This window comes from Bufo bufo, chromosome 11 (genome assembly GCF_905171765.1).
Source record: "Bufo bufo chromosome 11, aBufBuf1.1, whole genome shotgun sequence".
Lineage (NCBI taxonomy): Eukaryota > Metazoa > Chordata > Amphibia > Anura > Bufonidae > Bufo > Bufo bufo.
This window is the reverse complement of record NC_053399.1, coordinates 75,127,677-75,258,678: the sequence shown is the minus strand read 5'-3', so window position 1 is coordinate 75,258,678 and position 131,002 is coordinate 75,127,677. Positions and strand designations below refer to the sequence as shown.

General features: G+C 44.5%; 1 protein-coding gene across 1 annotated transcript; it reads right to left on the bottom strand.

Moving 5' to 3' along the window:
* Positions 1-9,600: 9,600 nt before the first annotated feature.
* On the bottom strand, positions 9,601-114,096 carry EXD1 (exonuclease 3'-5' domain containing 1). The gene is made up of 10 exons (XM_040411815.1): positions 114,032-114,096; positions 112,068-112,131; positions 91,154-91,245; positions 90,703-90,764; positions 64,882-64,968; positions 41,992-42,096; positions 25,905-25,985; positions 19,472-19,615; positions 16,409-16,600; positions 9,601-9,970 (listed from the first exon to the last, which is right to left on the bottom strand). The coding sequence occupies exons 3-10, from the start codon at positions 91,176-91,178 to the stop codon at positions 9,845-9,847; spliced, it is 822 nt and encodes a 273-aa protein (XP_040267749.1). The 5' UTR covers positions 91,179-91,245; positions 112,068-112,131; positions 114,032-114,096; the 3' UTR covers positions 9,601-9,844.
* Positions 114,097-131,002: the final 16,906 nt, after the last annotated feature.

Sequence of the window (131,002 nt, the reverse complement as noted above, 5' to 3'; positions counted from 1 at the left end):
AGCTGCTACACTTCTCTTTTCCTATTAAGGACGCATGACGTACCGGTACGTCATGTGTTGTTCCGATCACCGCCGCCCGGCAGGCGGTGATCGGAACAAGGTGCCTGCTCAAATCATAGAGCAGGCACCTTGCCTAAATGCGCGGGGGGTCCCGTGACCCCCCGTGTCGGCGATCGCAGCAAACCGCAGGTCAATTCAGACCTGCGGTTTGCTGCGCTGTCTGCAGTTTCTGATCCCCGCGGTCCCTGACGTCACTCTGAAGCACCCCGGGAGCCGCACGGATGGTAAGTATACTGCTCCCCCGCTCCCCATTACACTTTACCATGGCAAACAGGACTTTAGCGTCCTGGCAGCCATGGTAACCATTCAGAAAAAGCTTAAGGCCGGATCCGGATTAATGCCTTTCAATGGGCATTAATTCCGGATCCGGCCTTGCGGCAAGTGTTCAGGATTTTTGGCCGGAGCAAAAAGCGCAGCATGCTACGGTATTTTCTCCGGCCAAAAAACTTTCCGGTCCTGAACTGAAGACATCCTGATGCATCCTGAACGGATTTCTCTCCATTCAGAATGCATTGGGATAATCCTGATCAGGATTTTTCCGGCATAGAGCCCCAACGACGGAACTCTATGCCGGAAAAGAACAACGCAAGTGTGAAAGAGCCCTAAACCATACTCTCTTCGGCCAATAGGGGGCTATTAAGATTACTGTTGCCTTCTCCCTCCTTATTTTCTGGATTACTCTGGGCAAAAGCGTGACAGGTGGAAATGCGTAAACTAGATCCTTGCCCCAAGGTTGTGAAAGTGCATCGATCCCCTGGGCCTGAGGGAGAAAAACTTTTTGCATTTCTTGTTTTTCTGGGAAGCAAATAGGTCTATTGATGGAAACCCCCCAGAGATGTACTATCTGTTCGAACACCTCCTGGCACAGGCACCACTCGCCCTGACTGACCTTGTGCCTGCTCAGGAAGTCTGCCTGAGAATTCTTTGACCCTTTTAGATGTACTGCTAAAAGAGAACAGACTTCCCCTTCTAGTAACTGGAAGATCTTGGATGACAAATCTAGTAATTGAGGAGACCTCGTCCCCCCCTGCCTGTTGATGTAGGCTACCGCTGTCGCACTGTCTTACAGAATCCTGACATGCCTGTTTTTTAGGGAGGTAATGCATTCCTTCAGAGCACAGTATATCGCCTTTAGCTCTCTGTAGTTTTGAGATCATTAGCTTTGAAATACTGACCACTGTCTCTGGGAAAACCCCAAGACTGAGTGAGCCCCCCACCCCAAAGGGCTGGCATCGGTTGTGATGATTATAGGATTGTCCTTTATCCATTCCACCCCTTGACTCAGGTTTTCTAATCTTGTCCACCACATCAGGGAGTTTTTTACCAACAAGGGTAGCAGAATTTTGAGATCTAGTGAAATGAAGTCCTTGTCCCAGAGAGAAAGGATGTCTGGATCTGAAAACTGCCCATTTTACTGCCGGCATACAAGATGTCATTAATCCTGGAATTTACATCGCCTCCCTTAGAGTGGTCATTCTGGACTTGCTGAATTCCCCGATCCTTTGTTGTATTGACAGAAGCTTCCCTATCGGGAGGTAGGAATTTTGGGATAAGGAATCTAGCTGAATTCCCAGGAAGGTGCATTGGTAACTTGGCGTCAGACACGATTTTTCCCAGTTTATAATCAAGCCCATGTCTTCAATACTTCCTGAACCTGAGCTGAAAGGGAACCTGGAGACTGCCCCACCACTAGCAGGTCATCTAGATAAGGAATAATTATAATGCCTGACCTTCTTATTTGTGCCATCACCTCCCCATCAATTTCGTAAAAATTCTGGGTGCCTGCGATATTTCAAAGGGGAGGGCTCTAAACTGAAGATGGACAACTGACTCTTTCACCTGTACTGCCACCCTGAGATATTTCAAAGACGCGGGGTGTATGGGTACATGGTAATAGGTGTCTTTGATATCTACTGACGCCATGACACAGTTGGGAAACAAATGAAGAATTGTTGACAATATCGATTCCATGTGAAATGTTTGGTATGTTAGATATAGATTCAGGCGCTTTAGGTTTATTATAGTCTGATAGGACCCATTTGGTTTGGGGACTAGAAAGAGCGTCAAATAAAACCCCTCTCCTATTTCTTCTGCTGCAACTGGGACTAGAACTGATTTGTCCATTAGGCCTCTTATAATAATGCCGTCTGATTTGGAGAGTGCCGATTTAAGGCTGTAATTTTTACCCTTTCTGGTGGGGGTCTTTTGAATTCCAAACGGTAGCCTTCTTTTATAATATCCTTTACCCATGTACTTGATGTTATACTATACTTTGCCAGGCTTGAAAACATAAAGTCAGACGAACCCCCACCTGAGCCCTGGCGTTATTGTTGAGAAGCATTTGAGGACATGGGCTTGGACTTGAATCAAAGGACTTTTGATTTGTCCCTCCTCCAATCATTGCATTTCTTTTGAAATCTGTCTTCATTCTTTTGTCTCTGAAACAAAATGGTCTTCTCTGTTTAGGAAAACTAGCCACCGGAAACTCTTTTTGCTCCCCGCCGCTCCGGTCCTTCGCACTGCCCCGCTGTTTACACCTGGCAGTGCATGGACATGGTCATACACCACTCCAGCCAATGACTGGCTTACGCGGTGATGTGGCCACAAGCAGCATGTCACTTCTGAAGCCAGTCATTGGCCATGCACTGGCAGATGTAAACAGCACGGGGACCAGAAGATGGGGGCAGCGCAGAGGACCAGAGTGGTGTGGAGCATGTAACATAGTATATAAGGCCGAAAAAATACATTTGTTCATCCAGTTCGGCCTGTTATCTTGCAAGTTGATCTAGAGGAAGGCAAAAATAAACCTGTAGGTAGAAGCCAATTTGACCCACGTAATTTCAGAGGCCATGCTGCAGGAACTTGGTTAAAAACATTTTTACCAGAAAAGTGGTGACACTTCCTTCCATCCTGCCTCCTATTCATAAATCAGTGCTTTCCTTCACTGCAGAGGACGGAGCTCACTGGTTATTACCATCTTCTGCCAATCCAGTTATAGGCGCCCTGCAGTAACCAGTAAGCACTTTACCTTGGTAGTGGGGAAGGCGCTTATTGGTTAACATTTTAATGACCAGGCTTGAAAAAGCCTTAATGACCAGACACTTTTTTGTGATTTAGCGCACGTGGTTGTTTAAACGGTTGTAACTATATTATCTATTATTTGTTGGACTACCAAAATAATTTTTGCAACAATTTTTATTTGGGGAAAACTGTATAAAACGTTTTTAAAAAGTTTTTTTTTTTTTCCAAAACTATAGCTCCTTATTCTTTAAATATGCAAACTGACACCAAAATAAATTATTATAATTAGTTCCCTATTCTGTGTAGGCCGTTTTGTTATATAATATGTATAGTTTCACGTGAATGAGGCGGTAATGGTGACAGTTTTGGTTGATGTGGGTGTTTTTTCTTTTATGTATTAAATTTTTTTATTATCTTTTTTTTTTAACTTAATTTTTAATATATTTCTGCTACATAATATGTTCCCCAAGACCTTGGGGGACATCATCGCATTTTAAAATTTTGCACTTTTTCCTTTTTATTTTATTTGTATTTTATTAATATTTTATTGTATTATTTTTTATGATTGGTTCATTACTTATTTTTCTAAATACATTTTTGCCACATATGTCCCAAAAGAGGTAATAAAAAAAACTGTTGGAGGACAATGAACACTTTTCCTTTTTATTTTATTTGTATTTTATATATTTTTTTTTTATTTTATATTTTTTTTAAATATATTTTTGCCACATAATATTTCCCCCAAAAGGTCATAAAAAGACTGTTGTGGGACAGTGAACACTCTTATTTAGCAATTTTTTCCTTTTTATTATATTTTATAATTTTGTTTTTTTAATAATTTTCTATTTTATTGTGCCACATATTTTATTTCTCTTTTCTTTTCTTTATAATTTATTATATTTTTTTTATTTAGTTTTAAAATAATTTTTTATATATATTTTTACCACATAATTTGTCCCCAAGAGGTCACTGAAAGACCTTTGGGTGACAATAAGTGACTTTTTTTTTTTTACTATTTCCACTGTAACTGGAGCATCCAAAGGAGCCCCAGTTACAGGGAAACCAGCCTGCTGAGGCAGCTTTGTACCAGGGCAGAGCTGATCAGGGTCTACTGACCCTGCAACTCTGCGCTCCTCTGCCCCTAGACACCCAGCGATCATGTGATCGCCAGGTCCACACTGCAGAGCGCTCATAGAGAAGGCGGCAGAAGTGCTGATAAAGCGCTTCTGTCTTCTCCTCGGCTTCCCCGCTCTCAGTAATAGCCAGGGACCCTTTCTGCTCCTGCTACAGTGCAAGAGCGAAACCTGTGGTCCATCCGATGTGCGGCGTTCCGGGCAGAAACACAGCTTATCGCAGGATCAGCTGTGTTTCTGCCCAGCAGGACGGGGGCCGCAAACCATGGCTCTTGGCGTATGCGGTCCGCGGGCCGCAGTTTGTGCACCCCTACCTTAGAGCATCCGCCGATGCATCCGAAATAATCTGCTTTTATCATTGTCGGAATTGCCTCCAGCAGCTGCTCCCTCAGAGTTCTGCTAGCAATGTGTGACTCCAACTCCCCTAACCAGATTTTAAGCAACCTAGCAACTGAAGTTGTAGCAATATTTGTTTTGAAGGAAGATGTAGATGCTTCCCAATTTTTCCTAAGATAAGTGTCAACCCTTCTATCCATTGGATCCTTAAGGGAGCCCAGATCTTCAAATGGGAGTGCTGATTTCTTATTAACTTTTGCCACTGGAGCATCTACTCTCAGAACCTCCTGCCACTCTTCGACATCCTGATCATTAAGGGGGTACTTTCTTTTAACTGATCTGGGAACAAAAAACTTTCTATCCGGCTTGTTCCATTCCCTCTTTATCAACTCTTTAATACAATCTTGGACAGGGAATACTCTGGTCTTCCTTGGCTTCAGACTGTCAAACATTACCTCCGGTCTTGATTTTGAATCCTTTTCATCCTCTATCTCCATGGTAGCCCTTACTGCTTTTAAAAGAAGGTCCGTGTTTTCCACTTTAAAAAGTGGCCTTCCCGTAAGGTCCTCAGAGGAGGAATCTGAGCTCTCTACTACTCCCTCTTCCTCTGACTCTCAGAAGTCTAATTCTGTTGCTTGATCCTTCCTCTGCCTAGAAGAACCAGGAAGCGATTTTTTTTAAATTGTTCCACAGAGGAACAGACTTCCATCCTGACCAGATTCTGTATATTCTAGAACAAAGATGGGGATTCTTCCGCTACCAATTTGTCCAGGCAGGGTTGACAACAGGCTTTTGGATAAGATGGGCTCAACTTCTTTTTGCATACCCCACATTCTCTCCCTTTTGAATTGTGGCCTCTTTAACCTGTATCAACACATAGCCCGATACAGTTACTAGAGAATATTTAAAAATAATCTCCCCAAAGGGATACTGTGGAGTACAACCCCTCTTACCCCTGCCAGGAGTACCATGATGGCCTCTGCGTGCTGCTCCTGTTTCTCCATGCGCTGCTGTGCTTCAGCTTCCTCCTGCATGTCGACGGACACAATAGAGGGGAATCTGGAAGGAAAGTCTGGCTGTTCTGATTAACTAGGCCAGGCTGTATCCACCTTGCCTTCCAAGTTGGCTGGCATCCCCTTTTTACGGGCCGCGCACTGCCTGCCATGTTTTCAGCCCCTCCCCTTCCCTGTCTCATGTGGAATGCACACGCCACTTCCAAAGCGCCTGTATTGGCGAGCCAGGGAGAGGATGCCTTCCTCCTCCCTCCGGAACTTCGCCCGGCCACAGGCATGAAGAGAAAGAGGTGGCCGCCAGGCATCCCCCCATGGCAGAAAAAGGGGAAAGAGAAATACTGGCCTTTACAGCAGCTCCTAGTGGAGACTTACGCCGTCAGGGACCTCCAATAGGTATGGTATGTAAGGTAGACCCTAGAGGCCCTGCAGCCCCTAACCGATTTGGGAAAGATCCATCCCCCTGTCCTAAAAGACAGGAAGAAACTGAGGATGGAGTATGGAGAACCCTATTTAAAGATCGGGGAAGTTCCTGTTTCCTGTCCGGAAGGAGGAGGATCTCTCCCAGGTGCTGTCATGGGGCGTAATGGAAACATGGATTTGTGGGGCGCCAGAGCCCCGGTGATTATAAGGACGTGAATATAGTCCCAAGAAATATACGCAAAAATGCGTGGATAACAGAAAACTGAAGGATAATGGTACCGAGTGCAAAGTTATACTACAGGGTGGGCCATTTATATGGATACACCTTAATAAAATGGGAATGGTTGGTGATATTAACTTCCTGTTTGTGGCACATTAGTATATGTGAGGGGGGAAACTTTTCAAGATGGGTGGTGACCATGGTGGCCATTTTGAAGTCGGCCATTCAACTTTTGTTTTTTCAATAGGAAGAGGGTCATTTGACACATCAAACTTATTGGGAATTTCACAAGAAAAACAATGGTGTGCTTGGTTTTAACGTAACTTTATTCTTTCAGGAGTTATTTACAAGTTTCTGACCACTTACAAAATGTGTTCAATGTGCTGCCCATTGTGTTGGATTGTCAATGCAACCCTCTTCTCCCACTCTTCACACACTGATAGCAACACCGCAGGAGAAATGCTAGCACAGGCTTCCAGTATCCGTAGTTTCAGGTGCTGCACATCTTGTATCTTCACAGCATAGACGATTGCCTTCAGATGATACGAGATGTGCAGCACCTGAAACTACGGATACTGGAAGCCTGTGCTAGCATTTCTCCTGCGGTGTTGCTATCAGTGTGTGAAGAGTGGGAGAAAAGGGTTGTATTGAAAATCCAACACAATGGGCAGCACATTGAACACATTTTGTAAGTGGTCAGAAACTTGTAAATAACTCATGATAGAATAAAGTTAAGTTAAAACCAAGCACACCATTGTTTTTCTTGTGAAATTCCCAATAAGTTTGATGTGTCAAATGACACTCTTCCTATTGAAAAAACAAAAGTTGGATTCAAAATGGCCGACTTTAAAATGGCCACCATGGTCACCACCCATCTTGAAAAGTTTCCCCCCTCACATATACTAATGTGCCACAAACAGGAAGTTAATATCACCAACCATACCCATTTTATTAAGGTGTATCCATATAAATGGCCCACCCTGTAGTAATGCTGGTAAGCAGAATAAGTAATAGAGAGGCCAAGAGGTATAGCGAACTACTTATGGTTATGTATTGGTGATTGAATAAATAGAATAAAATAAATATTACAATAATAATGGAAGGTTTTTTAAGAAAAGAAAGGGAATTAAACATATATATAGATGACGGCATGGTGGCGGGAGACTTATTTCACCAGGGAGGAGGGCAAGCAAGATAAGCTCAAGAAACCCTGACCTTCCTCGCCGAGATCGCAGGTAGAGATGTAGACACCCCATCCTTTGTCAAAGATGTACCGGAGGACTTTAGTAGAGAAGGGGAGTGAGGGGGAGGGACTCTCGTCACTGCACGCCTCCGGCAATCAGCAAGCAGAGAGAGCACGACAGGTGGTTTGTTGTGAGGGCCGGACGCAGAGCTAGAAGGCCGAACACAACATTGCAGGGCCACACACTAACCTGCTGCATTCGGTCAGTAAGTGGTAGTGATGTACAGGTACAAGCCTAACGCTGGTTGGCTGAGCTTCAGCCAATCAGCGTTAGGCTTTTTTTCTCTGCTGTGTCAACAGGCCATAAGACGTCTCATGGTGAAGGGTGCCCGGCTGCAGCCATCTCGTTTAGGTGCCCAGCGCCGCCTTCTGAAGTGAAATCGCCGCCCTCCCTTTCATTAGATCCGCCTACGTCAGTTCATCGCCGCCTCTCTAACGTCCGCTCGCTTCAGCCAGATCACGAGCGTGCGCACTAGGTATAACCTGATGTGCCCGTGCGGACTACTGGCAGCAGCCTCACAGCGAAGTGCGCATGTGCTGGCCGGCGCACTTGGCTCAAACCTGCCTTGACCGCCCTATTACAGCCCACCTGGATCACGCGGGATCTGGCTGAAGCGAGCGGACGTTAGAGAGGCGGCGATGAACTGAGGTAGGCGGATCTAATGAAAGGGAGGGCGGCGATTTTACTTCAGAAGGCGGCGCTGGGCACCTAAACGAGATGGCTACAGCCGGGCACCCTTCACCATGAGACGTCCCCTTGGACACATTTTGAAGTGAGTGACAGGTGATATAAACCTATTTTTTATGATTATAGAGTCACAGGCGCATTTGATAAAGTCACTTTAGGATTCAGTGTATTACTAGGGACATCGCCATATGTTTAGGTTATAGGCCTAATTTCTGATGACAGAATCCCTTTAAAACAGTACTCTTTGGATTGTAAAACATGCATTGCACACTTGTATTACAATTAATTCCCCACCAACACCACTTGAATTGTGCAGGCAAGGCAGCTTGAGTTCTGTGCACGGTGTAATTTAAGTTTTAATTTCAGTGGTAGGCTCAGCAAAAATGCTTCCATTACTGATAATACAACCATCTGCATCCGTTATGAACGGATGCGGTTGTATTACCTTTAAAATAGCCAAGACGGATCCGTCATGAATTGCATTAAAAGTTAATGGTGGACGGATGAGTTTTCTATTGTGTCAGTATCAGAGTTAAACAGATCCGTCCCCATTGACTTGCATTGTGGGTCATGACGGATCCGTCTTGCTCCGCATCCCATGACTGTATGGGAACGCAACCAAACGTAACGGAATGCATTTTGAAGCATTGTGTTCAGTTTCGTTTTGTCCCCATTGACAAAGAATGGGGACAAAACGGAAGCGTTTTTTTCCGGTATTGAGACCCTATAACGGATCTCAATACCGGAAAATAGAAATGCTAGTGTGAAAGTAGCCGTAGAAAAATGGCATTATTGCGTGTGCTACAATGCAATATGTTTGAAAACAACACAGATATGATGCACTAAAGAAAAAAAGAAAAAATTTTGCTGTAAAATGCTTCTGCTATAATACAAATTATGTACGGGTATGATGCACTGAAAAAAAAAAGTACACTAATTCCTCAGCAGTCAGCAATGTAGCATAAGGCTGGGTTCACACCTGAGCATTTTACAGCGCGTTTCTACGCCCTGTAAAACGCTCAACAGGCAAGAACCAATGATTCCCTATGGGGATGGTTCTCACCTGAGCGTTTTACAGCGCGTATGAACGTACAGGAGCTTCTTTGGGGCGTAATGTCGCGCGTTCCCGTACATAGACTTCCGGGAACGCGCGACAATGGGCGTTTGCTTGTTTCCGGAGCCGCGTATGTAAACGCCCGATAAAATCGCGCATACAGAGCGCAAACAGAGTACGCTCAGATGTGAACCCAGCATAATGCTAATTGTACTGGGAATAAGCTGCCAATAAGCTAACAGAAACGTTCGGTTTGGAACAAAAAAAAAAAACAGCTGTGGACGAATTTTTACAAATCGATTCACACATCCTTGATTGAAAACTTTTTATTTACTACAACGGGTTTTCATTATGACTGTCATAACTCAAAATAGTTTTACAAAGTACAGTATGCTATTGTTCATTCTGTTCCTGTAACAATACCCACTTCTTCTGTATTTTAACTACTAGGACATGACGAATGGTTCTCTCACCTGTTCCTTTTATTGTAAATGTAATTAAAGTTTACTGGTAGAATAGTAATGTATAATAACCTCAAATTAACAAGAATAAATAACGAAAAACTACTGAATATTTTTATCTATTTCAGTGAATAAACCGCAAACAACCATTACAAGCAACAAACAGAGTTATATGAATGGAATACAATTTAATCATTATATTTCAGCCCTTATTAGGAATCCTAGGCTATTAACTTCATGTTCCTTCAATGCCCTTTCTCTTCTCCTTTGCTGCAACACAGAAAGCTGTTGAAGTTCTTTTGGAAGCTCTCTGGAGGTAGGCTGTTCAAGAACATGAAAAGAAAAATCTATGTAACATAATATATATACATACACACATGCACTCTTTATACAGAAATATGCATTACAGATACGCACAATAATATACAGTACAGACCAAAAGTTTGGACACACCTTCTCATTCAAAGAGTTTTCTTTATTTTCATGACTATGAAAATTGTAGATTCACACTGAATGCATCAAAACTATGAATTAACACATGTGGAATTATATACATAACAAACAAGTGTGAAACAACTGAAAATATGTGATATTCTAGGTTCTTCAAAGTAGCCACCTTTTGCTTTGATTACTGCTTTGCACACTCTTGGCCTTCTCTTGATGAGCTTCAAGAGGTAGTCCCCTGAAATGGTTTTCACTTCACAGGTGTGCCCTGTCAGGTTTAATAAGTGGGATTTCTTGCCTTATAAATGGGGTTGGGACCATCAGTGGTGTTGAGGAGAAGTCAGGTGGATACACAGCTGATAGTCCTACTGAATAGACTGTTAGAATTTGTATTATGGCAAGAAAAAAGCAGCTAAGTAAAGAAAAACGAGTGGCCATCATTACTTTAAGAAATGAAGGTCAGTCAGTCAGCCGAAAAATTGGGAAAACTTTGAAAGTAAGGGCTATTTGACCATGAAGGAGAGTGATGGGGTGCTGCGCCAGATGACCTGGCCTCCACAGTCACCGGACCTGAACCCAATCGAGATGGTTTGGGGTGAGCTGCACCGCAGAGTGAAGGCAAAAGGGCCAACAAGTGCTAAGCATCTCTGGGAACTCCTTCAAGACTGTTGGAAGACCATTTCAGGGGACTACCTCTTGAAGCTCATCAAGAGAATGCCAAGAGTGTGCAAAGCAGTAATCAAAGCAAAAGGTGGCTACTTTGAAGAACCTAGAATATGACATATTTTCCGTTGTTTCACACTTGTTTGTTATGTATATAATTCCACATGTGTTAATTCATAGTTTTGATGCCTTCAGTGTGAATCTACAATTTTCATAGTCATGAAAATAAAGAAAACTCTTTGAATGAGAAGGTGTGTCAAAACTTTTGGTCTGTACTGTATATAAAGTGCTACTCATGTATTACTGCAGATAATAGTCCAGAATTGTAGTGTCATGTTCCCTTTAGGGTCCTATTCATATGGCAGTGTCCGTTTTACAGACTGCGGATCCACAAAACACGAAAATTACTTTAATCGGTCTGCGATTTTGCTAGATGAGGCTAAGACTAGGATATGTCTTATCTTTTGCAGCGTGGCCGAACGGGCCTGGAAGTGTGAGCTTCCGTGTACTTCTGGGTCCATGTGGCCGCACCGCAAAAGACAAGACATGTCCTATTTGTGAACATGCATTTTAAGTGACTCTTGCATTTTCAACATTCAGTCGAGTTCTGGAAAGTTTGTGGGCACATTAGTCTTTCCCACCCACCAAACCTATCTACCACTTTATTTTCTGCTTTGTCATCTTTGCTCAATCCTAGTTTAAATCCACTAAAAGGCAAATTATCTGTAAAATAGTTTGTACCCCAATGAAAATTTGTCCCAGTGCTCTAGCAACCCAAACCCTTCTGCCCTACACGAAGACTTAAAGGATAACTGTCGTATATTTTTTTTTTGTAGTATTGGATTGTGGTGATTAAAATCTCCTTGGTGGCCCTATTTCAACTTTTCACTGTGTATTCAATTACCCCTTAATTCCACAGTTTTGTTCCCTGTACTGCCTACTTTTACCTGTGCTTAAAATAGGGTTGCTAGGCATGGTCCGTCTATGTTGAAGGACGGAGCACGCTGCGTGCAAGGTCAGATTACTGACAGCCAGGGACTCTAAGTAAATGATTAAAGCCAGGTCCTCCCCAGCAGCTGATAACAGTGCCTGGGCTGTGTGCACTTCTCCCTGTCCCTGCGCTTGGCAGACGCTCCCTCACCCAGCAGAGCTGGAGAATGCAGAGTTGGAGCAGCGCAGACCAGGGAAGGGAGATCTGCCATCTGCTCAGTGTATAAATGAAAGCAACATGTGGTAAGAGGACCCCTTTGTGCTGCAGGAGATTAACCCTTTAGGGGGAGGGCTCTGGTTACTGACACTTTTGGGGGGCTATTGTTACTTCCTAGTGAGGGCAGGTGGGATTAGTCTCAGGGTGAGGGCAGTGGCGGCCATCTTAACTGAATAGTGAAATTGCTGTTTTATGCAGCCTGGGTGCTAAGGGCTAAATCTTATTACATATGGGGTAAGTCAGTCTAATAGTAACTGATTCTGGAATATCATGTTATTAGTAACTACATATATGAAAATTTAAATTAGGGTCTAAGTGTGACAGTTATCCTTTAAGCCATACATTCAGGTCCCTAAGCTCCTATTGCATTTTCTGTGTTGTGCATGGCACAGGCAGTATTCCAGAGAATACTACCTTGAAGGTCTTTCCCATAAAGGGGATTTCTGAGATTCTTTTACTGATGACCTATCCTCAGGATCGTGGGGGTCCTGGGTGTCGGACCCCCTTAAATCAGATACGGATTGCCTATCTTTAGGATAGGCCATCAGTATTAAAATGTCGGAAAACACTTTTAAGCTTGAAACTTAGTTCTTTAAAATTGTTCTTAAATGGGCATTCCCATCTGAGACAATGGAGGCATATCGCTAGGATAGGTGCGGGTCCTATATTGAGAATGGAGCAGGTAAGGCGATGGCTGAAGGACCCTAGGTTTCACTGGGTATGGGCACCACCAAGCGCTCTCCTCATAGAAGTGAATGCGAGTGCACCGCATTTGTGCATTCATTTCTATGGGGCCTATGGAAATGGCTGAGCCAGCGCTCAGCTACCTTCGGCGGCCCCAATAGGAAATGACTGAAGGGCAGTCGCACATGCGCGGTGCACCCTCCTTCACTTTTCCAGCTCTGTTCTCGGTGTAGGTGCGGGTCCCAGTGGTGGGAACTGCACCTATCGGACATTGGGGGCATATCCTAGTGATATGCCCCCATTGACTAAGATGGGAATACCCTTTTGAGGATCTTCTGCCTATCGTTTATTCTGTCATTGGTTCCAACATGGATCATAACAGTTGGGTCATCACCAGCTCCTACCAGTAATTAATTCACCTGTTCCAACACATGCCAAGCACTTGTGCCAGGGTGACGGCAAACTTAGCTGGGGTGGTCTTTGGGACAGATTATTCAATGATTTCCTGAATACAAAACACCCTATAACCACTAATGCTCTAGTCCTACATGAATTACCATGCCCCCCGACTATGAGCTGGGCTGTTCTTCCAGATATTAGAGAGGGCAGTATCCACTAGGAGTGCCATTTCAGAGACTGACAACTTAACTTGGCAATGTTACTTGAGAGCATAAAAACTGAAGTGGCGTTCTTTTTTTGGATCCCTTTCTACTTACCCTGTCTACAATAACCCAGTTACTTGCCTGCTCCTCCTGGCCCATACCTCCATTTCTACCCAACTGCTTGGGTAGAATAAAATAAAAGTAAAGTAATGTATGTACAGGGAATTTATCTCCTGCTTGTAACGCCACTTCTTTTCAACTCCACATATTCACAAGCTGTTTATTGCAGCAAACCCAGTGAGGGCAAGCTCACAATGAGTCTGAAGGGTGTATTAGACTGGCAGATTGTCTGCTAGAGCACTGCTAATGAGTGTTCGTAGTAGCGCTTTACTGGCAGTGTAATGCTGCTGTCGATTACTCGATGATTGAGCAAACGCTTGTTCATCGGGTAAATGGAATCTTTCAACAGGTTTAAAAATTATCGTTTGCCGGCGGCAGATCGTGGTGTGTAATCCCCATCGGCTGCAGGCAAACAATGATTCAGCATGGGGACAAGCGATGGCATTAGCGATCGCTGCTCCCCATACAGTGGAGGAGATCAATGCCTTCCCAACAATCGCCTGCATAATCTTTCTGTCTAATACAGCCTTTACAGTTTAAATTAAAGCACCAGGGACAATAAACTCCCCTTTAATTAGGCGCAGAGCAAAGAAAAAAAAAAACTTTTCCATTGTGTCACTTGTTTTGCAAAATTTTTTATAACCTTATTATATTCTATATATCCTCAAAATATATAAAAATTAAATCTAGCACCAATCACTGAAATTTCACTGTGCCCCCTGTAGCACAGTGATTGGATTTTATCTCAAATTGCAGACATTGGCCAGTCACAATTGACTTATTACCAATGCGGAGCTGTGATGGCCCCTGGGCAATGAGTAAAGATGTTTTTATTTAGCTAATTTCCCCCCCCAACAAAAACAAAAAAAAAAGCACAAATATACATGTCCCCCAATGCTATATGTAGAAACTACAACTCGTCCTGCAAAAAAACACCACATATTGCCATATATGCAAAAATAAAAAAAAGTTATTCCAAAATCGTGAGATGAAAAATCCAAAAATGTAAATTGGTCCTGAAAGTCAAGAATGGACTGGTCCTGTAGGGTAAATTTTACGTGTTTAGGTCATCAGTATCTGAGCGGCAGAGGTCCGACACCCAAGGTCCCTGACGAAGAGCTGTTTGAGGAGACCATGCTTCTCTGGCGAGCGCCGCTGCCTTCTTACAGCTTACCAAGCATAGTGCCATACATAGTATAGTAGCTGTTCCTAGTATTACAGCTCAGCCTTCTTCACTTGAATGGGACTGACCTGCACTTACGTAACGTAACCAATGAACATAACATCACTGGCCTAGGGTAAGCTACGAGAAGGCCATGGTGCTCACAGAAGCTGTGTGTGAACTTCTCGAACAGCTGATCAGCTAAGGTGTTGGACGGGTCACCAATATAAAAAAGTTGGAAAACCCTTTTAATGAGCATGTTGCAGTTTTGTTTTTTTACATTTTAGATTTTTATTTATATACTTTATCAATTTACAACCATAAACATTACATCCAGATAAGAAAAAGGATAGAAAAAGAGAAAAATAAAAAAACTTAAAGCCCTCCTAAAGGGGTTATCCAAGACTTATAATGCCTCCACATATGCCCAGGCCCCTCACACAGATTATACTTACCGCTCTCCCCGCCACCCACGTTGCTTCTGATGCCGGCACAGCCGCTGCAGCATCTCCCCATTGTGAGGATGAAAACATCTGGCGACTGGGGGAGGGGCTGTGTAGCCAATAGTAGGCCGTGACGGGAACGAGCCTTCCTAGCATTGCAGGTGATGCTAGGGAGGCCGATTTCCCTCGCGGCCTGCTATTGGCAATAATGTTAAGAGACCTCTTAACTAGTCGATGTTGTTGCACTGAATTCTTTGGCATCCTTCCAGAATGTTGTGTTTGCCGTGCATTAATCATAGAGGAAATAGCTAGCTACACAGTTTTGGCTATTTCTCTATTATAAGAATATTTTAGGTAAGTCACTTTTCCAGTGGAAGGGCCCTGATGAAGTAGAGTAGGAGTTTTTTTTCTGTACATGATGCCATAAGCACAGAAAGCCACATTTTTGTAGAGCCAGAAAAATGTTTTTAATATGCCATATACAACATTTTATAAATGTTGTAGAATTGTATTGTCGTTCCAAATTACCATATGGATATGCCCATATAGGACATATTTAATGTGAAAAATTCTGCCCAGATTCTGCTGTGGATCTGCAGCAAAATTCACAGCAAAGGCGCAGCAAGATCCATAAAAGTTACATGCAGGTTTTAAGACTTGTTGCAGATTTCGCGCTCTGCACTGTAAATGCAGAAATACACAGTATACATTAACATGGTGTGTAATTAAAGAGAATCTGTCACCATAAGTAGTACTGCAGATTACAAGTCCAGATTGCCATTTATTTTCTTACTGCCCCCTGTTCCCCCACTTTAGCGCTCACAACTCTGCAGAAATACATTTTTGGGAGTCCAGACCATGTATTTCAGTTCAGCTCTGAGCCCTGATGGGTAATCCAGGGCATTAGCAAAATAAACATTAGGGATCTGGACTTACTGTATATGTATTACTGCAGATAATGGTCCAGAATAGTGGTGTCAGGTTCCCTTTAGGGTCCCATTCACACGACAGTGTCTATTTTGCAGACTGCGGATCCACAAAACACACGCAAGATGAGGCAAAGGCTAGAATATGTCTTATCTTTTGCAGACCTGGAAGTGTGAGGTTCCGTGTACTTCTAGGTCCATGCAGCCACACCACAAAATACAAGACATGTCCTATTCTTTGACATATCTTGTAGATCGCGGGCACACTGCAGTCAATGGATACGCACTACAATGCGGGGCGCACACAGTCAGTATCTGTGTTTTGCGGAACTTCAGTTTGCAGTCCAAAAAATGGAAATAGTCGTGTGATTAGACCCTTAAATTCATCACCAAAGGACGGACTGTGGATTCCACTGCAGTGTGGATGGGATTTTTTGAACGTGTGCTGAACACTATAAGAAAGAACAATAGCTTACATAATAGCTTTCATAAATCAATTGTTAGATACCTCACTGCTGGGCAAAATATCTGGCGATTCTTGGCTACAGGTATTAAGATAACCATCAACCAACAAAGTGTAGTCAGCCAACATGGCATCGAGCATGGCTGAGCGCAGAGGCAAAAGGTGTACTACTTCCAGAGACAGTAGCTTCAGTGCAGCTGTTGGTAGTGGACGGTCACACCAGATACTCGGGTTGTTCTGCATAGAGATAGGATACATATTTTAAAAAAAAATATGAAATGCATTACATATTCAGCACAATCATTTGATGGGCTTCGAACGATGTTTCTTTAACTAGACAATTTCAGAAGTCAAGGTCTAGCAGTTTCGAGAATGACACATGTGATGTTCATACAGAAACCTTTAAAGGAGTGTACAAATCCTAATCAGTTCATCTGAGTGGGAAGCTGGACCCTGCTGTTCTCAAAACCAGTGGGGGTTGCAGCTGTACCTACAAGACTGAAAGCAATTGGAGACATACAACGTGTCTAAATGTGAGATAAGCCTCAAATTTGTGAAACCTGAAAATAGACATATCCATAGATTACTGACTCACTGGTACAAGAAGTACTTATTTCATGATCATGCCAAGTGGTGTGCGTTTAAAATAATATTTAGTGGACAAACGATATATGCCAAAATGCATTGGTGAAAGCTATGGGATTCCAACACAAATTACATAATGAAAGGGTTACCCAAACCTCTTGGATAATAATTTAGCCAGCACCTCATCTGCAGACAGGTGTTTCAGGGTGATTGCCCCTCATCGGTGCAGAGCAGAGAGCACTGGCTTAACTGGCTGAGAGGCCTAGGTCAGGATCCAGGGGACACTATATCTCTGTATAGAGAGCGCCTAATTGGCCTTGAGACATGACTTGGAGCCAGTATCTCATCTTCAGACATCTGTTTCAGGGTGATTGCCCTCCTCAGTGCAGAGTACAGGCTTAGTAGCTTTTATGTGGACTTTGGTATATTAGGTGGCTTATAACAAACCCCGATCAGTATTTTATTATTGGTTTAATTCCATGTATTTCTGCCCATGTGTCTCCATGTGTTAATTTCTCTCACTGATATCTTTCCTTAGTTTGGGCTTTAGACAGGACTTTACATTAAGACAGACCCATCCCCCTCTCTGGTTTTGATAATCCTTTCTAAACAGACTAAACCCTGTAAGTTGACCTCCCAGTCATAGCTATCATCCAGCCATGGCTCAGTTATTTCCACTATGTCATATTCCTACTCCGACATTACTAATTCTAGTTCACCATCAGACTTCTGACAGAGAACACAGAATCCACCATTCACAATTGGTGAGATTACCGTTTATTATCTCCTTCCAGACCTCTGCACAGGTCATAGAACATGCCTAAAAACTCTCCCGTATAAGTCAGTGGGATCAGTTCCTATCCCATTGTGTCTATGGCCCAAGTAGCTGCTCTCTGAAGACTAGTGACCAGGGTGAAAATTGCAGGATTCTATGCATTTTTTTATATAGTAAAATAAAATTAAATAAAAAGTTCAACATGAAAATGCAATTTAACCCCTTCCAGCAAAAAACAGTTTGGACCAAACTCTGAAGCCCCATTTTTCAAATCTGACGTGTCACAAGTAATAACTCTGGAACGCTTAAACTGATCCAAGTGATTCGAAGACTGTTTTCTCACGACAAATTGTGCTTCATGTTAGTGGTGAATTTTAGTGGATATGTGGTACCTTTACATCTAAAAAAAAATCCAACATTTGCAGAAAATTTGGAAAGGTTAGCAATTTTCTAAATTTGAATTTCTATGATTTTAAGACAAATAGTAATTTCTCGCATAATTGTTATTAATGAACATTCCCCAACTCTATGTTGGCATCATTTTGTAAATGTAATTTTTTTTTAAAGATGTTAGAATTCTGGAAGCAATTTTAAAAATTTTCAAGAACATTTTTTCAGGTGTAATGTCACATTTGAAGAAATTCCCAACAGCGTATCTTGGATTAATATTTGTTTGCTTCCTGTTATCTTCACATTTTTTACTCCACATAATGTTATTATTAGTTGATCTAAGGAAACGGGGAGAAAGACAACAATATTCTGGCCAACATTACAGGGTGGGCCATTTATATGCATACACCTTAATAAAATGGGAATGGTTGGTGATATTAACTTCCTGTTTGGGGAACATTAGTATATGTGAGGGGGGAAACTTTTCAAGATGGGTGGTGACCATGGCGGCCATTTTTAAGTCAGCCATTTTGAATCCAACTTTTGTTTTTTCAATAGGAAGAGGGTCATTTGACACATCAAACTTATTGGGAATTTCACAAAAAAAAACAATGGTGTGCTTGGTTTTAACGTAACTTTATGCTTTCATGAGTTATTTACAAGATGGGTGGTGACCATGGCGGCCATTTTGAAGTCAGCCATTTTGAATCCAACTTTAGTTTTTTCAATAGGAAGAGGGTCATTTGACACATCAAACTTATTGGGAATTTCACAAGAAAAACAATGGTGTGCTTGGTTTTAACGTAACTTTATGCTTTCATGAGTTATTTACAAGTTTCTGACCACTTACAAAATGTGTTCAATGTGCTGCCCATTGTGTTGGATTGTCAATGCAACCCTCTTCTCCCACTCTTCACACACTGATAGCAACACTGCAGGAGAAATGCTAGCACAGGCTTCCAGTATCCGTAGTTTCAGGTGCTGCACATCTCGTATCATCTGAAGTCTATGCTGTGAAGATAAATAACTCATGAAAGAATAAAGTTACGTTATAACCAAGCACACCATTGTTTTTCTTGTGAAATTCCCAATAAGTTTGATGTGTCACATGACCCTCTTCCTATTGAAAAAACAAAAGTTGGATTCAAAATGTCCGACTTCAAAATGGCCACCATGGTCACCACCCATCTTGAAAAGTTTCCCCCCTCACATATACTAATGTGCCACAAACAGGAAGTTAATATCACCAACCATTCCCATTTTATTAAGGTGTATCCATATAAATGGCCCACCCTGTATATTATAGGTAAAAAACACATTGTTTAAAAAAAAACAACAACATACACACACACACTAACCTTCACTAGTGTTTCCTTGTATATTAAGAAAGAAACTTGTGAGGGTGACAGCTTAAGATATCGAGTCAAACATTCCTTAACAGTACTTGTGCAACTGGGAAGAAAGCCAGCTGTTTCCATTGAGAATAGGTAGACATCAGCTACCTACAAAGCATAACACACAAATGAATAGAATTAATAATAGTGTACAATATGTTATTTAGTGCCTTCATTAAGTAAGGGACAAGGCTGTTAAAATAAAAAAATTCTAATGTATGGATAAGTCAATGAAGTACGGTATATATTACATAATGTAGACCTTATGCATCACAAATACTGTGATAGAATGTATCTAAGAAGGTTACATCTGAGATTGATTGCTATACTGTACATTTTTGGTGAGACATCCACTTACTGCCATGAAATCCCTTGTGGCATTGGCAGCACAGCCGGATGTCTAAGCTTCCTGTATCTGAAGCTGCATTCACACGGCCCTATGTCCGTACCGATTATCGGGAATGAACGTTCCTATGAACGCTCCTTCCTGTCTAAAGGTGCCACAGATCACACGATGAACGAGCTAAATACTTGCTCATTAGGTGAAATGATCTGAGATGCAGACTGATCAATCATCCATCCCGGGCCGCAGACTGTGCTGTCTAAACAGCACTTTGCTGCCCAGGAACATTGATTTTGTATAGGGACGAAGGATAGCAGCAGCCATCGCTCATCCTCATACTGTGAAGATAATCGCTGTATGGGTATGTAAATGCAGAGTTTCACCACCACTTAACCAGCAGACGACTGAAGTGGAGGAACACTTAGCTCCCAAAAACTGTGCCTTAAGAGAAAGCAAAGAATAATTGAAGTCACTCTGAAATTTACAAAATGTCGTTTGTGAAATGGTCGCTTCTGATTTGCATTAGTCAGATTGAATAGAAATATAGGACTGTGTGACATCTTTGTCACATCTCCTGTACATGTAGATACGGTGGATGATGGGTCCTACGCCATAGCTAATGGGTGCCTGCTGCTTTTCATAGGAAGGCAGGGCTTAATACGAACATAGTGACACTGCCATAGACTGCAATAGTATTTTAATGCAGATTATGAAAAAGGCGATCCAATGATCACATGTTCAAGTCCACTTATGGGGTGAAAAATAAAGATATAAAAAGGAAAAGGAAAGGCATTATTTTTAAGAAGAAAAAAAAAAAAAAAAGTTAAATCCCCTCTTTATCCTATTTTAAAAATAAACTAAAAAAAAATTATAGGCATTGCTGCATCTGAAAATGCCAGAACTATTAAAATATAAAAGTATTTATGCCATACTGTGAACGCTGTAAACTACGCTATGAAATAAAACCCAAATGACTCAATCAACTCTTTTTGTTGTTTAGCCTCCCTCCAAATTTTTTTTCAAAGCCATCAAAAGTCATAAGTACATTAAAATGGTATTAATAAAAACTACAGCTTGCTCCACAAAAAAAGAGCCCGTACCAGCTAAGTAGACCAAAAGATGTTATGGCTGAAAATGGAGATGCAAAGAATTTTATTTTCCTTTTTTAAGTTTTAACCAATCATTGCCAAGGACATATCTCATACATCCTTTCAGGGTGGCACTTCAGCAGCCAAGGTCATAACTCTGAATTGCCTGTCCTGACCTACCTCCTGAATACCATACTGCACGAACTCTGACCTTGACTTGTTCACTGACCACGTTCTTAACCGTCTCCTTGGTGTCATGCACTTGTGACTCGTGACTCTCCTGGGTCAGCAGCTTCTGAACAGAGACTATAGCTAGATGTAGTGGCTTGGTGGCCCCTGCAGTGAGGTCAAGATTTCCAAGTAGAGTAAAAAACCAAGGGTACACCTTGACAACACCCTCAGGACTAGCCCCAAGCCAAAACTGTTCAGAAGGCACAGTGAGTCCACACTTGCTGCATTACAATGTGTATGTAATTTTTGGCCTAAGTGAAATGTATGAAATCTGCACATGCTGAACTTTAGTTTTTAAGAGTTGTGCTGCATATAACTTTCTGCTTGGGTCACACTTTTACCCACTAATATTCATTTTTTTGAAAAATGACACTAATGCATGCAAATTGCATGAAGATGTCTGTGTGCATAAAAAACCGAGTAGCATTTTGACAATGTGCAGGGTGTTTACTGCAAAAATTGTTCTGACTACCAAAAGTGCAAAATGTCCAAAAACCCTGTTAGCAAAAACATTTTTATGATTGCACTTTAATCACTTTGGGCTAAAAATCATTTTTTCAAATGGTCTTTATAATAAAAAAAAATATTTTGCCATTCTGACACAAAAGGGTTAACTGTTCGTCTACCTGTGTTAAATCGTACTTTCACTACCTAACAACCCTTATTTCTAGATTATTATTAGCTCAAAAACACTTATTTAGGCCACAGTCTTATCAGTAAGATAAGAATTGGGCTATAATGAGTGTTTAGGTGGTCAGAGATTAGGAGCCGTCAGCTGAGCTGCCTGACGGAACGGATTAAAAACACAGATCCTACTACTAGAGAATCTCAAAACTGTACAAAGAAAGGGGCTCCAAAGTTTAAATAAAAACCAATTGAAAAAAATGATTTTCACCTCAAAATGAGTACAATGAAATAAAAAAAAAAAAGATTACCCCCAAAGGTGCATATAGCCTTGAAGGGGTGTGGGGATTTGCTCTTGTAGACAGGTTAGTGGACGCAGTATAGAGGCAAGGAACCAGGTTGTAAATCAAACTTCAGTGTTTTATTCACACTCAGTAAAACATAACAGTCTTGGTGCTTGTTCACACACAGCAAAAACAAAACAATGTTCACCTGGAATCCTAGGTGTGGGTTCACACCTGGCTGAATGCTGAGCCACACAATAGTTCACTGGCAGGCTTCCAGGCGGCCTGCACGCGTGTTTGCAGTCTTCAGCCTAGAGGACTCCACAGCTTCACTGTAAGATGGAGGAAAATACACACCAAACTGATAGCGCTGACTGCTTTTTATAAGCCTGCCAAGACCTGGCCTGGAACGTGGGGAGTAGCCACCCACCCAGCACTTTGGCTACTCACAGTAAGAGCCGTCCAGGTTCAGCTTTACAGTCATACTAAACAGCTGAAGTGTCAGACTGCAATCTGCAATAATGACATTTCAGGAAAAAAAACGGCTCTTGCCTCACCGAGGCCAGGAAGCGGCGTTTTGGTGTCCGCCTCAAAAGCAAAACGGAGACCAAACACAGCCAAACTGATGCATTATGAATGAATCCTTATCTATTCAGAATGCATTGGGGCTGAACTGATCCCTTTTGGGCCGCTTGTGAGAGCCTTGAAACGGATCTCACAAGCGGACCCAGAAACGCCAGTGTGAAAGTAGCCTAACTCATTGATGAGCTTTTATTAACACTTTGCGGCATAAATAACATCCTAACTTTATTCTCTGGGTCAGTACGATCACAGAGATGCACAATAAAAATTCCATTTAAAAAAAAGAAGAAAATGTTTGGGAATTTCTGCATTCCAAAACCCATAACTGTTATTTTTCCTTCAAAAGCGCAGTGTAAAGGCTTTATTTCTGAAAGATTACTTTGGTACCATTTTGATGTAAATAAGACATTTTGATTGCTTTTTATTCCTTTTCTGAGTGGCATATAAGTAAAAATGGCACTCACTATGTGGGATAAATGATGTGATCACTGCATAGTTTAGGTAGTTACGGAAGTGGTGATACAACTTAGTGTATGTGGAGGGTCTTTGTTTTCCATTTAAAAACTTTTTCAGTGAAAAGGTGGATTTCCTTTTAATAACTTTATTAAAATTGTATTTTTACCACTTATTACTCTTAAAATGAAAGGTTTCCCAGGGCTCCAGATGGCGACCAAAACGGTCGCCAATGCGCCTTAAAATTTGCAGATGGCGACAAGACTTTTTAGTCTTGTCGCCATTTGCGACTGTCCCGCCGCGATCCTGCGCAGCCTACGTTCCCTTCAGTAGCACACGGCACAGTGGAGAAGGAAGGAGTCCCTCCCTCTCCACTGTGACGCGGCCGCCACTACCACCAATGGGGATATAGCAGGGAGGAGGAGGGGAGGAGCTGTCGCCACTGCGCCACCAATGAATGTAAAACATAAGTGTCGGCAGCGGTATCACAGACCGGGCACCCGGCCTCAATAACAGGGCATGCGATCCGCGGCCATTAACCCCTCAGGTGCCCCAGATCGCATGCCCCGTTATTGAGGCTGGGTGCCCGGTCTGTGATACCGCTGCCGACACTTGTATAAATGAGTCAAAGAGGACCTTTCATGGGTCCAAAGAATATGAACTAATTAGCAGGCTGCATAGAGCGGCGCCCAGGGATCTAAGTGCACTTACTATTATTCCTGGGCGCCGCTCCGTTCGTCCGCTGTGGCCCCCGGTATTTTCAGCATTCAGAGGAAGGAGGAGGAGACGCCAGTGTCTGTCCTTCTCCCTGACAGCAGCGCTGTCCAATCAGAGCGCAGAGCTCAGAGCCAGGGAGGTTTTTTCTCCCTGGCTCTGAGTTCTGTGCTGTGATTGGACAGCGCTGCTGTTATGGAGACGGAGAGACACTGGCGTCTCCTCCTCCTTCCTCTGAATGCTGAAAATACCAGGGGCCACAGAGGACGAACGGAGCGGCGCCCAGGAATAATAGTAAGTGCACTTAGATCCCTGGGTGCCGCTCTATGCAGCCTGCTAATTAGTTCATATTCTTTGGACCCACGAAAGGTCCTCTTTAAACATTCATTGGTGGTGCAGTGCGCTCTCCCAAAGCCTCTCCCCCCCCTTCCCCCGTTATCACTGGCCACAAGTCGTCGCCCCCCCCCCCCCCTTCATTGTTATATGGTGGCCACAGCGTCCCCATCCCCTCCAGTGGTGGCAGTGGCAGATTACACTGCTGGGGCTCAGATCGTTACCATGGCAGCCAGGACGCTACTGAAGCCCTGGCTGCCATGTTCAGCTCCCTGCTGCTGTGTGCACAAAGCCCAGGGCAGCAGGGAGAGTGTGAGGTCCTATTCACCGTGATAGAGATCTATCAGGGTGAATAGCACAAGGGAAGAAAAGATCCAGGTTCTAGTCCCTAAGGGAAGAAATGGTTATTAAATAAAAAGTAAAAAAAAACACCAAAATACTAAAAGTTTAAATGGCCCCCTTCCCAGTTTTACATATAAAATTTACAAACAATAAAGAACATATTACATATCGCCACGTCCCAAATAGTGTGAGCTATTCAAATATTAAAAAATATTTCCGCTCGGTGAAGGCAGTAAGGCTACTTTCACACTAGCGTTCTGCTGTCCGCTCGTGAGCTCCGTTTGAAGGGGCTCACGAGCGGAGCAGAACGCTTCCGTCCAGCCCTGATGCAGTCTGAATGGATGCGGATCCGCTCAGACTGCATCAGTCTGGTGGCGTTCAGCCTCCGCTCCGCTCGCCTCCGCACGGCCAGGCGGACAGCTGAACGCTGCTTGCAGCGTTCGGGTGTCCGCCTGGCCGTGCGGAGGCGTGCGGATCCGTCCAGACTTACAATGTAAGTCAATGGGAACGGATCCGCTTGAAGATGACACCATATGGCTAAATCTTCAAGCGGATCCGTCCCCCATTGACTTTACATTGAAAGTCTGAACGGATCCGCTCAGGCTACTTTCGCACTTAGAAATTTTTCTAAGTTATTAATGCAGACGGATCCGTACTGAACGGAGCCTCCGTCTGCATTAATATGATCGGATCCGTTCAGAACGGATCCGATCAAGCGCTAGTGTGAAAGTAGCCTAACAGGAAAAAAAAACTCTAAACCACGCAATTCGCCATTTTTAGTCATCTTGTCCCCCAGAAGAAGTCCCTGGATGTGAGAGGCATGTGCTGCTGTATTCTCCTATATGTAGTGCACCTGCGTCTCATCTTCTCAAAGTCCTTTTTTTTAAATTATATGCATTTTAAATTTGGCGACTAAAAAATGTAATTTGGCTCCTAAATTTTTTAGTTTAGGAGCCAATGGCTCCTGGTCATTTTTTTTTGTCTGGAGCACTGTTTCCCCGCCCGCCCCTGCATCTTAATTGATGTTCTCTTGCAGCCTCAAGCAATCAATCAAACTGCACGAGGCAGAGGCAAGAAAACCTTGACTTGTAGGAGTAAAACGCCTGCCTTCTTGACTTGAACATACTTACGTATTTCCATACAGAAGGAAGAAGATTAAAAGTACATTTTCAGAGCATTTACTAGTTAGAATACTGCCATAAGAACTGCTTCCAGTGCCCCATAAACATATAAATATGGCACTGTGGACAGATAAAATTGCATATCCGAAATGTCAGGTTTCCTTTAAACTCTATTGCAATTCAAACATCAATGATAATTCTTTTTAAATTATTCTGCAGTTATAGTCAACTTATTAATTATATTTAGGATACTCAATTGTGTATTTGTATTTCAAAACATACCTGTGTATCAAAGACATTTTTAAGTTCCACATTGTATTGGTGGGACAAAAAACTCCCAAGCCAGCGGCCGTCATGAACAACCTAAACAGGAAATATTTATTTAACATTTATCATATTTTCCCTTATTGAATTAAAGATTTTACAAGCAATCAATAACATTAAAAGACATATTTTAACTGGCATTTCACAAAAGATCTTACTAATATTAACGCTCCATACATTTTATCCCTTGTAAGACCACACCATGAATATGGGATTCTGTTTTGGGCTCCATGCAGTAAACAGGATATAGGACAGCTGAAGAGGGCTCATATGCGGGGAGTAGAATGTAATTGGATGGATGGTCTCTTACATTGGTCTCTTTCACATGAGTCTATTTGCAATATGCAATATGCAGCTATTGCTAATGAATAGGGCTATTCAGATGGGCGTAGGATTTCCGTCAGTATTTGAAATACGCGGCATGTCCGAGTTTTGTGCATATTTGCTTCTAAATACGCCCATTACAGTCTAGGCTAGTCCACCAAAATGCAGGAAGGAAAAATATGCATGTAAATCAGATGAATTACTAAAGCAATACTGAAAACAATCTGGATGGTATATAATCTGGAATCCATGTTGTAACGCAACGAGAATTCAAAAGATATCAGAATGAATAAGCTTATGTAGGCTAAGTGAATAAATATATTTACTAAGTGTGATTAAATATAAGATAAAGACAAATCACATACTGAATAATAAAAAGGAAATACATCACTAGCCTAAATGGGGTGAGACTCAGTCTATCATGCTATAACACATGGCTTTCTACCACGTTATAACACATGACTGGCACCCCGGGGTGTACATGATATAGTGCAAATCAAAACTTACATCCTACCTAGGATGAAGTTTCAGGTGGAGACCCCCGAATGTATGTGTGCCACAGAGTTTAAACCTTTTAGCCCCTCCTCCAGTGTGCAGCACGCGTGTCTGAGATAACTAAGAAATGTGGTCTTATCAACACAATGTGGGAAGAGTACTAGATTACAAGGCACATCATTACATAGAATGGTAATAATAAAATGGAACAGAATTAAAAAGACAGAACCAATCAGTACTTAAAAATACCCTTACAATACACATGTGTATTCCAGAGCTGGATTATGGACAGATTTCTATATACTCGTGTAAAAAGAGGCCATTTAAAGACTAGAAATTTGTCTCGGATTTGTCTTCCGAAAAGAGGTCTCAGAGCTGATCTAATTTACATGAATATGTGTGTTGTCACTACAAAGAAATGACACAAGAATAATTTTTATAAAGGACAAGGGACATTCATTAAATATGGTGAAAAGGTTAAATATACATCAATACGGGAAAAGGTTCTTATTGTTAATGTAGTCAGGTTATGGAATACCGTACCCCAAAAGGCAGTAAAGCAAATAAAAAAAGCTAGATGCTTATCTGACTAACAAGCGGACTGAAGTTTTATATTTGATTGTGTCCCACCATAAAACTGGTAAGTATCTGATTAATTTTCTATAGGTCTACCGGAGATAGCCGAGTAAAGCGCTTGGCTGTCCCATAGAGAATGAATAGAGCAGCAGCACACATGTTCATTCACTCCAGCAACTCAGGAAACACATTCTTATGATTGGAGGGATTAGGGATGAGCGAATCGACTTCGGATGCTTCATCCGAAGTCGAGTCGCATAAAAATTTGTTGTAATATATGTACAGAGCAAGAGCTCAATGGAGCAAATACTTTCTAATACTGTACGGAGCTCCCGCTCAGTACGGTATTACAACAAGGTTTTATGAGAATCGGCTTCGGATGAAGGATCTGAAGTCGATTCCCACATCCCTAGTGGGGATCCTAGCGGTTCCACCCCCCTTCCTTCCCAATCAGATACTTACCATCTATACCATCTGGATAGGTTATAAAGTTCGTATGGTGGGGTAATCCTTTTCAGTGAAAAATGAGTAATTGACCAAGAAAAGTTGAATCTGATAGACCTTGTCTATTTTCAACCTATGTACACTAACTAAAAGTTCACTAATATGCAAGAAGGAACCAGGGCACCACCACTTTTCAATGATTATTTTGAGCACAAAAGCACCTAACAGCAATGCTTTGGCACGCAGGCCTTTCCCAGCTGTGTGTTATTTGGCTGATAACGGTAAAGAGGAGGAGAACCCAGTGAAAATGGGCTGCATGTGAGAGCAACTTTCTTTATCATACTCTATTACAGAAGGAGAATACAATAAGAAGCCATGTACGAGTGTAGTCCGCTTTTGCTGAAGGCAGATCATGTAAAACTAATGATACTTTCACACTTGCATTTCACTTTTGAAATTGAGATCCGGAAATAGCCATTCATTGGGGACAAAACTAAACTAAAATGAACAGAACGGAATGCTCCAAAATGCATTCCGTTCCGTTTGGTTGTGTTCCCATACCGGAGAGCAAACCACAGCAAGCTTCAGTTTTCTTTCTGTCATGGGATGCGGAGCAAAATGGATCCAGCATGACCTCCAATTCAAGTCTTGACTTTCAATGGTGTTCATGCCGGATCAGTCATTGCTATTTTAAAGATAATACAACCGGATCCGGACGCAGACAGTTGTATTATCAGTAACGGAAGAGTTATCGCCAGGGCAAGGTAATTTGCTTGAGATCCGGTGACGTTACGGGCTCTCCTTAACGGGCTCTCCATGTGCAGACCAGAAGGTCTGATCCAGCATTCTAGCTGGATCCGGCACTAATACATTCCGATGGAACAAAAAATGCCGGATCCGACATTCAGGCAAGTGTTCAGTTTTTTTGGCCGGAGATAAAACCGTAGCATGCTGCGGTTTTCTCTCTGTCCTGATCAGTCAAAAAGACTGAACTAAAGACATCCTTGATGCATCCTGAACAGATTGCTCTCCATTCAGAATGCATGGGGATAAAACTGATCAGTTCTTTTCCTGTATAGAGCCCCTAGGACGGAACTCTTTGCCGGAAAAGAAAAACGCTAGTGTGAAAGTACCCTAACAAAGTTTGTAAAATAGGTTTTGAATAATTTGAGGGGTGTAGATTTTAAAATGGGGTAATTTATGGGTAGTTTCTATTATATAAGCTCAGCAAAGTGACTTTATAACTGTACTGGTCCTTAAAGGCTATGTACACCTTCGGAGGCAAATTTTTATCATTGCATGTTACTCATTTTTGGCTAAATCTTTTTTTTCAATATTGAGCCATTCTGTCACACAGGGTTAACAGTTTTTCTAGCTCTGTGACTGGTACTATCACTTGACGGTCAACTAATGAACCTTATCTCTAAACTACTAAGAGGTCACAAACACTTATTTAAGTCATATTCCTATCGGTAAGATAAGAACCGAGCTATAATGAGTGTTTAGGAGGTCATAGAGCAGAGATAAGGAGTGCATCTGCTCCTGGTCTGACGGAAAAGATAGAAAATCCAAAGGGTGCTTCTAGAGCATGTCAGCTCTGTACAGAAAAAATGAAGCCATATTTTTAATAAAGACCAATTTAAAAAATGATTTTTTAGCTCATGAGTAAAATGTAATAATAATAGAAAAACAAAAAAGCCTTTAAAAGATGGGGTGATTTATGATGAATTTTTCTTCAAATTGCCCCATAAATATATTAGCGAAGGCCAGCGCTACCAAAATCCCCATAGCGGTCCACTATACCAGCTTTCACCATAGAAAGTGGCTAAAAAATATACCTTACAGTCAATGTAGGAGAATAAGACGCAATTGCACCAAGGATGAAGACTACAAACTAAAAACTAAAATCCTGGAAAATAGATTCAAATGCCATGAAAAAAAGCAGCCTACAGCCACAAGATGAATGCTTGGTCACCATTACAAACATCCAGAAAACAACAGAAGAGGTACGGTTCATCACTCAGTATAACACATCCAACCCATATATTCAGAAAAGCCTTGAAAAACATTGGCATATTCTCTGACAGGACCCATACCTGACCAAATACCTTCCAAGCATCCCCAAAATTACTTATAGGAGAGCACCAACCATTAAAAACATACTGGCTCCAAGTAGACCAAAACAACACATGGAACCTAAAATAAAAAACACACCTAACAACGACACCAAGAAGGGGAGCTACAGATGTGGGCATAGAACTGTCTGTGTTGCAGGATCATCACACACAACAAAACAACTTTTACTTCCAACCACAACAGTCCTACATTCCCAATAAAATACCAATAAAATACCATCTTACATGTCATTCATCCTACGTCATATATCTGAACGAATGTGAATGTGGCCTAAAATATGTAGGATGCACCACACAAGCTCTCCATTGCCGGGTTCATCAACACAGATACAACATCCGGAAACAATATTTAAAGCACGGTGTCTTCCAGGCAAACACCCCCGAAAAAGAGAAATACAAGCTCATAATCACTCCGAACGACTTCATACCCGAAAATCCATGTAATAGGTTTGAGAACCTACAGAAAAGAGAAGTCTATTGGATATAACAGCTAGACAGCTAGACCATTCTATAACAACTTCAACAGTACCAGTCCACCAAAGTGACAATCTTCCTTTCCTAATAATTCCTTCCAACAGCGCAATCTATGAAAATCGGTTATCTACCATTACAATGTTCACAGATACTCTCTCATAACAAATAATTCATTACGATGCTTCGACCCAAACCCAATGCCCTTCTCTAGCAACACCGCATAGGGTGTAACAACCAATAAGCCTTCAAGCCAGCGATTGGTAGCAGCACTCCCATACTGTGCACTATACAGTTGCAAGAAAAAGTATGAACCCTTTGGAATATGAATTTCTGCACAAATTGGTCATAAAATGTGATCTGATCTTAATCTAAGTCACAACAATAGACAATCACAGTCTGCATGTTACCATGTTTTTATTGAACACAGCATGTAAACATTCACAGTGCAGGTGGAAAAAGTATGTGAACCCTTGGATTTAATAACTGGTTGAACCTCCTTTGGCCGCAATAACTTCAACCAAACGTTTCCTGTAGTTGCAGATCAGACGTGCACAACGGTCAGGAGTAATTCTTGACCATTCCTCTTTACAGAACTGTTTCAGTTCAGCAATATTCTTGGGATGTCTGGTGTGAATCGCTTTCTTGAGGTCATGCCACAGCACTCCAATCGGGTTGAGGTCAGGACTCTGACTGGGCCACTCCAGAAGGCGTATTTTCTTCTGTTTAAGCCATTCTGTTGTTGATTTTTTTCTATGCTTATATAGCTTAGCCTTCTCTCCCTTATTCACTGGAAGCCATTTGGCACCAGGAGAGGTATAGTGTGGACTCTCATTGCATTCTTTGGTGGCCATTTGGCACCAGGAGTGGTGTGGAGTGGGCTCGGAATGCATGCTGGTACCTGCATTCCTTGGATATAATGGAGGCCATTTTGGCACCAAAGATGACAGAAATTAAAGCAGGCCCAGCATGCATGTGGAACCTACACTCCCTGAATTGTATGGTAGCCGTCATGGCACATAACAGGTAGAATTTAGTGTTAGGAACCCGTCTAACAGAGATCACCTTGACGTGCGGCAGACGGGCTCAAATAATTTTGTACAAAATGATTTGCCAAGCATCTCTAACTTATTAGTATAGCACTAGCAATCATTATGCATTTTTGCACTTTATTTGGTTTGCAGAGAGCTGTTGCATTGCATGTTTTGTTTTACTTCTATGCTTTGGGTCGGTGTCCTGTTGCAACACCCATCTTCTGTTGAGCTTCAGCTGGTGGACAGATGTCCTTAAGTTCTCCTGAAAAATGTCATGATAAACTTGGGAATTAAATTTTCCTTCGATGTTAGCAATCCGTCCAGGCCCTGACGCAGCAAAGCAGCCCCAAACCATGAAGCCCCCACCACCATACTTCACAGTTGGGATGAGGTTTTGATGTTGGTGTGCTGTGCCTCTTTTTCTCCACACATAGTGTTGTGTGTTTCTTCTAAACAACTCAACTTTGGTCTCATCTGTCCACAGAATATTTTGCCAGTACTGCTGTGGAACATCCAAGTGCTCTTGTGCAAACTGTAAATGTGCAGCAATATTTTTTTGGACAGCAGTGGCTTCCTCTGTGGTATCCTCCCATGAAATCCATTCTTGTTTAGTGTTTTACGTATCGTAGATTCGCTATCAGGGATGTTAGCATATGCCAGAGACTTTTGTAAGTCTTTAGCTGATACTCTAGGATTCTTCTTCACCTCATTGAGCAGTCTGCGCTGTTCTCTTGCAGTCATCTTTACAGGACGGCCACTCCTAGGGAGAGTAGCAGCAGTGCTGAACTTTCTCCATTTATAGAACAAATTGTCTTACCGTGGACTGATGAACAGCAAGGCTTTTGGAGATACTTTTATAACCCTTTCCAGCTTTATGCAAGTCAACAATTCTTAATCGTAGCTCTTCTGAGAGCTCTTTTGTGCAAGGCATCATTCACATCAGGCAATGCTTCTTGTGAAAAGCAAACCCAGAACTGGTGTGTGTTTTTTATAGGGCAGGGCAGCTGTAACCAACACCTCCAATCTCATCTCATTGATTGGACTCCAGTTGGCTGACACCTCACTCCAATTAGCCTTGAAGATGTCATTAGTGTAGGGGTTCACATACTTTTTCCACCTGCACTTTAAATGTTTACATGGTGTGTTCAATAAAAACATGGTAACATTTAATTCTGTGTGTGTTATTAGTTTAAGCAGACTGTGATTGTCTATTGTTGTGACTTAGATGAAGATGAGATCACATTTTATGATCAATTTGTGCAGAAATCCATATCATTCCAAAGGGTTAACATACTTTTTCTTGCAACTGTAAGTGCTGCTAGTTTAGTGTACACGGTATACATACTTGTTCTATTTTTAACACATAGGCATCCACTAATGTAATTCTACTATTTTATCTGTCTGATTAACATACTAAAAATACGCTTTCCATAACCCCCGCGCTTCCACCCCCTACGTCTGTAAGGTTTCCGCCTGCCTAACTAAGCAGGTGTGAACCTCTATATGGATTTTATTCTTGTTGTCATTTTATCTTTTTTATACATTGTTTTACTCCTATTTGTCCTCAATTTTACTGCTATTTCTAAACCTATGGTATGTATGCATATATTTATTTACTTGTGTATCTATATATTTTATGTACAAGTATAAAACTTAGGAGTGTCTTTCTACTTACTGGAGCGAGTGCCCATTGTAGATAAAGCTCTTTAAATTTAAAATAGTTTTTTAACCATGCCCCCTTTTTCTCCTGCAGGGCGCCAAAACTGTTTTAAATACAATGCATGTTCCTATCAACACTCTGTAAAGCATACTGTCCTGAGGAAGAGGGCTGTACGCCCTTGAAACGCGTAGACAGCTTTATCATCATTAAATGAAAAGAAAAAACATCCAAGCCATCGTGCGGATTGATTTATACGCCTACAGCGCCGGAAAGTGGTCCTATTTTTCTTCAACCTTCATATTAGGGCATGCTGGGAGTTGTAGTTTTGCAACATCTGGAGGGCCGCAGGTTGAGCATCCCTGACTAACAGGATCACAGCCTGTTTAGAAAGGATAGTAAAAACCGGAGAGGAGGAGGGGTTTGCCTTTATGTAAAGTCCTGTCTAAAGCCCACACTTCGGGAATATATAAGTGAGGGACATGAACATGTGGAGTCACTGTGGGTAGAAATAAATGGAGGCAAAAACAATAATAAATTAATAATAGGAGATTATTATAAGCCATCTAATATATCAGAGTCCACATAAAGTCTACTACTAAGGCCTCCTGCACACGAACATGTGCGCCCCGTGGTCGCGCTGCGGGCCCGCAAAATGCGGGCCACAATGCACGAACACCGTACATGGGGCAGCCGCAGAGGATCGCGGACCCATTCACTTTAATGGGTCCGCAATCCGGCCGTTCTGTAAAAAGATAGGACATGTTCTATTTTTTTGCGGAACGGAAGTACAAGACGAAATCCCACGGAAGCACTCCGTAGGGGTCCGTTCCGCACCACCGGATTTGAGGACTCATTCAAGTGAATGGGTCCGCAGCCGTAAAGCGGAATGCCCACTGAACGGGGCGACACGTTCGTGTGCAAGATGCCTAAAGGAGATAGATGAGGCGGCAAATCATAATGAGGTTGTTATTATGGGGGACTTCAACTACCCAGATATAGACTGGGAAACTGAAACTTGTATATTTCATAAAGGAAACAGGTTCTTGGCAAATGCTAAATATAATTACCTTTCCCAACTGATACAGGATCTGACTAGAGTGACGGCCATACTGGACTTAAAGAGGACCTTTCACCAGAAGAAAGTATCTAAACTGACTATACAGACGTGTAGAGCGGCGCCCAGGGATCCCCCTGCACTTACTGTTATCCCCTGGCGCCGCTCCGTTCTCCGGTTATAGCCTCCGGTATGTTCGTAGTTAGGCTCCACCCAGGGGAACCTGCCGGCGTCTCCTTCTCCTATGCTGTAGCGCTGGCCAATCGCAGCGCTCAGCTCATAGCCAGGCTATGAGCTGAGCCCTGCGATTGGCCAGCGCTACAGCATAGGAGAAGGAGACCGCGGCAGGTTCCCCTGGGTGGAGCCTAACTACGAACATACCGGAGGCTATAACCGGAGAACGGAGCGGCGCCAGGGGATAACAGTAAGTGCAGGGGGATCCCTGGGCGCCGCTCTACACGTCTGTATAGTTAGTTTAGATACTTTCTTCTGGTGAAAGGCCCTCTTTAAAGGGACACTGACAGGCCCAATAAGAATATTTAGGTATATATATGACAGTACAGGTCTTATCAAGTATATTAAAATCATCTAAGTATCCCCCCTGTCCACCTTATAAATACCGAAAACTAAAGTTTTATAACCTGCTTGTCTCGTCTCCAATCTGCCCAAGGGGCGGCGTTTCATCTCAAAATGCGCCCAGCCAGCCGCTCCCAACTGCCGTTCTGAAGCCCCGCCCAGCTCATCAATATTCACTTCGCTGGGCGGCGGCTACAACTCTCCCCGACTCAAGTGCCCGGCGCATGCGCATAAAGCAGAGGCTGCAGCGGCCTCTAAGACGCAGACTGCCTGTACGCAGGCGCGATGTGACCACGGCCGGGCGCATGCGCTGAAGATTAGACGGAGGACGTGCCCAGAGGATTAAATTGGCCATGCGCAGGATCTTGAGTCGGGGAGAGTTGTAGCCGCCGCCCAGCGAAGTGAATACTGATGAGCTGGGCGGGGCTTCAGAACAGCAGTTGGGAGCGGCTGGCTGGGCGCATTTTGAGATGAAACGCCGCCCCTTGGGCAGATTGGAGACGAGACAAGCAGGTTATAAAACTTTAGTTTTCGGTATTTATAAGGTGGACAGGGGGGATACTTAGATGATTGTAACACACTTGATAAGACCTGTACTGTCATATATATACCTAAATATGCTTATTGGGCCTGTCAGTGTCCCTTTAATATTAACCAATAGAACTGACAGAACAACAGACGTGCAGATCGGGAAGGCATCTGGGCAATAGCAACCATAATATAATAAACTCCCAGTTGTCTTTCAAAAGGTTGTATTTTCAGGGATGCACAAATACGCTGAACATCTGAAAAGCTAAATTTTACCAGCTTAGGGTACTTTCACATTTGCGTTTTTCTTTTCCGGCATAGAGTTCCGTCCTAGGGGCTCTATACCGGAAAACAACTAATCAGTTTTATCCCCATGCATTCTGAATGGAGAGCATTCCGTTCAGGATGCATCAGGATGTCTTCAGGTCAGACTTTTTAACTGATCAGGTAAAAGATAAAACCGCAGCATGCTACGGTTTTATCTGTGGCCAAAAAAACTGAAGACTTACCTGAATGCCGGATCCAGCATTTTTCTTTCATAGGAATGAATTAGTGCCGGATCCAGCATTCAAAATACCGGAATGCTAGATCCGTCCTTGAGGTCTGCGTATGCGCAGACCGAAAAAAAGGTGAAGAATATAAATGCCGGATCCGTTTTTTCCCGGTTGACACCAGAAAGACGGATCCGGCATTTCAATGCATTTTTCTGACTGATCAGGCATTTTTCAGACTGATCAGGATCTTACAAATGCCATCAGTTGGCATACGTTTTGCCGGTTCCGCTTGCCGGATCACTCTGCCGCAAGTGTGAGAGTAGCCTTAGAGAGTCCATCACTAACTGGGACAATGTCTTAAAAAATAAAAATACAGCCACTAAATGGGATCATTTTAAAAGCATCCTAAATTCTTATTGTGAGAGAAACATACCTTATGGGAACAAAAGGGTCCCAAACAAAAAAAAAATTTAAAATACAATTTGGATAAATAGAAATGTAAAGACTGCAATAAATTACAAAAAAAAGCAATTAAATTACAAAAAACAGGAAAATAGCGAGGAAGCACTAAATAAACTACAAGGAGAAAAATAGAATATGTAAAAGACAGTCAAGCTTGTGAAAGAGAGGCTCATTGCCAAAGAGAGTAACACTAACTCTAAAATGTTCTTCAGTTATAAAAATGTTAAAGAGGACCTTTCATGGGTCTGGGCACCGCTCCCCACTGTGTCCCCCATTCACTTTTACCACCTGGTATGCTAATGAATAGCATTAGTACAGGGAGGAGGAGACTTCCCTGTTTCTCAATGGGCGTCTCCTTCTCCCTGGCCGTAGCGCTGTCCAATCGCATCGGAGAACGTTACAGCCTGGGAGAAAAAAACAAAACCTCACCTTCTCCCTTGCTGTGACGCTCTCCACTGTGATTGGACCGCTCTACAGCCAGGGAGAAGGCGATGCCCATTGAGAAACAGGGCAGTCTCCTCCTCCTTGTACCGTTACTATTCATTAGCATACCAGGCGGGAAAAGTTACCAGCGCAGCAGGCGAGCGGAGCGGCGCCCAGACAAACTAGTAAGCGATATTACATCCCTGCACTATGCCCTACATAACCTGCTAGTTATTTCATAATGTCTGGACCCATGAAAGGTCCTCTAAGTAGTATAACAGTAATTAGTAAAAAATAGTAATCGGAAGAGTTATAGAGAGCGATGAGGAGAAAGAGATCTTTCATCTGACATTTGATTTTCCTCAATGAATACAGTCAGGAATAAAGTGTGTCAAAGTAAACTCCTCATTAAATGTGGCCTGCCTGACCCAGAAAGAAGTACAGTGATGTTTTAAGAAGCTTAAAAAAGACAAATCAGATGGCATACACCCCATATCCTAAGAGAATTACGGAATGTAATAGACAAACGCTTATTTCTGATATATAAGGACTCTATAATGACAGAGTCTGTTCCACAGGATTGGTGATTAGCAAATGTGGTGCCAATAATCAAAAAGAGGTTGAAAAAAAAAACAAAAAAAAAAAACAGGGCTACAAAACTATAGGCTGGTAAGACTAACATCTGTCGAGGGTAAACTGTTTGACGGTTTTGTAAGAGATGCTATCCTGGAGTACCTCAATGAAAATAAGAGTATAATCCTGTTTCAGCACGGGTTTACAAGGGATCGGTCCTGTCAAACAAGCCTGTCTAGGATTCAGGCGCTTAGCAGACTGCAAGTAAGCCAAATTCTTGTGGTCAGTATATACCGTAATAGGATGAGTAGCCCCCTCCAACCAATGACGCCATTCTTGAAAGGCCAATTTAATGGCCAGCAACTCTATCTCCTACATCATAATTTCTTTCAGCGGCCGAGAGTTGCTTGGAGAAAAAAGCACACGGATGCCATTTGCTAGGGGATGGACCCCGCGACAGAACTGCTCCGACCCCCACAATGAACGGTTGAGACACATCAGGTTGCATCAGAATGGGAGCCTTTTTTAGTCATATCTGTCAAAAGGTTTTACAATAGTGGAATAATTCAAGATTCATTTTCTGTAGTAATTGGTACAACCCAAAAACCGCATCAGCGCTTTCTGATTCTCAGGCCGGTCGCATTAAAGTATGGCCCGGACCTTTTCGGGGTCCATATGAAAACCCGAGTCAGAAAGCAGGTATCCTAAAAACAGTAGCTCCTGGACATCAAATACACATTTTTGCCAATTTGGCATACAATTTATTCTCCTGAAGGATCGACAACACCTGTCTCACGTGATCCTGATGGGTCTCCAAATCGGGTGAGTAAATTAGTATATCATCAAGGTAAATAACAATGAACCTTCCCACTAAATGATGGAAAATATCATTGACAAATCGCTGAAAGACCGCTGGCGCATTAGTTAAACCAAAGGGCATGACAAGATTCTCGAAATTACCTTCGGGTGTATTGAAGGCCGTTTTCCACCCATCCCCTTCCTTAATTCTGATCAGATTATAAGCTCCTCTTAAATCCAGCTTGGAGAACACCTTGGCTCCGACAATTTGATCAAATAGATCAGAAATCAAAAGGAAGGGGATATGGATCACGGACCGTAATGAGATTCAATTCCCGGAAATCTAAACACGGTCTAAGTGATCCGTCTTTCTTTTTTACGAGAAAGAAGCCAGCGTCCACAGGGGACTTAGATGGCCTAATATGTCGCTTTGCCAAACTCTCTGCAATATACTTCGGCATAGCTTCTCTTTCGGGTTGGGAAAGGTTGTATAGTCGAGATTTTGGCAGTTTAGGATTGACCGGACAATCATATTCTCGATGGGGAGGCAGCTCCTGAGCTCCACCCTCCGACAATACGTCCGCAAACAAAATCAGAGAAAAACTGAGGTAGGACTGTAGTTGACACCCCTGAGATAGAAGCACAAAGACAGTTGTCCGAAAAAAATTCACTCCAGCTACTGATTTGTCTTGTTTGCCAGTCAATAGTAGGGTTATGCTTTATCAACCACGGTAAACCCAGAACCATCGAAGCAGGCAAGCCCTTCAAAACAAAACAAGAAATGGACTCAACATGTGAATCACCCACCCTTAACAGAATGTCATATGAGTAAGACTCTTGTGAGAGAGGGGATGAATCAATAGCAAACACTGGTATCTCTTTATCTAAAGTGTAAGTTCTAAAACCAAGATTTTGGAGGAACTGAAAATCAATAAGGTTTATCCCCGCACCACTGTCAACAAATACCTCAAAATCAAAATTCTAGTACCCATGGAGTCTAGTGCACTCATGGCAGGCAGGAGGAAACGGGTATTGCAGGGAGAATGCATATTTGCTTGCTCAGACTCTCCATTCACACTACCAAGAGTCAGGGAAGTCTTTTTTGTCTCTTTATGTGAATACCTCCATAATTTTTCATTACCGCTTTGAGGTTTAACAAAAGGACATGCACATACAAAATGACTTTCTTTTCCACAGAAGAAACAGCTTATTCAGGCCATCTCGAATGAATCTAGATACTCATGAAAAGCAAGGGCATCTTTCAACCTCTCAGATAGCCCCTGACAAAACTGACTCCGGAGTGCATGATCATTCCACCCCAAGTCAGTTGCCCATCTTCTAAAATTCTGCACAATACGACTCCGCAGTACGTTCTCCCTGTAACAAACTGCGCAGCTTAGATTCAGCCATAGAGACGCGGTCTGGGTCATCATAAATCAAGCCCAAGGCTCTAAAAAATTAATCCACCGACCGGAGGGATGGTGAAGCGGTTGGCAGAGAAAAAGCCCAGGACTGTGTGTCCCCTTTGAGCAGAGATATAATGATCCCCACTCTTTGATTCTCGTCACCAGATGACATCGGCCGCAGACGAAAATACAACCTGCAGGACTCCCTGAACCGTATAAAGTCATCACCACCCCCTGAGAACCTATCAGGGAGAGCGACTTTAGGCTCTAAGCAGACCCGATTTCCTCCAACAGCGCCAGACGCCAGAGCATTCTGATACCGTGCAACAGAACTGCGGAGATCAGCAACCTCCAGCAAAAATCCCTGCATGCGATCAACCAAGGCATCCATAGCCTCCATTTCACAAACAGCAGGGATATGACAGTTTTTGGGCAGGTTATAATGTCATGGTAGGTAGGTAAGCAGGGAAATACCAAACACAGGAAAACAAACAGAACAAACGACTAGGCCCAAAAGCTAGGGAGAAAAGGGTCACCTCTTAGCGATCCCTAAAAGCTTTCCCTAAACTGCTGTGCCCATGTGCATACCCTTAGGGTGGACATGCACATGCCCTCGTGCCTAAATCTGAACACCCTAGGCAAACCCTAAGCAGCAGGGAAAAGGGAAGAGGCAACCTGCTTCTTCAAACCAGGAAGAAGCAAGCGTCTCCCTAGAGGCCTAGACAAAAACACAAAAAGGGAAATGAAGGAGAGGACTTATCTTAAGCAGAGCTGGAGCAGACGATCCACCACAAATCAAGAGCTCCTAGGAAAGAACTATAACCCGCACAGGCTACTGGGGGGAAGGAGGGATAAATAGCCTCAGTAACAATGAAACCCAGTACACCTGAGGGAAGTTTGATCCAGCTCAAACCCAAATCAAAACAAACCAAGAAGTCAGACATGTGCAGCCAGTCAGAGATCTCCGCACATTCACAGGGCAAGGCGTGACACAAGGCCAATAAGATAATGGGTTGCATCAAAAGGTGTATAGATGCCCGTGATGAGAACATAGTCCTGCCACTTTACAAATCACTATTCAGACCACACATGGAGTACTGTGTACAGTTCTGGGCTCCTGTGAAGAAGACCGACATAGCAGAGCTGGAGAGGGTTCAGAGGAGGGCTACTAAAGTAATAACTGGAATGGGTGGACTACAGTACCCTGAACGATTATCAAAATAAGGGTTATTCACTTTAGAAAAAAGACGATTAAGGGGTGATCTAATAACTATGTATAAATATATCAGGGGTCAGTACAGAGATCTCTTCCATCATCTATTTATCCCCAGGACTGTGACTGTGACGAGGGGACATCCTATGTGTCTGGAGGAAAGAAGGTTTGTACACAAACATAGAAGAGGATTCTTTACGGTAAGAGCAGTGAGACTATGGAGCTCTCTGCCTGAGGAGGTGGTGATGGTGAGTACAATAAAGGAATTCAAGAGGGGCCTGGATGTATTTCTGGAGCGTAATAATATTACAGGTTATAGTTATTAGATTTCTGGAGAAGGGTCTTTGATCCAGGGAGTTATCCTGATTGGAGTCTAAAATGAGGTTTTTTTTCCCTTCCTCTGGATCAACTTGCATAATAACAGACTGAACTGGATGGACAAATGTCTTTTTTCCGCCTTACAAACTATGTAAATATGACAGAGATATATATTTTTTTGCCTTCCTGAATAAAATCTGCAGGATAACAGGCTGAACCAGAAGGATGGATGCCTTTTTTCAGCCTTATAAATTACTTCACTTGTTACTTATAATTTAGTAACACAGTAACAGTTGGAAAATATTGTCAAATTTATATATGCATAACAGTATCAAGGATGCAGGTAGTACTGTCTCTTTCCTCTCCTTCCCTTGTCAATTGTAAGCCCTAGCAGGCAGTGCCCTCTTCTCCTTTTAAGTTAGTTATTGCATACCTATTGTACCTGTTTTTGTTTTATATCATGTATGTATTACATGGTTTTGGCTTTGACCGCTATGTATGAATGGTCTGCTCCACCTGCCAGCAGCTACCCGGTGAAAGCAAGATAGTTTCCATTTCACCCACAGTAGGTTATCTAATTAAGGTTCCTGATAGTTTGATAGCGCTTATCAGAGAGGCTATTCCCTGTGGTGATGGGGTGTTGCAGAACAAGTTCGGCAGGTATTGGTAGCTAGTGTCAAGTCTGGCAGTAGGTGCCTGGTTTGCTGGACAGGTAAGTTGTGTCCCATCAGTTTCTCTACAAGAAAGAAGCCAAGGTCCAGAGTAATATCACCTGCACTGAATCCTTCAGTACTGGAATACACTGGTGAGAAGAGAGGGGAGTTCGTGAGGAAGCCCAGTGACCTTACTGTCCATCTATGACAGTTACATCCCTGAACTTCTCCCAGCGTGTTATTTGCAGGAAACTTGATGTATATAATAATAGTCAACTCACGTTCTTGTCAGTAACAGTATTAGTGATTCGTATCTAGTGCTTACTAAAGTTTTTTTGCAAGCTCCATGTTTCCATACCTAATTTACTAATATATATATATATATTCTATCTCTATCTTAGTTATCACCTTAAGGATTCCTTTATCTTCAAGCACCATCTGGAGTCCATTCTTGAAAACTCTAGGTCCCAGGAGAAGAATGTCGAAAAGGTAAATATAGCTTTTGGTTGCTATCTGTCACAAAAAAAAAGCAAAGTTTAAAAAGTCAATAACGAGGTCTTAAGTAGTATAGTGTTCACCTGAAAAAAAATAACACAGCAATCCCATAAAAGTCAAATTAAACAAACTTAAAAAGGACCTTTCACCACTCCTAACATGCATGTTTTAATAACTTCATACATTCCCTATGTGATAATGATTTTGGAACATCTATTCTTATGGCTCTATGTTGTGCCATTCCAGTGTTTTATATCTTCTAGAAGTTATGAATGAATTACTAGCAGTCTGCAATAAGGGTGCAGTGGGGTGGTAAACAGTTGGGGGTGTGTCCCTGCACAGACTCACTCTATCCAATCAGTGCTGCCATTTTCAGTCTGTGCAGGTACACCCCCCAACTTGTTACCTCCTCTCTGTACCCTTACTGCAGACTGCTAGTAACTCATTCATAACTTCTAGCAGAAATAACTCATGAACGGCACAACATAGAGCCATAAGAATAGATGCTCCAGAATTGTTATTGTATGGGGAATGCATGAAGCTATTAAAACAGGCATGTCAGGAGAGGTGAAAGGTCCTCTTTAAAACCCCTTAGTGAACTTTTTACTCACGTAAACAAAGTTTTTTTTTAGCTAAACAGCTGGCTTTAATCAATCGTTACATGTACCCAAAATGGTGCATTAAAAACTATAACTTGTCCTGCAAAAAATAAGACCACATACAAGTACATTAATGAAAAAACAAAAAAGTTCTAGCTCTTGGAATGCGATTTTTAAAAAATGTGTGTGGTCACTAAGGGGTTAAAGTCAATCCTGACAATAGCTATATAAATGGACCCTGTAACCATTCTTGGCATTCTCCTTCTAATTACAATTTTGTAGTCCCCATTCCTATGATTGCTGTGCTATTCCTTTACTATTCTTTCTACAAGTTATGAAGGAATTGCCAGCAGTTTGCAATAAAGGTTCACAAGGGTCACCAGTTGGCAGTCAGTCCTTGCACAGTCTGACTCTATCCAGTCCGTGAAGCCAGTGTCAGACTGTGCAGGGACTCACTCCCAACTGGTAACACCCATATGGACTTTCCCTGCAAAGAGCTAGCAATTAATTCATAACTTCTAGCAGGAATAATAAAGATAATGATTAAACATAGAGCCATAAGAATAGATGCTCCAGAATTGTTATTACGTGGGGATTGAAAATAGTTACTAAAACAGACATGTCAGGGGAGGGGGCATGTCCTCTTTAACCGCCTCCGGACCGCCTAATGCACGGATGCGTCCTGGAGGCGGTCGATTCATTCCTCCTGGACGCATCCGTGCGTCATCTCGCGAGACGCGAGATTTCCTGTGAGCGCGCGCGTTCACAGGATCGGAAGGTAAGCGAGTGGACCTGCAGCCTGCCAGCGGCGATCGTTCGCTGGCAGGCTGTAGATGCGATTTTTTTAACCCCTAAAAGGTATATTAGAGGCTGTTTTGATAACAGCGTCTAATATACCTGCTACCTGGTCCTCTGGTGGTTCCTTTTGCTTGGATCGACCACCAGAGGACACAGGCAGCTCTGTAATAAGTAGCACCAAGCACCACTACACTACACCCCCCCTGTCACTTATTAACCCCTGATCACCCCATATAGACTCCCTGATCACCCCCTGTCATTGATCACCCCCCTGTCATTGATCACCCCCCTGTAAGGCTCCATTCAGACGTCCGTATGTGTTTTGCGGATCCACGCATCCATGGATCGGATCCGCAAAACACATACGGACGTCTGAATGGAGACTTACAGGGGGGTGATCAATGACAGGGGGGTGATCACCCCATATAGACTCCCTGATCACCCCCCTGTCATTGATCACTCACCTGTAAGGCTCCATTCAGACATTTTTTTGGCACAAGTTAGCGGAAATTGATTTATTTTATTTTGTGTCAAAAAATAAAATCTCACATGAACTCACCATACCCCTCACGGAATCCAAATGCGTAATTTTTTTTTGACATTTATATTCCAGACTTCTTCTCACTCTTTAGGGCCCCTAAAATGCCAGGGCAGTATAAATACCCCACATGTGACCCCATTTCGGAAAGAAGACACCCCAAGGTATTCCGTGAGGGGCATATTGAGTCCATGAAAGATTGAAATTTTTGTCCCAAGTTAGCGGAAAGGGAGACTTTGTGAGAAAAAACAAAAAAAAATAAATTTCCGCTAACTTGTGCCATGGCTCCAGATGGTGACCAAAACGGTCGCCAATGCGCCTTAAAATTTGCAGATGGCGACAAGACTTTTTAGTCTTGTCGCCATTTGCGACTGTACCGCCACGATCCTGTGCAGCCTAAGTTCAATCTCTTCACTAGCACACGGCACAGTGGAGAAGGAAGGAGTCCCTCCCTCGCCACTGTGACGCGGCCGCCACTACCACCAATGGGGAGATAGCGGAGAGGAGGAGGGGAGGAGCTGTCGCCACTGCGCCACCAATGAATGTAAAACATAAGTATAGGCAGCGGTATCACAGACCCGGCACCCGGCCTCAATAACAGGGCATGCGATCCGCGGCCATTAACCCCTCAGGTGCCCCAGATCGCATGCCCTGTTATTGAGGCCGGGTCTGTGATACCGCTGCAGACAATTGTATAAAGGAGCCAAAGGACCTTTCATGGGTCCAAAGAATATGAACTTAGTAGCAGGCTGCATAGAGAGGCGCCCAGGGATCTAAGTGCACTTACTATTATTCCTGGGCGCCGCTCCGTTCGTCCGCTGTGGCCCCCGGTATTTTCAACATTCAGAGCAAGGAGGAGGAGATGCCAGTGTCTCTCCGTCTCCATAACAGCAGCGCTGTCCAATCACAGCGCAGAACTCAGAGCCAGGGAGTTTTTTTCCTCCCTGGCTGTGAGCTCTGCGCTCTGATTGGACAGCGCTGCTGTCATGGAGACGGAGACACACTGGCGTCTCCTCCTCCTTGCTCTGAATGTTGAAAATACCGGGGGCCACAGCGGACGAACGGAGCGGCGCCCAGGAATAATAGTAAGTGCACTTAGATCCCTGGGCGCCTCTCTATGCAGCCTGCTACTAAGTTCATATTCTTTGGACCCACGAAAGGTCCTCTTTAATTACATTCATTGGTGGTGCAGTGCGCCCCCCCAAAGCCTCGCCCCCCCCTATTATCACTGGCCACAAGTCCCCCCCCCCCCCATTATCACTGGCCACAAGTCCCCCCCCCCTATTATCACTGGCCACAAGGCCCCCCCCCCCCCATTATCACTGGCCACAAGGCCCCCCCCCCCATTATCACTGGCCACAAGTCGTTGTCCCCCCCCCCCCCCATTATCACTGGCCACAAGTCTGTCCCCCCCCATTATCACTGGCCACAAGTCCGCCCCCCCCCCATTATCACTGGCCACAAGTCCGCCCCCCCCCCCATTATCACTGGCCACAAGTCTGTCCCCCCCCCCCCCCCATTGTTATATGGTGGCCACAGGGTCCCATCCCCTTCATTGGTGGCAGTGGCAGATTACACTGCTGGTGCTCAGATCGTTACCATGGCAGCCAGGACGCTACTGAAGCCCGGGCTGCCATGTTCAGCTCCCTGCTGCTGTGTGCACAGAGCCCAGGGCAGCAGGGACAGTGTGAGATCCTATTCACCCTGATAGAGATCTATCAGGGTGAATAGCACAAGGGATGAAAAGATCCAGGTTCTAGTCCCTAAGGGAAGAAATGGTTATTAAATAAAAAAAAAGTAAAAAAAAACACCAAGATACTAAAAGTTTAAATGGCCCCCTTCCCAGTTTTACATATAAAATTTACAAACAATAAAGAATAAACATATTACATATCGCCACGTCCCAAAAAGTGTGAGCTAATAAAATATAAAAAAATATTTCCGCTCGGTGAAGGCCGTAACAGATAAAAAAAACCTCTAAACCACGCAATTCGCCATTTTTAGTCACCTTGTCCCCCAGAAGATGTCCCTGGATGTGAGAGGCATGTGGTGCTGTTTTCTCCTATATATAGTGCTGGCTCATTACTGTGACCTGCGTCTTATCCTCTCAAAGTTCTTTTTTTTTAAATGATATGCATTTTAAATTTGGCGACTAAAAAATGTAATTTGGCTCCTAAATTTTTTAGTTTAGGAGCCAATGGCTCCTGGTCATTTTTTTTTGTCTGGAGCACTGTGTGCCAAAATTTTTTTTTTTATATGAACTCGCCATGCCCCTCATTGAATACCTTGGGGTGTCTTCTTTCCAAAATGGGGTCACATGTGGGGTATTTATACTGCCCTGGCATTTTAGGGGCCCTAAAGCGTGAGAAGAAGTCTGGGATCCAAATGTCTAAAAATGCCCTCCTAAAAGGAATTTGGGCCCCTTTGCGCATCTAGGCTGCAAATAAGTGTCAAACATGTGGTATCGCCGTACTCAGGAGAAGTTGGGCAATGTGTTTTGGGGTGTCATTTTACATATACCCATGCTGGGTGAGATAAATATCTTGGTCAAATGCCAACTTTGTATAAAAAAATGGGAAAAGTTGTCTTTTGCCAAGATATTTCTCTCACCCAGCAAGGGTATATGTAAAATGACACCCCAAAACACATTGCCCTACTTCTTCTGAGTACGGCGATACCAGATGTGTGACACTTTTTTGTAGCCTAGGTGGGCAAAGGGGCCCACATTCCAAAGAGCACCTTTAGGATTTCACAGGGCATTTTTTACAGATTTTGATTTCAAACTACTTCTCACGCATTAGGGCCCCTAAAATGCCAGGGCAGTATAACTACCCCACAAGTGACCCCATTTTGGAAAGAAGACACCCCAAGGTATTCCGTGAGGGGCATGGCGAGTACCTAGCATTTTTTATTTTTTGTCACGTTAGCGGAAAATGATGATTTTTTTTTTTTCCTTACAAAGTCTCATATTCCACTAACTTGTGACAAAAAATAAAAACTTCCATGAACTCACTATGCCCATCACGAAATACCTTGGGGTGTCTTCTTTCCAAAATGGGGTCACTTGTGGGGTAGTTATACTGCCCTGGCATTTTAGGGGCCCAAATGTGTGCAAAGTAGTTTGAAATCAAAATCTGTAAAAAATGGCCGGTGAAATCCGAAAGGTGCTCTTTGGAATGTGGGCCCCTTTGCCCACCTAGGCTGCAAAAAAGTGTCACATCTGGTATCGCCGTACTCAGGAGAAGTAGGGCAATGTGTTTTGGTGTGTCATTTTACATATACCCATGCTGGGTGAGAGAAATATCTTGGCAAAAGACAACTTTTCCCATTTTTTTTATACAAAGTTGGCATTTGACCAAGATATTTATCTCACCCAGCATGGGTATATGTAAAATGACACCCCAAAACACATTGCCCAACTTCTCCTGAGTACGGCGATACCAGATGTGTGACACTTTTTTGCAGCCTAGGTGGGCAAAGGGGCCCACATTCCAAAGAGCACCTTTCGGATTTCACCGGCCATTTTTTACAGATTTTGATTTCAAACTACTTTGCACGTATTTGGGCCCCTAAAATGCCAGGGCAGTATAACTACCCCACAAGTGACCCCATTTTGGAAAGAAGACACCCCAAGGTATTTCATGATGGGCATAGTGAGTTCATGGAAGTTTTTATTTTTTGTCACAAGTTAGTGGAATATGAGACTTTGTAAGGAAAAAAAAATATAATAATAATTCATCATTTTCTGCTAACTTGTGACAAAAAATAAAAAGTTCTATGAACTCACTATGCCCATCAGCGAATACCTTAGGGTGTACTTTCCGAAATGGGGTCATTTGTAGGGTTTTTCTACTGTCTGGGCATTGTAGAACCTCAGGAAACATGACAGGTGCTCAGAAAGTCAGAGCTGCTTCAAAAAGCGGAAATTCACATTTTTGTACCATAGTTTGTAAACGCTATAACTTTTACCCAAACCATTTTTTTTTTTACCCAAACATTTTTTTTTATCAAAGACATGTAGAACAATAAATTTAGAGAAAAATTTATATATGGATGTCGTCTTTTTTAAAAATTTTACAACTGAAAGTGAAAAATGTCATTTTTTTGCAACAAAAAAAAAAAATCGGTAAATTTCGATTAATAACTTAAAAAAAGTAAAAATGTCAGCAGCAATGAAATACCACCAAATGAAAGCTCTATTAGTGAGAAGAAAAGGAGGTAAAATTCATTTGGGTGGTAAGTTGCATGACCGAGCAATAAACGGTGAAAGTAGTGTAGTGCAGAAGTGTAAAAACTGGCCTGGTCATTAAGGGTTTAAGCTAGGGGGGCTGAAGTGGTTAAAGGGAACCTATCATCACATTGCCCATATGCAACTAATGATGATGCTATTTGTCCCGCTGCAGCAAAGTTTATTGCATTGCTTTTTAAAACACTCAACCTCAGCATTTTGATCCAAGACCACTCAAAAACATACCTTTCTATATTTAAATGTGGCTCATGCGGTCATCGGGGTGTCTTTTTTTTTTTGGGGAGGAAAATAAGAAAAGGTGTGCTTTTGGTGGGTTTGGAACTAATGGTGGTCTGTGGATGGCACTATTACTGGGGATCTGTGGATGACGGACACTGTTATGGGGGGGATCTGTGGATGACAGACACTGTTATGGGGGGGATCGTGGATGACAGACACTGTTATGGGGGGGTCTGTGGATGACGGACACTGTTATGGGGGGGTCTGTGGATGACGGACACTGTTATGGGGGGGGTCTGTGGATGACGGACACTGTTATGGGGGGGTCTGTGGATGACGGACACTGTTATGGGGGGGTCTGTGGATGACGGACACTGTTATGGGGGGGATCTGTGGATGACGGACACTGTTATGGGGGGATCTGTGGATGACGGACACTGTTATGGGGGGGATCTGTGGCTGGCACTGTTACAGGGTTGATCTGTGGCTGGCACTGTTACAAGGGGATCTGTGGCTGGCACTGTTACAGGAGGGATCTGTGGCTGGCACTGTTACAGGGGGGGGATCTGTGGCTGGCACTGATATATGTGCCACCCACAGACCCCCCACCCCATAACAGTGCCATCCACAGACCCCCCCCTAGCCCATAACAGTGCCATCCACAGACCCCCACCCCTAGCCCATAACAGTGCTATCCACAGACCCCCACCCCTTAACTGTGCCATCCACAGACCCCCACCCCTTAACTGTGCCATCCACAGTATTATCCACAGATCCCCCCCCCCCCCCGCCGCCTCAGTATACAAATATAAAATGTCTTATTCAATAAAAAGTTATTACACATGCCCCCCCCCCCCCAACTCCTAATAGTACCGTACATCCTAATAGCTTCTGTACAATGTCGGCAGGCAGTCCGGGTGGACGGCACGTCACTCACTGTCGTCACTTGCCTGCGCCGCCTACTTCATTCATAAAGTAGGCGGCGCAGGAACGTGACATCAGGGAGTTACGCTGCCGCCCGCCCGGCCTGCCTGCCAGCATTGTACAGAAGCTATTAGGATGTACAGTACTATTAGGAGTTGGGGGGCATGTGTAATAACTTTTAATTGAATAAGACATTTTATATTTGTGCAGCACTTGAGCGGCGGGGTGGGGCTATAGTACAGTGACTTTTTCACTGTACTATAGTACAGTGACTTATTGTCGGCCCCCAGCTCCTCCTCCCAGTCCCTCCCCGCTCGCTCGTACAATCCGTACATCGCAGATTGCGATATTAAAATGTCAGCATTCGCCCCATAAGTCGCAGGGGCATTTCCCCCCCATTTTTTGGGGGGAAAAAGTTCGTCTTATGGGGCGAAAAATACGGTATGTTTTATTGTTTTCAATAAAATAAAATATTACATACAAGAATATGCATTGTGTTGCTTTCTTTGTTTCCAATCTAATCTTGCATGATCCTTAAAGTCCCATTAAAAGTGGAACACAAGGAAAAGAAAAACAACGTTACAATATAATGAACTTGACCAAATTAAATAATAACAAAGGGAAAAAGAAGAGATAAATAAAAAGGTGACAAGTAGTATGCTCGACATTACATCACAAAGGTAATGAGACTTTGTTGAATTGAGAGTGAAGCTAATTATGCCACTTAGCCTTAAACTTGACTAATTTATTGGAGACTGAGGCGTTAATCACCTCATAGAGACAATTGTTGTTAACAGAGTTCACAATTTCCATTAACGGATGGGGGGGGTTTCCAGTAGTGGACAATTTTCGTTCTGGTTGCTATGATGATATGAATTATGACTGTTCGGAAAGAATCTGGAAAGGAATCCAAATTAATAGAAAGTAGGCTTTGCGTCATTGATAGGGAAATGTGAGATTCGCATATTTGGGTTAGAATTATGTTAACTGAGTTCCAAACGGGTTTGATTTCCCTGCAGTCCCACCATATGTGCTCCATATCCGCTTCTGCTGATGAACATCTCCAACAGACATGGGAAGATGAAGGGTACATTTTAGATAATCTATGAGGAGTATAATGCCATCTGTAGAGAATTTTCCAGATGGTTAACGCATTTGAAGGAGGCACACATGAAGGAGAACACAGATTCCCATTGCTCAGAGGATACACTAAATTTTGATGCCGTTTCCCATTTTCGAAGTAATAGAGACACTAGCGAGTCCAATCTCTGTCATGAAATAATAACTGAGAGACAAGGCTTTAAGATTAACTAACGGGTTTCGTAACAACTTCATAGTTTGGGAGATAACAACAGTCTCGGGAAAACTCAACCCAGACAAGAAATATCAAATTTGTCAATATTAAAAAAATTCCCTTTCAGGGATGTTGAATCTCAGGCATAAACCCGTAAATGAGTTCAAAGTATCGATTCCCAGGTCAATCCAATTACGAATATGCAAGTCTGAGATGCATTTTCCCATGACGGCTAAAAGGATCTCGGAAAGGCAGACGTTGATAAAGCTCAATTTAGTTGACAGTAAGGTCTATATTTCAAGTGCAGCTTGGATTGTAGGGGGAACCTCAAGGGCATAGGCGTTCTTCTGTAAGGACCTGAAGTAGAAAAATACCTGGGGGTCTGTCACACCCATTAGGTAGTACTCAATAGAGATCCAGTGTTTGTTGGGATTGTTTAACCAAAGAAATCTCAATTGTTCAAAAATACAAGCTCTATAGTATCTAATAATGGATGTCTGGGGTCAGTTGGGGCACCGAGTTGTTATCTTTGAGATTATATAACTCAGAGTAATAATCGACTAACGTGTTGGATATACCTTGGGGATTAATAATATTTTCTTTGCGAGAATTGTAAATAAACGGTAGTTTTTTTCTGTTGAGGGCGGCTTTAATTTTATTGGCCTGAAGTGCAACACTCCGCCTATGGAAAGGGATAGCGCGACAGTCGGGACCGTAAGCAATGGTAGTGCAATTACTCTACTTATGGAAGGTGGAATGCATACGGCAAGTACTTAAGCCAGTGGTACTGTATCCCAAAGTAGTGCAATTACTCCGCCCATGGAAGGGGGCAATGCATACGACAAGTTCTGCTGGCCACCGTAGACGCAATCCTGGGAGATTGCTTCGGATTCATGTCAGGGTCTGAATCAGTGATTCCCCCCCCCCCGCTTAGACTGAACCTCTCCGGGGAGGGAGGGTGTGTCTGAGCATGACCCAGGGATGAAGGGTGGGGGTGCGGAGATATTCGAGGAGAAAGATGTCCTGCTGTGGTCCGCTTGCGCATAGGTCTACCCCTCAGAATCTCGCCCCTGGCAGTTGCGGACTGCACAGGTGGGGACTTATCAACCAAACTACCCAGGGGGTGGAGTGGGAAGTTCCAGAGGTCCTCCATTGGATTGCGCAGGTGGAGAATTATCAACCACCCGGGAGGGTGGATTGGGAATGTCAGAGGTCCTTATTGAATTGCACAGGTGGAGAATTATCAACCAAACGATCCAGAAAGGTGGATTGGGAAGTCAGAGGTCATGTATTGAATTGCGCCGGTGGAGAATTATCGACCAAACGACCCAGGAGAGTGGTTAGGGAATGTCAGAGATCCTCCATGATTGTGCAGGTGGAGGATTGTCAGCCAACGGCCCCGGAGGATGTATTGGGAATCCTTCAAGGTTCCCTGTATTGCGCAGGTGCATGCAGAAGTATCAACCAAGTGGCCGTGTAGGGCGGATTGGAACTATGAGAGGTCCTCCTGTGACCGGGACAGGTACAGGCCCAGTCTGGTACCGCACGGTTATGAAGGGTTACTTCTTGAATAGTAAGTAACTGCACTGTCTATCTAACCCCTTGATGACCCGGCGCCGGCCTAAAAGAAATGGCTGGCCAGGAAGGGTTAAAAGTGCCTACGACCAGGGACGGTGCTCAGCTGGCTTCTGGGGGAGGGGAACAGCTAGGCGGGAAGAATTCACGCCAGCCCGCCGCCCCCCTGCCCCCCACACCACAGGATGACCGGGGCCTAAGTTTAACACACGGCCGACCGGGAACACTGCCAGACGGCTGGGGGAAAAGGGGGCCTGGAGCGGAGCAGATCTTCCGCGCGCATCGCCCCCACCGGCCGGGGGTGCCCGCCCCCGGGAGGAAACAGACACTGCCTCTGGATCCGGGTCGGGCAGAGGTAGCCACCCCCGCAGCCGGAGTCCCCCATGCTGTAAAAAAGCTCTGCGGCGCACGAGGAGTCTGCGATATGGTCTTGTCCGCCATTAACCCTTTCAGAGCGGCGCGCTTGGCGCCCGCTCCCGAAAGAGGCGGAATATGGAGCTGGATAGCGGGGAGCTGGAGCCGCTGCGCTCCTCTCTCTCCCGCTGAGTGAGTCGTGATTCTCCCTAGAGGCCATATTAACCACCTATGAGCCGTAGCCGTTGGCTTAGAGGGGGAGTAAGAGGGACTGTTTTAGGGGTCTTGGCTACAATAAATAAGGGCCCCTGGCAGCCTTGTGCCTTGCTGTGTCCCCCTCAGTTAACCCATGAGGGCACCAGGGGAGAACTCTGCCGGGAGGGAGGGAGGGAGGAAGGGGGGAAGAGGTTAATTCTTACCTAGTCCCGTGTACTCACCTCATCTTCTGTCCTGCCGCCATCTTCACCCTTCCTCTTCTCCAGCAGAGTCACCCCTTCAGCTACTGGCACAGTAGTGGCAGGACGCTGGAAGAAGGACTTGGATGGGTGACCCTTCTGCTGGCGGGATGCAGGGGAGCGAGGCTGCTCTGGTCCACCTTGTCTTCTTTTGGAGGAGGAGGCAGCATGGCGGACCAACGCTGGCGTGCTCCCCCGGGAGAACAGGGAGGCTAGGCGACCACTGAAAATGAGAAAAAAATAAAAATAAAAAAATAATCTTCAGGAGCTTCTTCCCCCTGTATTTCTGAGTCATGCTGGAAAGGGAGCAGTGTCGGGCTGTTTCTCATGTGCCGCATGGTGTGAGGAGTGGGCACCATCTTGGATTCCTCCGGCAGCCCAGCTGAATGCCTCGATCTTGCTTGGCGCTTCCTCCTTGTGCGTCCTATGCTTTCAGACGGTGAGAAGGGGGTCTAAATAGTGTCCCACGGCCTTTGGTTGGTGCTAAAGGTCACTGACTTTGCTGTGGGCAGCTTTTTTTAAATTGCAGGCTCAGGAGCTAGCGTGTCTTGCTTCCGCTCAGCTCCTCATCCGGCCACGACCCCCCTCCCCGCTCTAGAGCTAGCGCGTCTTGCGTCTGCTCAGCTCCTCATCCGGCCAGGCGGGGCGCAGGCGCAGAAGATTGGGCATGAACGATGCCGGGAGGATTGAATTGCGCAGGATCGGGACTGGGGAGAGTTCTAGCCGCCGCCCAGCGAAGTGAATAACGATGAGCTGGGCGGGGCTTAAGAATGGCAGTTGGGAAGGCTGGCTGGGCGCATTTTCACATGAAACGCCGCCCCTTGGGCAGATTGCTGACCGGAGAAGCAGGTTATAAAACTTTATATTTCGCTCTTTATAAGGTGGACAGGGGGGATAGTTATATGCTTTTAAAAGACTCTATAAGACCTGTAATGTGATATATCTAACTATATATGCTGATTTGGCCTGTCAGTGTCCCTTTAAGGCCATCTATCCACCAGCTGAAGCTCAACAGAAGATGGGTGTTGCAACAGGACAACGACCTAAAGCATAGAAGTAAATCAACAACAGAATGGCTTAAACAGAAGAAAAAATGCCTTCTGGAGTGGCCCCGTCAGAGTCCTGACCTCAACCCGATTGAGATGCTGTGGCATGACCTCAAGAAAGAAATTCACACCAGACATCCCAAGAATATTGCTGAACTGAAACAGTTCTGTAAAGAGGAATGGTCAAGAATTACTCCTGACCGTTGTGCACGTCTGATCTGCAACTACAGGAAACGTTTGGTTGAAGTTATTGCTGCCAAAGGAGGTTCAACCAGTTATTAAATCCAAGGGTTCACATACTTTTTCCACCTGCACTGTGAATGTTTACATAGTGTGTTCAATAAAAACATGGTAACATTTAATTCTTTGTGAGTTATTAGTTTAAGCAGACTGTGATTGTCTATTGTTGTGACTTAGATGAAGATCAGATCACATTTTATGACCAATTTGTGCAGAAATCCATATAATTCCAAAGGGGTTCACATACCTTTTCTTGCAACTGTACAATAAGGGTCCATTCACACGTCCGTTTTTTCTTTCCTGATCTGTTCCGTTTTTTGTGGAACAGATCTGGACCAGATCTGGACCCATTCATTTTCAATGGGTCCTGGAAAAAATCGGACAGCACAATGTGTGCTGTCCGTTTCCGTTGTTCCGTTCCGCATGTCCGTTTAAATATAAAACATGTCCTATTCTTTTCCGCAAAATTCGGATCCTGGTACAATACAAAGTCAATGGATCCGCAAAAAACGGAAGACATTCGGATGTCATTACGTATGTCATCCGTTTTATGCGGATTCCGTTCCTGGAAATTACATTTACATTTATTTTTTTTTTTCAAAGAAATCCAAACAACTTTATTTGCTTATTGAAATTTATACATGTTTCCGTTTTTTGCGGATCCGCAAAAAACGAATGACATACGGATGACATACGGAAACATTTTCAGGAACAACGGATCCGCAAAAAACGGACCGAAAATCGGGATATAGAAAAATACTGACGTGTGAATGTAGCCTTATTGTGATTTCATATGTGACACAGATTAAAGGCTACTTTGCACGGGCCGACACAATGGGCAATTATCGGGAAAAAACAGTAAATTCTCAATTATTGGATGCTCATTGAAGGAGGTGGAAGCTGCAGATACATACATACAGCAAGCACCTCATCTGCTTCCCAGAAACGACTATTTAGGTGACCGAATTAGTGATGCCATCACCTGATGAACGAGCATTTGCATGCTTTAGACAAAGCAATTATTGGGAAGGAATAGTCCTTCCTGATAATTGCTCCGATCCCTGGCTTGAGAAAAGGGGCCTTTATTTGTTTTCCAAGCCAAAAGGTTTTATTCTGGACTTATAACAAAGTAAATATTGCTGTGATTACCCATATACAGTGGCATACCTCCAATGGAGGCAGACCATGCAGCTACTATGAGGCCCCTGGGGGAAGAGCACCTGTAGTGCAGAAAAGGCCCATCCCCCAATTACAATTTTATAGCTACCTGTGAAAGGAGAATATAAGAAAGGAAGCTAAGTTATAGCAGATCAGAGAAGTCTGAGGGATCTTTAGTAATGTCATCATCATGTATTCAGTGAAGGGTACTGGTGAAAAATCTGTGGGATGTCGACATGAGGGGGCCAGGGCTTCTGTGCTGTGCTTGAAGGAGAGGTTATTGGTCTCCTGGGATAGTTCATAATATCCTATGAAAACTGGGAGTTCTAGTCCTCCTTATTATATCTCTCTCCATGTTATTTCAACTGATGCCTTACAAAAAGAGTCTGGTAATACTGAGAGTTGTAGTTATCTCCTCTTATACGCCTCTACCTGTAATGTATACTGATGCCCATAATAACAGTCTGGACATACTGGGGGTTGTAGTTCCCTCCGTAAAAAACTCTCACCAAGTAATGTTGGATGATGCCCTATAACAGTGATGGCTAACCTACGGCACTCCATCTGTGGAGAAACTACGACTCCCAGCATGCTCCATTCATTTCTACGGAGTTCTGAGAACAGCCAAGCAAGTGTACATCTTGGGAGTCATAGTTTTTTCACAGCTGGAGTGCCGGAGGTTAGTCATCACGGCCCTATAAAACAGTCTGGACTTGCTGGGAGTTGTAGTTCTCTCCTCTTACACCCCTCCCTGTGTTGCCCCCTAATTTACAATAATACCAATCTGGTGATGGAGACTTGCAGTTCTATTGTCACTATTATGATGTTCTGCAGCATCTGAGGTGTGAACTAGGCTTTGTACACATCTGCGCTAGTGACGTTCAGCATGTATGTCCAGATCTGCGATGGCCGACCCAACACAGATGTGATCAAAGCCTTGTGTGTCCTGTAGCATCAGATTATCATGTTTTGCAGCTGCTGAGCTCTGTATTATGAGGTTGTGCAGCAGCTGAGGTGTGTATTGTGAGGTTCAGAAGTTGCTGAGGTGTGTATTAGGAGGTACTGAAGCTGCTGAGGTGTGCATTAGGAGGTAGTGAAGCTGCTGAGGTGTGTATTAGGAGGTACTGAAGCTGCTGAGGTGTGTATTAGGAGATACTGAAGCTGCTGAGGTGTGTATTAGGAGGTACTGAAGCTGCTGAGGTGTGTATTAGGAGATACTGAAGCTGCTGAGGTGTGCATTAGGAGATACTGAAGCTGCTGAGGTGGGTATTAGGAGATAAATACCAAAAGAAGGGGAGTGAGCACTCTCAACACTCGGACCACAGGATATTGGGATCAATACGATATTTAATAGGACCTGATGGATCCAATCACATACATATAATAAAATTGATACATAAAAACACTAAAATTGATCGGTACCGATGTATACACTGACAAGGGATAAATAACACAATTCAGTAAACCAATATAGCATTCAAGTTGCTCCTGGTACTGGTAGTACCACGAAAAAGTGTCCAGAGTAAAAGGCCACAAGTGGACCCTGTAGGACCGCAGACCGCTTCTCAGAAAAGTAGTTATCACGGACAGTTTGCAAAAAGTCTTAAACCAATATGGTGGATTCAATGTCCCATATAGTGCTCCGTGGTTATTTATAAATAATGTTACACTCCTTCCCGGTTCATAGATAAAGGTACAGCCGCTCCGGATAGTATGCTGCAACTACTTCACTCAGAGAAAAAGGTTCCTACCTGGTTCCTGATGTCCTCTCCCGCTGCCGCGTCTCAGAATCTTCCACGAGAGGCGAGCTGCGCCGGCTGCTTCGGCGTCTAGCGTCAGCCGTCCCGTACTGATGACGTCGTACTATCACGGGATTGAACAGGCAATGGTGGTACCTTAGTCAGATCCGTAGTCTGTATAGTAGAGCGGTTTCTATGTAAATATTTTCTCCTTTATAACTTCTTATCGCATGGCCATGCAACGGAAATCCAAAAGATTAGGTGGACGCTTCTCTCCTTAACACCAGACGCGTTTCGGGGAGTCTGCACCCCTTCATCAGTGGTTGAAGCGCCACTCATACCTCTCCACCTTTTATAGTCTATTAAGTAATCTCAAAAATCCGGATCCTGGATTCATTTTAGCAAGATTCCGTCATTGCGGTTTTCATGCGGTTCAATTGCGGTTTTTCAACTCAGATGCGTTTTTTCTCATAATACATCCTGTACACTCCAGGATTATGTCATATTGTGTTTCAAAATAAAACTAATTAAAAACTTAATTAAAAATTACATTTTAATCCATACAAATAGCAAATGTTTAAAAAATTAAGAATATAAATACATATAAATCTTTATAAATCTTCATTGTGATTTAAAATACTTATAAGATCCCTTGGCTGAAAATTTATGCTTATAATTTGATAAAGAGGATCGGGACAGATAATGAGGTTCAGATGACATGGGCGGTGATCCCTACTCCGAGGGTGGATCCCAGTGCCAGGTAATGGCAAAAACATGGGATCCTCCATCAGAGACGGGAACACCACCCTATAGGAAACCAAAAATCTCCAGATCTGAATTGAGGCCTGCTGGCAGTAAGCAGCCAAACTCATATATAAGTTTCGATTCAGCTCTGGACATCCTCTTAATAAAATCACCCCCTCTCCAATGCTTGTTAATTTTTTCCAGCGCTACAAAAAATAATTTGGACGGGTCCCTGCCATGTACTTCGTCATAGTGCTTGGAGAGTGAATGTTTCACGTACCCCTTTTTAATATTCGAAATATGTTCACTAATCCTAATTTTTAGCAATCTTTCAGTTCTGCCAAAAGACTTTTTGCAAACTGTCCGTGATCACTACTTTTCTGAGAGGCGGTCTGCGGTCCTACAGGGTCCACTTGTGGCCTTTTACTCTGGACACTTTTTCGTGGTACTACCAGTACCAGGAGAAACTTGAATGCTATATTGGTTTACTGAATTGTGTTATTTATCCCTTGTCAGTGTATACATCGGTACCGATCAATTTTAGTGTTTTTATGTATCAATTTTATTATATGTATGTGATTGGATCCATCAGGTCCTATTAAATATCGTATTGATCCCAATATCCTGTGGTCCGAGTGTTGAGAGTGCTCACTCCCCTTCTTTTGGTATTTATCTGTTTTTGGGCTGGGCACCCAAGTTGAGTTAGCAGCACCCATCATAGCCGCCAATTGTGAGCCAACCACTTATTCACATTTCTACTGGGTATTAGGAGATACTGAAGCTGCTGAGGTGGGTATTAGGAGATACTGAAGCTGCTGAGGTGTGCATTAGGAGATACTGAAGCTGCTGAGGTGTGCATTAGGAGATACTGAAGCTGCTGAGGTGTGTATTAGGAGATACGGAAGCTGCTGAGGTGTGCATTAGGAGATACTGAAGCTGCTGAGGTGTGTATTAGGAGGTACTGAAGCTGCTGAGGTGTGTATTAGGAGGCTCTGCAGCAGTCGGATAAACATCAGCTGGGACCATAGTAAATAAATTACTCTGTGTCTGCATTTTGTAAAATGTTTTTCATTTATTAGCAAGTAAGGTAGTTTTTAATTATTTTTATAAAGGGGGCACCATTTGCCTAGTCTGCCTGGGTACCAAAATACCTTGTCCCTGCTTTGTTCTGTGACCTGAGTGACCAGCAACGTCACAAGTCCAGACTCCAGTCCAGCACTGTGAAGATCTATTCCAGGCCCTGACTAACCCATGGTCCATCATGAAACCCCTTTTTTCCCCAATACACCCTGTACAGAATTATTAGGCAAATGAGTATTTTCACCACATCATCCTCTTTATGCATGTTGTCTTACTCCAAGCTGTATAGGCTCGAAAGCCTACTACCAATTAAGCATATTAGGTGATGTGCATCTCTGTAATGAGAAGGGGTGTGGTCTAATGACATCAACACCCTATATCAGGTGTGCATAATTATTAGGCAACTTCCTTTCCTTTGGCAAAATGGGTCAAAAGAAGGACTTGACAGGCTCAGAAAAGTCAAAAATAGTGAGATATCTTGCATAGGGATGCAGCACTCTTAAAATTGCAAAGCTTCTGAAGCGTGATCATCGAACAATCAAGCGTTTCATTCAAAATAGTCAACAGGGTCGCAAGAAGCGTGTGGGAAAACCAAGGCGCAAAATAACTGCCCATGAACTGAGAAAAGTCAAGCGTGCAGCTGCCAAGATGCCACTTGCCACCAGTTTGGCCATATTTCAGAGCTGCAACATCACTGGAGTGCCCAAAAGTACAAGGTGTGCAATACTCAGAGACATGGCTAAGGTAAGAAAGGCTGAAAGACGACCACCACTGAACAAGACACACAAGCTGAAACGTCAAGACTGGGCCAAGAAATATCTCAAGACTGATTTTTCAAAGGTTTTATGGACTGATGAAATGAGAGTGAGTCTTGATGGGCCAGATGGATGGGCCCGTGGCTGGATTGGTAAAGGGCAGAGAGCTCCAGTCCGACTCAGACGCCAGCAAGGTGGAGGTGGAGTACTGGTTTGGGCTGGTATCATCAAAGATGAGCTTGTGGGGCCTTTTCGGGTTGAGGATGGAGTCAAGCTCAACTCCCAGTCCTACTGCCAGTTTCTGGAAGACACCTTCTTCAAGCAGTGGAACAGGAAGAAGTCTGCATCCTTCAAGAAAAACATGATTTTCATGCAGGACAATGCTCCATCACACGCGTCCAAGTACTCCACAGCGTAGCTGGCAAGAAAGGGTATAAAAGAAGAAAATCTAATGACATGGCCTCCTTGTTCACCTGATCTGAACCCCATTGAGAACCTGTGGTCCATCACCAAATGTGAGATTTACAAGGAGGGAAAACAGTACACCTCTCTGAACAGTGTCTGGGAGGCTGTGGTTGCTGCTGCACGCAATGTTGATGGTGAACAGATCAAAACACTGACAGAATCCATGGATGGCAGGCTTTTGAGTGTCCTTGCAAAGAAAGGTGGCTATATTGGTCACTGATTTGTTTTTGTTTTGTTTTTGAATGTCAGAAATGTATATTTGTGAATGTTGAGATGTTATATTGGTTTGACTGGTAAAAATAAATAATTGAAATGGATATATATTTGTTTTTGGTTAAGTTGCCTAATAATTATGCACAGTAATAGTCACCTGCACACACAGATATCCCCCTAAAATAGCTAAAACTAAAAACAAACTAAAAACTACTTCCAAAAATATTCAGCTTTGATATTAATGAGTTTTTTGGGTTCATTGAGAACATGGTTGTTGTTCAATAATAAAATTAAATCCTCAAAAATACAACTTGCCTAATAATTCTGCACTCCCTGTATGCCTACAGGAAAGAAAACAGAGGCCAAACCACCTGTAACTCCAGTATGGACAATTGCCTGTTTTGAGCAGCCATATTACGAGGGACTCGCAGACCCGCCATGACACAGTCTCCTACACTAAGGGGTTATTCGCAATTTTTTTCACTGTCATGTGAATGTACCCTTGGCCAAGACAGTGTTCAGGTGTTAAACAAAATAATTGGTAAAATAAACATAATTGGTTTCACGATGTCTGAACTATTAAAATGAAAAAACTATTTTTTCTGCGCAGTGAATGGCGTAAAAGAAAAACACTTTGCAATATGCCAAGCTTTTGTCACCTTGACCCCCACAAAAAACAAAATAAGTGATTAAAAATGGATCAATGAGTATTAAGGTGGCTCTACCTCCAAGTGGATGGTACCGGTGGTCGTATCGTGACTTACAGCCCTCACAGTCACCAAAATTAAATAGCAGAAAAGTTAAGATTGGATAGGCACTCGGACATCTGGAGTGATGCAGCAAAAGATAGGGTTTTATTCACAAGAATAATTAAAATAAATCACAGCAATAAAAACAATTAAAATACAAAAAATATAAAAAATAAAAATTGATAAATATTGCAATAATTACACTCAATGGTATATGTTGAGATGGAATTCAATACAGTTGTGCAGATAATCCATACAATAGGTAAACTCTGATTGAAGGCATCTTAATCCATCATTGCACTTTGATCCAATGGATGTTCAATATAATGGGGTAAAGCAAACAGTTCATATAGCACTTTAGTCCACTAAGTACTCCATAAACTATCGGGATTAATAATTCATATGAACAATTCTCCTTGTTGTGTTTTTTTCCCAAATCGATAAAACACTAGCTTTCTATCTCGAATTCTCAATATGTAGACTTTAGATATTCGAGTCAGTGTAGCAGTATGCATATATTCGATTTGTGTATATTCGTTATCACACGATTTAATTTCGGAGGTACTCACTGTTCAGTTGGTTCTCTGCGAGGTATTTATGTATAAGGCGTGACCACACTAAACATCAGTGGGGGTCTTTTCGCTTGTCCCCGTTTCCAGCCTTTCTTATTGAGTATCACCTCTAGTTCAGTGTGAACAATTTTTTCGATCCACATTCGGCGTCCCTCGTGTTGTCGTCGACTCCTTCGATTAATCACGTGGTGAGAGTCGTAGCTTGCCGGCTAAGCGGGGATTTCAAATTTTAGATGTCGAATCAGCTGATTAAATGTTGTTTTCGTATCTTTTTCTCCAGCGCATACTAAGTATAGATATCCCGAAGCCAAAGTTCCTCCCAGATGCGTTTCGAAGTCTTGTGAATTATCTGACTTCTTCCTCAGTAAGATGCCTTCAATCAGAGTTTACCTATTGCATGGATTATCTGCACAACTGTATTGAATTCCATCTCAACATATACCATTGAGTGTAATTATTGCAATATTTATCAATTTTTATTTTTTATATTTTAATTGTTTTTATTGCTGTGATTTATTTTAATTATTCTTGTGAATAAAAAAAAAAATAAAAAAATAATAATAATAATAAATTTGCGGAGTGTGGTGTTTTTTTTTGTGGTTTTTTTTTCAAAAATCACTGCTAATTTTTTCTCCCATAGTCTAAGACAAGATAAGGTAAATTAAATGATTAGAATAAAAATACAACTTGTCCTCAAAAAAAAAAAAGCCCTCGTATGGCTACGTGAATGGAAAACAAAAACTGGCCTATTCCTTAAGGGTCAAGCCCACCGATTTTTCGCTTATGGAGAGATATAAGGAAAAGGGTCATGGGGAAATTAAATTTGGAGGAAGTGGGGAAAGTTCCAGACACAGACCACTGGATGAGAATGGGGTTAATAAGGGTTGAGCACTTTTTCAGAGATGGTAATTTTAGTATGGTAAGTTTTGAGAATTTTACAATGGAAGGTGGGGGTTAATATATGTCCACTGTGGTATATGGAGATAATGAGTCCCATCAGCGTGACCACTAGGGCTGCAGCAAACAATTATTTTAGCAATTGAGTTTTCTACTGATTATTTTTACGATTTAGTACTCTAATGAGAAAAATAGAAATTAATAGACTGTTTTCCTTTATTAAAAACTCAACAGACCCCCTACCATCAGTCCCCAACACCCTTCATTCCCCCCTGTAGAATCAGCCTAAGTGCATTAGTTCCCCCCAGTGCCATCAGCTCCGTTCCCCCCAGTGCCATCAGCTGCGTTCCCCCAGTGCCATCAGCTGCGTTCCCCCAGTGCCATCAGCTCCACTATCCACCAGTGCCATCAGCTTCCCCCCCTCGTGCCATCAGCTCTGTTCCCCCAGTGCCTTCAGCTGTCCCCCACCTCAGTGCCTTGAGCTCCACTGCCCCAGTGCCATCAGCCCCTCCATGCCATCCGTTGCCATGTTCCCCACTCCCCCAGTGTCTCCATGCCATGTGATGTCCCCAACTGCCATCAGATCAGCCTCTCCATGCCATGTCCCCCACTCCCCCAGTGCCATCAGATCAGCCCCTCCATGCCATGTCCCCCACTGCTATCTGCCCCTCCATGCCATCCATTGCCATGTCCCCCACTGCCTCCATGCCATGTGATGTCCCCCACTGCCATCAGATCAGCCCCTCCATGCCATGTCCCCCACTAACCCAGTGCCATCAGATCAGCCCCTCCATGCCTTGTCCCCCACTCCCCCAGTGCCATCTGCCCCTCCATGCCATCCATTGCCATGTCCCCCTCCTCCAGTGCCTCCATGCCATCCATTGCCATGTCCCCCTCCACCAGTGCCTCCATGCTATCCATTGCCATATGTCCCCCTCCCCAAGTGCCTCCATGCCATCCACCATGTCCCCCACTCCCCCAATGCCACCAGATTAGCCCCTCCATGCCATCCATTGCCATGTCCTCCTCCCCCAGTAGCTCCATTACCATCTGTCCCCCTCCCCCAGTGTCTCCATGCCATCCACCATGTCCCCCATTCCCCCAGTGCCATCAGATCAGCCCCTCCATGCCATGTCCCCCAGCACCATCAGCCCTTCTATGCCATCCATGTCCCGTCTCCCACTCCCCCAGTGCCTCCATGCCATTTCCATCCATGTCCACCAGCGTCATCAGGCCCCTGCTAACTTACACTTACCTTTCCTGGCAGTGCGCTGACATGGAGTACGCAGGAGACGGACCACATCTTCTTCCGGCTGACGATGTGTGCACTTAATCTGGCTCTGCCAGCACGGTGCGGACAGGAGGCCACAGAGCGGTGAGTGAGAGGCTTCTCTTCACTCGCGCTCCGTGGTCACATGATTTAAACAAATCTGCATCGAGGATTTTTTTGCATCTTTTACATCGATGAATCGTTTAAGCCCTAGTGACCACAGATAAAGGGTTTGGGTACATTCACACAATGGATTTTCAAAAACTGCCTCAAAGAATTAGCATGGAATCTACACCGATTTTTAAGCTTTTTTGGTGTTTTGCGCCATTTTGTGGTGTATAGTTTATTTCACAACTGCACTTTCTGTTCGCAGTTTTGGGTGCAAATTGTGTTTTGTGTTTTTTTTTACCACTTACTGTTTATTTTAATGGGAGATTCAGCATGGAGTCTGCACCAAGGTAGGGCATGCTGCTTTTTTTCTGGTGCAGAAAACAAGAGCAAGTGCTGCTTCTCATTGAAATACATAGGAAGCTGCCGATTCGGACAAGGAAGGCGCAACAAAATCAGCATAACAAACCTCAGTGTGAACAGGCCCCTACAGTTCAAGATTCACAATTTATTTTGCTTGTGGTAAATCAGACATTAAAATTTAGACTTCACAAAGTTATATCACAAACATTGGCTTCTTGCTTGTAGGGCAGTTTTGTCTGCCTTTAACAGTGCAGGGACGTTGGTCGTGCTAGATGGGATTGTCCTCATTTCTATAGGCTCCTGTCCACATTCCCAGTTCCTCACTCCCTCTCATCCGTGCATACCAGTACACGAAATAATCTGGAACCACAATATAGAAGGAAAACAATCTCTTCTTACCTGTAGCCAGCAAAGCTTTCCATGTCGAGACACATTCAGAGCAACAGTCGCTAAACCCAGTACTTTTTGATTCTGGAGATGCCTAATCTGACAAAAAAGTAAAACTTTAAATCAATACAATTCATTCGATTTTCATCAACAGCCACAGTTCTGTATAGTTTAAGAAAGTAGAAACCACTTTGCTTTTCTAGTGGTGCCAGTCGTACGTTATTTTATGTGGAATGGAAGGAGTTGCTTTTATGTAAATGTCAAACCAGGGGATGATACATGTAAGGGAAATGGCCATGCGGTCTTCTCTATTGTATGTGCTTTGCTTTGTTATAACTTTGTCCCTCGGGCTGTTCTATGCAGTCATCTCCTCTTGAACTTTAGCATAAAAACACGTTTTTTCACCTGCCGTTTTGCGCATATTTACAAGCCTGACAATCAACCTCATGGATTTTTTAAATATGCCCTCTCAGCTTAGGGCACTTTCACACTAGCGTTTTTTCCTTTCCGGCACAGAGTTCCGTCAAAAGGGCTCAATGCCGGAAAATAATTGATCAGCTTTATCCCCATGCCGTGATTGTCAGTTCGCAGTGTTCGCCAGCCAACACATGCGGGCTGCCATCTTTAGTAAGGTAGACTCACCCGTCCGGCAATGCACAGGTAAGCCCTTACCTGTTCCATGTGACGGGAGCCGGTCTGAGATCAAATGCAGTCACCGGGAGCAGGCAGTTCCGAGAACAGCCCGATAAAGGCCCCTGGCGGCTGTTCTCAGAACTGCCTGCTCCCAGTGACTGCATTTGATTTCAGACCGGATCCCAGCACAGGCACAGGTAAGGACTTACCTGTGCATCGCCGGACGGGTGAGTCTACCTTACTAAAGATGGCAGCCCGCATGTGTTCGCTGGTGAACACTGCGAACTGACCATCACTCTCCCCATGCATTCTGAATGGAGAGCATTCCGTTCAGGATGGATCAGGATGTCTTCAGTTCAGTCGTTTTGACTGATCAGGCAAAAAAGAATACCGTAGCATGCTACGATTTTATCTCCGGCCAAAAAAACTGAAGACTTGCCTGAATGCTGTATCCAGCATTTTTTTCCCATAGGAATGTATTAGTGCCGGATCTGGCATGAAATAAATAAATGCTGGGTCCGTTTTGCCGGATGACACCGGAAAGACAGATTCGGCATTTCAATGCATTTTTCTGACTGATCAAGCATTTTTAAGACTGATCAGGACCCTGATCAGGCTTACAACTGCGATCAGTTGGCACACGTTTTGCCGGATCTGCTTGCCGTAAATCTTTCTTTTTTATTTTTACTTAATATTTTGGTGTTTATTTTTTACTAACTTTTAACCCCCTTAGGGACTAGAACCCTTGTCCTATTCACCCTGATAGATCTCTATCAGAGTGAATAGGATCTCACACTGTCCCTGCTGCTCTGGGCTTTGTGCACACAGCAGCATGGAGCTTTATCATGGCAGCCAGGGCTTCAGTAGCGTCCTGGCTGCCATGGTAACTGATCGGAGCCCCAGGCTTACACAGCTGAGGCTCCGATCGGAGGAGGAGGAGGGGAGAGGGGACCCTGTGGCCACTACCACCAATGATTAAAACTGGGGGGGCTTGGGTGGGGGGCGCACTGCGCCACCAATGATTAATACTGGGGGGCCACACTGCGCCACCAATGAAGATAAATCTCTCATTTATTCATATACAGGAGGCGGGAGCTGGCTGCAGATCCACATAGCCGGCTCCCGACCTCTATGAGCGGTAGCTGCGATCCGCGGCACCTGAGGGGTTAACTACCGCTCATAGAGGTCGGAAGCCGGCTATGTGATTCTGGAGCCAGCTCCCGCCTCCTGTTCAATTTGAATGAATGAGTAAGTCAACATCATTGGTGGCGCAGCGGCCACAGCCCCTCCCCTCCTCTTGTCTTCTTTCCTCTCATTGGCGGCAGCGGCATCACAGGGGGAGGGAGACACTGCTTCCTTCTCCCCTGTGCTGCTGAGGGAACACGGAGAGCGATGAGCAGCGCGATCTGTGTTCCCCATACGTTATCAGAATATCGGCAAAATAGATGCCGATACCGATAACTGTCAAAATCCTGAATATCGGCCGATAATATCGGTAAAACCGATAATCTGTCGATCCCTAGCAAAAAGTACTGGTGAATACAGACAACCACAGCCATACTGTATCAGGAGTTTACACTTGCTGCCTAGCTAATGAGTCAAGAAATAAAAATATAATTAAAAAGAGAGTGCCAGATATATCTGTAACGTCAGCAGAGATAGAGCTATGGAGATCAGCAGTATGGATCCACAGTGCGTGTTCATTAGCAGCGGCAGCTCAGGCAATCAGACCATAGGTTCCTGTAGTAAATCTCAGCCTCACTTCGGTATTCTGATCCATCCCGTCTGTGTGATGTCACTAGTGCTGAGCGAATCTAAGCCAAACTAACTGACTTCGATCCGTATTTCAGTAAAAATTTTATTTGCTGTGAGGCAGAATTTCCTTGCGCTTCATTATAACGAATCTAAATTTTCCTGAAATTGCGGTTGGAAAAAAAAACAAACACTCACCTCATCCATTTGTGCGTAAAGAGTCTGTCGCGGCCATCTTGATTGCAGAAGCTGCACAAACTCTTGTGCAGGCTGACATATGACGTCATCGTGCTGGCCAGGTGCGGTGACCTCATCAGTGATGACATCACCACGCCCCCGCCAGCATAATAATTTCATCACATCACTGCGCAAGATTTTGCGCAGTGTCTTCAATCAAGATGGCCATGACGGCCTCTAAGCGAGCAAATGGATGAGGTGAGTATTTATTTAATTTTTTTAGCCTGATTAACTCTGAAAGGCGTAAATTGTAGCCTCAGATGCCGCAATCAGCAATGAACGCGGCATCTGAGGGATTCAATGACGTGTTGCCGGAACCTCTGTATTTTGGATATGTTTACCTGTGGCTGGAGTTTTACACCTTATCTATGGACTGAGACATTCGGCCTGCTGGTTTAGTGAGCTGGACCGATTTCCCTTTTTTTTTCATATTCTATACAGCACAAGTACTTTATAGTTCGAGATAGGAGAGGGTATGGATCTCAATCTGCAGTCTGGAGAAAAAGCTAAACGCAATTAATCTTACTTTAAGGCTGGGTTCACACTTGAGCGTTTTACAGCGCGTTCAAACGCGCTGTAAAACGCTCAACACATGAAAACCAATGCTTCCCTATGGCCCTGGTTCTCACTTGAGCGTTTTACAGCGCGTTTGAACGCGCTGAAAAACGCCCTACGCTCAAACAAGTTATTGAGCTTCTTTGGGGCGTTTTGACGCGCTTTTGATGCCATAGGACACTGCAGTCAATCACACAAACGCGCGTCAAACGCGCGTTTACTATTGCAAAAAACGCGCATAAAAACGTGCGACAAAAACGCGCATATAAAATGCGCTCAAGTGTGAACCCAGCCTAAAGGTAAGAATGAATTTGGAAGCAAGAAAGATAACCTCATATGTTGACTTAGCTACTCATGATATGCTACCACTAGAGGGAACACTTTGAGAAAACTTACAGCGCATGAACTTTATTCAATGCTAAGACAGGAATATGTTAGTATTTCAAGAAACTTCATACTCAAAATTCTCTAGAAGAATCACAAAGCTTCCAGCATCTTCATTCTAAATGATGCAGCTTCGTATGGAAAACTTGTCCAAAACAGCATCAAAAATTACACAATTATAGAAAATAATAGCAATATATATATACTGCAGGAGTACACCTGGTAATAGATATATACTGCAGGGCTACCCCCAGTAATAGATAAATATACTGCAGAACTACACCTAGTTACAGATATATACTGCAGAGCTACCCCCAGTAATAGATAAATATACTGCAGGACTACCCCTGGTAATAGATATATACTGCAGAGCTACCCCCAGTAATAGATAAATATACTGCAGGACTACACCTAGTTACAGATATATACTGCAGAGCTACCCCCAGTAATAGATAAATATACTGCAGAGCTACCCCCAGTAATAGATAAATATACTGCAGGACTACACCTAGTTACAGATATATACTGCAGAGCTACCCCCAGTAATAGATAAATATACTGCAGGACTACCACTGGTAATAGATATATACTGCAGAGCTACCCCCAGTAATAGATAAATATACTGCAGAGCTACCCCCAGTAATAGATAAATATACTGCAGGACTACACCTAGTTACAGATATATACTGCAGAGCTACCCCCAGTAATAGATGAATATACTGCAGGACTACACCTAGTTACAGATATATACTGCAGAGCTACCCCCAGTAATAGATAAATATACTGCAGGACTACCCTTAGTAATAGAAAAATATACTGCAGGAGTACACCTAATAATAGATATATACTGCAGAGCTACCCCCAGTAATAGATAAATATACTGCAGGAATACCCCTAGTAATAGATAAATATACTGCAGGACTACCCCTAGTAATAGATAAATATACTGCAGGACTACCCTTAGTAATAGATAAATATACTACAGGACTACCCCCAGTAATAGAAAAATATACTGCAGGACTACCCCTAGTAATAGATAAATATACTGCAGGAGTACACCTAATAATAGATATATACTGCAGAGCTACCCCCAGTAATAGATAAATATACTGCAGGACTACCCCTAGTAATAGATAAATATACTGCAGGACTACCCCTAGTAATAGATAAATATACTGCAGGACTACCCCTAGTAATAAATAAATATACTGCAGGACTACCCTTAGTAATAGATAAATATACTGCAGGACTACACCTAGTTACAGATATATACTGCAGAGCTACCCCCAGTAATAGATAAATATACTGCAGGACTACCCCTAGTAATAGATAAATATACTGCAGGACTACCCCTAGTAATAGATAAATATACTGCAGGACCACCCCTAGTAATAGATAAATATACTGCAGGACTACCCTTAGTAATAGATAAATATACTACAGGACTACCCCCAGTAATATAAAAATATACTGCAGGACTACCCCTAGTAATAGATAAATATACTGCAGGAGTACACCTAATAATAGATATATACTGCAGAGCTACCCCCAGTAATAGATAAATATACTGCAGGACTACCCCTAGTAATAGATAAATATACTACAGGACTACCCCTAGTAATAGATAAATATACTGCAGGACTACCCTTAGTAATAGATAAATATACTACAGGACTACCCCCAGTAATAGAAAAATATACTGCAGGACTACCCCTAGTAATAGATAAATATACTGCAGGAGTACACCTAATAATTGATATATACTGCAGAGCTACCCCCAGTAATAGATAAATATACTGCAGGACTACCCCTAGTAATAGATAAATATACTGCAGGACTACCCCTAGTAATAGATAAATATACTGCAGGACTACCCCTAGTAATAGATAAATATACTGCAGGACTACACCTAGTTACAGATATATACTGCAGAGCTACCCCCAGTAATAGATAAATATACTGCAGGACTACCCTTAGTAATAGATAAATATACTACAGGACTACCCCCAGTAATATAAAAATATACTGCAGGACTACCCCTAGTAATAGATAAATATACTGCAGGAGTACACCTAATAATAGATATATACTGCAGAGCTACCCCCAGTAATAGATAAATATACTGCAGGACTACCCCTAGTAATAGATAAATATACTGCAGGACTACCCCTAGTAATAGATAAATATACTGCAGGACTACCCCTAGTAATAGATAAATATACTGCAGGACTACCCTAAGTAATAGAAAAATATACTGCAGGACTACCCCCAGTAATAGATAAATATACTACAGGACTACCCCTAGTAATAGATAAATATACTGCAGGACTACCCCTGGTAATAGCTAAATATACTGCAGGACTACCCCTGGTAATAGATATATACTGCAGGACTACCCTTAGTAATAGATAAATATACTGCAGGACTACCCTTAGTAATAGATAAATATACTGCAGGACCACCCCTAGTAATAGATAAATATACTGCAGGACCACCCCTAGTAATAGATAAATATACTGCAGGACTACCCTTAGTAATAGATAAATATACTGCAGGACTACCCCCGGTAATAGATAAATATACTGCAGGACTACCCCTGGTAATAGATAAATATACTGCAGGACTACCCCTGGTAATAGATAAATATACTGCAGGACTACCCCTGTAATAGATAAATATACTGCAGGACTACCCCTGGTAATAGATAAATATACTGCAGGACCACCCCTAGTAATAGATAAATATACTGCAGGACCACCCCTAGTAATAGATAAATATACTGCAGGACCACCCCTAGTAATAGATAAATATACTGCAGGACTACCCTTAGTAATAGATAAATATACTGCAGGACTACCCCCGGTAATAGATAAATATACTGCAGGACTACCCCTGGTAATAGATAAATATACTGCAGGACTACCCCTGGTAATAGATAAATATACTGCAGGACTACCCCTGGTAATAGATATATACTGCAGGACTACCCCTAGTAATAGATAAATATACTGCAGGACTACACCTAGTAATAGATAAATATACTGCAGGACTACCCTTAGTAATAGATAAATATACTACAGGACTACCCCTAGTAATAGATAAATATACTGAAGGACTACACCTAGTAATAGATAAATATACTGCAGGAGTACACCTGGTAATAGATATACTGCAGGACTACCCCTGGTAATAGATATATACTGCAGAGCTACCCCCAGTAATAGATAAATATACTGCAGGACTACACCTAGTTACAGATATATACTGCAGAGCTACCCCCAGTAATAGATAAATATACTGCAGGACTACCCTTAGTAATAGATAAATATACTACAGGACTACCCCCAGTAATAGAAAAATATACTGCAGGACTACCCCTAGTAATAGATAAATATACTGCAGGAGTACACCTAATAATAGATATATACTGCAGAGCTACCCCCAGTAATAGATAAATATACTGCAGGACTACCCCTAGTAATAGATAAATATACTGCAGGACTACCCCTAGTAATAGAAAAATATACTGCAGGACTACCCCCAGTAATAGATAAATATACTGCAGGACTACCCCTGGTAATAGCTAAATATACTGCAGGACTACCCCTGGTAATAGATAAATATACTGCAGGACTACCCCTGGTAATAGATAAATATACTGCAGGACTACCCCTGGTAATAGATATATACTGCAGGACTACCCTTAGTAATAGATAAATATACTGCAGGACTACCCTTAGTAATAGATAAATATACTGCAGGACCACCCCTAGTAATAGATAAATATACTGCAGGACCACCCCTAGTAATAGATAAATATACTGCAGGACTACCCTTAGTAATAGATAAATATACTGCAGGACTACCCCTAGTAACAGATATATACTACAGGACTACCTCTAGTAATAGATAAATATACTGCAGGACTACCTCTAGTAATAGATAAATATACTGCAGGACTACCCTTAGTAACAGATAAATATACTACAGGACTACCCCTAGTAATCAATAAATATACTGCAGGACTACCCCTAGTAACAGATATATACTGCAGGACTTCCCTTAGTAATAGATAAATATACTGCAGGACTACCTCTAGTAATAGATAAATATACTGCAGGACTACCTCTAGTAATGGATAAATATACTGCAGGACTACACCTGGTAATAGATAAATATACTGCAGGACTACCTCTAGTAATAGAGAAACATACTGCAGGACAACCCCTAGTAACAGATAAATATACTGCAGGACTACCCCTAGTAATCAATAAATATACTGCAGGACTACCCCTGGTAATAGATATATACACATGGAGGACTTCCCTTAGTAATAGATAAATATACTGCAGGAGTACCCCTATTAACAGATATATACTACAGAACTACCCCTAGTAACAGATAAATATACTGCAGGACTACCTCTAGTAATAGATAAATATACTGCAGGACTACCCTTAGTAATAGATAAATATACTACAGGACTACTCTTAGTAACAGATATATACTGCAGGACTACCTCTAATAATAGATAAATATACTGCAGGACTACCCCTAGTAACAGATATATACTGCAGGACAACCTCTAGTAATATATAAATATAATACAGGACTACCCTTAGTAATAGATAAATATACTGCAGGACTACCCTTAGTAATAGATAAATATACTGCAGGACCACCCCTAGTAATAGATAAATATACTGCAGGACCACCCCTAGTAATAGATAAATATACTGCAGGACTACCCTTAGTAATAGATAAATATACTGCAGGACTACCCCTAGTAACAGATATATACTACAGGACTACCTCTAGTAATAGATAAATATACTGCAGGACTACCTCTAGTAATAGATAAATATACTGCAGGACTACCCTTAGTAACAGATAAATATACTACAGGACTACCCCTAGTAATCAATAAATATACTGCAGGACTACCCCTAGTAACAGATATATACTGCAGGACTTCCCTTAGTAATAGATAAATATACTGCAGGACTACCTCTAGTAATAGATAAATATACTGCAGGACTACCTCTAGTAATGGATAAATATACTGCAGGACTACACCTGGTAATAGATAAATATACTGCAGGACTACCTCTAGTAATAGAGAAACATACTGCAGGACAACCCCTAGTAACAGATAAATATACTGCAGGACTACCCCTAGTAATCAATAAATATACTGCAGGACTACCCCTGGTAATAGATATATACACATGGAGGACTTCCCTTAGTAATAGATAAATATACTGCAGGAGTACCCCTATTAACAGATATATACTACAGAACTACCCCTAGTAACAGATAAATATACTGCAGGACTACCTCTAGTAATAGATAAATATACTGCAGGACTACCCTTAGTAATAGATAAATATACTACAGGACTACTCTTAGTAACAGATATATACTGCAGGACTACCTCTAATAATAGATAAATATACTGCAGGACTACCCCTAGTAACAGATATATACTGCAGGACAACCTCTAGTAATATATAAATATAATACAGGACTACCCCTAGTAACAGATAAATATACTACAGGACTACCCCTAGTAACAGATATATACTGCAGGACTACTCCTGGTAATAGATAAATATACTGCAGGACTACCCCAAGATTATATATTATATATATATATATTATTTATTAAAAACAATTAAAAAAAAGTACAGGTCAAAATACAAGTCAAATATAAAAATAATAATACATAGTAAAGTAATATCTAACATGGGATCTGTATAAGACTTTAGCATGAAAGTCTGCTACTCATTAACAGACAGGGCTGTATTTATAGCTGGGGCCACCTTAGGCACCACGTCTGGACACTACCTATAAAAGTAGGTGGGCTCAACAATACCAGGTACCAGCAGGGCCAAATACCAAAGCACAGCAAAATATATTGCCCCAGCAGAACCAAATACCGCAGGGCCGTACAATATATGCACCAGCAGAACCAAATACCGCAGGGCAGTACAATATATAGTTGCAAGAAAAAGTATGTGAACCCTTTGGAATGATATGGATTTGTGCACAAATTGGTCATAAAATGTGATCTGATCTTCATCTAAGTCACAACAATAGACAATCACAGTCTGCTTAAACTAATAACACACAAAGAATTAAATGTTACCATGTTTTTATTGAACACACTATGTAAACATTCACAGTGCAGGTGGAAAAAGTATGTGAACCCTTGGATTTAATAACTGGTTGAACCTCCTTTGGCAGCAATAACTTCAACCAAACGTTTCCTGTAGTTGCAGATCAGACGTGCACAACGGTCAGGAGTAATTCTTGACCATTCCTCCTCACAGAACTGTTTCAGTTCAGCAATATTCTTGGGATGTCTGGTGTGAATCGCTTTCTTGAGGTCATGCCACAGCATCTCAATCGGGTTGAGGTCAGGACTCTGACTGGGCCACTCCAGAAGGAGTATTTTCTTCTGTTTAAGCCATTCTGTTGTGGATTTACTTCTATGCTTTGGGTCGTTGTCCTGTTGCAACACCCATCTTCTGTTGAGCTTCAGCTGGTGGACAGATGGCCTGAAGTTCTCCTGCAAAATGTCTTGATTAACTTGGGAATTCATTTTCCTTCGATGATAGCAATCCATCCAGGCCCTGACACAGCAAAGCAGCCCCAAACCATGATGCCCCCAGCACCATACTTCACAGTTGGGATGAGGTTTTGATGTTGGTGTGCTGTGCCTCTTTTTCTCCACACATAGTGTTGTGTGTTTCTTCCAAACAACTCAACTTTGGTTTCATCTGTCCACAGAATATTTTGCCAGTACTGCTGTGGAACATCCAGGTGCTCTTGTGCAAACTGTAAACGTGCAGCAATGTTTTTTTTGGACAGCAGTGGCTTCCTCTGTGGTATCCTCCCATGAAATCCATTCTTGTTTAGTGTTTTACGTATCGTAGATTCGCTAACAGGGATGTTAGCATATGCCAGAGACTTTTGTAAGTCTTTAGCTGACACTCTAGGATTCTTCTTCACCTCATTGAGCAGTCTGCGCTGTGCTCTTGCAGTCATCTTTACAGGACGGCCACTCCTAGGGAGAGTAGCAGCAGTGCTGACCTTTTCCAAGGCTTTTAGAGATAATTTTATGACCCTTTCCAGCTTTATGCAAGTCAACAATTCCTAATCGTAGGTCTTCTGAGAGCTTTTTTGTGTGAGGCATCAGTCACATCAGGCAATGCTTCTTGTGAAAAGCAAACCCAGAACTGGTGTGTGATTTTTATAGGGCAGGGCAGCTGTAACCAACATCTCCAATCTCATCTCATTGATTGGACTCCAGTTGGCTGACACCTCACTCTAATTAGCTCTTGGAGATGTCATTAGTCTATGGGTTCACATACTTTTTCCACCTGCACTGTGAATATTTACATGGTGTGTTCAATAAAAACATGGTAACATTTAATTCTTTGTGTGTTATTAGTTTAAGCAGACTGTGATTGTCTATTGTTGTGACTTAGATGAAGATCAGATCACATTTTGTGATCAATTTGTGCAAAAATCCATATAATTCCATAGGGTTCACATACTTTTTCTTGCAACTGTATGCACCAGCAGAACCAAATACCAAAGCACAGCACAATATATTGCCCCAGCAGAACCAAATACCGCAGGGCAGTACAGTATACTGCGCCAGTAGCACTACTGTCAGGGCAGTGCAGAGGAGATTAGGGAGTGTTGGCTGTAAATAATTCACCAATATTTTTGACAAAAGTTTATTATCATGGTTAAGCAATAAAATTGGATGGTAGGATTGAGCCTTTGGCGGATCTTTGCCCAATTTAGGGAAAAGTACCATTCAGGAGTCAGTAAAACAAATAGGAGTTGCATGAGTAAAAATCAAGTTAAATAGCCTAGTGAGGACAGGTATTACATCAGGGGATAGGATTTTGTAATATTCTGCTAAATGGCCATCTGGACCTGGCGTTTTACCATTTGATGGCACAAAAATGGGCCTCACACCTTCTCCTCCCTGATAACAGAGTCTAGAAAATAATTAATATTTGGTGGGGAAAGGGGGTTAGCAGGGGCTGCTCTGCAGAGAATTTCATAGTAGTCACTACATATCTGAACAATTAGAAGTAATGGCGCCAGTCACAGGATTTTGCAATTGGAGGGTTGTTTTATGACGTATGCCGGTTGTGTCTCAGTGGAAGGGGACAAGACAAACCCAGATTGTGCCTGCAGCATAGACTTATCTAGTTCATCAAATTTTCACTTTTATATTTGCTTTCTACGGGAGATACTGAAGAGGTGGCCTCTCATTACCACTTTTGTAGTGACCCACCACATTGGAATATTGTTACCATGGATGGCATGGTCATCCAGATAGTTGTGCTAATGTTGCCTAAAACAGGCTTTGAAATAATTAGAATCTGCCAAGTAGTATGGGAATCTCCATAACCTCCCCTCCATAATGGGTGGATGCGAGACCAGGTGTTCAGCAAAAAGTTGTGGTGAGTAGGGCGAATCAATCAGGCACATCTTTTGGCTGTCATGTCTAGGTTTACGCTGTCTAAATTTTACAAAAGTATTAATAAACCCAACGCAATGTGTCCCTTATAAGGAGAAAAACATCCTGTTTATGGTTTTCTTTTCTCATAGCAGCATGATTCGAGGGGAAACCAGCACTATAGAGCAGACCAGTGTGATGCTTAAATTCAAGATTAACCCTTTCCTGATACAGAGATTTTCAGTTTTTCGCTCCCTGCCTTCCCGGAGGCATAACTTTTTTAGTTTTCCATTCACATTGTCACATGAGAACTTGTTTTTTGCTGGACAAATGCAAATTTGCATGCAATATAGTGAAAAGCAGGAAAAAAAATTCTAAATAGGGTGGAATTTTAAAAAAAATAAGAAAAATTCAATTCCGCCACAGTTTTACGTCGTACACTATGCGGTAAAACTGACTTGTGCTCTGCATTCTCCAGGTCAGTACGATTATGGCGATACCACTTATGTATAGTTTTTCATGGATACTGAAAAAAAAATATATACTTTGAAAAAATAAATAAAAATTCTGGTCATCGCCACATTCTGACCCCTATAACTTTTTTTTATAGTTATGTCTACGGAAAAGTGTGAGTGCTCATTTTTTGCAGGAAGATAGTATATAGTTTTCGCTAATATCATTTTGGGGTGTGTATGAATTTTCGATCACTTTTTATTAAATTTTTTTGCAAGTAAAGCGATGAAAAAACAGCAAATTTGATGTTCTCCCCCCCCCCCCCAGTTATGCTGTTCAACCTACGGGATGTTTTTTTTATATTCTAATAGTAAGGGCACTTTCGCACGTTGTGATGCCCATGATGTTATTTTTTTAAAATTGTTCATACATTTTTATTTTATTTTGGAGAAAGGAGGGTGGTTTGAATTTTTATATTTTTTTTAATATTTTTGAATTATTATTGTTTTTTTTTTATCCCCAAGTGGACCACAACTTGCAATCATCAGATTGCAACTTGTATAGAATAATGGAATTTGCTCCACTATTCTATAGTTCAGTGCTGCCACCTGCTGGCATGAACTGTGATTTACAAATAATGAGCCTGTAAGCCCAGTACAGGTTCAGATTCATTATTAGCATAGGATGCTTTCCCAGATCTCCACAGGGTGAAAGAACTCCTGACTCGGAAGCACTCACTTCTGGATTTTAGCAATCACAGATGCCGTGGTCACATCTGACCATGCCATCGGAGGGGTTTAACGTCCACTGTCGACATTACCGCCAATCGTGGACATTAGTAGCGGGTGTCTGCTGTATGAAACAGCAGGCACTCTGCGGCTATGGTGCTCTCTCCGTTCAGGAGCGGGCTCCATCTTTAAAGACCCGACATCCGCTGTACATGTCGGGATGGGGTTAAGGCCTCTTTACTGTAAGAACTGTGAATCTGTGGAATAGACTTCCTCAGGACGTGGTCACAGCAGGAACAGTGGACAGTTTTAAAATGGGTTTAGATGAATTCTTAAAAGTAAACAACATTAATGCTTATGAAAATTTGTAGAAATCTGAGTCTCACTCCCCTTTTTCTAAAATTCACATCCCCACCTATCCCTTGGCTGAATTTGATGGACTTACCAGCAGAGGTCGCAATAACGCCTGTACAAGCGTCATAGACGCCTCTTCAGGCCATTTTACTCCCTGGAAAAAGTCTAAGGCGTACCAATACGCCTTAGACTTTTCCCTGCCATTCATCAGTGCAGTGAGCGCTGTGAACGGCACGGGCAGCGCAGCGATGTGGCTGCTGCCTGAAACAACCAATGACAAAGCTCCTTACAGTAAGGAGCTTAGTGATTGGTTAGTTTGAGCGGGCTGCCGGAGCTTATGGCACACCGCTCTGAAGAAAGGAAGGAGGTGCACGCGATCGTCACTGGCGGGGTAAGTGGCCTTGCTGCAGTGCCTTGTTTTAACTTGTTCAGCCTCACATGCTGTATGAGTCTAATCCGGCTATGAACACACATGGATATGTGAGCTATAGCGGTGCTCGTCCGCTGTGTGCGCCCTGTCAGGGACCAGCCCTGCTAGTAGTAACTGTCCGGTAACGCCACATTTCGCACAGGTTACCCATAAGTGACGGCCGGCAGCATGGTGAGTGTTGTGTCACCGACAACGTTTTAGTTTCCCGCCCTTATCTGTAGTGTACAGCTCCTAATGTGCAGGCAGCGTGCGTCATGAGGACTGAGGAGTACAGTACAGCTGTTACCTATAGCAACCGGAGACAGCCTGTTCTGTAATTAGAGGAAGCCGCCACAGTCTGTGCATAAGTCATAACCCCAACAGCCACATTACCCCCAGAACAGGACAAACCCTTTAAACCTGATAAAATCACTGCAACAGTGACCTCAGTGGTGCCGACCCCTGAGCGCAACAGTGACCTCAGTGGTGCCGACCCCTGAGCGCAACAGTGACCTCAGTGGTGCCGACCCCTGAGCGCAACAGTGACCTCAGTGGTGCCGACCCCTCAGCGCAATAGTGACCTCAGTGGTGCCGACCCCTCAGGGCAACAGTGACCTCAGTGGTGCCGACCCCTCAGGGCAACAGTGACCTCAGTGGTGCCGACCCCTCAGCGCAACAGTGACCTCAGTGGTGCCGACCCCTCAGCGCAACAGTGACCTCAGTGGTGCCGACCCCTCAGCGCAACAGTGACCTCAGTGGTGCCGACCCCTCAGCGCAACAGTGACCTCAGTGGTGCCGACCCCTCAGTGGTGCCGACCCCTCAGCGCAACAGTGACCTCAGTGGTACCGACCCCTCAGCGAAACAGTGACCTCAGTGGTGCCGACCCCTCAGCGCAACAGTGACCTCAGTGGTGCCGACCCCTCAGCGCAACAGTGACCTCAGTGGTGCCGACCCCTCAGCGCAACAGTGACCTCAGTGGTGCCGACCCCTCAGCGCAACAGTGACCTCAGTGGTACCGACCCCTCAGCGCAATTTAAAATTGTCTAAATTTGCTATTTATGCATGGTAGACCGTCCTAGAGGACTAGTAATGGTTTCCCTGCATAAATAGCAACCCCTTAATGTTATGTAGGCCTTCATATTAACTATTTGAATTACTGTAACTTTTGTACTCCTCATCGGCTGAAAATACTCCTCAAAAATGGTAAGAGGAGTATTTTTACTCTTCCAGAAAAAATGTAGCGCGACCTCTGCTTACCAGTATGTCTTTTTTTAACTGTATCAACTATATACTATATACAGTGTGTATATATATATATATATCCTCTGCCCTCCTGTCTCCCTGATATTTTTTAAGACATTTTTTATGTATGTCAAAGGAAGGCAATTATGTGCAATACAGAAAAATAAGCATGAAGAATACAACAAATGGTATACAATCCAGAACATTAGAACGGAAGTTCTTCTTATTGTCAAGATTCTTCGTCCACCACCAAATGCGGAATCAGTAGTGCTGTGTCAGTTGTATGTCAGGATAAGTAAAAAAAAAAAAAAAAAAAAAAAAAAATTATATATATATATATATATATATATATATATATATATATATATATATATATATATAAAAAAAAGAGACGATATGTGAAGAAAAGATAAGGGGAGTAGGGAAAAGGAAGGCGGGATAGGGATATAGCATATCATAATATCTTGTATGCCGCTGTACAAACATAACACTGCATAAGGCCTCATGCACATGACCGTTATTTTTTTCCATTTACAGGCCGTTTTTTGTGTTCCGTATTCTGTCCGTATACGGAACCATTTATTTCAACGGGTCCGCAAAAAAAACCCGGATGTACTCTGTATGCATTCTGTTTCCATATTTCCGTTCCGTTGAAAGATGGAACATGTCCTATTATTGCCTGCAAATCACGTTCCGTGTCTCCATTCAAGTCAATGGGTCTGCAAAATAAACGGAACACATACGGAAATTCATCCGTATGTCTTCCGTATCGGTTCCATTTTTGCGGAACCATCTATTAAAAATGTTATGCCCAGCCCAATTTTTTCTATGCAATTACTCTATATTGTATATGCCATACGGAAAAACGGAACGGAAAAACGAAACAGAAACGGAAACATAACGGAAACAAAAAACGGATCCGTGAAAAACGGACCGCAAAACACTGAAAAAGCCATACGGTCGTGTGCAATAGGCCTAAGAGTCCAATCAGCAGAAATCACGTCTGATCTTGTGGTGGGGCAAACTAAACAACCCCGTCAGCTGCCTAATGGTACATTCAGCTATAAGGCTGTCTCTCATAATGTGTCAGCAATTAACTGCCACATCGGCCATCTTTTTAGGAATTTCTCATGTGTTCTCTCTGGTTAATTTTCGCCATCCATTCCTGAAATGAAAGAGGCTGAGTATAGCCAGTGCAGGGGAATCAATGGCTTTGCAGTCGCAATAAAATGCGTAATAACATTCTTTTTGGAGGGGGAGTAACATTTGCTAGGTCTAGCTAGGGCCATCGTACTGAGAGTCACCAGAACCGATCCTTCTAATGACATCTTGTGGAGATCAAAGGATATGTCCACCACACGTGCGAGAGGGAGCCCACATCATCCCCACACTACCAGCATCTTTTCACATTTGATAGCCCCCTGACATACAAAAGTGCGGGGGTCATGTACCACCTGGTAAGGAGTTTGTAGTGCTTTTCTTGGAGGCGCACATACAGTGAAAAGCCATGTGCTGTCTGAAGGATTTGCAGAGTCTCTGCTGAGGTTATGATGAGATTGAGCCCCCACTCCCTGCTATGACCAAGGCTGACAGTGAATAATCCTTCTGTATCCCCGATGCCCTTAATAACCAACTGGCCGCCGGGAAATACATGAGTGGGCAGTAAGCACTCACTATTGAGAAGAAGGAGAGACAGGAAGAAGCGGATTTATAACATATAATGTACCCATATACTGTAAATCAGTTTATCCTTGTTTCTCCTCCTCAATAGCAAGAACTAACTACTGACTCTCATGCATTTCCCGGCAGCTGGTTTCCTGCGTGCCAGGGATACTAAAAGATTATTCACTATCAGCGCTGGCCATGCTGATCAGTGTTGAAAGAGTAAAGACAGGAAGAGAGAGTATATAAATACATTATATAGCACAGATGTTTATATGTGTGTAGGAGGGAGCAGGGAGGGAAAAAGAATTAACCCCAGCCGTCGTCACAGTACAGCGCAGCGCTGACTGTAAAGATGGATATGCGCTTCGCAACGCTCATTTAGAGTGGAAACTTTAAAGCAATTTTTCACATAAAAAAGAAAAAAAAAAAGGAGGAGATTTTTGTGGTTTCACCTGTAAAATCTCTTTCTCGCTGAGTTCATTGGGGGACAGACGAAGCACCCACCCATTGTTTTTTGCATTGTTACCGCACATGGCGGTGGTTGGTTATCGGTTGGGGTTCAGTTTTTGTTCGTACCTACTGGTGTAGGCGGTGTTCTGACTGTGTTGTCAGTTCTTTTCTGCTACTCCTAGCTGAGGAGGGTATAGATGGCAGGGGAGGAGCTATCAGTTTGTGACAACACAGTCAGAACACCGCCTACGTCAGTAGGTACGAACAAAAACTGAACCCCAACCGATAACCAACCACCGCCATGTGCGGTAACAATGGAAAAAACAAACAATGGGTGGGTACTGTGTCCCCAATAAACTCAGCGAGAAAGAGATTTTACAGGTGAGTCAACAAAAATCTCCTTCTCTCGCTCGTATCATTGGGGGACACAGGACCGTGGAACATCCCAAAGCAGTCCACGGGGAGGGAAAAACAATACTCGCCCATGGAAAAACTGCCCTCGCGGACGCTCAGGACACAGCTGCCTGCAAGACTTTACGGCCCAGGGCAGCATCTGCCGACGCCAGAGAGTTCACCTGGTAGAATTTCGTGAACGTGTGTAAGGAAGACCACGTTGCCGTCTTACACAACTGGACAGCTGAAGCATGATGGAAGCGGGCCCAGGAAGCACCAACCACTCTGGTTGAGTGGGCCGTGATTCCAGGGGGCGGAGTCCTGCCCGGGAACTGTATGCCTCGGTGATTGCTAAGCGTATCCACCTGGCAATCGTCACCTTAGAAGCGGCACATCGGTTACGAGGACTGTCAGGAACCACGAATAAAGCATCTGTGTGGCGGAAAGAGCTAGAGATTGACAGATTCTCAGAGCTCGAACCATGTCAAACTTGTGAAGAGAATGCTCCCTAGGATGCGAGGGAGCTGGGCAAAAGGAAGGGAGGACAATGTCCTCATTAACATGGAAGGCCGATACTACCTCCGGTTGAAAGGCAGGTATGGGACGGGGCACCGCCTTATTCTGATGAATCGCTAAAAAAGGTTCCCTACAGGAAAGCACTGCCAACTCTGAGACGCGCCTGATGGACGTGATAGCCACCAGGAATGCAACCTTCCAGGAAAGATGGACACTGTCCGTAGCGGTTCAAAAGGCAAGGGGGGCCGATAGGGGAGAATAATATGAGCCACCCCTTTAGGAAGGTTTTAACTGGGCCTTTCAAAGCTAGAGGGCGCTGAAGCAAAATGGACAGCGCCAACACTTGACCCTTTAAGGAGCTAAGAGCAAGTCCCAATTCTAAACCTGATTGCAAAAAAGAGAGAATAGTGGAAAGAGAGAAGCGTAGTGGAGGGAGATTACGTTTCTCACAGAAGCCAAGATAGGAGCTCCAAGTCCTGTAGTAAATTTTGGATGAGGCTGGTTTCCTGGCTCAGATCATGGTGTGAATAACCCTATCAGGGAAACCTTGCTGTTTAAAAATGGCGGTTTCAACAGCCACGCCGTCTGCGGCGCATGCCTTGGGATCTCTTGTGCGAGAGAAGGTGGGAAGTTTGCGGTTGAACCTGGACGCCATCAAGTCCACCTCCGGACGATCCCACCGGAGACAGATCTGTTCGAACACCTCCGGGTGCAGGGACCATTCCCCCGGGTCCAGAGTCGTCCGGCTGAGGAAATCCGCCGCCCAGTTCTCCACTCCCGGAATGAACACTGCTGAAAGAGCTGGGACATGTAGCTCCGCCCACCTCAGGATTTTTGCCGACTCTCTTAACGCAGGGCTGCAGGTACCCCCCTGGTGGTTGATATAAGCCACAGCCGTGGCATTGTCGGATTGAATCCGTAATGGCTGGCCCTTCAGAAGAGGGGCCCAATGGAGAAGGGAGAGACAAGATGTTGATTGGACTCCGATTGAGACCATAAGCCCTAGACCTTCCTGGGAGGGAAGACTCCTCCCCATCCTTGAATGCTGGCATCGGTGGTAATGATTGTCCACGAGACCAGGAGAAAAGACTTCCCCAACTGCAAAGTCGGGGTCCGGAGCTACCACCTGAGAGCTAGACGCACCTGTGTGGGCAGAACGATGTGACGGTCCAGGGAGTCAGTGATTTGTCCCAACGAGTCAGGATCCCTAGTTGGAGCCGACGGGAGAAAAATTGTGCAAATTGAATCGCCTCGAAGGAAGTGACCATAGCCCCCAAGACTTGCATACAGTAACGGAAAGATGGGCGTTTGCGATGGAGAAGCAGACGAACTGACCGCTGGAGTGCCAGCTGCTTGTTCACAGGGAGGTGGATCAACGCCTCCTCCATGTCCAGGGTCATCCCCAGGAACGCGAGTCATCTGGCAGGGGCCAGGGAGGGCTTCTAGAAATTCACCAGCCAACCGAACTGAGTGAGGGTATCCAAGGTGATATGAAGACTGGCCTCGTTCTGAGCCAAGGTTGCTGCCTTTACCAGAATGTCGTCCAGGTAGATACTCAAGGTGATGCCCCTGGAACAAAGCAGAGCAAGTAGGGGAGCGAGGACCTTCGTGAAGACTCGCGGTGCAGTTGCCAGCCCAAAGGGGAGGGTGACAAACTGGAAGCGAAACGGAGAAAGCGCTGGTGTGCCGGGGTGATGGGGACGTGTAGGTACGCATCCTGAATGTCTAGGGAGGAAAGGAATCCTCCCTGATCTAGTCAAGCAATGACGGAGCGAAGGGACTCCATCCGGAAGTATTGAACCCGGAGGAATTGGTTCAACACTTTGAGGTCCAAAATTGGCCGGACTGAACCCTCTTTCTTTGGAACCACAAACAGGTTTGAATAAAACCCTGCAAATTTTTCTGTCCGAGTGACCGGGGAGATCACTCCTCAAGCTAGGAGGGAATGAATTGTCTGGAATAAGGCGGAGGCCCTTTCTGCCTCCTTGGGTACCTGGGACCGGAAGAAGCGCTCCGGGGGAGGGGGAGGTAAACTCGATTTTGTAACCTGATGTGACTACTTCGAGTGCCCATGCGTCTGAGATGTGGCCCCACCAAATCCCCTGATAAAGGAGGAGACGGCCCCCCACCCGCGAGGGTGGGGGCGCACTTTCATGCAGAGGCCTGTTTGGTGGCCGAGGAATGGGAGGATTGAGTCTTTGGCCTCCAGGCCGATTGAGACTTAAAGAACGGCCTTTTCTTCTGTTCCTGTGTGGTAGCAGCAGGAGACACCCCTGAAGCTGGCCATGTACCGGAGGTGCAGCGAAAGGAATGTCCCCGTATAAACGAGGACCTAGCGGGAGGGGTACGCTTGGACTTATTCTGGGGAAGGTGTGTACTCTTCCCGTCCGTAGCCTCTGAGATCATCTCATCCAGACAGGTACCAAACAAACGGCAACCAAAAAGGTGATGTCGAGGGCGGAAGAGTGGGCAACTAAAGTACCCGCGTCCAAGGAAGCCTCACAAAGGTACTTCCCTGCCTGAGCAATCTGCAGAGCTTGGGACTGGAGCTCCGCTAGGGGGAGGTACTTCGCCAAACTCTAATGCAAACGGAGCGCCCATTGAGAGACCGCCTTAGCTACCCAAGCGGAGGCGAAAATGGGAAGCAGAGCTGAGCCACTTGCTGCAAACAGGGACTTAGACACTGTCTCCATCAGACAGTGTAGTGGATCCTGGAGGGAGGAGCCGTCAGCTACCGGAATGGCGGTGTTTTTGGCCAGACGTGCAACCAGAGGATCCACCTTGGGTGGGGGGGGGAAGCCCATTTACTTACGGACTAAGCCGGGAAGGGATATAGTAAATCAAGTCGCTTAGGCGGGGCAAAGAGACGATCTGGGTGGTCCCAGGCCTTGGCAATGACAACAGAAAAGTCATCATGCAAGTGAAACACTTTTGGAGTTTGCCTGGAGCGGAGAAAGGACACTCCCTGGCTAGTGGAGGGAGGGTCGTCCTGCACCTGGAACGTGTCCTGGACAGCAATCTTTAGAAGATTGTTCCGAATCCATGTCAGATAGTGAATCACCAATCTCCCCTTCGGACAGGACGTCCCCAGAAATGGAGGATATGTCCGAGCGTGACTCAAAGAAATGACCGACTCAAGGCTGGGGAGAGAGTAAAGAACGTCCTACCAGCAAACAGAGGCTATCCAGGTCCTATGCTCCTCCCGAGACGCAGTTGCAGCAACAGAAGCGCGGGAAGAAGAGAAGGAACAGCCTGCTGCTGTGGCGGGAAGCGAAGCCCTGCCCCTTCCTCTCAGAGGGAGGTACCACATGTGGCCTGTCCGGGTGTAAAGCTAGGGTCTAAATTTGAGCCGCGGCCGACCACTGAGTATGCCGATCAGCCGCCAGAGGAAGTAGGACCAGAGCCGGAGTCACTGCCGCCCGCGGCAGACCCTATTTTCAGCTATAGGGACGGAACGCTCATCGGAGCGGGGAGGCATGGCGGGACGTATACTCATCCACCTGATGCTGTCCATTTCCTCCTTCATCCGGCAGAACCAGCAGGGTCACCCCTTCAGCCACTGGCACATAGCTGGCAGGAAGCTGGAACAGAGGGCTTGGAGATATGGGTGACCCTTAGGCTGGGGGGAAGCAGGGGAGCGATGCTGCCCTGGTCCACATTGGCTTCTTAGGGGGAGGATGGTCAGTGAGGGAATCAGACACCGCTATACACCCTGGGAAAACAGAGAGGCTAGGTGACTGTTTCCCATCCTAAGGAGAAAGAAAAAGGAAAAAAATAAAGAGAATTACATAAAAAGCCACCCTGCAATATGCAGGGAGGTCTGCCTCCTGTGACACTAAGCTAAAAACTGATATGCTCTCTCCTGGCTGGGGAGGGTATAGCTGGCAGAGGAGGAGCAATCTCTTTCTAGCCTAGTGTCGCCTCCTAGTGGCAGCAAATACCCACGGTCCTGTGTCCCCCAATGATACAAGCGAGAAATAAAAACAATAAAGTACATAAGGAAAACATTTCCTATCCCTGACCGTACACATTTAGAACAAAAAAAATGGCAGTTACACTTCAAAACTTACTGATGCTTAAAAAACGGGGTTATTTAACATGAAGGTAACATTTGAAGTCAGTTTTCCTTGAGTCTGAGTTGTCGTACTTTGCACTAAGTTTATCAAATCATGCAATGCTTGTCAAATTTGGAGCATCTTTTGTGTAGAAATGGTACACCAGTTTTCTACACCACCGCCCAACAGCGATAAATCTAAAACTAATTAAAATAGTCAACCACACCCACTTTTCCACCCATTTTTCAAATATGAAATGATGTAAAGTGGTGTACAAATGAAAATGTTGCAAAATATTTGCACAAGTGACAAAAAAATCAAAATGCCCTATTTTGTGACATTTTGAAGACACATTCTCAAGTGAAGGGCTTGATAAACTCCCCCAAAGTTTCTATAGCACTACATACGGAATACTGCCTGTATGAATATCTGTGCAAAAAAAAATGAACCCTTTAGAATGATATGGATTTCTGCACAAATTGGTCATAAAATGTGATCTGATCTTCATCTAAGTCACAACAATAGACAATCACAGTCTACTTAAACTAATAACACACAAAGAATAAAATGTTACCATGTTTTTATTGAACACACCATGTAAACATTCACAGTGCAGGTGGATAAAGTATGTGAACCCCTAGACTAATGACATCTCCAAGAGTGAGGTGTCAGCCAACTGGAGTCCAATCAATGAGATGAGATTGGAGGTGCTGGTTACAGCTGCCCTGCCCTATAAAAAAACACACACCAGTTCTGGGTTTGCTTTTCACAAGAAGCATTGCCTGATGTGAATGATGCCTCGCACAAAAGAGCACCTACGATTAAGAATTGTTGACTTGCATAAAGCTGGAAAGGGTTATAAAAGTATCTCCAAAAGCCTTGCTGTTCATCAGTCCACGGTAAGACAAATTGTCTATAAATGGAGAAAGTTCAGCACTGCTGCTACTCTCCCTAGGAGTGGCCGTCCTGTAAAGATGACTGCAAGAGCACAGCGAGACTGCTCAATGAGGTGAAGAAGAATCCTAGAGTGTCAGCTAAAGACTTACAAAAGTCTCTGGGATATGCTAACATCCCTGTTTGCGAATCTACGATATGTAAAACACTAAACAAGAATGGATTTCATGGGAGGATACCACAGAGGAAGCCACTACTGTCCATTGCTACATGTTTACAGTTTGCACAAGAGCACCTGAATGTTCCACAGCAGTACTGGCAAAATATTCTGTGGACAGATGAAACCAAAGTTGAGTTGTTTGGAAGAAACACACAACACTATGTGTGGAGAAAAAGAGGCACAGCACACCAACATCACAACCTCATCCCAACTGTGAAGTATGGTGGTGGGGGCTTCATGGTTTGGGGCTGCTTTGCTGTGTCAGGGCCTGGATGGATTGCTATCATCGAAGGAAAATGAATTCCCAAGTTTATCAATACATTTTGCAGGAGAACTTAAGGCCATCTGTTCACCAGCTGAAGCTCAACAGAAGATGGGTGTTGCAACAGGACAACGACCCAAAGCATAGAAGTAAATCCACAACAGAATGGCTTAAACAGAAGAAAATACGCCTTCTGGAGTGGCCCAGTCAGAGTCCTGACCTCAACCCGATTGAGATGCTGTGGCATGACCTCAAGAAAGCGATTCACACCAGACATCCCAAGAATATTGCTGAACTGAAACAGTTCTGTAAAGAGGAATGGTCAAGAATTACTCCTGACCGTTGTGCACGTCTGATCTGCAACTACAGGAAACGTTTGGTTGAAGTTATTGCTGCCAAAGGAGGTTCAACCAGTTATTAAATCCAAGGGTTCACATACTTTTTCCACCTGCACTGTGAATGTTTACATGGTGTGTTCAATAAAAACATGGTAACATTTAATTCTTTGTGTGTTATTAGTTTAAGCAGACTGTGATTGTCTATTGTTGTGACTTCGATGAAGATCAGATCACATTTTAGGACCAATTTGTGCAGAAATCCATATCATTCCAAAGGGTTCACATACTTTTCTTGCAACTGTAGATATATATATATTTACCAGGATCAGCCATAAATATCCAATAGGTGCGGGTTGGGTTCCAACTCTATGATCAGCATCTATCTTGAGAATGGGCATCCTATGTCCTGCTGTGAATGCAGATGTGGGCACGCATTCTTAGGCCTCATGCACACAGCCGTTGGGCGGCCGTTCTGTGCATTGGGGACCGCAATTGCGGGCAACATCCATGTAGCTTGCTGGACCCATTCAACTTGAATGAGTCCGTGGTCTGTCCGCACTGCAAAAAAATATGTCATATTTATTTGCGGTGCGAAACAACGGAAAGAAACACCATGGAAGCACTCTTCCAAAGTTCCGCTCCGTGACTCCATTCCGCGTCTCCGGAATTGCAGACCCATTTGCGGGCCGCAATACGGCCACGGCCGCCCAAATGAGGCCTTATTCAGTTATTTTGTGCCGCCATCTACCTCTATTGACAGCAGAAGGATGGGAAGGCACAGGAAGACTGTTCCTGAGATACATACATGTCATGAAGACATGCCATAATTTTTTTAATTGGAATATCGCCATATCTACTAAAAGATATGAATTTAGGTAAATAGGCTATGAACAATTGTATCTAAAGAAAAATAGGATAATTTTGCAAAAAACTTCTCTCAATGTCGGCATGTAACTTAAAGGGTTTGTTTACTCCTCAGGGGTCTTTTGGACAGAGCTTCCTCGCCCCCCTCCAGAGTGGCCCGACCTGAGAGGGAATCATACTTACTTGATCCCCGCAGCTGGATTCTGGTTTCTTCGCTCTCCCCCCACCACTGTATATCTCTGGTCTACTCAAGTCAACATCAGGTTTGACATGGGTCTCGCGGCCGCTGCAGCCAATGACTGGCTGCAGTGGTGACATGTCCCTTATGTGTCACATGACCCAGTGACATGATGTATGAGAGACATGTCACCACTGCTGCCAGTTATTGGCTTCAGAGGCCACATGGCATGTAAAACCGGATCTGGACATGGAGAGACCGGATGTCTGTAGTGGCAGCAGAGGAGCTGGAACCCAGCAGCAAGGTACAGGTACCTCTACAAGTCCACCCGCATTGGGGGAGGGGTCTGCCAGAAAGTCCAAAATGGGTAAACAACCCGTCAAATAAGGATATGCCATAAATGTATAAAAGACATATCTATCCTAAAATTGTACCAATAAAAGTGTCAATTCAGTCCACAAATAAACATGCCCTCAACACGTTCTGAAAAACAGAAAAAGTGCCGTATGACTCAGAAATTGTTGACCAAAAAAAAACTAGCAAAACATAAGACTGTATACATTTGGTATTGTCCTAATCATACTGACCCACAGAATAAAGTTAACATTTCATTCATATTACACAGTTAATGTCGTAAAATAAACCCAAAAAGGACACCAATGACCCCTTAGTAGACTGCATAGTCCTGCCTTTTGGTGCTGTTGGCCTCTCAAATTTTATTAACAAAAACATTCATTTAAAAAATAACAATATGCATTTACTTACTGCTGGTCCAAACGTTGGTTGGAACTGGTCTATCACAATATAATTTATGTCTTGATCAGCACCTGCAATAATAAAATACTAAAAAATGTTTTTAAATATCGAAAACATGCTAAAACAAAAATAATGAAACGTTCATAAAGTTCCCAATGTACAGTTCTTTAACTGATGCCAGTTTGAAACTGTAACTGCCTCGGGACTCGAGGTCTACCACTTTGGGGCACATTCATTAAGACCAGCGTTTTAGACACCAGTCTTAATTAGGCCCTGCGCTGGCGGTGGATCCGCGGAAGTTATGTAGAGGCGCTGGCCCATCCACAGCAGCACCATCGATCAGATCAGAATAACACAACCAATAAGACTTTAATAACACAACCAATAAGACTTTAATAACACAACCAATAAGACAATGGAACAATTGTATTTAAATCTAGAAATTTCTCAGTTGACGTACCTGAAGAGTCAATGCTTTGTTTCATCCTTTGAAGAGTTGTTGCATCAATCTCTTCATGTTTAACACCAGGCTGTGACAGGATGTTCCCACTGCTAACAAATCATAAGAAAATATTCAAAAATGAGACTCCTTAGTCACTGGTACATTTTAAAGGGGTTTTCCAGGATTTTAATATTGATGACCTATTCTAAGGATCAGATCGGCAGAAATCCGGCACCACCGCCAATCCGCTGGTTGAAGGGAAGGCCACGTGCCGCCATCCTTTCATTACCTGAGGATAGGTCATCAATATTAAAATCCCGTAAAACCACTCTAATGGTGGCAAAATGACAAGCTTTGAAGACTACTCAGGTCTCCTTAACAGGCATGGTATAACAGTATCTGAAGGCACATATTTAAACAGAAAAGTACACAGGAATAGTAAGATGAGTCTCTGTTCATATCTGGTGAATACAGTGGTCAGAGGAGTAGACTACCAGAGTAGTTGTATCTGGCATAGCCGGACATTGCCAGATCCCCATTCATTATAATGGAAACCAGTGGTTTCCCAGCGTAAAAGCCAGCTTTCTGCCACAGTAATAACACCGCATGCAGCAGTTTTTTTTTTGGGCAGGCATAGTGAATAGGGATCCCGGCCATGTCCAGCTATGCCGGACACAATAATTCTGGTAATCTGCTCCCCTGCTGGAACAGACTACTGAAACACAGTGTAACAGATGTGAACCTACCGTAAATTAGACATAAGATGTGAAGCACAGCAATAAGAGTATTTTACTGTAGCAGTTATAGATAAGAAGCGTGAAAGTATTTTGACCACTTAATGTGATGAACCCAAGAGTTCTGAAGGACGCATTACTTCAGTGTCCGTCAGCACAAAATCCAGTAGTCTATCTCAGCAGAGAAACAGTCTGCAGGAGTTTACTGAATCCGGCATGGCCGGATGCCGCCAGCTTTCCGGGACAAATTCCGGCTGTTGGACAGAGAAATACTGCTAGATACAGCTGGCATCTATTCTGGGATGCCTCCTGATCCCATCATAGGATCCAGCAGTGGTGGCGGTATGGGTGGGATGAAAGTGACTGGAATGTTTTCAGTTGTTGTTCAGAAATCGGTATAAATGATTATTATATCAATAAAACAATAGAAAGCTAAAGGTTTGATGGGGCAGGAGGACAGAAAGTCACTCGAGGTGGCCATGAATAGATTACCATATTGTGGTGCCACTGTACCTCCCATTGCTGTAACAGTCTTCTGTAGGTACACGCAGTCACCAAATGAAAAGTTGCTATTGGTGAGGATGAATTTTGTAAGCTCCACCACAGATTCAGAGCTAGTTTTTTTTTTATTCTTTATTAACCCTCCCTGGTGTGGAATATAAAGATTAAACATTTATGGTGGCCAGGATAGTTCCCTCAGTTTTGTAGGACAGTTTCCTCCTGAAGGAAGCACCATCTCAATGAGGGTGTACACAGTTAGGAATATTAGTCTCCCTAAATCTTGGGAAGGAAGTAAAATGTCAGTACTCTTGGCGTTTCTTTTATCAAGTCAAATGGTATTGTAGGTTGGACAGAAACCAGGTTCTTTAGAATACGTGTGTTGGGTCTGACTTTTATTTGTATAGTAGCATATGTCTGTCAGTTGCCTCTATCGATGATGGTGGATTTTGCCATGTGTCTGAAGGACTCTATAGGGGTCATTTATTAAACAAAAATACGCCTAAATTAGGACCCATCAAAGTTATGTAGATACTTGCGCTCTTCATTACTCCGGCGGTATAGGGCTTATTAAGACCGGTGTCTAAAACGCTAGTCTTAATAAAGGTGCCCCTATATATTTATCCAGATTTGTGTTAGGTGCTTACGGTAGTACAGTGAAGAACCCTGGAATGCAGGGAAAGAAATGCAGTCGGTTGTGGTGTGCTAAAACCGAGGATGAGGTAGGCCTAAGAAAGAAGAGGGCCCACCCAAGGAAAAGACATAAAAGAAATGAGTTGTAAATGAGTGGAGTGGTGGGAGGGACAAAGCTCAGACCTCAGACGGTGCAGGAGCCATGTAAGGGGGGTGCCCTAAATAGGCTGGAGGCGGACCTCAGCCCCTCCCACAAATCCAGGCAAATGCCTTAATACTTGTGTTAGGTGCTTACGGTAGTACAGTGAAGAACCCTGGAATGCAGGGAAAGAAATGCAGTCGGTTGTGGTGTGCCGAAACCGAGGATGAGGTAGGCCTAAGAAAGAAGAGGGCAAAAATGGAAATAAACCCGTTTATTTGTAGCCAATAAATACATGAATAGCTCAACCCGTCATGCTTTGGAAAGCCACTCTCAATTCTTGCGCTGGATTGGGAATGTATCGTGCGTAAGCGGATGACTTCCAGCGCCCCAATTTCTTGATGACATGAGTAGGGATGTTGGCACTGGAGGCCGTGGATGCAGCTCCGATGCGAAAGGAGTGCCCTGAGTAGTTGGCAGCGTTGAGGCCCAGTTGGGTGAGAAATGACCTGACATGGATCATGAAGGTGGTCGTGGTGAGCACCGACCCATGAAGTTGGAGTAGCGGTTGAGAGGGTAGGAACTTGTGAAGCTGACTGTAGGTGTCCAGAACCCTCACCGGACACCATTTGTTGTGCGTGGGGTAATATGAGATGTTGACGGGTGAATGCTGACTACTCTTGGAGTGAGGTAAGGTCAGGACGTAGTGATCCAGGTGTTTAGATGAGTGGGAGACAAGAAGACAAGGTGAGGTTTGGGACGTGGAGGTTGTAGTGAATTCCCCGGGCCTCAGGAACCCGTAGAAGGCTAGGTAAATTGCCGTTTTGATGACAGCGTTGGTATTTGTATCAAAAGGCGTGGCGTCCAGCAAGTCGGATAATGCTTTGAAAACATGACTGTTGATGGGCAGCCTCTGGGCTGGACGTGCGGGTTCCGTCTTCTGAATGCCTCTGAGTATTGTTTTGATTTGGTGGGAGGCCATGAAGCTGGTGTAGTTAGGGTGCAAGATTAGCATATGATGTTGAATGCCAGTAAGATATAGTTTGATGGTGTTGTATGACATTTTGAGTTTGAGGTGGCAGAAAGAAGCAAATCCCAAAACAGACGTCATGATGAAAGGGTGCGTGATGTTGTGTTCTACCAGGAATCTGTTGAATAGCGTGAACGCTCTGTTGTATGTTCTATGTGTATTAACTGATAGTGAAAAGTGGGACAAAGACTGGCCATGCCGCATGATGGCCTCTAGTCCAGAATGAGTTGCTGAAATGACGGGGTGCTGGAGGCAGTGGGTGATGCTGATGGGAGATCCTGATGAAATGCCTGAAATTTGAAGCGAGATAAATTGTCAGCAGCCGAATTGCACACCCCCGGGACATGGAAACAATGCAAGAAAAAATTATTGCAGGCGGCCAGCCAAGTAAGTCTTCGCATGAACCTCATGATTGTGAGGGATTTAGAACGACCTTTGTTGATGATCTGGCAGGTTGCTTGGTTGTCTGAGTAGCAGCGGACCGCCAGATTTGCCCATAAATGACCCCACGCCACGGCAGCCGCTACGATGGGATAGATCTCAAAAAGCGCTGAGGTAGTGGAGAATCCTTCCAGACCCTGGACCTCAGGAGGCCAGCTGCCCCACAGCCAATCGTCCCCAAATATGGCCGCAAAGCCTGTGGTAGATGCTGCATCTGACCAGATAGAGGGGGAAGAGTCCGACAGCTGAGGAAGAAACAAGCTCCTGCCATTCCAGGTGGACAGAAATCTCCTCCACATTCCCAGATCAGCCGCAGCGTGGGCATCCAGGGACAATCTGTGCGAGTCGTGTAGGAACAAGGGGAAGAGGTGCAGAAGCCGTGAAATAAATGAGCGACCCTGGGGTATGATGCGCATGGCAAAGTTCCGGGAGCCCAGCAGGGACTGTAGTTCTCTGCGGTTGCAGGTGCCGAGTTGAAGATAGCCGTCTATGTGGGTGAGAATGTCCTGGATTTTCCCGGACGGCAAACTGGCTTGCATTGAAGCTGAATCCAACTGGATACCCAGGAAGGTGATGATCGTGTCCGGCCCCTCTGTCTTCTTGGTGGAGAGGGGGACCCCCAGTTCCTTGAACAGCTTGATGGTGGCTCTGAGGCTGGAAGGAGGGGAAGTGTTTCCTTCCACCAATAGAAAGTCATCAAGGTAATGTAAAACCAGCGGGCATCTTGCTACATTCAATAGCAACCAGCATAATGCTTCTGCAAACACGTCGAAGATGGCCGGGCTGCTTTTGGACCCGAAGGTCAATCGGGAGAAAAAATAATAATCCCCTGACCACTTGATGCCGTGCAGGTGCCACAGTGTAGGGTGAATCGGTAGTAATTTGAAGGCGTTGGCGATGTCGGTTTTGCTGAGCCACGCCCCCACCCCTGCTTGACTGATGGCCGTGATGGCGTGATCTATGGTGGTGTACTGCAGAGAGAATTCCTCCGAGGGAATGAGGGAGTTGAGACTGGGGTTGCCTGTCCTGTGAGGCGCCGATAGGTCGATGATGAGCCTCTGTTTCTGGGAAGATTTCCCAGTGACGATGCCAATGGGGTTGGTGCGCCATGTGGCGAATGGGGGAGTCTTGAAAGGACCTAGCACAAAACCCTCCGTTACTTCTTGGGCTATGAGGGCGTTAATGGCGGTGGGGTTGTGTAGAGCGGATAGAAGATTGGGACATTCCAGGGTGCCAGTTGGCATATACAGGATGCCCGTGTGGAATCCTTCTGTCAACCCTGAAATGAGGAAATCTGAGAGATGCCTGGAGGGGTGTTGCGACATGAGCGCGGTAAAAACTGGCATGTTGATGGTTGTTAGATACGGTTTTGTAAACATTTTATTTGGACACATGGACTTGGCATGTGCCCGGAAACATTTGGTGCATATATGTAACAACTTACACCCGTTGTAATTACAGGACCCCTCATTGAAATTATTGCAAATCATGGATTTGCCTAGAAATTTGATCGGCCGACCCAGTTTGTCCCGGGCCAGTCTTTCCGGGACCCCGGAGAGACCAGCTGCCTGGGAGAGGCCCTGTCTGACCGACGTGTTCGGGCAGAAATTGGTGGTGTGGGCCGTGGAGGAGCAGTGCGCACAGGCTGGGGTCCTAAGGCCTGCGAAGTGGCGACAGAATATGACTGTGTCGATCTTCGCCCAGTTGGAGCGGACTCCGTACTGGGAGAAAGCCCCCGCCACCTTCGCCGAAAAAGACCTGTGATAGTCATAAAACGCTGACCCTCCGTATTTGTTGCCCAAGTCCACCAGTTTGTGTAAGTAGAGGTCGAATTCCTCCCTTCTGTTGGGGTAGACCGCACAGATGACCTCTCTATAGATTCCGAAGGCCAACACGAATTCGGGAATGGTCAATTTCCTATTGAGCCGGGCATCCCTGGACTTGACCACAACTGACACCTCGTCATAGGCGTAAGTCGTGTTTTCAACCACGTCCTGGGAGGCAATCAGAAGGGAGGCCAGGTTTACATCCTTACCTTCCAGGATATCCCGTTTCAAGTGCTCAGGAATCATATGCGCCGGGTTGACTTCCTGGTCCTCCACGCTAATGGACGGCGTGATCCCCGGTAAACCGGCCGGTGCCGGTGATGCCGCCGGTGGCGGACCTGCCAAGGAGAGGGTCGTGGTGACCGATTCTAGCCTCTCCAACCTGGCGTTGACTGTTGACATAGATGTCATCAGAGAGGCCAGCATGGCATGGATGTCCCCGGTGCCGGACTGGCTGGGTCCTTCCCCCGCATCCCTGTTATTGGTTGATGCGCGCAGCAGCCGGAACAGTTCCGCTTTCCTTGCCGTGGCGGGGAAGGGAACATGCCGTTTCCTCAACTCCGCCGTGATGCGTGGAATTGTCCAGGACCGGATGGACGCTGGACTGGCTAGATCGTCTCCCGGAGTAGCAGTGACAGATCTAGCAGGGGTGCCAGGTAGGGAGAAGTTTTCTAACCCATCCAGCGACATACTAAAATAAAAAAGTTGATTAGTTTGAGGACACGCGGGATCGTGCTGGCTAGCTAGGCCGAACGGCGAAAAAATTACACTTGCATGGTGACAGATGAGGCCCTGCTAATTGCCAAGCGGCTTTGAGAGGCTCTACCTATGATTTGGCGCAAGGGGATACTGAGGCCACTCGAGACACCGCGCACGCGCCGACGGAATCGCCGCGCATGCGCAGACCAGGCACCAGGACGCAGCCGGGCGCCATCGGCCGTGCGGCAGGAGGAGCGGTAAAACAGGCAGGAGGCGGTTGGGAGGGGATGTCTGCGCAGCGGTCAGCCCAGAGGAGGTTGGAATGAATAGGGGGTGTGCCGGTTGCACCGCTGCTGGCCCCTTGTAGCTGCGCACGAGAATATCCGGGGGGGGGGGGGCTATGAACGTTGTTGGTGAAGTAAGTGAAACATGAAGATCATGCTTGCAGTTTATGTGATTGTTGTGAGGAGTAACCCTTGGAGCATAGGAAAACAAAACCCATTTATTTTGATCCCATTCGTCCGAAGTCCCCCCACGGCCGCCGGGACACCGCGCATGCGCCGACGAAAATGCCGCGCATGCGCAGAACCCCGGCCGCGCATGCGCAGACCAGGCACCAGGACGCGGCCCGGCCGCGCGGCAGGAGGAGCGGTAACCAGGCAGGAGGCGGTGGGGAGGGGATGTCAGTGCAGCGGTAAGCCCAGTGGAGGTTGAGAATGAATAGGGGGTGTACCGCAGCTGGCCCCTGTGCTGTGTACATGAATACGAGGAGGGGAGGGGGAGGAGGGCATGAATGTCGAATGTTGAGGGGTGCAATGAAATGACCAGAAAATGGGGAATGGCTGGAACCATCAGGGAGCTGACCGGAGTGACGGTCCTGTGGGGAGATGCCAGTAATAGGCATGAGCAATGAGCTGCCGGTGATTGCTGCGAGCAGCCGTGACATGGATGCAGTGTGTGTGAAAAGAACCACAGAAAAAGGGGGGGATTTAATCCACGAACCATTGGCCGCATGCTGCCAGAGCTGTTGACCGGAATGGTGGTGCGGTTTGTGAATGAATACGCATGAAACAGGTGTGACAGAAATGAATGCTGGTGACTTGCATGAAAACCGTGACATTGGTGCGCATTGATGAAATGAGATGAACCGGTACAGGGGCAAACATGAGGCCCTGCTGACCCGCACGAAATAACTCACAGTTTGACGGGCAAACGCGACCCACAGTGAACCGAGTGAAGCTGGGAAAAGAACAGCAATGCTCCAAAACCAGAACCAGACGGCGACGAAAGCTCTCAGAAAATCAGCGGCTCGCAGGTAAATTCCTCAGAACTCCAACAAGCGACTTTCTCTCACAAAGCTCAGACGGTGCAGGAGCCAGGTAAGGGGGATGCCCTAAATAGGCTGGAGGCGGACCTCAGCCCCTCCCTCAAATCCAGGCAAATGCCTTAATACGTGTCCTGTAAGAGAAGTATGGTCAGATCTCTTTAACTCAATCAAATTTCAGCTCCGTTCTGCCAGGATGAGTTCTGTCTCTTCTGCATCATGAAAATACAGGGAGTGCAGAATTATTAGGCAAGTTGTATTTTTGAGGATTAATTTTATTATTGAACAACAACCATGTTCTCAATGAACCCAAAAAACTCATTAATATCAAAGCTGAATATTTTTGGAAGTAGTTTTTAGTTTGTTTTTAGTTTTAGCTATTTTAGGGGGATATCTGTGTGTGCAGGTGACTATTACTGTGCATAATTATTAGGCAACTTAACAAAAAACAAATATATACCCATTTCAATTATTTATTTTTACCAGTGAAACCAATATAACATCTCAACATTCACAAATATACATTTCTGACATTCAAAAACAAAACAAAAACAAATAAGTGACCAATATAGCCACCTTTCTTTGCAAGGACACTCAAAAGCCTGCCATCCATGGATTCTGTCAGTGTTTTGATCTGTTCACCATCAACATTGCGTGCAGCAGCAACCACAGCCTCCCAGACACTGTTCAGAGAGGTGTACTGTTTTCCCTCCTTGTAAATCTCACATTTGATGATGGACCACAGGTTCTCAATGGGGTTCAGATCAGGTGAACAAGGAGGCCATGTCATTAGATTTTCTTCTTTTATACCCTTTCTTGCCAGCCACGCTGTGGAGTACTTGGACGCGTGTGATGGAGCATTGTCCTGCATGAAAATCATGTTTTTCTTGAAGGATGCAGACTTCTTCCTGTACCACTGCTTGAAGAAGGTGTCTTCCAGAAACTGGCAGTAGGACTGGGAGTTGAGCTTGACTCCATCCTCAACCCGAAAAGGCCCCACAAGCTCATCTTTGATGATACCAGCCCAAACCAGTACTCCACCTCCACCTTGCTGGCGTCTGAGTCGGACTGGAGCTCTCTGCCCTTTACCAATCCAGCCACGTGCCCATCCATCTGGCCCATCAAGACTCACTCTCATTTCATCAGTCCATAAAACCTTAGAAAAATCAGTCTTGAGATATTTCTTGGCCCAGTCTTGACGTTTCAGCTTGTGTGTCTTGTTCAGTGGTGGTCGTCTTTCAGCCTTTCTTACCTTGGCCATGTCTCTGAGTATTGCACACCTTGTGCTTTTGGGCACTCCAGTGATGTTGCAGCTCTGAAATATGGCCAAACTGGTGGCAAGTGGCATCTTGGCAGCTGCACGCTTGACTTTTCTCAGTTCATGGGCAGTTATTTTGCGCCTTGGTTTTTCCACACGCTTCTTGCGACCCTGTTGACTATTTTGAATGAAACGCTTGATTGTTCGATGATCACGCTTCAGAAGCTTTGCAATTTTAAGAGTGCTGCATCCCTCTGCAAGATATCTCACTATTTTTGACTTTTCTGAGCCTGTCAAGTCCTTCTTTTGACCCATTTTGCCAAAGGAAAGGAAGTTGCCTAATAATTATGCACACCTGATATAGGGTGTTGATGTCATTAGACCACACCCCTTCTCATTACAGAGTTGCACATCACCTAATATTCTTAATTGGTAGTAGGCTTTCGAGCCTATACAGCTTGGAGTAAGACAACATGCATAAAGAGGATGATGTGGTCAAAATACTCATTTGCCTAATAATTCTGCACTCGTATTTCCTCAGGCGTAGTCTCCGAAATAATTTTCCATATCACTGCCGAGTTCAAGGGGCTTTAGATGACAGAATGAAAGCCCTCTAGAGAACACACCAGGTTCTGCTTTATTGAAATCGCAGGTCTCCGATCGGTTGCCATGACAGTCTGGACACTGCTAAAGCGATCCAGGCCTGCCATGGCAATCTCCATATTGAGCTATGCACGGCTATAAATCTAGTAACTTGGCCGGATGCAAACATTGCTGTGTGCGAGCATTATTCTGCAGAAGGAGTGTATTTATAAATGGTGGTGTAGAGGGATGGCACAGTTAGATAACTATGTTTGCAGATGACACTAAACTCTGTAAAGTAATTAACAAAAGAAGAGGACAGTATACTGCTACAGATAGATCTGGTGTCACGGTCCCGCCTGTGACAGGGACCAGAAGATCGAGGAGACTGGCTGCATGTGACTGACAGCCTCTTTGGTTTCACCTTGCTGTGTTGTTGCTGGGGATGACCACACCTCTTGTCTCAGGTGTAGCTCAGTGGTCATTCCTTCTCCTCTATTTAGTCTGGCCTCACCCATCATGCTATGCGGTTGATAGCTCCTTTTGGCTGTGGAAGCGTTGGTATTGGTTCTCCTCTGAGTTCCTGCTCGTCCGCATACTTCGGAGTGAAGTGTAATTTCTTCCTATTGTTTGTGGTTTTTCCCTTCCCTTTTGGTATTTGGCCCAAGGGGGTCCCCTGTTCCTTCAGCTGGGAAGTAACAGGTCACCTGTTCTCCTGACTCTGTTTCCAGGGCCCTGTAGAGTGAGACAGGGCCTTAGGTTCCTGAGTATGAACATTCCTACCATCAAGGTCTTTTCATACTGATAGCAGTCAGGGCTCGGCATGGGGACTCCCTAGGTGTGACCATTTTCCTTTTCCTAGGTTCCAGGCCTAATACCTTTTCCCTTCCCTTCTGTGTACAGTGTATTTACCACGGTGCGCCGTGACATTATCAACCGCCGCAAACCATCATTTTTGTCTGTATTAGTGAGGCTATGGATCCTATCGCTGCACTGGCTGGACAATTGCAAGGTCTGTCTTTGGAGGTGGCTGACCTCCACACGCAGATCCAGGGATCACAGGCTGCTGGTGTCAGTAGTACTTACCAGGCCTGTCCTGAACCTAAGGTTGCACTTCCGGACAGGTTTTCGGTTGAGTGACAACTTAATTCGGGTCAGAGAGTCGTGTAAGTTGTACTTTAGGTTACGCCGGCTCTCACCGGGAAATGAAAGTCAAAGAGTTGGGATTATTATTTTATTGCTTAAAAGGGGACGCTCAGTCTTGGGCTTTTTCTCTGCCGACCGGAAAACAGTCTCTCCGGTCGGTAGATAAATTTTTCAGAGCTCTAGGTCAGGGCATGCTGGGAGTTGTAGTTTTGCAGCAGCTGGAGAGCCGCAGGTTGGCCAGCCCTGCTCTAGGTCTTATCTACGATGACCCAAATCGGATATCCCTGGCCGAGACCAAGTTACGGCAGGGAGAGCGCTCTGAGGAGATAAATTGCTCTGAATTTAGGAGATGGGCCACGGATACAGAGTGGAATGATCCAGCTCTCCATAGTCAATTCTGTCAGGGATTGTGTGAGAGGCTAAAGGACGCCTTGGCCTTTCACGAAAATCCGGAGTTACTGGAAGCGGCTATGTCCCTTGCCGTACGTATGGATATAACGTAGCGGCTTCCTCTGACACCTTGGGAGGAGAGACTCCAGAGTTTATGCCTGGTGACGAACCCAATCAGTTAGGGGGAGCTACCCCTGGGGCTGCTTGCAAGAGTTCTAGTCATAAGAAGGGAGACATTTTGTTAATGTATGTCCTTACGTTCTGCATCAAGGTGAAAACAAGAAGAAAATGTTTTCCCATCTTACTCTTGGTGGTGTAGGTGGGGAATCAGAGAACTTACTTTTGCCTGATTTCTCCTGTGTGACGAGGTGGCGCTAGAGTCCAAAACTGTTGGAATTTAGGTGTTTATTGAGAGTGGGGCAGGGGGTTAACCTAGTTGATGGAGAGTTCGTCCGTATGCATGGGTTGAAAAACCATTAGAGAAAACAAGATTTTTGTGAACTCACCTGTAAAATCTCTTTCTCGTGTGGTTCATTGGGGGACACAGGACCGTGGGTATAGCTTGCTGCTGCCACTAGGAGGCAACACTAGGCTGAAAAAAGACTTAGCTTCTCCCCTGCAGGCTATACCCCCTCCAGCCTGGAGAGAGCATGTCAGTTTGTGCTCAAGCAGTAGGAGCAGTAGAAACATGTGCAAAGTAAAGGAAAACGCCCGCGAAAGCTAACCCGCTAAACACCCAACCGGCAACCAAACATCACCATCAACAATAATAAATACTGGGTGGGTGCTGTGTCCCCCAATGGAGCTTAGCCCCGCCCAGGCCATTAATACTAGTCGTGACGTCACTGAGTTTGCGGTAAACAGCGAGAAGGCCGCGGCACTACTGCCAGTGCTGCTGCCTTCTCAAACAGCTGATCAGCAGGGGTCCCGGACCCCCGCCGATCAGATGCTGATGATCTATCCAGATGATAGATCATCAGTTTAAAAAAAACTGCAGAACCCCCTTTAACCACTTCACATCTAGGCCATTTTCCCCTTCCTGACAGAGCCATTTTTTGCAAATCTGACAAGTGTCACTTTATGTGGTAATAACTTTAAAACACTTTTACTTATCCAGGCCATTCTGAGAAAGTTTTCTCGTCACATATTGTACTTCATGACACTGGTAATACTGAGTCAAAAATTTTCATTTATAATTATAAAAAAAAAAAATACCAAATTTACCCAAAATTTTGAAAAATTTGCAAATGTCCAAATTCCAATTTCTTTACTTTTATAGCATTAGCAATGCGCCGCACAGACCTATAAGAAGGAGGAGCGACCGGCGGACACGGCGCACGTGAGTATAATGCTGTTCACTAACATACCATGGCAGCCAGGACTTCAGTAGCGTGACTCCTGGCTGCCATGGTAACCGATCGGAGCCCCAGCATTACACTGCTGGGACTCCGATCGGAACTGCCCACTGCCACCAATGATGGGGGGAGGGGGACCCTGTGGCCACTGCCACCAATGATGGGGGGGGGGGGGGGACCATGTGGCCACTGCCACCAATGATTAATACTGGGGAAGGAGGGGGGGTGGGTTTGAGTTACCAGAGGGGGCTGATAAGAGGGAGAGGCTGGGGGGCGGATCATGGGCTGGGGGGCGGATCATGGGCTGGGGGGGGCACATGAGAGGCTGGGGGGGGGGGCAGGGAGAGTGTAAAGTCCTATTCACCCTAATAGAGCTCTATTAGGGTGAATATGACAAGGGTTCTAGCCCTTAAGGAGGCTAATAGTTATTATATAAAAAGTAAAAAAAAAAAAAGTTTAAACACCCCCCCCCAAATATAGAAAACAATATATCGCAATATATATTGCATATCGCACATGCTTAAAATGATATTGCAATATAGATTTTAGGCCATATCACCCACCCCTAGTAGAAACTCCAAAAAAGTGACCCCATTTTGGAAACTACAGGATAAGGTGGCAGTTTTGTTGGTACTATTTTAGGGTACATATAATTTTTGGTTGCTCTATATTACACTTTTTGTGAGGCAAGGTAACAAAAAATAGCTGTTTTGGCACAGTTTTTTTGTTTTTGTTATTTACTATGTTTATCTGACAGGTTAGATTATGTGCTATTTTTATAGAGCAGTTGTTACGGACGCGACAATACCCAATTTTTTGGTTGTTTGTTTTGGTTTTATATAATAAAGCATTTTTGAAAATAAATGTTTTTTTTTGTGTCTCCACATTCTGAAAGCCATAGTTTTTTTTTTTTGTTTTTTTTCGGGGACTGTCTTATGTAGGGGCTAATTTTTTTTCGGTATGAAATGACTGTTTGATTAGGTACTATTTTAGGGTGCATATGACTTTTTGATCTCTTGGTATTACACGTTTTGTGATGTAAGGTGACAAGAAAATGGCTTTTTTGTAGCACGGTTTCTATTTTTTTTTTTTTTTTGGGGCGTTCACCTGAGGGGTTGGGTCATGTGATATTTTTATAGAGCTGGTTGTTACGGACACGGCGATACCTAATATGTCTACTTCAACACAATAATAGCATTTTTTAAACAAAAAAATATGTTTTAATCATTAAAAAAAAATTATGATTTTTAAAAAATCTCCATGTTCTGAGAGCTATAGTTTTTATTATTTACTATTCATTTTTATAGGGGCTTATTTTTTGCGGATTGAGGTGACTGTTTTATTGGTACCATTTTGAGGGACATACGCCTTTTTGATCACTTGGTGTTGCACTTTTTGTGATGTAAGGTGACAAAAATGGCTTTTTTTGATACAGTTTTTTTTTTTATGGTGCTTATCGGACAGGGTGGATCATGTGATATATTTATAGAGCCGGCCATCATGGACGCGACAATACCAAATATGTCTATTTATATTTTGTCTCCTATTTTTTATATATTTTTTTTAATTACTTCATTGGGGAATATTTTTTTTTTTTACATGTGAAACCTTTCTTTTTTTTATAAAAAACACTTAAAAAGTGTAAAAAAAAAAATATATAAAAAAAAAAATTGGTGTCCCCCATAAGGTCATACAAAACCTCTGGGGGACATTTGACTTCTTTTTTTTTTTTTTTTTTTACACTATTGATTTCTCCTGTAACTGGGGCTGACAAGGTAGCTAAGGGACATATTAGACCTTTCAAGTCCCCAGTGGCGGCAGGGTTTTTCTTTGTAAAGAAGAAAGACGGAACCCTTAAGCCAGGCATGGCCAACCTGCGTCTCTCCAGCTGTTGTAAAACTACAACTCCCACCATGCCCTGCTGTAGGCTGCTAGCTATAGGCAGTCTGGGCATGCTGGGAGTTGTAGTTTTTCTACAGCTGGAGAGCCTCAGGTTGGCCATCCCTGCCTTAGGCCATGCCTGGACTTCCATGAGCTCAATCGTATTACGGTCAATGATCCGTACCCCCTTCCTTTTATTCCCGATTTGTTTAATCAGATTGTTGGTGCCAAAGTGTTCTCCAAGTTTGACCTTAGAGGGGCATATAATCTGGTCAGGATAAAGGAAGGGGATGAATGGAAGATGGCATTTAATACCCCAGAGGGTCATTTTGAGGGTCTGGTCATGCTCCCACGGTTTTTCAGCATTTCATTAATGATCTCTTTCATCATCTGATGGGGAGGTTTGTCATTGTGTATCTGGATGACATATTCATTTATTCTCCAGATATGGAGACTCATCAGGATCACGTGAGACAGGTGTTGCAGATCCTAAGAGAGAATAAATTGTATGCTAAGATGGAGAAGTGTGTATTTGCAGTCCAGGAAGTGCAATTCCTGGGTTACTTATTCTCATCTTCAGGTTTTCGTATGGATCCAGAGAAGGTCCTAGCTGTGATGGACTGGGATCGACCCGAAAATCTGAAAGAGCTTATGCAGTTTTTGGGATTCACCAACTACTACCGTAAATCTATTTTGAACTACTCGACTGTGGTCAAACCTTTGACGGACAGTACTAAGAAAGGTTAAGATGTCTCAGTCTGGTCCGATACCGCATTACAAGCCTTTTCTGAAGTGAAGTAGTGTTTTGCTTCTGCTCCTATACTGGTGCAACCTGATGTGTCACAGCTATTCATTGTGGACGTTGACACATACGAGGTAGGGCAGGGGTGTGGAATTCCTATCGCCCGACGCCCGGGACATGCAGTTCCGGGCGCCGGGCAAGTAGTTTGAACAGTTGTTTAGCCCTGTGCGGGCAAGTAGCAGGGACATGTCGGTTGGGCAGTAATAGGAGCGGTCATATGCTAGCCGCGAGCTGACCGCTCCTACATCTATGTCAGCCTGCCCCTGCATCGTGCATACGAGTACCGTACATACAGGGGCGGACTGACCGGTCGGGCACTTCGGGCATGGTCCGAGGGCCCGCCCCAGAATAACATAACACCGGCCCCGCTCACTGTAATAGTAATATTCCTATGTGAACAACTTGAAATCCCCTGCGATCCTCTCCCGCCCTGTACTCACAAACTCAGCAGCAGGCAGTGTAATAGGAGCCGACAGTGGAAGCTAGCCCCGCCCCTCCCACCAATCAGAGGCAGCCAGCAGTCCAGCACTGACTCACAGCACAGGGGGAGTCGCAGGGACTCAGAGAATCGTCTGAGTTTATTAGTTAAAAGAATGGAATGAGTCACAGACTGTGTCACCGAGTCCGTGCCAGACTTCCTGCTCTGCGGCTCCCTGTCTCCTGACAAGTCCGTCCAGGGGGGTGGTATAGTATTGCATGTAGCAGAGCTGTGTGTGTACAGTGTGCTTGCAGCAATGTAGCAGAGCTGTGTGTGTACAGGGTGCTTGCAGCAATGTAGCAGAGCTGTGTGTGTACAGGGTGCTTGCAGCAATGTAGCAGAGCTGTGTGTGTACAGTGTGCTTGCAGCAATGTAGCAGAGCTGTGTGTGTACAGGGTGCTTGCAGCAATGTAGCAGAGCTGTGTGTGTACAGGGTGCTTGCAGCAATGTAGCAGAGCTGTGTGTGTACAGGGTGCTTGCAGCAATGTAGCAGAGCTGTGTGTGTACAGTGTGCTTGCAGCAATGTAGCAGAGCTGTGTGTGTACAGGGTGCTTGCAGCAATGTAGCAGAGCTGTGTGTGTACAGGGTGCTTGCAGCAATGTAGCAGAGCTGTGTGTGTACAGGGTGCTTGCAGCAATGTAGCAGAGCTGTGTGTGTACAGGGTGCTTGCAGCAATGTAGCTGAGCTGTGTGTGTACAGGGTGCTTGCAGCAATGTAGCTGAGCAGGAAGCCTGGCAGGGACTCGGTGACAGGATTATTTTAACTTAAAGAATCAAATGAGTCTCTGACTCATTTGATTCTTTTAACTAATAAACTCTTAGACCATTATCTAAATCCCTGCAATAACTATACAGTGTAATTACATCAGTCTGCTCCACTGCAGCAGAGCTGTGTTTGCCAGGAGCGAGTCCCTCCAGACCTTCGGTTCACTTGAGAGCCGGCTCAGGAAGTGAACCGAAGATCCGATTCATGAAAAAGATCCGAACTTCCCATCTCTAAAACTCAGTAGCAGGCCGGGCGGCAGCGCAACTCACTGACGTCACGCGCCTGCTCCGCCTGCTTCATTCATAAAGTGGGAGGAGCAGGCGCGTGACGTCAGTGAGTTGCGCTGCCGCCCGGCCTGCTACTGAGTTTGTGAGTACAGAGAGGGAGAGGAGAGGATCGCAGGGGATTTCAAGTTGTTCACATCGGAATATTAGTATTACAGTGAGCGGGGCCCGGTGTAATAGAATACAGTGACTGCACCGGGCCCCGCTGCCATTACAGCACCAGATGCCGGTGTTCCGTTTACTTGACAGTATTATGTCAGTGTTATCCAATACATTCCAGAACTGTAAGGGTTACATAGCATCATAAATCAGTATAATGCTATGTGACCCCAGTCAGCGCTTGCAGGTCAGGCCGGGAGCTGCGATGTGGACAGGCTCTGGGAGGAACGCTCATCTGCAGGGGTGTCAGAAATAAAGGTTGTGCTGTCTGTCTTCTGAGGCTCTGGCCCTGCCTGCAATCTGCACTGCACGTGGCACTTGATAAACTATAATGTCTCCCTGTTGCCCCCATACAGTATAACGTCTCCTTGTGGCCCCCATACAGTATAACGTCACCTTGGGGCTGCCCTAGTGCCCCATACAGTATAACATCACCAAGCGGCTGCCCCCGCACAGTATAACGTCACCCTGTGGCCCCCGCCCCCATACAATATAACGTCTCCCTGTGGCCCCCGCCCCCATACAGTATAACATCTCCCTGTGGCCCCCGCCCCCATACAGCATAACGTCTCCTTGTGGCCCCCGCCCCATACAGCATGATATCTCCTTGTGGCCCTGCCCCCATAAAGCATAACGTCTCCTTGTGGCCCTCGCCCCATACAGCATAATGTCTCCTTGTGGCCCCCGCCCCATACAGCATAACATCGCCTTGTGGCCCCCGTCCCCATACAGTATAACGTTAGTATAAGTTCAGGACAAGTAGATGGTCATGAGGGACAAGTAGATTGAGCCCCCACTTTAGTCCTTCGACAAGTAGGTTTTTTTTTTATTTCCACACCCCTGTAGGGGTAGGAGCAGTTTTGTTGCAGGGTACTTCACCTAGTAAATGGCGCCCATGTGATTTCTCTCGGCTGCAGAAAAGTATTAAGATGTGGGTAATAGACAGTTGCTGGCCATTAAGTTAGCTTTTGAGGAGTGGCGTCATTGGTTGAAAGGAGATATTCATCCTGTTACTGTGCATACTGACCACAAAAATCTGTCTTATCTGGAGCCAGCTAAACGACTGAACTCAAGGCAGGCCAGATGGTCGTTGTTTTTCACCAGATTTAATTTCATCGTCACCTATCGCCCTGGGGTTAAGAACGTCAAGGCTGATGCTTTGTCGCATAGCTTCCCTGAAAGGGGGGGGGGGGGTGTTGGGGTGATTCGGAAGATCCTGGTCTGATATTGTCTGAAGGGGTAGTTATATCCACCCTTTATACCCATCTTGAGGCAGAGGTGTTGGAGCCCAGGGAGATACACCAGATTCTTGTCCTCCAGGGAAGTTGTTTGTTCCTTCTGAATTACCTCACAAGGTGTTTGAGGAACATCACTGTACGGTTCTCACAGGACACCCTGGTTAGCAGATCGACTGTCGATCTCATCTCTCGTAGATTCTGGTGGCCCGGGTTGTGTAAGAGTGTTGAGGACTATGTGTCTGCTTGTACTACTTGTGCACATGCTAAGGTGAAACATACTCAGCCTTCCGGATCTTTACTACCGTTCCCCATCCCGTCCAGACCTTGGAATCATTTGTCCATGGATTTTATCACAGATTTTCCTAATTATTCAGGACAAACTGATTTTGGTGGTTGTTGATCGCTTTAGTAAGATGGCACACTTTATAGCATTGCCAGGTCTACCTAATGCTAAAACTTTTGCACAAGTGTTTGTCGATAACATTGTGAAATTACATGGTATTCCTTCTGATGTAGTGTCTGATAGGAGGACTCATTTTGTTTTGAAATTCTGGAAGGCGTTCTGTACTCGTTTGGGGGTACAACTGTCATTCTCTTCGGCTTTTCATCCTCAGTCGAACGGACAGACTAAACACACTAACCAGAATCTGGAGACTTATTTGAGATGTTTTGTCTTGGAGAACCAGGTCTTCAATTTTGTCTTTAGCCGAATTTGCCAAAAATAACCGTAGACAGGAGTCCACTGATAAATCGCCGTTTTGGGGGGCATATGGGTTCCACCTGCAATTTGGCAAATTTTCTGGGACAGAAAATTCTGCTATACCGGAAGAGGAACTATTTTCCTCTTTGTCATCTATTTGGTGGAAGATTCAAAATAATCTAAAAAAAATGGGCAAAAAGAATAAACGTATGGCTGACAAGAGACGTATGAATGGTCCGGACCTAAGAGTGGGTGATTCTGTGTGGCTGTCCACAAGAAACATTAAGTTGAAAGTATCCACTTGGAAGTTGGGTCCAAGATTTATTGGTCCATATAAAATCACTGCCATTGTTAACCCGGTTGCCTTTCGTCTTGAACTCCCTTAGGCTTTAAAGATTCATAATGTGTTCCATAGGTCGTCAAAGAGATATGACGAACCTGTTGAACCGTCCTCCTTGCCTCCCGCGCCTGTCATTGTGGACGGTAATCTAGAATTTCAAATAGCCAGGATAGTAGACTCCCGAATTCTCCGTAGATCCCTCCAGTATCTGATTCACTGGAAGGGTTATGGACCAGAGAAGAGGATGTGGGTTCAAGCAGCCGACGTTAATGCTAATCATCTTGTGAAGGCTTTTCACAGGGCTCATCCGGATAAAGATGGTCCTGGGTGTCCGGAGGCCACCTGTAGAAGGGGGGGGGGTACTGTCAGGGTCCCGCTTGTGACAGGGACCAGAAGATCGAGGAGACTGGCTGCACGTGATTGACAGCCTCTTTTTGTTTCACCTTGCTTTGTTGTTGCTGGGGATGACCACACCTCTTGTCTCAGGTGTAGTTTAGTAGTCATTCCTTCTCCTCTATTTAGTCTGGCCTCACCCATCAAGCTTTGCGGTTGATAGCTCCTTATGGTTGTGGAAGCGCTGGTGTTTGTTCTCCTCTGAGTTCCTGCTCATTCGCATACTAGTTAGGTGTCATTTCTTCCTATTGTTTGTTTGTGTTTTTCCCTTCCCTTTTGGTATTTGGCCCAAGGGGGTCCCCTGTTCCTTCAGCTGGGAAGTAACAGGTCACCTGTTGTCCTGACTCTGTTTCCAGGGCCCTGTAGAGTGAGACAGGGCCTTAGGTTCCTGCGTATGAACATTCCTACCATCAAGGTCTGTTCATACTGATAGCAGGCAGGGTTCGGTGTAAAGACTCACTAGGAATGACCATTTCCCTTTCCCTAGGTTCCAGGCCTAATACCTTTTCCCTTCCCTTCTGTGTTCAGTGTGGAGTGTATTTACCACACTGCGCCGTGACATTTGGATAGATTGGAGGCTTGTGCAGATGAAGATGAACCCTAATAAATCTAAGGTTATGCACATGGTATGGGAAAACATGTGTCACTAGTACATACTAAACGGGAAAACACTGGGTAACACTGACATGGGCTGCATCAAAAGTGGCATACGGTAGGTGCATGTGACAAGAACATACTTCGACCACTTTAGAAATCACTAATCAGATCACAAATGGAGTAACGTGTACAATTTTGGGCACCAGTGAACAAGACAGAAATAGCAGAGCTTGAGCAGTTAGAAAGGTGGGCAACCAAAGTGGCAAATGGAAAGGGTGGACTACAGTACCCAGAAAGATTATCAAAATTAGGGTTATTCAGATTAGAAAAAACCAAGGGGAGATCTAAAAACTATGTATAAATATATCAGGGGTCAGTAGAGATCTCTCCCATCATCTATTTATCCCCAGGACTGTGACTGTGACGAGGGGACATCCTCTGCGTCTGGAGGAAAGAAGGTTTCTACACAAACATAGAAGAGGATTCTTTACGGTAAGAGCAGTGAGACTATGGAACTCTCTGCCTGAGGAGGTGGTGATGGTGAGTTCACTAAAAGAGTTCAAGAGGGGCCTGGATGTATTTCTGGAGTATGGAGATTTGGAAGGAATGTATCCCTAAAATAAAGAGGATTGGCTTCGAACCCATGAGGTTTTTTTTAACTTCATTTGAATCAGTTTTACAGGTAATAGGCTGAAATGGATGGACATATGTCTTTTTCAGCCTTCCAAACTATGTTAATATTTACTGCTGGAGAAGTAAAAAACACCAGCTGAAACCAGTGGAGTATCGCCACTGCAGCAGGAGATTTCTTATTGTATAAAAACAAATATTTCTAATGATCTGTTTACACCTAGGTCTGTAACCATGGCAAAGGTCATCCTCTATGTCTAGCGGTAAGAAGGTTACCCATTATCTTAGACTGGGATTCTTAATGTATGAGCGGTGAGATTAAAGAACTCTCTGCAACTCAAAGTTATGATGGTTGAGTACTCAAACAAGAAGGTCTTGCATGCTTTTCGAGAAAAATATACTAGGGATGGGATGTTGATACATAGATTTATTCTGATTGGCAATATGGGGGTTTTGTGGGAAATTATTCTAATAATATGATGCAACTGGTGTCCAGCTCTTAGTATCATAGGTACTGAAGGAAGTGTGTCTTTTTCAAGCTTAACTATGTTAGTACAGTCTACAATGTAGACTCTACATAATACTTCGTACAATAGTTACAGTTTTCTACCTTTCATCAACTGGCTCATCTCGTTCCTGACCAACATGGTCTGAAGGTTCTTCTACTATCTCCACTAAAAAGAAAACACCACAAGTTAAATCCTTGTGTCTTACTGCAGTTCTAAATACATAGATTTTAAAACCATGCACTAAGGGATGGGTATTAGCATATTTATAACCACAGTTTTCACACAGCCTTCAGTGTTTGCTTCCAATGACTATACATCAAACGACCAAAACAGATTTTAGTCACTAGAAACAAAATAGTGGTTCCTATAAACTGCAAGCAGACATCATGTAATGCAAGAAGAATTTGTACCGAAAATACACTATATAGTCATATATGTGGACACCAGACCATCACACCTATAAGAGCTTGCTGGACATCCCAATCCAAAACCATGGACGTTAATATGCAGTTGGACCCCTTTTCGCACTCTTCTTTGAAAGCTTTACAAAAGCCAAAAGAGCATTTATGAGGTCACACGTGGATGTTATAATTAATGAGCAGCAATTTAAATGAATGACATACAAGTTATAGGGCTGCACGATAAATCGAAAAAATAATCGAATCGCGATAATCGGCAAATGCGATATGGCGATTTGGCCGACCCGAAAATGCAGCGATTATATACGAAGGGGCCCCGCGCACATAACTGGCTTTGTGTGTAAAGTATTTTACTAGTGTGTGAAACAATCTCTCTCCTATTGATAACAGGTCCAGCCTCTGTACTCACTGTCACGATGAATGCACTACAGTGAGCGGCAGCGAGCTTCCTGAAGTGGGAGGAGCGTTACTAAGTGACGTCAGTCACGCGCCGGCCCGCTCGCTGTAGTGCATTCATAGTGACAGTGAGTACAGAGGCGGCCATGTTATCAATAGGAGAGAGCTTGTTTCACACACTAGTAAAATACTTTACACACAAAGCCAGTTATGTGAGCAGTTTAGGACACATGAGGGGACACATAGGGCCATGAGGGGGACCAGCATAAGATGCTATATGTCTTATGCTGCCCCCCCTCATGGCCCTAAGTGTCATAGCACACATCCCCTATAACAGCGTCCTCCACAGATCCACCCCATAACAGCGTCCTCCACAGATCCACCCCATAACAGCGTCCTCCACAGATCCACCCCATAACAGTGTCCTCCACAGATCCACCCCATAACAGCGTCCTCCACAGATCCACCCCATAACAGCGTCCTCCACAGATCCACCCCATAACAGCGTCCTCCACAGATCCACCCCATAACAGCGTCCTCCACAGATCCACCCCATAACAGCGTCCTCCACAGATCCACCCCATAACAGCGTCCTCCACAGATCCACCCCATAACAGCGTCCTCCACAGATCCACCCCATAACAGCGTCCTCCACAGATCCACCCCATAACAGCGTCCTCCACAGATCCACCCCATAACAGCGTCCTCCACAGATCCACCCCATAACAGCGTCCTCCACAGATCCACCCCATAACAGCGTCCTCCACAGATCCACCCCATAACAGTGTCATCCACAGATCCCCCATAACTATGTCATACCCAGCCGCGTCAGCGGCTCATATGGGAAAATCCAAGCAAATAGACCTCTAGCACAATTCCCTTAAAATATCGCATCGCATATCGTTATCGCAATTTTTAGGGCCCTAATTGCAATCGCACAAAATTCCCATATCGTGCAGCCCTATCTTTTCCCACAAAACGATGAGGGTCATTTATCAAACTTGTGTAAAGTAGAACTGGCTTAGTTGCCCAAAGCAACCAATCAGATTCCACCTTTCATTTTGGACAGCGCCTCTGGAAAATGAAAAACAGTTTGATAAATGACCACCTATATCTCAATATATACATGCTGCCAGTCACTTCATTTGCATTTACATGGTGACAGGTTCTCGTTAAAGTATCAACCCTAAATTCCATTACATAAACACACATACAGTGAATACAGCAAACACTGACACGTCATATATTACCGTTCAGAATAGCTTGTCCAAAAAATACTTTCGCTCCCGGCAAAGGCTTACCAGCACTTAAATCCGTCACTGAAATATAAGAATCACAACACACCTGTATTTAATATAAAAATTATCATAAAAGTCAAAAAGTGTAAATCACAGAAACGGCGGGCTAGAACAATCATGTTCCTTTAGTAAATACCTCACGTATTGGACTATAAAAGCTGGATAAGCTCACTACCCTAAATGCAACCTAATAGAGAGCACTACTATTTACCTTTACTATTTTAACCCCATAGTGACCAGCCTTCATGGCCAAGTAATTTATTTTTATTTTTAAAATTTTTTTATTGTTGCCTTCCAAGAGCTACAACTTTTCCGTCTAGTAGCCGTATGGGTGCTTGTTTTTTAACTCCTTAAGGACACAGCCATATTTCACCTTAAGGACCAGGCCATTTTTTGCTAAAGTGACCAGTGTCACTTTATGTCGTGATAACTTTAAAACGCTTTGACTTATCCAGGCCATTCTGAGATTTTTTTTTCGTCACATATTGTACTTCATGACACTGGTAAAATGGAGTAAAAAAAAAACAAAAAACTTTTTTATTTATAAAAAAAATACCAAATTTGCCAAAAATTTGGAAAAATTTGCAAATTTCCAAGTTTCAATTTCTCTTCTTCTAGAATACATAGTAATACCTCCAAAATAGTTATTACTTTACATTCCCCATATGTCTACTTCATGTTAGGATCATTTTGGGAATTACATTTTATTTTTGGGGGACGTTACAAGGCTTAGAAGTTTAGAAGTAAATCTTGAAATTTTCAAAAACCAACTTTTTAAGGACCAGTTCAGGTCTGAAGTCACTTTGTGAGGCTTACATAATAGAAACCACCCAAAAATGACCCCATTCTAGACGTTGTCAACCCTTTAGGTGTTCCACAAGAATTAATGAAAAATAGAGATATAATTTCAAAATTTCACTTTTTTGGCAGATTTTTCATTTTAATATTTATTTTTTCCAGTTACAAAGCAAGGGTTAACAGCCAAACAAAACTCAATATTTATGGCCCTGATTCTGTAGTTTACAGAAACACCCCATATGTGGTCGTAAACTGCTGTACGGGCACACGGCAGGGCGCAGAAGGAAAGGAATGCCATACGGTTTTTGGAAGGCAGATTTTGCTGGACTGGTTTTTTGACACCATGTCCCATTTATAGCCCCCCTGATGCACCCCTAGAGTAGAAACTCCAAAAAAGTGACCCCATTTTAGAAACTATGGGATAGGGTGGAAGTTTTGTTGGTACTAGTTTAGGGTACATATGATTTTTGGTTGCTCTATATTATACTTTTTGTGAGGCAAGGTAACAAGAAATAGCTGTTTTGGCATCGTTTTTTTTTTGTGTTATTTACAACATTCATCTGACAGGTTAGATCATGTAGTAATTTTATAGAGCAGGTTGTCACGGACGCGGCAATACCAAATATGTATACAATATTTAAATTTATGTAAGTTTTACACAATGATTTCATTTTTTAAACAAAAAAAAATTATGTTTTAGTGTTTCCATAGTCTGAGACCCAAAGTTTTTTCAGTTTTTGGGCGATTATCTTAGGTAGGGTCTCATTTTTTGCGGGATGAGATGACGGTTTAATTGGCACTATTTTGGGGTGCATATGACTTTTTGATCGCTTGCCATTACACTTTTTGTGATGTAAGGTGACAAAATATGGTTTATTAAATTTTTTTTACGGTATTCACCTGAGGGGTTAGGTCATGTGATATTTTTATAGAGTAACTTATTACGGATGCGGCGATACCTACTATGTATACTTTTTTTTATTTATGTAAGTTTTACACAAGGATTTCATTTTTGAAGCAAATAAAATCATGTTTTAGTGTTTCCATAGTCTGAGATCCATAGTTTTTTCAGTTTTTGGGCGATTATCTTGGGTAGGGTATGATTTTTGCGGGATGAGATTACGGTTTTATTGGCACTATTTTGGGGTGGATATGACTTTTTGATCGCTTGCTATTACACTTTTTGTGATGTAAGGTGACAAAAAATGGTTTATTTAGCACAGTTTTTCTTTTTTACGGTGTTCTTCTGAGGGGTTAGGTTATGTGATATTTTTATACAGACGGTCGATACGGACGCGGCGATACCGAATATGTATACTTTTTTTTTTATTTATGTAAGTTTTACACGATAACAGCTTTTTTAAAACAAAAAGAATGATGTTTTAGTTTCTTCATATTCTGAGCCATAGTTTTTTTTATTTTTTGGGCGATTGTCTCAGGTAGGGGCTCATTTTTTGCGGGATGAGGTGGCGGTTAGATTGGTACTATTTTGGTGAGCGTACGCCTTTTTGATCGCTTGCTGTTGTACTTTTTGTGATGTAAGGTGACAAAAAATGGTTTATTTAGCACAGTTTTTATTTTTTATGGTGTTTATCTGAGGGGTTAGGTCATGTGATATTTTTATAGAGCCGGTCGATACGCACGCGGCGATACCTAATATGTAAAAAAAATATATAAATTCCCCTATACTTTACAATTTTTTTTTTACTTTATTTGGGGAAAATGACGTTTTTGTTTATTTTTACTTGAAACTTTTTTGGGGGGAAAACTTTATTTTTTCAACTTTGTTTTTCACTTAATTTTTTGACCCACTTTGGGACTTCAACTTTTGGGGGTCTAATCCTTTACAATGCATTCCAATACTTCTGTATTGGAATGCATTGGCTGTATGAGTAATACGGTGTGTATTACTCATACAGCTTCCGGCCTGTGATATCCAGGGGGCTGGATCTCACAGGCACGTCAAAGGAAGGCATCGCGCTGCCTTCCATGCCATCGGGTCCCCCCTACAGCCCCATGGGGACCCGATGGCACCGCCGCCGCCCGCACCATAAAAAGCAGCAAACCGCAGGTCTGAATTGACAAGCGGTTTGCGGCAATCGCCGTCACGGGACCCCCCGCGCATTAAGCCGAGGTGCCTGCGGTGATCGGAAATACACAGGGCGTACAGGTACGCCATGTGTCCTTAAGTACCAGGACATCAGGGCGTACCTGTACGCCCTGTGTTCTGAAGAGGTTAAGAGACAAGTAGTTTCTAATAGTGCCATTTTGGGGTTCACATAACTTACTGATTACCTTTTATTCGCTCTTTTTGGTAGGGGAATATGAAAAGACAGCAATATTGTCAATACATTTTTAACGTATAAATTTTACTGTGTTCATTTTCGGCATAAATAACATGATAACTTTATTCTCTAGGTACATCTATACCAAATACTTTCACGTTTTACCATTTAAAAAAATAAATTCATGAAAATTAAAATGTTTTTGTATCATCACACTGGTTCACAGGAAAAGGTCAGAAATTGATGGAAACACCACTGAAATGGTTTGGGAACAGCATGGGGAGGATGTCTGGATGCATCTTGGACTCCCAGGTTGCTGCTGGGAACGATGTTGTCCAAGTAGTACGCCACTTTTATAGACTGACAATAATACGCACAAAACCGAAGATAAAATCGATTTTAGAGGAAAAATTGTTAGGAAACATTCTTTCCTGTATATTTACTTGGATATAAAGTGCAAGTGCTGCCTAAAATTACAAGGAAAAGGCACTCCGATACAACCTGCATATCACATAAAGGAGGGCCTCATTCACATTGTGGTACAATTGTTCAGGTAGTGGGACTTGTACACTCATAAAGCCTATGTGCTAATTACAAGGAACCGGCACTACAATACACCCTTTGTTACACATAAAGGAGGGCATCATACACACCCTTGAAAAATTATGATTGATGGCCTGCTGGTGACCCTCAAAAACATTAAGGGCGAGGGCCTGCTGCTGATCTGACCATGTAAAACATTAGGGGTAAGGGGCCTGCTGTCGAGCAGACCATCTAAAAAAAAAATTGTGGGCGAGGGCCTGCTGCCGAGCGGACCATCTAAAAATTTTTGTGGCTGAGGGCCTGCTGCCGAGCTGACCATCTAAAAAATTTAGGGGTGAGGGTCTGCTGCTGAGTCATTATCAGACACATATTCTTCTATGTAGAAAGAAAGCGGGCGGCACTCACCATCGTGAAGATATAAGATATTCCTTTATTCGCGGCACCAGAGCTAGGAGTCGCTTCCCTGCACACTGAATGCAGCGACGGCCGTTTCACGCAGTATGCGCTTCGTCAGGCTGCACCTGCACTCCACCTCTTAAAGCGCTTCACGTCAGAGCATCAGCTGTGCAATCAGTGACGCTCTCTTGGTGCTAATACACATTAGTTACAATTAAGAACAAATTGCTACATTTAACATATTTGTCACAGAGCATTTATATAAGTTACAACAGAACACTGTAATCTAGTCTATCATTCAGGCCTGAGTTTCCTGTTGTCTGCGTCCGCAATATCCATCGCGCTTCACACTGCAACAACTGGCGATGTCTATCTCCTCCATTCAAAGGAGGAGGGACGGACTCAATCCCTGCAAATCTTAATGAACTTGCATCTCCAGCGTGCACTTCCCTAAAATGTTCAATGAGTCTGAGGGATCCCTTCCCTGTGTCGACTGAACTCAAATGTTCTCCAACACGTTCATACATGCAGCGAATCGTCTTGCCAATATAAAATCGGCCACAACCGCAGGTCACCATGTACACAACATATGTGCTGCGGCAGTTCATAAAGCTGCGGACTCTATAGTTCAAACCAGCCACCCTAATGAACTTGGACTGAGAGTTCCGTCTACACAGGGTGCAAACCCCACATCTAAAATTTCCTACTGGGATATTCCTAGTGAGCCAAGTGGTATTTGGGTGAGTGGAAAATCTGCTTCTCACTATTTTGTCCTTTATGGTATGGCACATTCTGAAAGAAATACGGGGCTTATTGTTAGTGATCATTGCTAGGGATGGATCCCTCTCCAAGATATTCCAATTACAAAAAATGACTGACCGTATTTTTTCAGCCATCGGGCTGAACCTAAAAAGGTAAAAGTAAACCTGTCCATTTCTTTGTCCTCTTTCCCATGCCCCTTACTCGTCAAGTTTATTATTACCTCTCGTTTTTTTTCAATAAATCATGCTGAGAAAAATCACTCAGCACTTTGTGCATTCCTGCACTCACCTCATGCTCCGGGTACCAAACGCTGCTTCAACTCTGTGGCTTGGCGGAGGTAACCACTTGTATGAACTATTGATTTTCCGCAATCTAATAAACTGTCCATATGGAAGGGACCTTTTCACCCAATTAGGATGGTAGCTGTCATGGTGGAGCAATTAGTTGGTCGCCGTGGGCTTTCTGAAGCCCTCCGTGACCAACTCGTTGTCCCTCACCACGACAGCCACATCCAAAAATTCCAAGTACGTGCCACCAAAAGTAAGTGTAAATTTCATTCCCATATCATTATTGTTCAAATACGCCACAAATTCTCCATATAACTCTTCGGTTCCTGACCATATCAAAAAGACATTGTCCACGAAACGGAGAAATACTTTGATGTATTTTAGATATGGATTAGATAGACAAAATACATATCTGTCTTCTAATCTGGAAAAATACATATTCACAAACGTACAGGAGACCGGGGTCCCCATGGCCGTCCCTAACTTTTGCCTGAACCATTTATTGTCAAACTTGAAGACATTGTTGGTGAGTATGAATGTCAACCCCTCACCAATAAACCTGCAAAAAAGCTCACTCTTTCCTACATTCATGAGTATGGATTGGATCGCCTCCACACCCGCATCATGAGGGATGTGGGTGTAGAGGTTCTCCACATCCAGGGACACTAAATGGTCACCTTTCTGCCAATGAATTCCCTTCAACGCAAGCAAAAATTCATTGGTGTCTTTCAGGTACGCCGGAGCACAAGGTAACAGCGGTCTGAGTAACCAATCTATGTATTTTGACAGGGGCTCCGTTACTGAGCCAACCCCCGAGACGATGGGACGTCCCGGGGGTGGCTCAGTGACTTATGGATTTTTGGGAGGAAGTACCAACAAAGCTGGGTAGGAGTAGCAGGAACCAATTTTTCCAGCATGTTTTTCCTTAAAAAACCTATGTTTATAAAGCCTTGAATCAGCTTCCTTAATTGCATCTGGATACTCATCACTGGGTTCCCCTCTATCCCTTCATAGACCTCAGGATCTGTTAGTTGCCTCGTCGCCTCCTCCACATAATATGAACGTGACATGAGTACAACGTTGCCCCCCTTGTCCGCAGGCTTCACCATGATATCATCCCGAGTCCGTAACCAGTCAAGAGCCTGATGCTCTTCTCGACTGATATTAAATGGTGCCTCGGGATATATTAATCGCACGGACATCTCTCATCACTTGTTGCTGGAAAATATCGATGCTGCAGCCTGCGGGCATAGGGGGACAAAACGTGGACTTCACACCACCAGTAAACAATTCTGAACTCTTTTCTTCCACTGGGTTTTCATCCCCCACTAGAAACTCTAAACATTCCATTTCCATTTCATCAAACCTGGTGGATACATTAAAGCCCATAGGGTCGGGACAGACAGGTATTTGTCCTTCCGGACGCGGTGTCTCAACCTAAGGGACCCCCTTAAACATTTTATGAAGGTACATTTTTCTAATTGCTTTAAACAAATCTACCTCAAATCCCACGGGGTCGAATTGCTCAGTCAAGCTGTATCCGAGCCCCCGACAGAGGGCCCTTATACAGCCCGAGGGCAACTCGTCCCGCGTAAGATTCACCACCAAGTTATCAGACATAGGAATAGTCTCATTGGCACTAGAGTCGGTTATTATTTATTATCAGACACAACCATGCCTGGTTGTAGGTTGAGTGGCGAGAGGCACAGCTCAGTCTGGCCCCTTATCCCCTGCCACAGCTCTGCGGCAGTGTGCTGTTTGTCACCTAAGCAGATCAGTTTAAGCACGGCCTGTTGCCACTTCCCCACTGCAGTGCTACACTGCTTCCAGCTACTGACTGATGGCTGACTGGTGCTGCAAGATGAGAATTAAGAGGTGGAAGTGGAGGAGGAGGCGGAGGAGGAGAGGGGGAGGTTGCAGCCACTAATGTAGGTGGCGGCGGAAACCCTAATGGAAGTAGGGCCCGCAATCCTTGGCGTCAGTAGCATCTGTGCCATCCCAGAGTACGACTCGCTCCCGGCCTCCACAACGTTTACCCAGTGTGCCGTCAGGGAAATGTAGCGTCCCTGGCCAAAAGCACTTGTCCATGTGTCAGTCGTTAAGTGGACCTTCCCAATAACTGCGTTGTTTAGGGCACGGGTAATGTTACGGGATATATGCTGCTGTAAGACTGGGACTGCACACCGAGAAAAATATTGGCGGCTGGGGACAGTACCGCGGGACAGCCACCGCCATCTCAGTGTCCACAAGCCTAAATGGCAACATTTCCAGGGCCAGCAATTTGTAAAGGTGCGCATTTAGTGCTATGGTCTGTGGGTGGGTGGCTGGGTATTTGCCCTTTCGTTCAAAGGCCTGGGGTATAGACATCTGTACGCTGCGCTGGAATACAGAAGTGGATGTGCTAGCTGATGGTGCTTGCGAAGGTTCAGGTGCATGGCGGGAGGTATCCGGGCATGCGTCTTAGACAGGGGATTGGCCAGCACGTAACACAGGGGAAGAGGAGGCAGTGGTGTGACCCGCAGACACTGGTTGTGGACCCAGGCGTTCGGCCCACCTATTAGGGTGCTTTGATGCTGGTGAGGTTGCTAGTGTTCACGTCCCTGCTCATTTTGGTAAGGCACAGGTTGCAAATGACAATTCTTTTATCATCCGCACTTTCCTCAAAAAAGCATCAGACTGCGGAACACCTACTCCTTGGCAAGGGAGATTGCCGCAAGGGGGTGCTCCAGGGAACAGTTGCGGGCCTGCTTGGCGTGGCCCGCCTTCTCCCTTTTGCCACCCCACTGCCTCTTCCAGCCTGTTGCGGTGCTGCGGATCCCTCCCCCTCTGTACTGCTGTCCTCGTTCGGCTTGCCACCTTCCCAGGTTGGGTTAGTAATTTCATCGTCCACCACCTCCTCTTCCACTTTCTCACTCTGGTCATCCTCCTGACTTGTTGACCCAACAACAACCTCAGTAATTGACAACTGTGTCTCATCCTCATTGTCGACCTCATGAAACACTAATTGCCGTTTCCCACCGTCATCTTCTTCTGATTGTGGATGTTCCAGAGTTTGGGAATCGGGGCACAAGATCTCCTCATGTCCCTCTTCAAGCAGGCTTAGCTTACCGAGAGGCCCAAATTAAGGAATGGCGATAAAAACAGCTCTTCTGAATATCTGAGTGTGGGATCACTTGTTTGCCAAGACTCTCCATGGTGGGTGGAAGGATTATCAGGGTGAGGATTCTGTTGACCAGACTCTTGGCTACTGAGACTGGACTTTGTGGAAGACAGGGTGGTGCTTAACCGACTGGAAGCATTATCTGCTGCAATCCAACCGACCACCTGGTCGCACTGGTCGTACTTCAAGAGTGGTGTCCTGTGCTGCCCTGCAAACTGGGACATGAAGATAGGTATCGTGGATGAGTGTGTTTCTTGTGCTCTGGCAGCAGGGCCACGGCTTCTACATGCACCATCAGCAGCACGGCCACTTCCCCGTCCCTTACTGCTCGCCTTGCGCATATTAAATGGTATATATGCTTGCAAGTATGTCACACGTACAGTAGCGCAGGTTTTGTAAGTGTATGCGCAAATAAAGTACACAATGTCACAGATATTTTTAGGATGCGCACACGTTAAACAGGAGGCATAGCGTAAGTAATGTTGCTGTCACCACTGCCAAATAAAAAAATTACACTGAATTAATGTCATTGATTTTTAGGTTGGGCAAACGTTATATAGGAGATGTAGCGCAGGTAATGTCGCTGCCACCAGCAGCAAAAACATTTGACTGAATGTCACTGATATTTCGGATACGCAAACGTTATACAGGAGATGTAGCACAGGTAATGTAACTGTCCGCTGCGGACACAGTCTACAGAAAAAGTACACTGGATGTCACAGATATTTTTAGGCTGCACACACATTACACAGGAGATGTAGTGCAGATGTCGTTGTCAACAGCGGCGAAAAAAATTACACTGAATGTCACTGATATTTCGGATGTGCTAACGTTATACTGGAGATATAGCGCAGGTAATGTAACTGTCCGCAGAGGACACCGTCTATGGAAAAAGTACACTGGATGTCAGATATTTTAAGGCTGCGCACACGTTAGACAGGAGATGTAGCGCACATAATGTTACTGTCTGCAGCGGCCAACCAATTGCAAGCTATTTAGCGCAGGTTGCGCTAAAAATGTATATTGCTGCCACACACAAATAGTCCTTAAAAGGACTTTTGGGTCTATAACAAATATAAAAACTAAAATATTGCTATTTTAATCCCTACATTATCTCTTTCTGCTCTCCAGCTCTCCCTGACTAATACTGAGCCGAACACGTGTCATCGGGTGCTATATAGCAAACATGGCTACGGCATTACACTGAATGGCAGTACTTACCTGCACATTTATTGGCTGCGTAGCAGCCAACAAACGTGCGGGGAGGAGACTCGAGCATCGCGCTTAAGCACACGCAATGTGCTGAGCATCATGATGCTCAAGCCGAACTTGCTCGCCCAACACTAGTAGTATTCATTGAATCATTTTGGGGTACATAACACTATTTGATCACTTTTAATTCATTGAGCAAAAATCTGCATTTCTGGCATTTTTTTTACATCTATCACAGTTTAGGACACTTTACATGATATTTGCCTAGTGCAAGACATTATGGTGTACCAAACATGTGGAGGAGATTTTATTTAAAAAAAAAATTCCATTTAAAAGCAATTTTTTTCAATGGCAAAAAAATTATTATTATTTTAATCGCCCAATAAATTTCCTGGTTCAATTAGAATTGGTATTTAAACAGTCTTTTTTATCAAGCTGTTCACAATTTGACATTATGAGACCAAGACGACACCTACAGTACCTTGCCATTGTGAGGCTTCAAGCAGGATGTTCTCAGACGGAAGTGGCCACTGAGCTTAGAGTGTCACAGGGTGTCATCAGCAGGTTGTAACAGAGATAGAGACTGGAAAAGTCACAGAAAGGCCTCATGCACACGATCGTTCCGTTTTTTGCAGTCCACAAAAAACGGAAGCCGCCCGTGTGCCTTCCGCAATTTGCGGAACGGAACAGGCGGCCCATTGTAGAAATGACTATTCTTGTTCGCAAAACGGACAAGAATAGGACATGTTCTATTTTTTTTGCGGGGCCACGGAACAGACACGGAGTGCTGTCCGCATCTTCTGCGACCCCACTAAAGTGAATGGGTCCGCATCTGAGCTGCCAAAACGGCGGCTCGGATTCGGACCCAAATAACGGCCGTGTGCATGAGGCCAAAGGCAGAGAAGTGGACGTCCTCTGGTTACATTCCACACTGATGACCCCTTCATGGTGAACAATGCCCTGCAGAAACGGATGATAACTACTACACAACTCCAGGCACATTTAAGGGAGGTGAGAGGCACCAAAAGTGTTACGTCAGACTATTTGAAACCATTTACATCAGCGTGGTCTGCGTGCTAGACAACCTTCAAGGGAACCTGACTACAGGCGTCATCGTTTTGCATGGGCCAGGGAGAATCTACGCTGGATGAGGGACCAGTGGGCCACAGTGCTGTTCACTGATGAAAGTCGATTAACGCTGACCAGAAATGATGGCTGCCAACGATGTTGGAGACGTAAAGGTAAGCGCTATGCATCAGCCACTGTTGTCACCAGACGAGTCTTTGGTGGTGGTGTTATAGTGTGGGCAGGTGTGTCTAGTCAATACAGAACTGCCCTACACTATGTGAATGGTACAGAGACAAGCCCATAATACACTGCTCAAAAAAATAAAGGGAACACAAAAATAACACATCCTAGATCTGAATTAATTAAATATTCTTCTGAAATACTTTGTTCTTTACATAGTTGAATGTGCTGACAACAAAATCACACAAAAATTTAAAATGGAAATCAAATTTTTCAACCCATGGAGGTCTGGATTTGGAGTCACACTCAAAATTAAAGTGGAAAAACACACTACAGGCTGATCCAACTTTGATGTAATGTCCTTAAAACAAGTCAAAATGAGGCTCAGTAGTGTGTGTGGCCTCCACGTGCCTGTATGACCTCCCTATAACGCCTGTGCATGCTCCTGATGAGGTGGCGGACGGTCTCCTGAGGGATCTCCTCCCAGACCTGGACTAAAGCATCTGCCAACTCCTGGACAGTCTGTGGTGCAACGTCACATTGGTGGATAGAGCGAAACATGGTGTCCCAGATGTGCTCAATTGGATTCAGGTCTGGGGAACGGGCGGGCCAGTCCATAGCATCAATGCCTTCGTCTTGCAGGAACTGTTGACACACTTCAGCCACATGAGGTCTAGCATTGTCTAGCATTAGGAGGAACCCAGGGCCAACCGCACCAGCATATGGTCTCACAAGGGGTCTGAGGATCTCATCTCGGTACCTGTTAGTCAGGCTACCTCTGGTGAGCACATGGAGGGCTGTGCGGCCCTCCAAAGAAATGCCACCCCACACCATTACTGACCCAATGCCAAACCGGTCATGCTGGAGGATGTTGCAGGCAGCAGAACGTTCTCCACGGCGTCTACAGACTGTCACGTCTGTCACATGTGCTCAGTGTGAACCTGCTTTCATCTGTGAAGAGCACAGGGCGCCAGTGGCGAATTTGCCAATCTTGGTGTTCTCTGGGAAATGCCAAACGTCCTGCACGGTGTTGGGCTGTAAGCACAACCCCCACCTGTGGACGTCGGGCCCTCATATCACCCTCATGGAGTCTGTTTCTGACCGTTTGAGCAGACACATGCACATTTGTGGCCTGCGGAGGTCATTTTGCAGGGCTCTGGCAGTGTTCCTCCTTGCACAAAGGCGGAGGTAGCAGTCCTGCTGCTGGGTTGTTGCCCTCCTACGGCCTCCTCCACGTCTCCTGATGTACTGGCCTGTCTCCTGGTAGCACCTCCATGCTCTGGACACTACGATGACAGACACAGCAAACCTTCTTGCCACAGCTCGCATTGATGTGCCATCCTGGATAAGCTGCACTACCTGAGCCACTTGTGTGGGTTGTAGACTCCGTCTCATGCTACCACTAGAGTGAAAGCACCGCCAGCATTCAAAAGTGACCAAAACATCAGCCAGGAAGCATAGGAACTGAGAAGTGGTCTGTGATCACCACCTGCAGAACCACTCCTTTATTGGGGGTGTCTTGCTAATTGCCTATTATTTGCACCTGTTGTCTATCCCATTTTCACAACAGCATGTGAAATTGATTGTCACTCGGTGTTGCTTCCTAAGCGGACAGTTTGATTTCACAGAAGTGTGATTGACTTGGAGTTACATTGTGGTGTTTAAGTGTTCCCTTTATTTTTTTGAGCAGTGTACTTGAATAACATCATTAATCCAGTCATTGTGCCTCTGCATGAACAACACAGGCCTACTTTCATCTTCATGGACGACAATGTGGCAGCTCATCGAGGTCGCATCATTAGGGAACGGCTGCTGGAGACTGAGGTACCTCAAATGGATTGGCCTGCACTTTCTCCAGACCTGAATCCCATTGAAAACCTATGGGATCACTTGAGATACCGTGTAGATGCTTGTAACTCTGTACCCCAGAACCTCAATGACCTAAGGGCTGCCCTTCAAGAAGAGTGGGATGTCATGCCTCAGCAGACAATAAGTCGATTTGTGAACAGCATGAGATGTCGCTGTCAAGCTGTAGTTGATGCTCAAGGCCACATGACAAGTTATTGAAACACTGACATTTTTGTAGGGGTATTGTCACGGATGGTGTACAGGAAACAAGACAATGCAATAATATCAATGACTCACTGGATCCACAACTAAGGAACAAAAGGGAGACCCCTGCATGAGACCTGCCACTCTCCCTGACTGCTCAGCATATGCGAACACCCCAAAGGTGGATGGGCGCATATCCACGTACCTCGGCTATCTAATACCTGAAGACCCTACAATAGTGAGGGGACACGACCACCGGCTCCCTACACTAGACACGGAGGGAGTCAGGGTCTCCTGAAATCCAGCAGACAGAAAATCACAAATAAAGGAACAGCACTTATCTTGCAGAGGACTGGGAAATAGGAACAGCATGCACACACACTCCAGGAAGTTGTATAAGCCGCACACTACTGCATTATGGGGAGGAACTTAAAAGGGAAGCAATCAGTCCAACTGCATGACAGCTGAGATAGACTAACGAGATGAGGAACTGAAACCAAAACAAAGAAACTCAAGGAGGAGGATCTGGAAGGCTTCTGTCAGAGCTTCTCAGCTGTCTGGTTGTGACAGGTATACCCACCACTGGTGTTGGCTTTTGTTTTAATAAATTGTTTGAGATGAGGAAATCACCAATGCTGCTTATACTTAAATGCCCTACTTTCATGATATAATATCTGTCACGGGGCGCCAAAGGCGCACTCGGTCTCCCATCAGCCGCAGACCTGCTGCTTAGCTTCGGGAGCGAGGATCTGTGTTTGGCCTCGCTCCCAGGGCGGCTTTGCTAGCTGGGAGGCTCCTGCTCCTAGGTCTGCCTTGAGCGCCGAGCTGATCACTCGGTGCTCGACTTGTCTGTCTGTCGGTCATGTGACGCTGGCCACGTCACATGACCCTCACTCCCCACTATAAATACAGGCAGCCTGCTGGCCACAGGTTGCCTGTTAATTCTAGGTTCCTGGCTATTTGTTGGACTACTGAATACTCACCTGATCATGTTCCCTGACGATCCTTTGCCTGCTCCTCCTGTACTGCGCATCCCTCCTGGTATTGTGGTCTCGGCTCCCACCTGACTACTCTTTGCGGACTCCTCTGGTACTTCTCTACTCTCCTGGTATTTGACCCCGGCTTCTCCTGACCATTCTTTGCTTAACCCTTTGTACTGCGTAGCTCTCTTGGTTCTGACCCGGTCCGTTCACATTCCGTTATTTGTCTTGTCTGTCTTCCCAGCACGTATCCTAAGTTAGGGACTGCCGTCTAGTTGTCCCGTTATTAGGACTTGCGAGGCAAGTAGGCAGGGCCAGGGGTGAGGGTGGAGCGCAGTGGTCACTATCCTCCCCTGTGTGTAGTGAACGTGACCGTCACAATATCACTGTAGTGCAAACTTTTTACCTTTTCCATAAATTTCACCCAAAAGCCAAATATCCCTAATTTTTTGTGAGTAGTGTATCATGTCAATCTGTTATTATTTTAGACCTTGGAGTGGCCAATTCTCAGATCCACAATAAATCTGAATCCCAAGATAACCATGGCAGACAATAGTTAACTCTTGGACACATATTTCCAAACCAATCTTTTTGCTCATTTTCAGGTCAAATAAATGGGATAATACCTTGTACATATGTCTTACTTCTTCACTAATATGATTAGATGGACAAAGTCGTGCACAAATATTCCAGACCAGTTTCTTTGTTCATTTCATCAGACAGAATAGGACAAGGTCGTACCAATGTAGTACCAATGAGTGTGGTAAAGTACTGGAAGGGATATATATCTCACCTAGAATGCTCAGCAAAGAATAGTTTGCTAAAGCATGTTGTTTGGGATTTCATGGGCTGTTGTCACGGAACCATGAACCAGACGTACAACAAGAGATAAGTGAAAATAAGAAGGCTTTATTGAAAATAAAGCTGTAAAGCAAAAGTCCAAACGGATGGTGAAACCGAGCAGAGTCTTTGCGAAGCCAGAGGTCAGGAACCAGAAGGGTAGTCAGACAAAGCCAGGATCAGGAACCAGCAGGGTAGTCAGACGAAGCCAGGATCAGGAACCAGCAGGGTAGTCAGACGAAGCCAGGATCAGGAACCAGCAGGGTAGTCAGACGAAGCCAGGATCAGGAACCAGAAGCAGCAGCAGTCTTAGAAGCATGTGAACACAAGAGGACCAAGCAAGGAACTGAAGCCACAGACCTCCTATATATATGAGCTAGGCATCCAGCTCCTCCCAGGGGAAGGAGGAGCCGCAGGGTGGAAGGCTACAAGAAACCCAGGACCCAAGATGGCCGCCAGCACATGTCAAACGAAGGAGAGCAGCAAGCAGGTAAGACCATGACAGTACCTCCCCCTCAAGGGCCCCTCCTCCGCGGAGCACAAAACGGTTTCTGAGGGTAGCGTGCGTGGAAGGCTCGGAGCAAGGCAGGAGCATGGACATCTGCGGAGGGAACCCAGGAACGCTCCTCTGGACCATAACCACGCCAATGGACCAAAAACTGCAACCGACCGCGGACCAGGCGTGAGTCCAGGATATTGCTCACCTCATATTCCTCACGATTGCCCACTTGGACCGGACGAGGCACCGAGGAAGTGAAACGATTACACACCAGTGGCTTCAACAGGGAGACATGAAACACGTTGGAGATCCGCATGCCAGGAGGAAGCGCAAGGGCATAGGCTACCGGGTTTACCCTGCGAAGCACTCGGAAGGGACCAACAAAGCGAGGCGCCAGCTTGGGAGTGGGCACTCGAAGGTTGAGGTTGCGGGTGGACAACCATACACGGTCTCCGACCTGGTAGGAAGGAGCAGGCGCTCGTCTGCGATCAGCCTGGAATCTCTGGCGCTGCGCAGAGACCTCAAGGGACTTCTGGATCTGTACCCAAGAAGCACGTAGGACGGAAAGGTGATCCTCCACAGCCGGAATATCCTGGGGAGAGAATACCTCCGGTAACACGGCAGGTTGGAACCCATAATTGGCCATGAAGGGAGACGTCCCAGAGGAAGAGTTCACCGCCGTGTTCCTGGCAAACTCAGCCCAAGGCAGGAGGTCAACCCAATTGTCTTGGTGATCGGAGACATAGCAACGAAGGAATTGCTCCAAGGCCTGATTGGATCGTTCTGCGGCCCCATTGGACTGAGGGTGGTAGGCCGAGGAGAAGGAGAGATGAATCCCCAACTGGGAGCAAAAGGCGCGCCAGAACCTGGACACAAACTGACTCCCCCGATCCGACACAATCTCCTTAGGCAAACCGTGCAACCGGAAGACCTCCCTGGCAAAAATCGTGGCCAACTCTTGTGCAGAGGGTAACTTCTTGAGAGGAACACAGTGGCACATTTTGGAAAACCGATCCACAATCATGAGAATGACCGTATGGCCTCGGGATGCAGGGAGGTCCACAATGAAATCCATCCCCAGGTGTGACCATGGGCGCTCCCCGGTGGCTATGGGTTGCAGAAGGCCCAACGGAAGGTGCCGAGGGGACTTACTCTGGGCACAAACGGAGCATGCCGCTACATATGCGGCGATGTCGGAACGTAGGGAAGGCCACCAGAACAGACGTGAAACAGCCCAGGACAGCTGATTCTTTCCAGGATGCCCCGCGGTCTTGGAGTTATGGTAGGTTCGCAACAACCGAGTGCGCAACTCCTCAGGCACAAAACATCTGCCGTTGGGTCTCCCAGAGGGAGCACCAGATTGAGCCGCCAAAATCTGCTCACCCAGGGGAGAGGTCAGGCTGGTGCGAATGGCGGCCAGGATCTGATTCGGAGGTATGACCGAAGTCAGAATCGACTCCTCCCTGGACAGCTCGGAGTACTGCCGTGATAAGGCATCCGCCCTGATGTTCTTGGAACCGGGTAGGTAGGAGACCACGTAATTAAAACGTGACAAGAACAGAGCCCATCTGGCCTGACGTGGTGTCAATCTCTTGGCCTCAGAAAGGTAGGTCAGATTCTTGTGGTCCGTCAGGATGAGAACCGGAACCACCGAACCCTCGAGCAAGTGCCTCCATTCTTTAAGGGCCTGCACGATGGCCAATAACTCCCTGTCACCAATCTGATAGTTGCACTCCGCGGAAGACAGTTTCCGGGAGTAAAACCCACAAGGAAGCAGAGGACCCTCTGGTGTTCTACGCTGAGACAGAAGGGCGCCTACTCCCGTCTCAGACGCGTCCACCTCGAGGACAAAGGGCAACCC

Coding starts and splice junctions, on each gene's coding strand:
- EXD1 (XM_040411815.1), bottom strand. CDS start 91,178: ATGAAACAAAGCATTGACTCTTCAG. Junction 16,601..19,471: donor ACAAGGAAACACTAGTGAAG/GTTAGTGTGTGT, acceptor ATCTCTATGCAG/AACAACCCGAGTATCTGGTG. Junction 9,971..16,408: donor ATATTTTGCCCAGCAGTGAG/GTATCTAACAAT, acceptor GTTCTTGAACAG/CCTACCTCCAGAGAGCTTCC.